The sequence below is a fragment of the Paramacrobiotus metropolitanus genome, unplaced genomic scaffold (genome assembly GCF_019649055.1).
Source record: "Paramacrobiotus metropolitanus isolate TYO unplaced genomic scaffold, Prichtersi_v1.0 Parri_scaffold0000025, whole genome shotgun sequence".
Classification (NCBI taxonomy): domain Eukaryota; kingdom Metazoa; phylum Tardigrada; class Eutardigrada; order Parachela; family Macrobiotidae; genus Paramacrobiotus; species Paramacrobiotus metropolitanus.
This window is the reverse complement of record NW_026570245.1, coordinates 565,594-680,475: the sequence shown is the minus strand read 5'-3', so window position 1 is coordinate 680,475 and position 114,882 is coordinate 565,594. Positions and strand designations below refer to the sequence as shown.

Here is a 114,882-nt window from a genome sequence, read left to right as displayed (position 1 = left end):
GAAAACCTAAGAAAACCTAAGAAACCTAAGAAACCTAAGAAAACAACGTTAACTGTGGTCAGCTTCCATAGACCACCATGTTAAGGGGATGGCTATGATGGCTTTAATTCTAAAATGCCGTTTTGCAAAACGAAGCCGCTATACAGATCGAAGACCGCTCTGTTAGATGGCAGAAAGACCGAAGTAACAGGATTGCGGGGTTATCAAATATGAATTTTTCAAGTTAACTAAGTAAACGGAGTAACGGTGGAAGCAGTGACTGGCTCGGCTCACCATTACGTACGCATATACGAGTCTGCGCATATTCAATGAAAGCAATGGGGAGAAAAGATGTGTGATCTACATCTTTTGTTTTACTGACAGCCATAAATCGAGCACTGGTCAGTGGAATGAAAGCAAACACCGAAAGACAATAGATTTTGGTCACACACAAGTGTGGTAGGAAGCGGACAATCGCCTGTCTGGATAGTCTCCTTGGTTTGATACGTGTGGTGGGCTGTAACAGTCAGCATGTCCATGACTGATGTAAACTTGCATGAACTTTCAAAGGCATCCGTTTAAAAAGCGGTCGATAAGCTTAATCATTTCACCAAAATACTTGGTGGAGGCGGACAAGTCGCCTTCATGTTCACTCATTGCTGTACCGCGCCTGTAACAATGCAGGGCTTTACGAGTCACCATACTTTCCATGTCCAGCCGACGGAAGCGGACATTCCAGTGCTACTCGGATGCGGCTACCTACATTCGAAGTTCACCTTCATTTTAACACAAATTCCTAATCCGGAACAACCCGAAGGGACGACGGTAGTGCAGTCTATCCCGATACCAGAGGCATCGGACACGTCACCAAGTTAAGCGAGGATAAGTCAGATTGATCACCCCTCGGACTCTTTGCGTAACATTTGCCGTGGCTGCCGGGACACTAACCGGACTCTGATCGAGGAACTTAAACTGCACAACGCCATCGAAGCGTATGAAGGACGGAAAAGCATCGGAACACTACAACCGGCGAAGACTATATTAAAGTCTATCCCGATACCAGAGGCATCCGCTGACGCGGATGCCCAGAACCTAGAACAAGTACCACAAAAGTACCGAACTTGGTTCTCGGGAATTTGGCACTTTCTCGACCAACGGACGTTGGAGTTAGTAACGACTCTGCAACAGAATGGAGCAACGACACCCGAACAGATTAGTACAGCACAACGGGAGTGCGAACCAGTAATCGCCTTGGAGCAGACCATTGACGAAGAAGCGTGGGAATGGGAAGATGAACGAGTTCCAATCCATCGACAGTACATGGAATATTGACTCCCCATACCGCGCCCCTTGGAAATGTGCTGCCAAGAACTTGGCAGTCAACTCTTCTCCTACCTGCAACGCACACAACAGTATGGAGCGACCGGAACAACAGCGTTCTGGCAAAGGTACGGCGAGGATACCACCATAACATGGCGGATCCCCGACCCGCTACCACCAATCATGGAACATTACCCGAAGGATGTGAAACTGCTGGGAGCTTACCAAAACCGGACGAAAACGTGTTATTGTAGGAAACCGATAAACCTTATCGGTGTATCATCTGTCAAGACAATATTGACGGGGTGGTACGGGCCATAAAGGCTCACCACGACCTAACTTGGTCGGACGGCAGACCGTCGTCACCGGAACCTCCGCAAAAGGACCGGAAGGTAGACCGCTCTCGGAAGACTCAACGGACAGGCATCCGATGGCTGAGCAACATAGGCTCACAGCCAACCGACCTTGAGAAACAGGACGGAGCGAGTCGACCAACCCAACCGACGGATATGGCCGACCATACCGAACCGACCACAAAGGTCGGATACAGTAACATGCCGCAGGTCGACCTTGACGAAGACGGATCGGCCATCGAATTTGAATACTGCGAGTCGGACGGCTCGGACGTACCAAGTATGAGCGATTCGGCGGACACGGACTCCGAGAACCGACCTTCGGAAGAAGACGACGAAGAATTCGACCCGTCAGTCCGACATTGCAGGACGGATAAACCCCGAAAAGACGACTCGGACGAATCGTCGTCGGAGGACGAAGAACCGACTTTCGACGTAAGGCTAACAACTGCATTACGATCGATCGTCCATACGGAACTCATAGTCGACACACAGCCGACTGAGCAACCCGAACCAGTTGACCCGGAAAAACAAGCCGAACAGGATCAGCTAGCTGCTCTATTTAAATGGGCAGGAGGACAACCGGAGGAAACCGACCTCCGACCTCCAACAATAGTCGTTCAGCAGTTGTCAACCGGACAACCGACCTCAGCCAACTTAACCGACCAACAGAAGTCGGAGCGACCGAACCCACGGAAGGCCCGGATTGCAAAAGTTAAGACGGCCAAAGAATTAAACCTGGACAACAAATGCCCAGAAGTATACCATCTGCAGCTAGACGGAGGAGATTTCAAGCCACTGAACCGACACGTGGTCTTCAACAGTCAACGAGTCTCACTCCCACCATACTCGACGTGCGCTATCAAGGTACGGACGGCAAACCAATGGACCCAAGGAGGCGGATACACTTAATGACACTTCGAAGAAAAATCCGACCCATCCGACCGATCGAAGGAGAGATCGACATCCGACCGATCGAAGGAGAGATCGACATCCGACCTCAGATAGACATGGCCTGGATAAACATCCAAAATACAACTCATCAACCAAAGATATTGAAGAAGGGCATAAAACTTGGCCACGTGCAATACAGCGATATCTACGAACCGGATATCGACAATGAACATGTCATTTGAGAACTCTCACTTGGAGTAGCGAAGACATGGTTGGCCGGATCGGAACCGAAGCCATCTCCCAAGTTCGACATCTTCGAGACAACAGGAGTTAGAGCTCAACGGAAAGTCAAACTCCTACCTCGAAGAAGGTAACAGAAGTTGAAGTCGTCCTAGATGTCCCGGTATCCCCCTTACAGAACCTTATGTACTTGGGCGGATCCGATCCCAAACAAAGTGGGATCGACATGATGCGCGGTGCAACAAAGCACGACGGAAAGACATTCCTGGTGGCGAATCACACCAATCATCCTGTCACCGTGCGCAAGGGTGCACAGATGGGGCGAGTCGAGCCGTTCAACATGATGACGGACGACCAGACGATAGCGGAAGCTCGAATTAACACTACTCAAGTGGAAGGAGAAGACGTGGAATCCCAGGAGGAGCGACGGAGAATCATCGACTCCATGAACTTCGGTAAGAAATTTACCGACGAGCAACTCGCCATACTGAAGACAGTTGCATGGGATTACCGCACCGTCTTTCCGACCTCGAAGAAACCTTATGGAGACGTTAAAGGGGTAAAACATACCATTGACGTCCAAGGAGTACAACTGATTAAGATGAACTTCACCAGCACAAGCTGGAAAGGACGGGAATTCATCCAGAAACACGTGCAGGAAATCCTTGATCAAGGAGTCATCGAACCGTCATCGGCTGCATGGAGTTTTCCCGACTTCCAGCACCCACACAGGGTCGCTCGGAAGCCGACCAGCTGATTTACAACATACGTGATGTCTTCGTCGGAGATCCCCAACGACCATTGAAGGATACCTCAGTGAAAATGGTGATGAGCATGCCGGATGGAACCCAACAGTTGGCTAGCCTTACACCGGCGACTGAGGAACAGTTGACGGCAGTCCCACAAAGGGCCATGCCAGTAGTCACACAGGCTCGGCCAACTGTTCCCCAGCAGATCCCTCAACCTGGAACTTCGGCACGCACAACGGCTTTACCGGCGACTCAACAGCAGCAACGCTGACCACCAAAAAAACTTGCCGGACACGACCTCCGACATAGGATCGGCCAAGATGCTAGCCACAAAATCGAGGAACAACGACCCGTTATCCGAAGCGTCGGCAAGGAACCGACCAGACCTCTACCCGGAAAACGAACCGGATCTGGAGAAACAGGAATCGGACTTGTGATCGACTTGACAAGTAAGTCGAAACGGAATGTCATCCCACCTCAACAGCAACCGGATGCCCAAATGGCGGAGCCGGCGGCTGAAGCGGACGCACAACCTGACGCTCAACCGGAGCAAATGGATGTAGAAGTGGCCGACCAGATGGCACAACTACCAGAAGTTGAAGTGCCAGCTCGAGAAGACCCTCGTTACGACCTTGCCAGACAACAGGCAATAGAAGTCGTCATGCCACACCCGACCGAACGGACGAATCACATCATGAACATCATGGAGTACGAGGAACGGCATCGCCCACAAGTCTGGCGGATGGTAGAAAACCTACCACAGTTCCTCACCCGATCCGGATACCAGACGTTGGGAACAATATCAATGGAAACCCGACTTCCACATAGGCGCTCACACCAACGAGGGCGTAGAGCACCCGTACACCAGAGCGAACGCCTTACCATCGATGACCGAGCCGGCCTTGTTGAACGTACCCTTGTACAGCCCGGACTGGACGCGTGCAAGTCAACTCGGAGCCCGCGAATACGCGCATGACGAGCTGGAAAGTATGGCCCAGTTCTTCATCACCGACGCCCACCCGGCCTTTGTCATCACCGCAGCACGAGCAGCATTGGATTTAGTCCAATATCTTCCAGAAAGGGAGATCGACCTGGCTCCTGACGGTACCGCGGCGTTCCTGCGATATATCTTCGCAGCAAGACTTGGCAATTACTTTTGTCATTATACCTTGTATGGATTTTACCAGAACTGTCTGATACCAGCGGCTTTGGAAACTATCGTAGCCCAACTCGGCACTCCGATGCGAAGCATCATCCAAGCCGTCTGGATGCGCGACCTGCTTTATACCCACGAACGGTACGCAAGAAAGTACGGATTCAGCGAGGATCACATAGATCCTTATGATGTTGGAACAAGGTTCATCAGATGGCACCAAGAACACAAAGTTCTGCCCAGCGGATTTACTTCGAACCCATATGAAGCATGGATGTCCGACAAGTTGGCACCAGGCGCACAACCGTTTGCGCTGAAACTTCGAAGACAGGCGGCTAAAGAGAAGAAAACCCGAGCCGTCCGTTCAGACCAGGAAACGGATGAGACCGACGATACGTCTCAACGGCGTGGCCCGGCGACATGTAAACCGTCGTCGTTACGCCCACATCACCGACCTCGCCCAGACGACGACCAAGAAGAAGACTATTTCGGCGGTGACGCGCTGGTACCCGTCGAACTCGGATAGGATCAGGCTTGCACATTATGCTGATCCCCGACTCGGAACATCGAAGCGGACACGGAGAACATCAGATTCGACCACAAAAGTCGAATATGGTCGAGAACCGACCTGACTGAGAAACAGTCTAGCTGAGAAACAGCACCGTCGAGAAACGACTCCGGAAGGGACATTTCTTTCTTTTGTCTCCCTTACAGAAACCGACTAACCATGTTAACAGCGGGGGTCAACGACGACTATGCCAGTCAAGCCGACCACAAAGGTTGGCCGGATTTTTTGGTCGGACCCGGAAACGAGTGGTCAGACCTGGGTACTTCGGTTCTTTCACGGTACCAATACGTCCTCCGAGGAATCCCCTGGACCGAACTGGGCAAACCGACCCCATGCATGGCATCAACAGATCGTAACCACATCTGCTAACATAACATATCGTGAACCACTTTCTGCTATCATTGGAGCCAACAGAAGCCCCAATCCGCGTTACATGGAACGAAGATTACTCCGGCCAACCGACTGCGGAGCATAGACTGAGAGGATTACGCTAACATGGCGTGGAATACGTCGCTGCGTGTTCATCCTCATGTTTGCCAAGCACCCGTGGCCAACTTAGGAACCGGGCAAGACGACCAGCAACCTTCACCATAGGGAACAGCGGATATCCCTCGGTCGAGCTGCCAACAGCGCAGGAATGACCAATTCGACCATATGAATTTAGGTCGACCACAAAGGTCGACCATGTTCCTTGCAGCAACTCGACAATTCCGCAGACCGCGAATGGAACCACGATTGGCTACACCAGCCGACCACAAAGGTCGGTTTTCAAAATTCTGCAACCACGCAGATCGTAGAACCACGATCGCTACTTCAACCGACCACAAAGGTCGGTTGTAAACTTGGTAGCCATTCGGAACTTAACCCAGCCGATCACAAAGATCGGAACTGATAACATCCGGAACGGATCGGACATGGAAGCATAAGGAGGACGCAGACCGCGCTAACAACCATGATGACAACCGTCTAAAGTCGTACCGGATTCTCCGTTGAACCCAGAGCTACAGACCCTGTACCCGGAGTCCAACCGACGTCTCCCCCGGAGGATATCGGACACATCAGCTGATTCACCGGTGACTACGACTACGGGCGCTTCGAACGTGCTGCCATTCCCTGAAGAGGAATAACGACGGTTTAGTTGGCTACTGGTGTATCAACGACTCCGCCGCCAACCTGCTTCCCCATGTCACCGATGGAACATCCTAGGCAGACCGCGTTAAGACACACGACCTGCACCTCTTGACGAACACCGATGGCGAAGATCGTCTGCCCGCAACAGCGACGGCCAGATGTTCTGAGTCATCGGCAAAGAATCTCTCCTGCGGACACGAGTCGTCTACCCTCAACAGAAGTGGCTAGGCGTCCCTGGCTCGCGACCAAAGAAGACGAAGAATCGGATCTGATACGACCTCAAGAACTTTGCAGGTGCATGACGAATTTAAACCAAAGAGGATGGTGAAAGGGGACCACAAAGGCTCTTTACCACCAACCGAAAGCATGATGCATGAGGGAGTACTAGTCATCCGGCCAACAGATGCCCGAACAACGAACTATAATTAGAGGACGCGCCGGGACTCGGACCCGTCCAGAGGCATTTTACTCGGATAAGCGGATTGACCGACCAACAGGAGTTCGGATCCGACCCAGAGTTCATGTCAGGAATAAGTCGACGTAACGAGTGCCGACTAGCCCCACATTGGGCGTAACGGTATAAAATCGTTTTGGTCGACCATGAAGAAGAACGTATAACCGACCTCGAAGTCGGACGTCGTCACGACCAAACGGAGGTCGGAAACGCGCGACAACAAGTCGGCAGAGCAATCGGAAGTCGGATATCGACCTCCCTGTAGACGATTTCAATTTTCGAACGGTGAAAAACATAGTTTTACCGACCTTCGGAAACCGATCCCCGACCTTGAAGAACAACGTATCGCCGACTACAGGTCGGCTGGATCGTGTGACCAAACGGAAGTCGGCAAAGGAATTAGAATTCAGACATCGACTTCCTAGCGAAAGATCCCAGCTTTTCGACGGATGGAAACACACTTTATCCGACCTTGGGAAGTCGGACATAGCCGACCTTGGGACATCAACATGGATAACTGACTACAAGTGGGACATGTTGACCGACCAACACAAAGTTGGTTAACTCGGTCAGCATGCCAGAAAATGACGGATAACTACTCTACGATGGAGGAATCCGACCTGAACGGACTTGTTTAGCCCCACATTGGCACGACATTGCAAGCCAACCTTGGTCGACTATCGGAAGATAGAATGACCGACCTCGAGTCGCACAACATTGTGACCGACTACGGGTCGGATAACAACAGAACGTACTGGATGGAAGTCGACCAACTACGGAAACCGACTATCCTATCAACGGAACTCATGAATTCCGACCGGACCTTCGAGCCAGTTCGCATCGGATAAGTTCATACCAGGCTCGTGGTAGCAGATTTAACGGTTTTTACCGACCATTTTTGAACGGAGCTGCTGTACTTGACGACCACAAAGGTCGCATAACTTAGACACAGCTTTTTCCGACCTGAACTTAGCCGGATTTCGGAATTCAGAACTTAGCCGGTCGACTTACCGGTAGTCCGACCTTGGTCAACCGACCTTGGTCCGATTCCCCCATTTAGAGAGGATGCTTCGGCATTTGCAACCGCAACAGTGCCTCTCTCTCCCCAACGGACGGATACGAGTCGGAAGTAAGTGTTAATCATGCTTATCCGACCTCGGTGATTTTAGCCGGTTACGACGGGTAACCCGGGAACCGACGCCCCGGACCCAACTTACCGGATGAGATTGGACAGGAGACCCCGTGGCAACTCAAGCACCCCGTGGACGTCATCCTAGTCGGAATAGGACCCCCGGACAGATTTTTGCATTTTTTTAGCATTTTCCTAACAAACGGAATTGTATTTTTCTAGTTCGATCTCTTTGACAGATCTGTTTTGTAACCCTTTTGCTCACTGTAATTGTGAATAAAACTTCATCTTTCTTTCGCGCTGTATAACTTTCATTACATTTTCTCTTTCACATTGTTCTCCGATGCCAACCGACGCAAGAAGCCAGCCAACAGATGCATCACCGGCCCAACGAAACGCACGAGCGACTTCCGGATTTCTCGGCCGTGAGCTGCTTGCCTCTCATGGGTCTCATGGGTCAATGCAGAGAAATAACTGTTTTCAAATACTTGATGTCTCTGGACTGCCAGGACAACCCTAGACAGGGCTCATGAGTCATGAGCATATGAATTTTCAAATTTTCTTCCCGGAAATGGACCGGCTTTCGACTTAGCTCTACAGAACGAATCCTTCGTACCACAACAGTAAATAACTAATTAACTACTCGTATCATTCAAAATTTCAGATTATTTGCCCAGTTGCAAAATAGAGCTGTGTAATTTACTGTTAAACACAAAAATTATCTGCCTGCCCATTTTTACCATCGCGATGCGCTCGCCCAGCCGCGCTGTTTCGAAATTCAATGTACATGTACCATTAGGCATTAGCCTTGCATTGGCTATCTAGAAATACTACTGACTGAATCAAACACTCCCGCTTGACAATCAAATAATAACCAGAAAATTTTCCGATTTTCAATTGGTTTTCTGTTGTTTGCATTCACAATGCAATTAACAGTAAATTACTTTTTAGAAAACATAAGTAGCCATTTTAAAATATTTTAATATTTCTTAATTTTCTTTCGTCCGCTCGTTTAGCAGAAGATGTAAAGTATGCAGGTTGCCTCGCTTGCTGCTCCGCGAGCTCCGCTCGCGCCGCAGCTCGGCGTCGCCTTCGGCTCCGCCTTCTATGAAAAACTAAGGAAATTATTTCAGGTTCGCAAAATCTCTCGTTCTCAACCATGATGCATTCCCTTTGGATTACGCGCCTAACGACCGCTAAGCAACTACCTACTATGCAGCCACTCAAATAAAAAACTTGTTAGCTGTATAGCTTTGCTGCAGTTAATTTAACTAAGCTCGCGTAGGATATGCAGCTGCCAGGTTTCTGTCGCTGGACCATAAACATATAATATCATCCTCCCTAAACATGCAGTACCATCGTAGCATTGTAGTTTACTGTTAAATACAAATTATCTGCCTGCTCATTTTTACCATCGCGATTCACGCGCTCAGCGGTCGCCTTTGGTATTGATATGCCGTTGAATGCAAAAATTTGCTGTACCTGCTGTATATCAACAGTATACTTCAACAGTACAACAGATTTTTGCCTTCAACAGTATATCAGTACCAATGGCAACCGCCCGTGGAAACGTTGCAATTTTAAACTGGTCAAACCACTGCGAACGGCAGCTCATTGAGAAACAGTTTTGAGCAGTTCCGTACAGTACTCGCAGACTTTGTTAGGTCTTCTTTCCTACATCTCACTGTTTCTGACGCCATTTGCTTATGAAAAATTTATGATTTCATTCAAGAATCAATACTACGGAATAATACGTGGTCTTGATTCAAGAACTTTCCTCCCATCCCAGCAAAGTTGACCAAAACGCGTTTTAGCTGTCGAGACAGTGGTGGGATGGTAAGTTTTGAAGTGGTGGATTTTCAGCTTTTCCTATTGGCTTTCTATGTTAAAGTTTTTTGAAGGTTTCCTTCACACCTTTGTTTTTCTCTAAAAACTGACTTGTGATGGCAAATCTACACACCAAGGGCTATCGATTGATACGTAGAGATGGAATTTTGATTTAGTGGATCGGGCTGACGACCTCGGCAGAGTGGGAATTTCGATAAGGGAATTTCGTTGCTACCACACTGCATCTGCTATGTTATTTTCTGTTCTGCCCATTGAAAACAAACTTTTCCAAAATTAGCCGTTACAGACACTTTCAGTCTTCAACCCTAATAAGAGCTGCGCTCCTGAGAGAGACTCCGTCAGGATAGTCAGGCTATAGACGCCTTCGTACTATCGGGAGTGTACGCGTGAGCCAGCACTCTATCGTCAGGCAGTACTATTGCGTAGAGCCATTTCCCACTGTTATACGGCATTGCGAGCCATAGCACGGCAGCGTATGTGCTTGTACGAGTTTACTCGTGCAATGCACTACGCACAACTCGTACGTCAGCCATTCTCACTTTCAGGCATAGTACTTGGCAGCATAGCCAGTACAGACTGCTCATTCAGTCTGCACAGCCAACCGTGTTGCGATGACTCCCAAACCGTCACATATCACCGATGCTTATCATCGCAAGTGCTATAAAAATGGCAAGCGGTCTGAATCAGACCCGTTCTTGTGTGATAACCGTTCGCTGTTTAGCTCTGCATCCCTGCCCAATTCGCCTTTTTGAACCGATAGGTCCTGATCACCTGGTCACCTCTCTACTTCCTATCAAAAGACACAGGAGAGGGCAGAGTTGGTCAGACTGGTCGAAATGCATATGGTCTAAGTTGCCACATGAATGGGACAGTCTACTTTCCTTTCTTTTACTGCCTTTTATGTATGTGATGGTGCTGATTATATGTGATTTCGTTTCGCAAGGATCTGGTAAAAAGAAGGCCAGAGATGCTTTTTCATATCACGCGGCAGCGGTTGCGATGTAACGGTCGTTCTGTGATATGTAACTTTTAAAGATCGCCGCAACACGGTTATAATGTGATTTCATGCCAGCCAGATCTCCCTGTGTCATAGCATTGTGTGATTGATGATATATATTTTTGGGGATTTGTATGGTGCTGCCCACCGTGCTGGGAAGAGTAAATACGGATATTTACGTCTTCCCGTTTTCTCCTGTATTTCCGGTATAGATAGAGGTAGTAGGCCTCACGTAGATCACGGCCTACATTGCATGGTAGCAGAGCGTGACGTTTTACGGAAGATCAGCGCGTGGAGTCCGTCCCTCCGGATTCTACACGTCATCGCAGACGTCCGTCATCCCTGGTGCGCGAAAGATCGCTAAAACTGGTCACCAGGTTCAGCGAGGAGCAGCTCAGGATCGTGAAGAAGTAAGAACCTAAAAGGCAAACCAACATCTTCTCTTTCCTTCTAATTTTGCCATCAGTACAACAGGGTTCACCTGTGTACTGTCTGGTAACTTTTTCCTCCAGCCAGATAAACCACATTTAATTCGTGTAAGCCAGTATACACAGCCACGTGTCAGTCCTCCCCTTATTTTTGCACGAACTTTCATCAGTAAAACCAGATAAACTCAGTACAATTCAGCGTACAATTCAGTGTATTTCTGCCTGTCAAGTACACTGATTACCAGCCAGCCAAATCGAGAGTCGTGTGCAAAAACACGATTCCTGCAGCCAGTAAATTTAGCACACTTTCTGTTGCAAAATAAGCCAGTTTCTACCAACCAAATCTCTGTGCGATTATTCGAAAGGTTACCATCTTTCGAATATTTGCACACGCACCGCATAACCAGCCAGACCATCAACCCGGATACGCCGATCAGTGGTGAAGATTTTCATCGCTGATAACGCAGCCAGCAAGCCAGCTTTTGTTCTCGGCTCGCTTGAGAACAATAGCCACTGACAGCCAGTGCACTCAGAGACGCAGCGTAGAGAGAAAATTTTCGAACTCGCGTTTGAAAACATCTTTTTACGCAATAGCCAGACAGCACCCAGGCAAGCAAAACCGTGCATTTTTTAAACGCTGTTGATTTTGATTAACTGTATTTGAATTTGCAGCCATTTCAGAATCACCGTTTAATTTTCGTCTTAATCAGCCAGATATCCGACAGTTCAATCCTGATTATTATAGTATTGTAGCTATAACGCCAGTAAAAATGAATTTCTTTTTCCGCAAATCAGTAACACCAGGAAAGACAGTTCGAACTCCAGATCCCATTGACAATGAAGGTGTGTCAAGTGAGCCAGAAATACCGGCACAAAAACGTGTGTCAAGGTCAAAGGCACAAAAACTGAAGGCAAGTAAGCATAACGTCCCATACCACACGCTCGAAAGTGTAAGCCAGCAACAAGTATTCGCTAGAAGCACCAAGGTAGCGCGTTCCCCGGGACGTGCCGCTGATCGTGTGAACCAGCAGCCACTTCTAACTTCCAGGCAGATGATGCTGACTCCATTCTGGGAGATCAGCATCATGACCATGAAATCAGCGATATGTCACAGTCAGACGAAGAACAGGACAAGCCAGAAGGAAACCCTCCAGCACAACCAAACAATCATCAGTCTCCCCCATCAACTGATCAGGCAGAATTTCACACCCCACCAGAGCCAGAACAAGACCCACACCCACAGCAGGAGGTTGACCGACTGCGTGAGTTATGGGCCAAAGCCAAAATTGAATCGTTCAAGGATAAAGGGCATTTAAACTCTGCAGCAGCCAAAATCGAAGAACTAGCCAGACTCGTAAAACGTCATGAAGAAGTCATCAACTTCCAGAAAATGCACATCGATAGTAAAGCCAGCACTACTCAGACCAATGCCGATATCGAAAAGGCACTCCAGGAGTCTTACCAGGAAAGGCAGCAAATACAGGAAAGGGCTGAGTATGCCCATCAGCAGGTGCGAGAGGAAGCACAAAAACGTATACAGGCAGAAACACAAAAGGCAGAAGTCCTCCAGGAAGAACTGAATCATTACCGAGATCGGTATAATCATTACAAAGGTTTATGTGGGGAACTTGAGGCATGCTTGATCGAGGAACCTCTCACTGCTCAGCCGGCCGCTCCCCCACCAACCACCCGTAAGCAGAAACAACAGTCACGTCGGGATGAGTCACCGGAAGTGGTCGAGCTCCCTCGGGATGCCACCACTACCCGGCGCCCTTCTCGACGCCGTAAGCCAGAACACCGTGATCATGTCCAGTTCGGAGATACAGAGCCGGAAGAAAATGCAGGCATATCCCAATCAGCTCCAAGTGTGGCAACCCCACAACTGGATGTAGGCAGCCTTATTGGAAAGGTATTAGAGGCACATACACTGGGTCTTGCTCAGTTGTTACCCAAAGTAGCCAGTTCAAATAGCCAAAACTCATTTGTCCCTAAATACAAAGGCAGTAAGGACAGTGTTGAGGGATTCCTCAACATGTTCGAACTCGCCAAAGAGGCAGGAAACTGGGATGACAAGGATACACTGAATCGGTTCGCTGGTGCTCTCCAGGATGAGGCAGCGACATGGTTCAGTGGCATCATGGCATCATCAACACCTTTAGCCACTTATACCGAAGCCAGGAAGAAATTGTTGGAACGCTTCGGCGATCCCGACAAGAAATTTCACGCCCTCCAGGAACTCATGACAAGGAAGTATGACCCAGCAACTGAAAGTAGTGAGAAGTACTTTCAGTCGATGGCGTCATTATCAGATCAAAGTGGCCAGAACGAACCCGAATATCTTGTCTCGTGCTTGTTAAGGGGACTGCAAACAGCCCCTGAACTGCACAAGAACCTTGCAGTTATGAAGCCAAAAACACCCATGGAGTTTCTCCAAAACAGCAGGTATCTCAAGTCGTTGCAACTTGACGATTTGGATACCCAAATTAAAGGCAGCACCGCAAAAGTGTCGTACGTCCAGGCAGTAAAACCGCAGGCACAGCGAGACAGCAATCGCGGTCGCAGCCCTGGTCGTCAGCCGACGTCCAGTGGTATTGGCAACCGCCCAGCCAGAAACAAATCTCCACAGCGCAATACCGAAGGCAGTGATGCACCACGAGAAGGCATCGACTACTGTAAGTGGTGCTGCATTGAAGGGCATAATTCAGAGGCATGCACACAAGCAGGAAAGGCACCGGAAGACAACCCTGTGTATCAGAAGTACCATTGGCCAGACGGAACACGCAGATCTTGCAAAGAATGGGAAGATGCCAAGGCACGTCGTGAACGACGACACTCTCAGAGCCCACCCAGAGAAAATGACAGGCCTAATAATCAGAACAGCAGAAGCCAAAACAACACAGGCAATGGTCAACGTGTAGGTGGTCTGGCCCGGCCAGTTCGCCGCCCTGGATCGCCGGCACGCCCATTACAGTCCAATCGTTTCAGTGAGCTATCAGAAGCCAGTGACGATTCAGATCAGGAAACACAGCTTGGAAATGTCAGTGACAGTGAGGCAGATGATGATTTAAAAGAGTAAGGACAGCAGCAACCGTCACTGCTGTCCCCCGTCCCAAGAAACCGCCGGATAAGCCAGTCACTACAAAACCTGGAAAGCGTAAGCCATCCACAAAACCAGTGATAAGTAGCCATGTTTGTCATTCGGTTACTGTGGAACCACAGCCAGTAAACGTAAACCAGCTCCTTTCTCACGTCAGATTGGAGATCATTCCAGAACTATCAGCAGTAAATCCAGAACAGCCAAAACCAAAAGCCAGCGTAAACCTTCGCGGTTCTACCGTGAACGATTTCCAGTGTGGCGTCGATACAAATCCAGTTGTACATCATTGTCGTATAGGCAGCAACGATGAGCCAGGAAAAGCACCGACGTTAACTGTTAAAGTTACGATCGGTTCAGCCATTGTACACGCACTGGTCGATACCGGGGCGGAAACGTCTCTGGTGTCTGATCAGCTGTGTCGCCAGCACAACCTCCATCAGAAACCATTATCAAAACCAATGCATATCAGAGGCACAGGAGGAATTTGTAATTTCTCCGTCACACATTACGCCAGTGTTCCCATACAGATCAACGGCAACGTAGTGCTTCACAGCATATACGTTAAGCCGCCCTGCAGAGACAGTGTGCACCTTCTTATAGGCCAGGATTTCCTAGAAAATGCCGTGATGGTGGCTGACTGTGGTAAAGTCACTCACCTTCGGCCAGAAAATAAACGCGCGCGCCCTAAGCCCATAAATCCGTCCAACCCAGCCGCATTTGCTGCGTTGGAAATAAATCAGTCCAATCCAGCTATATCTGCTGCATTGGAAATAAATCAGTCCAGTCCGGCCATATTTGCCGCACCGGAAATAAAGCCATCTAGGAATCCCCCAGTGACGTCTTACTCCATACCAGTGGCAACTGCGTTGCCACTGGATACAAATCAAAAAGGGGAAGGCTCACTACAAAATCCCGTGCACACTATCAGCAGCGATAAGCCAGAAGACTACAAGGCAGTTCCAAAGCCAAGATTCTCAAAACTAATAAGTCAGAAATCTCTAAGCCAGAAAATAAATCAGAACAAAGCCAGCACGACAAGCAAGTAGACCTTTGGTTGCGTTACCAAGTCTACATAAGGCAGATGAAAGAGTTGACACTCTATAAACAGGAAAACAGTAAGCTTTACGAAGGCATTTTGTCCAGTTTAAGCCAGCACAAACTTAAAGGCATAAAATCGTCACGTGGAAAACGGATCATCCACTATCGGCAGCACAAATTTCATGACGATATTGTATTTGAATACAATCTCATGGAGAAGGAACGCAGAACCATCAGCAAAGCATTCAGTGCTAACGATATGCAGAAGCCAGATTTCCTCAGAACTCCCATTACAGTTATTTATAAGTGGCCATATCAGAAATTTATCAGTTTTGATCCAGCCATTTTTGGTTCATTTAATTATGAGCCAATTAATCAGGCTAATGCCAGCAGACCACCAATGCGAGTCAAGAAGCATGTGTTATTTGATGAAAATCTTTTACACATTCGCTTCTTCGACAAGCACAAGCCAGTCCCACTAAAGCCAATTAAAAATCTCCAACCAGTGAAAGGAATATTACCGTTGAAAAAACTGTATCAGAGTAAGCCAGATAAACGCTAAGTTGAACAGCCAGTTACATACAGCCAGATACTTGAAACCTTTGTCCATCAGCCACAAGAGACAATAGTCTATAAGCCGGTTGTCGACAATCCTGCTTTTTACTATTGTCCCCTTGTGCCAGAAAAATACCCAGAACATTTTCCTGATTTATTCCCAGCTCAACAGCCAGTTGTTATTAAGCCAGATACTAGAGCAGAAATTGAATCAAAACGAACTAAGCCAAGTACTATAAATCTGAAGGAACTCTTGGAAAAATGTAAGAAACCATGTCTTACGCATACAGTCAGCTTTTGATAATTCCTCAGTAAAACAGCCAGATCCTACAACAACCGGTAGTTGCTCAACAACGACTGGTTGAAGTTGAATCACAACAAAAGCCAGTCCAAATCAGCATAATGGATGAGCCAATAATTGTCACCTGCGACCAGCCATGTTTACAGCCAGAAACTACATCGCACAGTACATCGCATGGTAGCTCGCGTGACGTAGCCAGCAAACCACTATCAGAACCACAAATCGCTGAAGTGCTTAATGGCACTGACCAGCCGCAGGCAGATATAACTCCAGAGGTTGAGCCAGCAATCGTATCTCCAGATATCTTGGACAACGATGTCTTAGAAAAGGCAGAAGCTAAATTCAGAATCAGAATGCGGAAAGTGTACGCCAGTGAGAATTTTATCATTGATCCAGGATATAACTGGGTATCAGCCAAAGCACACGATAAGGCACGTATCACCGACGATGAACTGTACATGTTCTCGCCAAATCCAGCCCTATATTCCGCAGCTAAGCTACTCCCCATCCAGGGATTAGTGAATCCAAAATCAAGCCAGTTCGATACGTATGTGGTCAACTTCTCTAACCAGAGGCGTCTGATCAAAAAAGGCACTTGGATAGGCATACTGGAAGAATATGAAGAAGTTGATTCAGTTGCCCATCTCTTCAGTACAAAAATCAGTGACCGAACGCCAGAAGAACAAGCAGAAATAAAGGAACAGATAAGTCAGCTAAACTTCAACCCAGATTTGAAGCCAGAGGAAAAACAGGCATTCATCGATTTGCTTATGGAGTTCGGGGATTTATTCCCAACTTCCATGCATCTCTATGGTGTAAAGCCAGAAACAGTATCACACGTCATCGAGACCGGTGACGCAAAGCCAGTTAAAAGTCAGCCACACCGAACGTCGTGGCGAGGCAGGCAGTTAATCGCAGAGCATATAAAGGATATGCTCGAGAAAGGCATTATCAGACCCAGCAAAAGCAGCTGGTCTTTTCCAGTTGTCCTAGCCAGCAAAAAGAATCCAGACGGCAGCATTGGTACCAGGTTTTGTGTCAACTATATCAAGTTGAACAACCTGACCAAGAAAAACAATTATCCCTTGCCAAACGCAGACGAACTTCTTGATGCAGTATCAGAGAACAAGTGCTACTTCACGTTCGACTGTTCGTCTGGGTTTTGGCAGATCCCCATGCATCCCGATTCAGTTGAAAAAACGGCATTCACAACCCAGGATGGATTGTACGAGTTCGTGCGAATGCCTTTCGGCGTTTGCAACGGGCCCGCTACCTTCCAGGCAGCCATGGACAAAACGTTAGCCAGAGTACGTCATCTGGGTATATTCGCGTACCTAGACGACATCATTGTGGCAGCAAAAACCTTCGCAGAAGCATTGATGAAAGTCAGAGCACTGTTCGAGTGTCTCCGGGAAACTGAATCCACTTTGAAGCCATCAAAATGTCACATTGCTAAGCCAGAACTCCATTTCCTTGGTCATATTGTTAGTAAAAAAGGCATAACCACAGATCCAGGCAAAATCACAGCTATCCACAACTATCCTCAGCCAACTAACGAGAGAGAGATGCGCTCCTTTCTCGGTTTAGCCAACTACTACCGGAAGTTTGTGAAGGGATACGCTTCCCTTACACAACACCTGTATAATCTTTTGTCGAAAGACAAGGATGTAGCTAGAGATTGGAAGTCAGAACATACCGCAGAATTTGAAGCCATTAAACAGGCACTCACAACCACTCCAGTGTTAGCCAGATTCGACCCAGCAAAACAGGCAGTCATCGAATGCGATGCATCCACAGTAGGCATTGGAGCCGTCCTGCAACACGATGGACATCCAGTCGCATATGCCAGTCGCTTACTGACAGATGCAAAGACCAGATACGCAATTACCGAACTTGAGTGTTTGGCAGTGGTTTATGCGATCTCAAAATTCCGGCATTTCATCGAATTCGGTGAATTCACAGTTCGCACAGACCACCAGGCATTAGCAAACCTTATTCGTTCAGCCAGTAACCGACAAGGCATGAATCCACGCCTAACTCGTTGGGCATTACAACTAGGCAGTTACCACATCAATATCGAATACAAGCCAGGGCGTTTCTGCCACAACGCAGATGCGCTCAGCCGACACCCAGTCGATTTAGCGATACCAGAAGAGGAGTGGGATGACCACTTCAGCACGCCAGTTGTACGAATGGTTACAGTCGGTCATGCCACCGATTACCAGGAAGCCACCAGTGTTGGGTTAGTACGTGTTACTGATCCACAGTACGCCACTGGTATGAGGCAGAAGAATAATGCCACTGGTATGGAAAGTACCATTGGTATAGACAGTGAAACAGACGTTGATATCAGCACTACGACCGTATCAGAGCCAGTCAGACTCACAATACTCAGCCAGTTAAAACTGCAAAGCCAGTAGCTGAAGAGGACGAAGAAGGAAACTTCAACTTCCTCCGCAGCGAACAACTCAATGATCCAGCTTTAGAGAAAATCATTCTATATCTGGAAGATAAGTCAGAAAGCCAGGATCTCCAAACCACTTATCGCCAGTTCGAATTACATCATGGTGTCTTGTACCGTCGCAGTGAGAAGGACGATCGTCTCAACCGGCGATTTGTCGTTCTCAGGCACTGGAGAGTTGACATCATGCGCGCAACGCATGATTCTCCAGCAGGCGGTCATTTAGGCATTCAGAAAACCAGCCATGTCATTTCAGCCAGATATTTTTGGGAAAATATGATCAGTGACAATCATCAGTACATTAAACAGTGTAAAAAATGCGTGTCCATTCATTTACTTCTTATTCTTACTTCTTAGATTCTTAGGTTTTCTTAGGTTTCAAAGGTTTTTCTTAGGTTTTCTTAGGTTTTTCTTAATGCTCGTTGCTTGAGAACCTTGGCTAGCCTTACAATAGACTACAGGTGAGCTGAAAATCGAACGCGATAACCAACCGTCCAAACCTATGATAGCCGAAATGAATGTTAGCCGAAATGAATGGCAGCCAAAATGAATGGTGGCCGAAATGATAGGGTGCCCAAAAATGCCAGTTTCGAAAAGTGCCACGCAAGGCACTGCCAGGGAAACTTCAGCAAGTCAAAACCGGAGAGCCATTTTTCCGTATTCAGGTGGATCTCAAAGGTCCCCTGAAAGTCAGCAAAAAAGGCAACAACACCATCGCAGTTGCGATTGATCAGCTTACCAAGTTCGTTACTGCCAAAGCCATTCCCGATCAAAAGGCAGAAACAGTCGCAGATTTTCTCTTGCATGATGTGATATTGCCGTATGGCGCACCTTTTATCATTAACACCGATAGAGGCAGTCATTTCCTAAGTAATCTTATTAACGCCATAACAAAACACCTGAAAATTAAACACCATTTTGGTACGGCATACCACCCACAAGGCAGAGGACTTGTTGAAAGACAGATGCAGTGGATAGGCGACGGTCTATCCATGCTTGCAGGCAGAGCAAATGAGAAGCGTTGGGATGAATTTCTCCCGTTTCTCGTTGCAGCGTACAATCGTACTGTTCAGAAAACCATCAGCCATTCACCCTTTTACATGCTGTACGCCAGAGAACAGTCACTACCAGGTGACACCATCACTCAGACCAACTTGCCAGATGATTAAGACAGCATCGACGACTACTTGGAGAAACCCAAGTACCGTTTGAATTTTGCCCATGATGTAGCCAGAGCATTTATCGACGAGGATTTCCAGAAAAAAGCAGAAATTTACAATCAGAACAAAGGAATGCCAGATTTTACAGTAGGCAGTTTAGTAAACCTCAGGCAGGAGCAGAAGAAAGGCGAATGTAAGGACCTTCGTTTTAAATACGACGGCCCTTTCGAAGTCATCAAATTCCCATCAGAAAACGAAGTAGCCATTATTCGCAGAGACTATCCGTATGATTCAGATGTCGTCGCTATCGATCGTCTGAAGTCGTACACGCCAGAAAATCCAGAGTTCAGTAAGCCAATTAAAACCAAAATTATCCTCAGTGACATCGATAACGCAAAACATCTAAAGGCATCCAAAACAAACCGCGATAAAAATAAACAGCCAATTTCACCCAATAAGCCGTCAACTGGACTGTTAAAAGTCAAGTTGAAGGTTCCAAAGAAGCCTGATGAAAACGCCAGTCCAACTGCTTCATCTGGAGATAACACTGCAGATCAGTTAGCCAGTGATTCCAGTACTGATTCAGGACTCACAGCCCAAACCAGTACCAGCTCCGAAGCCAAATCAACTTGTGGAGATTCTTCTCCACAGCCAGCACTGAAACCAAGAAAATCTTCGAATCAAAAACCGAAGAAAGCCAGTCCTGAAACAGATTCGTCAGAATCGTCTAGCGATTCTGATGGAACTTGGACAATTACCGCCAACAGCAAAGGCAAAGTCAAAATCAAACGGCATCGTCAGACGCCGAATGATCTTTTGACTCAACCACTTGATTCAGAAACCGATGCAGAAGACGCAGATCTCATTGAGAAGCTCACTCGTCCAAAGCGTCGTAAACCACGTTTTCCTCAAGCCAGTTAATCAGTTACCGACCTAATCAGAACTCCATAGACTGCATTGAACCGCGGAAAATAACACATTGCATGATAGCTATGCAGTCTAGCCAGTCCACTCATGTAAAAAGCCAGCTCTAATTAATTCCCGCATTTTAGGGAATTTTAAATTTGTGTTTGCTAGCCAGATCAACAGTCACTGTTTTGCGCAGCCCATGTATGCAGAAAAATAAACTATGATTACGTTTCACCGTAGTCATTAAAACGAGATATTGTTAATTCGGTATTTCAGCCAGTTCTACTAACCGTTTAGCCAGTCATCCAATTTGTTTTTAATTCGCTATTAATTTAGTGAATTATTTACAAATTCAGCCATTTTTCTTTCAGCGATCACAACTTGCCAGTCCCATTACATTTGTGCATCCTTCAGACCATCGCAATACATTGCATTTGTAATGTAATGTAATACATTGCATGGTAGCCAGTTCAACTTCTCATCACAACCAGTTCTACAGTTTGCGATTAAGAAGTGAATTTAGTACCGGCAACGAATTGAGGGATTCGCGGCAGGCACTTGTCACTTCTTCAGGCAGTAACTAAAATCAGCCAAACTATCACTGGAAACCTTGTGAGCAGATACGGCTCACAAGGATGGATTCTCCATGAGCAGATACGGCTCATGTGAGTGGATGGACCATGGAAAGGATGAATTGGATTCCTCTATGGGACACCGGTATTTTTGTTTTTTTTAATTGTCATAATTCCTGTTTTTGGTAATTTAATTTAATTTCTTTTTATCTCGATGGAATTTTCTTTTTATTAATTTTAAGGCAATAAGCCAAATTTTCCAGCCCTTATGGCCACGTGTGTACTTTCCCTGTTTTCATTGTAAAACACAGGAAGCCATTCTTATAATCATAAACTAACCATACAAAACTTCTTCTTGTGTAAGCCAATCGTACTTCAATCAGTTCTACCAGTTATTATCAGTCTTTACCGTTTCTCCATGGTAAATTTCGAGCCAAAACTACTCCTAACAAAGGCAAACCAGAAGGCAAGATACGCGCTCAATTCTCAAGCGGTGGTGAACGGTCGAAAAGTGGTTAAGCTGAGAATTAAGTTTGAACTCAGTACCACGAGTTTGCGAGTGACAGGAGTTGCGAGGAAACGTGAGTGACTCGAGAGTGTCAGACAGCCCTACAGCCAGTGTGTTGATTTCGTTATGGCATTTACTGCACTGAGCAGCGCTATGGCGGAATAGCATACGAAAAAATACTCTCAGACCTATGACAGACACTCTTGGGAAGCAATATCGGCATCTCGTACTCTTGTGTTTCTCGTTATATTCGTGCAATGCCGTGGGATTCGCGAACCTCGTGAGACCTCGGCACCCCACCCAGTGGCATAAGAGAGACTCCGTCAGGATAGTCAGGCTATAGACGCCTTCGTACTATCGGGAGTGTACGCGTGAGCCAGCACTCTATCGTCAGGCAGTACTATTGCGTAGAGCCATTTCCCACTGTTATACGGCATTGCGAGCCATAGCACGGCAGCGTATGTGCTTGTAAGAGTTTACTCGTGCAATGCACTACGCACAACTCGTACGTCAGCCATTCTCACTTTCAGGCATAGTACTTGGCAGCATAGCCAGTACAGACTGCTCATTCAGTCTGCACAGCCAGTCGGATATTATGTGATTTCATGCCAGCCAGATCTCCCTGTGTCATAGCATTGTGTGATTGATGATATATATTTTTGGTGATTTTTATGGTGCTGGGAAGAGTAAATACGGATATTTACGTCTTCCCGTTTTCTCCTGTATTTCCGGTATAGATAGAGGTAGTAGGCCTGACGTAGATCACGGCCTACATTGCACTCCGGTCAACCAATGCACTGTTCGTGCATTTTCCTAATTATATAGTGATGATTATTACGATCCTCACTCCGCCGTTTCTTTTCGTTTCTTTAGCCAACATCTCCTTCTAGACCATACGCCACTTCTCCCTATGCCATAGCTTGAAAAACATGTAAATTCATGTACTTTGGTTCAAAGGTTTTCGTTTTTCGTAAATTTTATTTCGAAATTTACGAAACTTTCTTTAAACGGATTTCGCCCATTGGCTGTGTCAGTAGGTATTAATGGCGAATAGGCGGAAACAGATATTACTATAGCGGAATACACTTAGCAACACCGTAACAGTGGATGGGCGAAAGCGATCATCATTGCGATAAGGAAACAACTAGCAACGGCCGCGGCGCGCTACGCGCCGCGGTATCCACTGAAGGCTGTGTTGCCGCGTTTATTATTGCGTGATTACGTTGCGCTGTTAACCATCGCGTTATTAAACTACACCGTTTACTTTCAGGTGGTTTCGTTACGGCGCTTCGTTGTTAATTTTCGCGTGCTTGCGTTATTCCGCTAATTCTCGCGGGCTTTTGGTACACCGTTTACTGTCTTGTGACTACGTTACGTCGCTTAGTCTCGATTGGTTTAGTTACGCCCATGAATCTCTTGGATTACGTTTCGGCGCTTGCTCACTTTCGGTTACTTCGCGCCGGTTACTCTCTTGTGGTTACGTTACGCCGTTCACTCTCTTACGGTTACGTTGCGCCGGTTATCGCTTTCTTGTGGTTACTTTGTGCCGCTGACTTTCCTGCGGTTACACTGCGCTGTTTACTCTCGCGTGCTGAAGTGACGGCGCCTAATTTTTTCTGGTTACGTTATCCCGTTCACGCTCCTGTGGTTACGTTATTCCGTTTACTCTCTTGTGGTTACATTGCGCCGCTTATTCTCTGGTGGTTACGTTACACCGCTCACTCGCTTACGGTTACTTTGCACCGCTCACTTTCCTACGGTTACTTTGCGCTTTTTACTCTCGCGTGCTGAAGTTACGGCGCCTAATATGTTCTGGTTACGTTATTCCGTTCGCTTTTTTGTAGTTACTTTGCATCGCTTACTTTCTTGTGGTTACGTTGAGCCACTTATTCTCTTGTGGGTACGATACGCCGCTCATCCTCTTACGGTTACTTTCCGTTGTTTACCCTAGGACGTTGACGTTACGGCGCCTAATTTCTTCTGGATATGTTATTCGGTTCACTCACTTGCGGTTACGTTGCGCCGCTTATTCTCTTGTGGTTACGTTACGTTGCTCACACTCTTACGGTTACTTTGCGCTGTTTGGACTAGCATGTTGACGTTACGGCGCCTAATTTCTTCTGGTTACGTTATTCCGTTCACGCTCCTGTGGTTACGTTATTCCGTTTACCCTCTTGTGTTTAGTGGAAGGAGTATGTGAAGTGACTGAGTCATCGAGCTAATCTAGTGTCTAATGCACTCGCCTTGTTTCAAATTTAACACCTTATAGACAGTGAAATTATCTGTGCAGCCGAAAGAAATGCTGCCGCGGTTGATAGAATCAGTAATTGAATTTTCTATGAATTCCGATTTTTTGTGCTTTGACGATGTACCGAAATTTTTCGACGAAATATGGATGAAAATACGAGTACATGCAGACGAAATACTAATTCATATTCATTCGAAATGACATAAAATACAGTAGCAGTGGACCACAAGAAACGCGGAGGCGAAGTCGAGGCTGTTTCTTGTAGTAATTACTAACGGGACCACGGTTAATTTGCATAATACCTTAACGCGACTGCGCGGAAATTTGCCGGAAACCGGTATCCTGATTGAAAAAACTTGATTGTCGTGCTGACAAACGGTACACAAACATCATACAATTTCGATATCAAAACTGTGTTTATCATGAAAATTCAGCTCTCAGTCGAAATCCGGCGAGGTAACCGGCGCATGTGGAAGCGATAATGTACACAACAGATAACACAACCACCGCAAAACAGGTTCCACCTAAGACCAGTCCAAAAGTGCCGACGATGGCGGCATCTGATGGCACTTCCGGTACACCGTTGGGAAAGAGGAGGTCCCAGGTGCTGTCGCGGCGTCGCCGTACGTACCATGCGGAGAGGTCCACCCAATAGGAATGTCGCGCGTTGCTCAATATCATTTTCTGGAGAAAATATCAGACGTTACAGTTCAGTAATAAGGAAAATTTTAAGTTAAGATCAAGTATTGCTCATTGTCAATCTGTGTCTAAAAATCTAAAGTACAACGGTAAATAAAGGTCTTATATACCAGAATTTTATCTCGCAGGAAACCACAGAGCGGAAACGTGGAGACATAGTCAATGACGGTGTCGAAATGGGGATACGCGGTGAAAAGCATTGTTCCACAGTTGGCCCGTAAAAACACAAGGCACCCCATGCGCACAACGGCAATACGGCGTCTCTGCCGGCAGCGCTCTTGGGTTTCCGGAGCAGGAGTTCCATCGTCTATGGAACCCGTTGGCGGTTTCGAATAGGTACAAAATACGGCGACCAACTTAAATTTATTTTTTAAACTCTCCAAGAATTTTTTACATTGCCAGAAAACGCGTTTGTCAACATGTACAGCGATGTTGCCATTACTCCCAAGCTTTAAATACGTAGTCTTCAGAATAGGACACTTTTTTTCGTACGGTTTCAAACGTTAGTACTCGATTAGAATTTTCACGTCGAAGTTTACAACTAATTCTTTGCAGCAATATAGTTATGGGTGCTTTTTAAAAATTTTTATACAGAACTATTGACTCGCTTCACTTACGGATCTCCCATGCCACGGAACACCAGAACGGCTTGCGATGGCGGATTAATAACACGGAAAAGGGACAGAGTGCTGCACGTGATTAACAGGAACAGCGAGACTAAATATGCCGGTAGAACGGGCGCAGTGGTGTTGCCGGTTGTCAGTTTGAACAAAACGATAGCCAGTGGTGGTAAGAGGAACACGGCCAGGAAGGAATAGCGATTGTTAAAATCACCGCCACATACCAGATAATAATTAGCCAGTTGCATTTGCTTAGCCCGCTCCAGTTAACTTTGTCCGGTGGGTCAGTTTCTTCATCCACCTCATGTTCCGGCAATAGGGGACGCATCCAGTATTTTATAGTTGACCGTTAGGCTGCAGATTAGGCCGTTGCGCAGAGTAGCCGCTGCCAAGGATAGGATAAGCGCCGCCCCTTGACCCACTAGGCCCTGCTGGTTGCAATCCGTCTTTGTGGCGTGTGCAGGGGAATACATGCAGCTGATGCATCAGCATCAGCATCGATTTTGCTATTGTCAGTGTATGACGAGCCGTTCGTGCAAAAAGGTTTTCATGTATGTTATGTGGCCTATGATGCCAGGGTCAAAAAGAGTGAGGAATTTTGAGAGGGAGGAATTTCTGCGTGGTCAAAAAGAGGGAGAAATTTCTGAAGGGAGGGAGGGAAGAATTTTGATATGGTCAAAAAGAGGGAGGAATTTTTTCGAAGTTCAAATGAAGTACTTAGGGACCTCGAACCCAGGTCTCCGAGGTCGCCACCGAGATTTTTTCATCCAGCAGGCGAGCGAAGCGAGCCCGCGTTCTAATTCAAGACATGTTGAGGGTTCGATGAAAGGGAAGTACCAGTGACCTTTAGGTCGCCACGTGACTTTTGAGTCGCCTCCGATTTTCATGGTGATTCCTATACAGTTTGGCATGCTGAGTCGAATTAAAGTACTCGGGGACCCCGAACTGGGTCCCTGAGGTTGCCACCACGATACGTACCACATATGCACATTTTGCTGTGCTGAGTCGAAGTGAAATGCTGGGGGTCTCGGACCCGCGTCCTCCAAGCCGCCCAAACGATATATATTTTATATGCAGAGAAACGCAGCCGTACTTTGCAATTGCTTTATTCTGCTAGTTGTTTCGACTAGCTGTTGTTGTTTGTTGTTGATGTGCTTTATCAAACCACTGCTGGAAGACGTAGAAACTGGGAATATTTCTAAACATTCAGAAATGTTTCTAAAAATTTCTGATTGTTTCTAATTATTTTCAATAAAATTTCTCATTATATTTCTACGTATTCCTAAATATATTTCTAGATATCCTAGATATTTTTCGACATATTCCTAACTACATTTCAACATATTTTTCGGCAGTTGAAAGTATATCTGTAAATATGTCTTACCCCATTTCTGAATATATTTCTGATTATTCTAAAATTAAGTTTTCTGATATTTCTGTACATATCTCTACAATTTGTAAATATTTCTCAATACTTCTAGATATTTATCAAAATTTTTTTTTAATGTTTCTCATAATTTCTATGAATTTTTTTATTATATTTCTACATTTTTCTTAATATATTTTTAAAGTTTTACATATATTTCTAGATATTTCCGAATATGCTTAGTGGTATTTTTCAGTAGGTTCATATATATGTAATTATATCTTGATGCATTCTGAATATATTTTAAATATTCTAATTACATTTTTAATTGTTCATTGCATTTATACGTACATTTTTAAATATTTCTACCTCTCAATAGCTCTGCCATTTTGTATTACAAAACGTAAACGTAAAAATCGTGATCATAGTTGTTAAATAAATTTCAAAAATAAAATACGGTAAATATAAAACTGATTAATAAAACAAGGTTTTTAAAAACTGGCATTTTACTTCAAAATACCTAAATTTTTAAGTATCCCAATACATAGCATGGCGAATTTTATTTAACTAGAACCTCTGCGTTTTCATCCCTGCTGAATATGCTTTATTCAAATTACTTTATGTAATGCGGCTGTAGAGCGCAATTCGAACACCACTTTTAGATCAAATTTCTCAATGGTTACCGCAAGCTTTGGATCATAAATTCATATTATATTAGATCTTTTCTATTTTATCATTGTTTCGATTCTAAAATTGCAGTGGAAAAATGAACTCTGGCGAAAACGGCAATAAATCTTTGAAACACTGATTTTTTAACGCAAATCAACAGCGCATTTCCTTAATCTACGAATGACACATTGTAACACAACAACGCTTGACACAGTGTTTCATAATGAGACGTTTTGATGTGCCGGTTTGTTATTAAACTCATTGAAATCTCATACAATATGTAGTATCTCCAAAATATAAGGTCTCATACGCCCATAGGCCAAGCGGGCGGCGGTTTTTAATTTAAAATTTATAAGGCACGAATGCATTAAGCATTAAAACGTGAGCGCTGAAGCTGCAGAATTAGCGTTGTAGATAAGGATTTTACCGTAGTTGTAGATCTAATTTGAGTAAATTCTCATTATGAACCACCTTGTTAAAATCGTACTTGTAAATGCGCTAAGTATGTGAATTGTTTTTAAACCAAACAACTTATCTAGCAATTTTTTTTGTCCTTTAACGAATTTCAGACATCAAAAAAATTATTTTAAGCTTGGAAAAAATACCAAAACTTTGGTTCCGCCGCTTTTGCGTGAAATCTCCATGACCGGTTATTGCGCACAAAAAATGAACCGTACGTCAGACTCTAATTTTCTACGGTTTCTTCAAAATAATTTCGAAGCACTATGGAAAAACGATTAACATCATGTTGTGTAACTTCGGTAAGCAGCATCATCAAAGTTTTGTTGTCGAAGATTTGCATTCATCGTACTTTCTTCCCGGTATCGCGTGTTTCCAATTTACTTTGACTATAGTGTTTTACTAATGAATAATCCAGATGCAGAATTATCCAAGAAATAATATATAATTATTTTAGTTTCTGTTTTAAAATTTAACTGCATAGTGCTTTTGAAACAACTGCTATTTAATTAACAACGAAAATTTAGGATTTTATTCGAAAGTGCAAATTTTAATTTGAATTGAACGAGAAAATAAAAATTTTTTAAATAGAATTTCAGATAAAGTGATTTTGATTTGGGCAATAATTGGAAGGTTAAGAGGAATAATTTAATTTCCGTTTCAAAATTCGTGAATTACTTTAAAATTTTGGGTTTTTAAAACAAAAAAAAATATTAAGCCAGAACAATTTTAAATTTTATTTTATTTTACTTCGACTGTGTTTTATCTCATTTTTATTCAGCAGAACTGGCAGTTAGGTTCTGTTACGAATCGCTTTTCATCATTGCATAACTCATCCTGTTCAGATGGATGATACGACATATATAAGAAAATTAATTCGTTTGAACTGATATAGCGGTGTTTTTGCGCAGAATTTTTGAAAACAAAATTAGCGCCTCAGATAATATTCGTGCTGAGTTTTGGCTATTGTACCCGACCAGTGCTAAAGTGGATTTGATGTAGCTAGTACCAAGCTAGTAGCTATTAGCTACTTAGATTTAGCTTTAGATAATGAGCCTTTTTATGTATTAGATGGTAGTATGTATTGTTAAATCGAGATGAGGCATTTTATTTACTTCGAGCTTAAGCTTTTTGAGATAAATAAATCTGCACATCCAAGGTTATTTTGGCATTTATATTGAACTATTCAGATGTCTTCGTTTTTAGCTATTTGATATAAGTACTGTATATGCACTGAATTTGATATTCTGGTGTTCGAAGATTTAGTTATCTATGTGGCTGTTAAGTTATTTGTTGGTTGGGTTTCTTAACGTCTTAAACAATCTTAAAGAAATAAAAAGTGAAGTTTCTAGAGAATAAAAAATCTTGCATGCTTAGGTATTTAGGTGTAAAGCATTTTTGTGCTTAAGAATTGAGGTTTTTATATAATAAAATGCAAAATATTTACGAGCGGAAGTTCAGTTTGTAGATATATTCAGATACTATAACCCAATCTGGACATCCGGTAACCAAAAAATTAATAGGTTTTTAAAACTTTAGAAATACTTGGAGATATTTAGAGAAATATTTAGAAATATTCAAAAATATTTATAAATTGTAGAGATACGTAAAGAAATATCAGCAGACATAATTTTAGAATAATCAAAAATTTATATTTAGAAATGTGTTAAAACATAATTGCAGATACGAGGGACGCGGTTCAGAGGTCCCGGAGCACTTCAATTCGACTCAGAAAAGCAAACAGTGCATATCTGCGGCATATCGTGGTGGCGACCTCAGGGACCCGGGTTCGATGGTCCCCGAGCACTTTAGTTCGACTCAGCCCTTCAAACTGTGTATATAATGAGAAAATCTTGGTGGCGACCTCGGAGACCTGGGTTCAAGGTCCCTAAGTACTTCATTTGAACTTCGAAAAAATTCCTCCCTCTTTTTGACCATATCAAAATTCCTCCCTCCCTCGCTTCAGAAATTCCTCCCTCTTTTTGACCACGCAGAAATCCCTCCCTCTCAAAATTCCTCCCTCTTTTTGACCCTGGCCCCTTATGATATGCTTGTTATGATTGCCATGTAACCATGTTACTCATGTTACGCTTGTTATGTATGTTATGTACGTTAATAACGCAATGCAACGCATAATACTGTTTTGTGTTTCATTCTTTATATTAAATTCTTTATATTATACTAAATGTTAAATTCTTTATATTATACTAGCGGTGGTTGTTAACCACTATTGCACGAGCGCGAGCGCTAATACCACGGGGAAATGGTATTGGGATTGTGGAATTGGAAAAGTGTTACGTACGCTCTTCGTGGCGTCAGACAAATTTATGCTCTTGACGATCAGTTAATTGCAGCACCTCGCGCTTCGCGCTCGGTGCAAATTACTACTAGCGGTGGTTGTTAACCACATTACTGCACGAGCGCGAGCGCTAATACCACTGGGAAATGGTACTGGGATTGTGGAATTGGAAAAGTGTTACGTACGCTCTTCGTGGCGTCAGGCAAAATTATGCTCTTGAGTCCTTGACGATCAGTTAATTGCAGCACCTCGCGCTTCCCGCTCGGTGCAAACAAGAGTCATCTTCGGCTTCGCCTCAGATGCTCTTGTGATCTACAGTCAGTTCCTTGAAAATTAATTCTTATTCATTTATTTTTGAAGCTGGTTTGTGTGTTTGTTTTTACATTGTATGATTAGGCGCTGTTCGTAGCTTCAGTTAGGTTGCTCTAATCAGAAAACAGCATTACGAGTATATAACTGATCGGTTCATTTTATGTGAAACAAAATAGTTAGTAGCACGACTAATAATCGGAGAGCGGTCAGCGGTGCTAAGTTTCTAATTATTACGCTTCGCTACTTTTTAATAACTGGCTTAACTGGTACGTGGAAACCAATTTTGATCGAGGAAACGTGGTACTGGTACTGGTACGTGGAAACCAACTATAATATTCTTAGTTCAGTAATCAGTAGGCTTGGTCGGTAGATAAATAAGTGTGAATTTTTCGATGTTTTGATAATTTTTTTATTTTTGATTCAGTCGGCAGCAAGGAAAGTGTAGTGATAACGAGCAACAGAGATCACGTTGTCCTAGTCACCGAACATTAGTAACAGCAATAGCGGGTCCTGCAATTTCCGTTTACGCAGCAGCCCTGATTAATGATACCTAAACACTGGTATGACCTGTGGGTTGGCTCTTTCTGCGTTTCGATTCGTTCGTACTTTCGTACACCCTTCCAGTTTTCGTCCACCGACGGAAGTAAGTGAAGCAGACGTTCTCATGCCATTTTTACAAATTTATTAAAATTGTCAGGGTCTCCTAGACAGTATACGAAGTTTTAGATATACTGTTGAATTTCTAACTATTTAACAACAGTCGCTCGGCATGAGTCATTACTTTTGATCCAATTAAATCAGAATAATTGTAATAAATCTTTTAGTGTCTAGCTATCACTTTACTAACACTTTGCTCCAGTGAATTTATTTCTAACCATGACACTAGTAAATGTCATGATTAGAAATAATTTGAAATCAAGCATAAAATAGTATCCTGTGTACAGTAACATTCATAACAAACGCAACATAAGTAGATAACATACATAACAAGCGTAACACAAGTAACATGACAATCATAACAAGCATAACATAAGTAACTGTTAGAAATTATATTACCAATATAATATACACTCATAATGTGTCACCTACTTGTGAACTATGACCATTGTCTTACTAACTGATCCATGAGTGTACGGTGCACCCAGGTCACCAATCCCCTTGTTTATCAGATGTTAAGGTGCAGTAACTTACTAATATCATGAATGTACCGTGTGGTATATAAGCAACCTGCTTGTATAACGTTGATGAACAGAACAAGAACAGAACAACACCAGTGTGTGCGATGCTTCCGGTTTCTGTTCCCGTGACTATAATAATATCATAATATAAATTCTAACAGATTATGAGACCTGCTTGTCTCTAAGCAGGAAGTTGTATCTGCCGTGTCTTATTAGTGAAGTGGTTTACTACTGTTACTGTTACGGACACCAAGATGGCAACCCTAAAGTCACTGAAAGTCACGGAGCTAAATGGCTCGAATTACGCCCGGTGGAGAGTCCAGCTGGAGGATGTCTTAACTGGAGGAGGCGTGTGGAGCATTGTGGATGGAAGCAACAAGATGCCAAGAGATGACCCAGCAGACGAAAAGAAACATGCCGCTTATAATAAATGGATATCCGGAGACGGAAAAGCAAGAAGCATTCTGCGCGCAACGCTTGACGATGTTACCTTTAATCAGGTACGCGATTGGGCAACGTCAGCAGAAATTCTGGATCGGATTAAAGAGTTAAGGGAGCCGAAAACTGGATGCGACTTAATGACCGCGATGACCGAGTTTTTCGGACTGAAGTGGAAGGATAACGACGATGTTAACACCTTCATGTCAACGCTGCACGTATTGGCATCGAAGATCGACGCATGCGGTAAAGCCGTGAAAACCAGCGATGAGTGGCTGATTTCGAAAACACTGACCAGCCTGCCAGTTGAATACGGACCCTTTGTGGCATCATGGAACATGATGGCCGGCCCCGATCCGAGGATGAGCGTCTTCCGTGAAAAGCTGATGTTAACCGAACAGTTGATCAAGAATCAAGAAGGAAATCGTGGATATCCTAAAGGACCTTTTGGATCAGCCTATTCCAGCTTTAATCAGAGAGAAAGAGAGAATCCGAACCGATCTAACCGATCCGACCGATCTAACCGATCCGACCGATCTGACCTTATGAACCGATCTAACCGATCTAACCGACCGACCGATCTAACCGATCAAACCGATCAAACCGACCAGTTCCAGTGTAACTACTGCGGAATGGAAGGACATACGACCAGACAGTGCCCAACCTGTCCTGCTTGTGCCAACTGTGGAATCGTTGGACATAAAGCCCAGTATTGCCGACGTGAACGCGTGAGAGAATCAATGTAAAGATATCAAGGATCCGAATCAAGAACCTTTGGAACCAGTGTCCATTTCAGTGGATATGGCGCGCTGGGTGAAGGGGGGTGTTAGAAATTATATTACCAATATAATATACACTCATAATGTGTCACCTACTTGTGAACTATGACCATTGTCTTACTAACTGATCCATGAGTGTACGGTGCACCCAGGTCACCAATCCCCTTGTTTATCAGATGTTAAGGTGCAGTAACTTACTAATATCATGAATGTACCGTGTGGTATATAAGCAACCTGCTTGTATAACGTTGATGAACAGAACAAGAACAGAACAACACCAGTGTGTGCGATGCTTCCGGTTTCTGTTCCCGTGACTATAATAATATCATAATATAAATTCTAACAGTAACATAACATACATAAAACCTTTTTGCACGAACGGCTCGTCATATCAGTGGTAATGGTGCAGTTTGTTATATAACATAGTATTTGTGTTGTGTTGAAATGTGTTGAATGTTCGTACTATGGTCCAAACATTGCAGCTGCGCAGCTCAGATCCGTCTCAGGGGATAACACTCGCCTGTCGTGCTAGAGTCTGAAAATGTTTTGTTTACGTTTGAAGTCAAGAATCCATTGTTTTCGAGCCGGATTTTTTTAAAATGTGGGTTACACATTTTCTAACTGGATACATGCTCCAAAACATTTACTGACTTTTTGTAATTAATTGCCTAACCTTCACCTTAAAAAGGTTTTTCTACTTCATGCTAGTGGATTACTAGTTCAACAGTCATCACAATATATCAACGTCGTAATACGTATGAGTGAACCAAACTGAACTTAAACGTTTATGAAATTTGTATACCTAGTTCTTTTACAAACTAATTAATTCTTTCTTATGTGCAAAACTACAGTACTAAAATCTAATTGGTCGGGCATTGTATTGTATTGTGCTTGTATAACAAATTAGTAGAAACCCCTTTCGTTAATTATTTTGATGCTCACTCTGCAGAACCCAGGCCATCTTCAGACAATTTTAATCGCGAGTTGCACTCGACAAATTATTGGCTCATGATTCGATCAAATTATAATGAATGCGAGAAAGATATGGCAGCAGCTTGTACACCGACTAGCTAGTAATCCATTATCTGTTACAGCATGCGATCGTATTATTTCAATTAATTAGCATTTCCAAACAATTACAGTGCTTATCTTATCAGTGCACGTGTCGGCGATGCCGAACTTTCTCGTTTATATATCAGCAGTCTTACTGCAACGTTGCTCCAGATCTTGCCAGTGTGACTTCTCAAGAGTTAGCAGTCAGACCGCTAGCAGCATCGGTACCATTTCCCGTTTAAGCGCTAAAGTGCATACCATGGCCCAAAACATCACAAAACATTTTCTGTTGATTTCCATCCCGGGATTCGGACACACCATCCCGATGGTGGGATTGGCCCGAAAACTGGCAGCGCGTAATCATCAAGTCACCTTTGTCATCTGCAAAGCTGCCGTGGAACATATTCGAAAGAAGAGCGAAATCACTCCGGAGGATGAGAAATCCATCCATCCATCCATCCGGAGGATGAGAAATCCAGCAAAGGGCGTCTATGCTCTATACTGGGTGGCGGACACCCAATACACACCCATGAGCAGGTAAAAAAGCAGGCAAACCGAAATATTGCAAATCTTCCGTTTAAAAAATTTTTTGAAAAGGAATTATGCATCAGAATAACTTGCACAAAGATTTGAAGACAACATGACGGAAATTAACTTGCAACTTTAGAATGTCAGCATCACCCGCGCTATTTTCCATCCAAATTACGATACAAAAATCTTTAACAATGATGTTGCACTGAATAAATTAACTGCACCCAATCCGAATTACCCTAATTGCATGGTTTCGGCCATCGCAGTCAGACAATCGAGATTTTTAAGCACAGTCATACAGTACTAATAGGACTCGACCAGATGCCTATGTGGGCTTGCTCTAAGGGATTCTGGATGAGGGACAAAGTAAAAAGACACATACTACCAATAACATAAAACTTACAGATGCTTTGCAGATTAATCAGCCTTTAAATTATAAATTCAAACCAGTAACGCCATGATTGGTTGTGGTAGTTTAGAGGCATCCTACTACCGCCCCTCTAAAACCGGGACCCGGCAGTACTATGTAGATTCCATATTTTACTTTTAAAGGATGGACAAGTTGTCTACTTGGGTGTCGGCCACCCGGGTTTGTTACGATTTGTTCTCCGAGATGAGAGCTGTCGCGGAAACCCGGGTGGCGGACACCCAATATATATATCCGTTGTGTGGATAGCAGATTGTCATTTTATAAGGTCAGTTCAGATGGGACTAGAGCATACGGCTCTGCAGCGCCATTTGTATCAGATCAGCATCCGTCTTCGGATCAAAAAGATCGAAATCCTTGATCATGGGAACGTCAGGCATGATGGCAGCCAGGGGGAACAAAACAGGAGCAACCACAATTCGTCCCAACTAGCAGCTGCGCTCTTCAGCACAACACTGCAACTCGACGAATGTGGGTTGTCACGGCTTTCCAGATGGCAGATTGTCGAAGCAAAAAAACAACTGGACAGAACTAATTGTAAAGCAGACTTGAGACTGGATTAGCCATCAGACAATGGACGGCAATGCGATCGGTGATACGTGATTCGGGACAGTCAGCAGGCTCTACGGTGTCTGCAGACTGCAGCATATAAAAATGGCCGTCATGGAGCACAACTGAGTATCTATTACGCCATTGAATTGCACATTGGCTTTGGTTTGTTGGTTAACCTTGCATAAACATCGACGATGAAATCAGATGCTGCTAGCCTCACGGCCCATTTGTACAAACGCTAGAGAAACATGTGTGAAAAGCGTTTGGCTCATTAGATGCGAAAATGTCGCTGATTACACAACATCTACCCGCCAACGTAATGCAGTGCAGCTTTTTGCAACAACATTGCGAGGCGCTGCCTCAGTGGATCACACTCACAGAGCCGAGCAGTGGCGTGCAGTGCCGAAGCTGAGTGCACACTGCACAGCAACGTTACGTGCGGTTTACTTATATAAGTTTTTGTAGTGCGGTGTGCACGGCACTGCGCCAATAACGTAAGTGCATTAAAATTGTGATTTCTTTGAATCTCTTTTAAAATTTACAGTTTTATACTGTTGTTAAATATGTAATAAAAAATAAACTACATTTAGGTCTACAGTCACCGTGTACTGCAACATGTCCAGCGCTCGAGTCGAAATTTACAACTGTGTATCTAATATGATAATATCTACAGAAGTACTTTATTTAGGGTTAACACTTAACAAAGTAGAAAGTACACAAACTTACGAAGTAAACAGCATGAACAAATGAATACCTTTTACGCACATCACATATAAAATTAATGATATCACGTCCTACTTGACAAGCATCGCAAAGGGGCTCGAATCTTTGAACGTCAAAACCATACGAGTACTGAAGTGCGCAAACAAGATCCTTGAACATTTTATTAATTCACAAAACAAAATCTATACTGTACAACCAGTAAAGATGGGAAGTATAGCAAACAATAAATCCGGAAGTATTAAAAAAACAAAATCACTAAACATGGTAGGTGTTTTTAGGCATTGCACAGAGGCGTCAGAGCACAACAGGGTTTTGTCCGAAAGGCAAATCCACAGAATTAAGATTCCATTCAAGGAAGCGAAAATAGTTTCATACTAATTCACAATATCCACCGCAACCGCCAGAAGGGGCGTCAGTTTCTGCTTTCTCACTGAGATTTATTCCCTTAGCAATGTTCTGTTCCCACAATCCAGGAGTCTGGAGAATCTGAAATAAAAACACCTCAGAAAACCAGCACGTAATGAATTTAAACGTAAAATGTCACTGCACGCTGTGACAAATGTAAGGCAAACAAAACAAACGAAAAAAGTAGAAATAAAAAAGCGAACTACCGATGTCTTTACAAATTAATCAGTATCGACAGAAGTGGCTGCATCACACATAGCACTGAATTTGCAGAAGTATGTACTGTAGTTATATTTCAAACTGAAGTGGCAGTAAATAAATTAACCCCTTGAAAGGTAAAAGCCGTTAATACATAAACTTTTTCAACCAGATAGATTATGATTCAACAACTTTCTTACTATAACAAGCCTTTTTATTACAGAAGACATTCGACTTACTTTCTCCACCAGCTCTTCGAAGGCGGTGACCACTCCATCTGCCGTACGAGCACTGCATTCTATAAAGAGCATCGAATGTTTGCGTGCAAATTTCAGCCCGTCTTCTCGGGTGATAACTCGCTCCGTCCTTTGGTCAATCTTGTTGGCAACCAACATTTTCACCTAATCCCATGAGACATCATTATTATTTCAGCACACATAAAAAAAGTGCAATACTGGATAAGCAGCATGCATTTAGCTGCATTTAATACGAGTACCGAAGAACAGCAAATCTCAGCGAATAATGTCCCGTTAATCTCGCTACGGAAAAATTTTAAACCCGAAAAGCAAAAACAGAAATTCCTGCAGCAATATACATTGCAGTGTCTGCCAGAGAAAGCTAGTCTTTCTATATGCAATTATGCATTACTTCTTAAGTGAACACACGGTTACACACCTACGCATCTGTGTATGTATACTTCTACAGAAAATAAAAGAAGCAAATGAAATTGCCTTTCATACCATCCCGGGCTTATTCGCGTATGAGTCCACCTCGCCTAGCCACATTTCCAGTTTCTGAAAGGAGCTTTTCGATGTGACATCGTACACTAAAACAAAAAAATTCTCAAACAATTACAAACAAAATACGGAAACATGCATTGTGGATCGTAACTCAACACAACTCTACATTTCACAATACGATTCCACAACGTGCAATAAATCGTAATGATTTCTGTGCAAGTTTCCCCATCGAAGAATCTGAACGAATACCCACCCAGGATAACTCCTTGGGCACCTCGATAATAACTTGGCGTCAAGGTCCGAAATCTTTCCTGCCCCGCTGTATCCTGCAAACAAAAACCGATCAGCAAGAGTTCCAAATATGACTCCACTAATTCCCGACAACCATTTACCCAGATGGCCAATTTGACCACGTTGCCGTTGGCATTTAGACTTTTGACTTTGAAATCCACACCAATCGTCGCAGCCAGTTCAGGATCAAAGGTGTCATCCGTAAATCGGAGCAATAAACTAGAATAAGTTGATTAGCATGCAAAAAAACAGGAGTACGGTAAGTAATTGAATTTGCCATAAAATTCGGGTATTTTTAAACCTCTGGTTACAGATGCTGATACAACGAAATATCACTGTTTACAAGATTGATAATTTTTAATAATCAGTTGAGTACAGTCTGCACAGAATGTAATGTCAAACTGTTAAATTCATTAAAAATTTAATATTGATTGAATTTGATTCTTTCCAATTACTGTACCTGGATTTCCCAACTCCAGATTCCCCAATTATGAGGAGTTTCAACGTCGTGATGGGTGTTGTATCCATAATTCTCGCGAGTATGTGGAAGATATTGGTCGCTCAAATACAGCGACAGAAATCAGCTGATTGGGAACTTTCACAGAAAAATGTCGGCTATCGATTAACGTTATGCAATCACTTCGCCTCGATGTTTCAGCGGGTAGTCATTATTTTACAATCAAGCAAAACAGTAAAGAAACACGGATGGAGAATCTATCGCGCAACAAATATCGCTTGAAAAAAAACAGTGAATCCGTGGGTAATAAATAAAACTAAGACCGTGAAACACCAAATTTCGCAGTTAAGATGGTATTTATCTTTTGTTTTGAATTTTGATTGTGACAGATTGTCGAATGTTTGGAATATGGTGAAAATCCAAAACTGGTTTTAATGCACTTCTTACTAGTACATTTGAGTCATCTATCAAGCCGTACAGGGAACCACTGTAACGAGCAAGGTTGGAAATTTATACTATGATAACGGCATTACATACGTTTAGTACTTGTTTACTAATAAAATAACGCGAAATTTGTAATAACGTACTAACTACGCATTATTAGTACCACTAAATTAAGTAAGTATAGTAATTGGTAGAAGTATTAGACATAGTCAATAAATTAATAATCAATAATTACGAGTACTACGATCCAGAACCTACATACTCGTAAGTAAGTCAGAGACGTTAAGTAATTAAGTAATTAACGATAATAAGTAAGTTATAAGTTTAACCCGAGATTGGACCGGGGCTTTGGTTGTCTTTTTAATGTTTAAATTTGAACTATCAAGTAGGGTGCCAGCGCTTGCAATTTTTGTTATTTGATCGAGTGGCTATTGGGATTGCCAATAAAGCAAATAAGTAAGTCGCAACAACGTCAACGTGGCTGATGGCGAGATAATTTATTTGCATTTCCTACGGTAAGTAAGTACTTAACTCTATAACTAAACGCGAGTTATTTGCGAGTTTTCGAGTTTTAGCGTAACTCTGTAACGTAATTCGCTACCCAAAAAACTTAACTCTAACTCGCCTACAATACAGATAGATTGTTTACTTACTTATAAAAGTTTTTCGCTCACGCCACGTTTATCGCACGTGGCTGCTGCGCTACGCAATTCGCTAATTAAATACATGTTTTTCAATCATTTCTATTACTGTTCAAATATAAAAATCCACCGGTTTACTAGTAGATAGTGCGAATAATTAATCGTAATATTGCAAAGGAAGGCGTTCGTATTGCAGATCGTTTGCGCCAGCCGGTTGCCGTTGCATACATACATGGGTTCGTTCTTACAATCTGTTAGCTGAAACTCTTTGCATCCTCCTTTTTAGCTGAAACTCTTTGCATCCTCCATTTTAGCATAGGTTTCAGGCGGGCCTGTATATACTCTGTACGTATATAAAAGCTTTTTCTTGTCGCACAGACTGCAAAGAGTGCCGCAGTCTTTATTACCTGCCAACCTGTAAGGAAATCAACTTATATCCCATGCATATGGCCATTTCTCATAAAGATCGGCACTACGTGCCAGGTGATTACGGGGTCATGGTACTGTCAGTGGAAAGTGGATGTCCAGGCAAGTAATCGTTACCCGCAATATCCGTTGCGGTTACAATTTCTTCCTAGGTACAGTTGGTCAATGGTTACCTGGAACCGCTGCAGTTAACCCTCACCCTCTTCGTCGCAAAGTCTGGTTACCATGCCATAGCATCATAACATCGTCCCCTGGATGATACTTACTTCGCCTCGCGGTGTCAGGTAACAGGTTGAAGAAAAATGGAAGCCACAGGTCCAGCTATGCTGGTTCCGGTAACGATCGCTCATGTGGGTTTTCCAAACATGCCACGCTTACCGCTTGTATAATGCCCTGATCGTGAGCTCGGCTCCCGCAAGGTGTTGAACGAGGGATATGAATCCAGAAGCCCTTTTGAAGGCCGGCAGTGGACACGTAGGAATGTTAATCCGCGTTCCCTATTCATCTTTCGTGTAACGTGATTCTTTTTGTTTTTTAGCTGCTTTTTGTCCCAGTTGATTGCAAATTGTTTTTTATTTAAAAATATATGTCGTTTTTCTTAATCAAAAGCGGTTGCTAATAATGAAAAGTTATTTATGAAAATAAAACTTGCAAATGTGGTGATTTTAATATTGCTTAGCGCGCGCCGCGCGGCCGGCTACAGTATACGCAGTTTGACCGCGGTACCAGAGGTGGTAAGCTGCCGCAATAATTTGTTAAAATCGATAAAAAAAACTTTTATTTGGAGTTTGTTTTCCGGTTAATCTGTAACCTATAACTTTCCATGCAAAGCAATTGGTAGAAAAAAGATAATAATTTTGCGGTTGACGGTGGTCCGTAGCTAAATTTCGAAATTTACTAATATCCATTTCACACAGTACTAATCTCTGTTGAAAATTATTGTTTTGGCGGATATGATCTATAATTTTATGTATAATGAATATGGGTCGCAAATTTACAATAGCAAAACGGCCACCCGCGAAATTTATAATAGCAAAATGGCCACCCGCGAAATTCGGGATCGCCAATGATTGCTGGGAATATGTTTCATGACATTCAACACAGCGTTATACGTACAGACTACAGAGTAACTTATTCTTCCAGAATTGAAAGATCGTATGAATTTGCGTACAGCGTTCACGCACGTACGATCCCTTCAACCACGCGAAAGGAGTCCACGGATGCGGAAACACGGGCGATCTGGCCAGTTAGCTGATTACGTCGGAGCCCGGCCGCGTAGTGTAGTATATCAGCCGCGGCTTACGCAAACCCTTCCGGCAGAAAATGGTTAAGAGCGTTGCACGGCACGTCGTCCGTTTCCCATTTGTCCCCTGTAGACGCGCACACTATACTGCACATGCGGTGCCCAGTTCCGATCCGTCTAACGATACACTCTTATAACGTTTGTCCCTGTTCCGCCATCTTCATTTACATTCATCTGCTACTTGAGATATCTACATATGTACAAGTATCAAGCAGTCCCCGAATATAAACTCTTCCTGACAGCTTAATTACACCCACCATACATCAGTTGGACATATAATACACCATCGGTGGACTTCCGCTGCTCGTTATATATAACATCTCGCTCGCTCGCTCACTCTCTCGTCTCTCCGATGTCCAAGGATGAAGAGCTAATCAGCCGGCTAAATGAGCAGATACAACATTGTGCCCTGCAGTCATCGCGGCATCGCATCGTCTACTAACCAGGACCTTTATCATGGAACATCAATCGACTTTGTAGCGTTAGTTGGAGCAGTGCGGAGAACGTTGCTGTTGTGTGTCCACAGCGAACAACGAGGATGAAGGTAGGAAGTTATTCGCCAATGAAGGAGCGTTCCTGCTGGAACAGCTGGTGCCGGTTCGATCCCCGTTTTGCTGCGCTGACGAGTGCCTTTATTATTCTGGTAAGACATACCTGCACAATCTGATTAACAACCTGACTGGAATATCATTTATTGATACGATAGCACTGCATGCGCAATGTGTTTATTTATTCACTGTACCAATACTGAGCGTAGAAAACTGTTTGTGAAAAACAATTTTTTTAGTGTTTTTCAAAATATTTTAAATTTTTTTAAACCTGCTACCACAGAAATAAGTAACGATGCGAATTTAATCACCACGCATTGTTAAGAACGAGAAAAATATCTCAAGCATTTCAGCCGGAACTCGTAGCTGTGTGCATATATAGTGATTGTTCGCACAAATTTATTTGCTTTTAATGAAATCACTGAAATGTAACAGCTTGTAAAAGAGAAGTCAACGAATGCGTACGCGCCTGTATTTACAATTCCGTTCAGTCGGCATTTACCCTGGCATAATTTGCAACAACGTACGCCTGTGAACTTGGGGAATTAGCAGAAAGTACCCTTGTGTCGGACAGTAGTCCCATGAGAGCGAATTGGAATAAACTGTCGACGACATCTGTATGGAAATGGGAATCACTGATGAAAAAATAATCTAGGCCGTTTTTGCCCATTGTTAATTCCATGCCATATAACTCCAACCATATATACGGCCGGATTACTCATAATTTGATTGCACTAATGTCTTATTAATATTATACGTTCTTGTACTCGAACCCTCAAGTGGAATAAGCAATGCTTCGCCTATTTACAGCCCGTCCCCATATCGATTCTAAATAACCCTTTCAAAGCTAAATCAATAATTTGTCACGAAATGCCATAATAATTCTATTATTGTGTCACAATATTCACCTCAGAGCAGTAATAGAAAAATATAAAAACGTCTTATTTTTCGAATGCCGCCCACATTATCAGAACTGCAAAGTTTCTTTCCTACTGACTTATAGCAAAAATTATGCAAAAACTGTGCTGTATAAATACCAAAGTTCGGTTTTACGTAAACAGATACATATCTACAAATGAATGACCTTTGTTTAATAAAGTGTAAACATTAAAAACTTCGCAAAATATTTCAAGGAAAAGACGAGAATTTTTAGTGTATGTATGTCTCCGGTTCCGAGAAATGTCATCAGGACTTGCTACTTTGCCGCATACGTATATCCCTGCTTTTGACACACTTGGCATACAAAGTTTTTATGATATGGAACATATCATATTCACTATCAAAGAGCTATGGGTTATGTTTCCCGTCACTTCCGGTCGCGGCTGGCCATTTGATCCGGCATAACGCTTAAGCAGCGACCAAAAGCGATCTACAACACTGATATCCGCGCGCTTCCTGCCGCTTCTCAGAACATATTTACATATGGAGTCCAAAAAGCCAACCTCGATCGTAAATATCATCAACATCCACTCTCCGAGAGCCGGCCGGCGCCGGGCGCGTGCTCCCGCCGTATCCTTTAAGGAGAAAATCAATAGAACAGCCACCTCCGCTGTATGTATACACTCCTGCATATCTCACTTTCCTAGATCAACATGAAACTTATATCAGGAGAGGTTGTTTGATCATAATTTGGAAGAAAATTCTCCTCCCTTTCTATATATGCTTTTATCCTGCACGCGCCCGTTCCATCCGGAAACCAGTGTTTTCAGCTGATTGACGACATATTGTATACGGCTATTTGGATACACTTTGTAGTTTGTCGGCAAAAATATATAGAGAGAACGCTCGCCGGTCGGGATGAGCTACTTAAATTACGTTTTTTCCCATTTGAGTATGGTTCATCGAAGTGGAACCGTGGCCTGGTTATAAAGTGGTCGCTTCCTTACGCGTTTTCCCGTATCCAAACGGTTTGGCCCGGGAAATTGATGGTCGAGGCTTTTCTCCGAGAATGAGGCTAACCGTTAACCGTTAACAACCGGAAACGTCGGTTTAAGAAAAAGGGAAACCATGTCATTAACATCCCGTGCTGTGGAATAAAAAAGAACGGCAGAGAGAGAAAGGGAGAACAGAGAGGGAGCGCGCCGGCCAAGAGAGCATGAGAGAGAGGCCCTACATTCGTGGATATATGTCCAGTACAGCGCATGTTCCCTTGGCCAAATGGCTCACTTAGTTTTCATCAAGCGATCTGTAATCAAGTTTACAATGAGAATATATTACGTATATATCACAAACAACAATTTTCGTATTGTTTGCCATACGTTGTTACCGGGCATTGACAGCGCTCTATCGAGTGTCGCTTCGTTAAAATTGGGTACAGACTTTACATTAATTTTTGGACTTGACCTTTTAACATTCAGTGGGAATTATGGATAATCCGGCATATTGTGATTTACATAACACTGTGGTTATCATATTACTACACAGAAAATTATATGCATCATTTAGCGCACAAATGTGTACAAATTGATAATTAAATGAACTTAATACGTAGTAGTCACGCTTTACAGTTAGAAGACCGAAGCAAAACGATTTGTACTTCTTCTCACAATCAGGATTGATTGTAAAACATGTAATTTGGCTGCCACAAACTATATTTGATTTTATACACCGTACATCTGTAGGTCGTTATATATATGTTTGTTTGGAAATACGGGACAGTTCATAATCGGACCAGAGTATAGCTTGGTTTTATGATAGTACAGAGTACAATAAATTTTAGCCAAATTAATTAATTTTTAAGAATGTATTACGTTACCTGTTCGCTCGATTTACGGCGTGCTCTAATGTAAAATATGTAAATATGTAAAATTTATGAGATTTAAGGATACTACACCCTCGTGCATAATTAAAGCAAGTCTTCAACATACTTAATGTTTTTACGCCGCTGTTATGAATTTATGATAAGATCGTAATGCATAGCGCTAGTACGGCGTTAGCGGAAGTAATGCATTAGCATCCCCAAACATATTGCGCGGCTCCTCCGATAAATGTTCCCTGATAGATGTTCGTCGTGCCAGTTTCCTTTTCCCTTCACTGCACAGTAAAACATTCTTCCGCGCCGGATTCCCTGGAGTTGACAATTAGTGGGATGAAACAGGGCAGTGGAAAGTAGCCCGATGCCCGGGCCATTTAAAACTCACCAACTGCCGCGATAATGATCAGAATTAATGTCGACATGTCGCACTGACGATATTAACCTTTATCGTCGTATAATTCATGGGCAACGATCGTTATATTAGCGATATATACGCTGTCACAATGGCCGGTCATAGAATTTTATATGGGCCACTAAAATCATGTTGTGATATATTGCAAATTTGAAATACACTGCACAGGACTTCATCATACGGTATGACTCTTGCAGGATATGTCCATATTGGCCATACTACTGTACGGATGGAAAGTTCTTGTGGACGTTTACTGGCAACCTGAAAAGGAGGCCGAGGGATACAACAGTGTACTCTCCCGGCGATATTATTACGGTAATTGTTTATTGTTCACTTGAAAACGGCTTGTGATTAATTTTAACATTTAAATAAACTGCAGCGCATATTACTGTAATATACAACCGTAGAAAAGATAAAACACGACAGACAACTAAATCAAACCCAAACCAGAGACAAAGATGCAAACATGACACATGTGCATGCATACCAACATGTGTATGCATACAGAATTAAATATACAGAATTATATACAGAATTGAATACTTTCAATAGTTTTTTGGAACAGTTACTTTTATATATTTCGGTTTGCGTTAGTACGTGCTAAGCGAAATTTATTCCGCCCGTAAGGATAGTTTACGATAGTTTTATGAATGCTGATGAGGTGCTTCCACTTTCCAGTCCAACAACCGGTTATTCAGTTTTTTCCTTTTTTCAAAATTCAGTCGTAAAATCTATCAAAAGTAACCGCTTATATGAATGGCAAGTGACCGTTTCATTAAGTAAGAGCGAACAATTTTTGTTGATATGCGCTTGCATTTTTAATCCTCTCATGAATCTTCATCGCCACGGCAGCTTATAATCCTGTCACGTTTATCCCTTGCTGGATTTATCAAAGGACAGTTTACATTTATCAAAATGATCATACACGCCCTGGACAACACTCTATACCGGCTCGTTTCGGCTAAAATTGATTGAAGACGCTGTCAGTTAGCGTCGATAGTCCAAGCAGAGGCTCACTTGTTACGATTATCTATTTTCTCCTGTATCTACTTGTTTCACTGGAGGAATTTTCCTTTTCGTTGCATGTCAAATGCTGCGATCATCCTCCTAGCCCATTCATCACATTATTCACTGACGTTATTTTGCCAAAAGAAACAGCAATCGAGTTTTTGTACTGTTCATGCGGAAAATTGTGCTCATTCTTAGAGTATGTTTGGCAGGCGAAACACTGCATCCAATTACAAAGAAAACGTGCCACAACTGAAGGGAATTCTAAAACAAAATAAGAACACAGATGCACTTCTGGTTACTGTTGCTTGAACTTTTTTAAATTTGTCCAAGACATACAGACATACAAGACATACAGACATTACTAAGCGAATAATTCAGAGAAAACATTTTTCTGTTTTTGATTTTCAGGATTGCAAACTTCTCAGTTTGTACTGCTGTCCACACATTTCGTGATATTATTTTTGACAACGATCCTCATTGTAGGTGTAATAAAGGTAAGGATGACCTTTGCGGTGGTCTCACCGTATTGTCAGTTTTATCAAAATTGTCATCAGTAATGCGAGTAGCATACGGTATACGTACATGTAGATCTGTCTGTGGTCCGGAAATGAAAGCCGGGAACTGGGAGCAGTATAAGTTAATCCAGTTGTGAGCGACTATTTTCCCTAATTTTTCAGCTGCACTGGTAAGACTTACAAATGTGATGCTGTTTGCAGGAAAAACTGCATTTCATATTTTCATGGTTGGTGGGATTTGTGGCGTTGATTTGTTTGGAAACGGTATGCATGATCTACTCCGTGGTCCTGATTGCCCATATGCACAATGTAAGCAGCATGCCACATTTAACTATCGGAAAGGCATGAATATTGTACTGCAACCATTGCTACATTTTCTTCCTTTCCCTATAAAACAACCAGAGACAACGCTAACTTCAATGGGATTCAATATTTATCTGTAAAAAGCTTTGCACATCATTTTTTGTAGCACTGCGATTTTAAGAACGATATTTTGTTTTCTGTTTATATAACTATTACGAACATAATATACGTAGTAAACATATTGTTTTAGTGCATTAAGGCACGATTCAAGTATTACGTAACGGCTCAGGGGGTGGGGGGTGGGTCCGGCTGGCGCTACCCGCCCATAAGTAATACATGGATAAAGGTCACAAAAGGGTGAGGGGGTGGTCGAAAAGTTGAAAATTTCCGTTACGTAATACTTGAATCGCGCCTTAAATGAAGCATCTCAGTATGAATAGGAATTTTTATCTCAGTAAAAAATGATGTGTAATCAAACTTGAATATGGAACAAGACTTTTATAGCAGCTGCAGTAGTAAAGATTAATATATGTAATATTTACATGCAGCGTTAAAATATCGTATGTAACATCAACAGCGTTAGCCGAATAACAAAATCCAAATGGATAGGGCTTCAAAAGCCTCTTAGTTACGTATACCAGGGATGCGAGCCGGGTCTGCCGGGCAAATCGTTCCTGTTTTCAACTCTCAAACTCGGCGTGGAACTATAATCAGTCTTATGCGTTTGTACAACTGCCCTTGTAATACACTTCCCAGCCGATAGAGCAGGATACTTACAAATCCACACTTAAAATACACCGACGCAACACAATCATTCCCGCGCAATACCGGGACGTCGAGATCGGCAGTGTTGTGTATATACACATGGTATTTATTATCGATCATCACTTATCGGGGCAACTTGAGATGAGATTGTTATGGCAGTTGTGGGCTAAAGATACACTACAGAGCATATGTACACACAGCTTGAGATCATTTCTCTGTGCCGCTTCACGTCATCGGCAATATATATATTTCTATACGGGACCTCTTTATAACTGTCATATAATATGTTCCCGAGGAAAAAAACCCACAGGAACGACGGTTATAGCTGCCCCTGACAGAGTGGATTATGGAGTGCTATCCACCGACGGTTATTATGCATTCAATTGATGTATGGGTTGTTGTTGCAGGGATTCGATGCCCTGGTCAAAGCGGAACTGGGATTTTTCTCCAGCCGTTTTCTCGTTAATGTAAGTATATATGAGTAATCTGACTATTATCTCTACTAATGTACGAGGTGAAAAAAAGTTGCCAACTACCAAACTGGAAAATTTTAAGTGTTAAACCCGTATTAAATACTTGTTGTTATCATATTCCCTCCAATTTTGGGTAATAAATTCTCCCTACCAGTTAGTTCCGTATATTAAGCGTAAAACATGACAAATTTCAGCTCCGGAAAATATTGACGCAAAAGGTCATTACTTCCGTGCAATCAGTGTGCATAAGCAGTCGATATGCATACACATATCCTTTATAAATCTTTCACTACATAGAAACATGAACGGTAAAAATCAAACTAAAGAATTTTGTGTGGAGTATAATAACAACCAAATTCAGTGCACAAAAGATTGTCCGAATACTGTAAAAGGCTCACAGGTGATGGTGAAATTAAAAATTGGCTATTTTTAGGGTTTAGCAATATACAGTATCGTGGGATTCTACAAAGAGTTAACCGCCGGTCGCACCTGGAAACCGCACATCAATGACCTTTTGTAAATTAACGAATGTCCATATACGAATAATATATCCGGATACCAGCCGACAATCGACAAAATGCAGTTGCCTTACAAAACAGACAGAGGCGTTGCCTTATGCTGTGTATAAGCAGATTTTAACTAAATTTGTTGTTGTGTATGTTATTTGTACAGTCCAATAGATCAACAATATATTAATTTCTAATTAATTCTGTTTGCCTGTGCGTGAAATGGTGCGTACCTTATTAGCTCCACACGCGAACGGGTAACGACATTCAACACATATCGGAGAAATGTTGTCTATCCGAGAAACTATGGGCTTGCAATTGCAGACAGACAGCAGACGTTATAATTTTGATATCAAGGCTTTAATTTCCGGTCTGGTTTATGATCTGAAAAGATTCACATAATATTCGCAGATGTGAGCAGAATAAACGGGAACCACACTGTTATTAATTCAAAATCAATATGCAGCCAGTCACGCGCAATAAACCACACAATAAAAAATTATTGGCGTAATTAATGGTGACGTTACTGTAGTAATTTGCATATCACGAGATACAATTGTTTATGGATGAATAGAGAGACAAAGTTAAGCTTTTGCAAGAGTACAGCTACAAAGTACTTTATTCAGCCTGCGTACTGTCGACACAGTCACTAAAATAGAAAAAAAGTTATAACTTTTGTTATAGCTTTTGTTATAAAATCGCAGTTATAGGTTGATAAAAAGAATAATGTTTTTCCTTTTCCGGTGATTTTTGCACGTGCATGAATAAAGAAGTTATGTACGCTGAATTTTTAGTCTTTAGCTTTAAGCAGCCTGCGACGTCGTCGGCAGCAGTCCGCGCCGGAAAACAGCCGTCACAGATAATTAAATTATTCTGGATACATTGTGCATTAAATTTCTTTGATTTGACAATACAAATAAAAAGCATCAAAACGCTCGCCGACATCGCGTGACCGGGTAACTGGTATCTCGCTGCACGACAAAAGATCTCTTTTAAAAAAACTCGTTACTGCTGAACTCTCATCGTCAGCGCGAAGAGATTTCTGCTAAAACTGTTTATCCGGAATAATCCACAAATTGTAATATCAGCCATATCACTAATATGTAATAGAAGTATGGACAACAGTTATACTGTAATATGGAAAACCTTTAATACAATAGCTAAAACATATATTATTCGTTTATTTTATGACTGTAAGTCTGTAACTCATGTAAGTTACTGTAAATGCAGCGAGCACTTGTAAACTGTAAATAATGTTAATACACACAACAATACTCGTAGAGATTCTGACTAGCAGATATACAATATAGCAGCCAACGTGCACCACAATGCCAAAGCGTAATACGGCGAAAGCAACCACTACAAAAAATTTAAAAAAATGAACTGGAATTGTAATTATGAACTGGCAATATGAACGACCAAAAAGATAAAAAAAACAGATTACGACGTCCTGCAGTCCGGAACATCCAGTTCCGGCCGCTCATCCCGTTTCCCCTCCGTTCCCCCGACAAACGCTTTAGTATTAACTTTCGCCATCAGTTCCTCCGGAAATTCCCCCAACTCCTGCAACCGCGCCATCATCTCCACAATGCGCGCATAACACGGCTCCTCGGCTTTTTCATACTCGGCAATCAAGGCGCCCACTTGCGCCAACTGCGCTTCACACCCTTCCAGCTCCTTCGGCGCCAGTGTCCCGCGTTTCTCCGCAATCCACGGCGCATACTCCTCATGACACTTTTGCAACGAACTGAGCATCACAGATTTCGACAGCATCGACTGCACCACATCGGGAATCCCCTCTGTCGCACCCGCACCGCTCTCCTCACCAATGGCTAATTTATCCAGATTCTCCATGATATCCGTCAGATCGTCATCCACCAGTTCGTCCGACTGCAGTCCCGTGTGGGTGCTGATGGTCTGCAGGGTTTCCTTGAAGAGCGACGCAAATTGGGTGAAATTGTACATGGCGGTCTGCTCGTCGGGATTGTGGACGCTGTTGGCGAACTCGGTGAGGGTGCGGAGTTGTTGAGCTAGCGCGGGATCTTCCTGGTCGATGGAGGTGAGGATCTCGTTGATCTCCTGGGAGGTTTCACGGAAAAACTTCTCATCGTCATCGGCTAGTGGGGGTGGATGCGCAGTAGGGGGGTGGGGAGATTTTGCAGATGGCGTGGGATGGGAGGCACCAGGAGCGGACGGATTGTTGAGAGATTTTTCACTGGGAAGGAGATCGGGTTTGTCGAAGTCAGCCAAGGTCTGCTGCAGCAGATCGTCCAGATCAAGAGGTGGTGCAGTCTGATCTGCACTTGCCATACTTTCAAACAATGGGAAAATTTATGGTGCGCTGATGGTGTTTTTGGGCAAAATTTAGCTTTCAAGGAAGAAACTACAGTAAGTCAGTAACATACTAACTACTCGGTAGTTATTAGCGAATAAAATTGTCATATTAAAATTTTTAATCCGTTATCGCTATCGATATTAATCCAAACGTGCGATATGGGTGAGAACAACCCTGGAGTAGTTAAACGGTCGTTGTAGATGCTGCCCGGTGGTGGCATGTCTGCTTTAACAATTTACTCATAAGCACTCATACAATTTACTCATAAGTGGCTGGCTGTGTATTCATCAGTGCCGTCCACTGTCCAGTGTCTTGAAAGCGTCTCCTTTCCAGTAATGCAAATTTCACAATTTTCAAAATCGTCAACCGATAATTATTTTACTGTACTAATTATTGCGGCTTCATGTAAACAAGCGACAGTTTACTCACACATTTCTTCCAACCAGCGTACAATACGCCATAATGGTCTGGATTTGTATTAATAAATCAACCCGGCCGTACGTAATAAAATTATGGCGGTACGCCGGTAACCAAACTAATCATTATCATACAAAAGTCAATGGTGTTCTTTTAAGAAATATTATCGTCACTTGTCAGCATAATATGTACACTTAATAACGGATATCTGGTGTATATATAGTGTGGCGTATCTACGGTGTAGAGCTAGTAAGATATCTATATTTGAATCTGAACATTTTTACACTAAATAGTCCGATTCCATGCAGTTGTTTTATGACTGCAGCAGCTGCAAGCCGGTAAAGTTTACAACCTGTTCTGCATAGTTGTTAGAATTATGTTGAATGTGAATTAATATACTATATTTGTTTTTTTCAGACTGCAGTCTGAAAAAAACTAAAATTCGGAATTCGGAATTCGGAATTCGGAAACTGAATTCGGAATTCGGAAACTGCAATTCGGAGCAGCTGCTCCGAATTGCAGTTTCCCATCGTCCTCCTATAATATAAAGAGAACAAAAAACTAAAATGCAGTTTGGCTTAGCCGCTTTTGTAGTAGCGATTCAAAACCTGTTCTAGTATTTGCGCGGTACAAAGTACGAGTACACCGTGCATCGCATTGCATCATGATGTGGATTTTGCATGTTGGGTATCTATATTATAGCTCTACATATCTTTGGATCCAGTTACGTGGAATTCTCTGATATCTGTAATTCGGTAAAAGTATCAGACAATCATGACTTCGCTAATTTAATCATTCCAAGAAACACGGAAAGATAACCGTCATGCGGCATGCCACAATCTGCACGCAATTAATTAATGGTAAGCGCTAAACCAGTGTCAAATACGTACGATATATTTGGAGATCTAGAGTGCATATTGCAGTTGCACTAGGGTAGGTATCTTATCATTACACAGGCGCTTTATCTCACAGTTTGTAACAGTTTCTCTGATTATTGGTGAGAACGTTTAAGTGTTCTTTCGACGGTATATTTATTCTTCCACGTTTTGCCGGTTTGATTCCTCCAGACGGTAAAAAATTTATTACGCTGAAGAATTCGTAAGAACGTCAGCGAATTACATTACCGAGCAAGCTTCCACTGTTTTCTTGTTCCTTACTAGTGTTACCAATTCACCATGGCACAAAAGGAGCAAAAACATTTTCTCCTCGTCTCTGTCCCGGGTTACGGACACACCATCCCCATGGTAGGATTGGCGAGGAAGCTGGCATCTCGCCAACACAAAGTCACCTTCGTCATCTGCAAAGCTGCCGTGGAGCACATTCGCAAGAAACAAGAGATTACACCGGAAGATGAGAAATCCATCCACGTTGTCGGACTGGAAGACGGCATCGCGGAGAATGAATCGGAGGATATCGTCTGCTACACATCCTTTTTAGGGTTTAAAGACCACGGCGTCCCGGCAATGCAGAAACTCATCAAAGGCCTCCCTGTCGCTGGACAGCCCCCCACGGATGCTGAAGAACGCTATGGTATCGAAGTGCCGGTTAATGCATTGATAGCGGATATTTTCATTGCAGCCAGTTTAGTCGGATGTGTGGAGCGCAAACTGCCCTACTATTTTCTAAACTGTTCGGCCATCGGACCGTTCCGCAGTATGCTGTACGTCACCGAGCGCACACCGGTAACCGAGAAGAACGACTTGGAAAGTTTCGAGACTATCCGCCCTGAGTCGGAAGGCCCGCAACCGGCCATTGGTCAAATGATGAAGGGGATGTGTTTAGCCATGAACCAATTCTTGTCTACCGGCAACGGAATCCTCATCAATTCTTTCCGGGAAATTGAACAGCGTTTTATCGACGAGATCAAGCAGGATTCCCGTATGAGCAACATGGACTATTACTGCGTTGGACCGTTTATGCCGGAAGAGAAGGACGATAAAAATCCCAGTCACGCCGAACTCGGGCAAAAGGTCACACGTTGGCTGGACCGTCAAGCTGATAATTCCGTGGTGTATGTGTCGTTTGGCTCTGTGGTCGTTCCCAACGAGAGCCGTATCGTGGAGATTGCTAAGGCTCTGCAGGCGCTGAAAAAACCATTCATCTTCTCGATCCGCCAGCATCAGCAATCCATTCTGCCGGGTGATGTACGCGTCGGCATCGATACACACTTGGATAATCCGGAAGCACCAGGACTGTTTCTGCACTGGGCGCCTCAGAAACTGATTCTGGCCCACCGAGCCACAGCGGTTTTTGTCAGCCATTGCGGATGGAATAGTACTATTGAGAGTTTGTTCAACGGCAAGCCGATTGTGGGTTGGCCGATTTTTGGGGATCAACTGGAGAATTCCTTGTGGATTGAAGAGATGGGTTTGGGAGAGTCATTGCTTCGCCGCGAGCACGCCGATAATGATGAAGAGAAAAAGAACATCACCAGCGATAAAATTGCCGCAGCTGTTCGACGCGTTGGATATGAGAGTGATGTGGCACGGAAGTCGGCGCTGAAATGGAAGGACAAGATTCGAGAGGCCGTCGCACCGGGTGGAAGTTCTAACCGTGAACTGCAAGACTTTATTGATGCCGTGGTGTAATAAGTCTGTGTCAACTCGGGCTAAATTATCGAAGCGATATGACATTGTGGGTTGTGGCTTATATTGGCTATTTTGCTGACAATTAATAAGTGCATTTGTAACGTTTCCTCCTTTAATTCTATGTTTTGCGTAGCTTCTCTGTTGCTTTATTCTCGATGTTATCGAGCTGTCACTACATACTGTAGTTGATACAAAAGTACGTTGCGTGAAATGCATTAGGTTCGATTAATTTAAAAAAAATTTTCAAACTACTTTAGTTTATATAGGAGTACTAATATTAATAGTCATCGCATGTCATTGCCGTATACGTTTGCTCAGTGGGCTTTAACGTTTATGCAATTTGTACGGTTCTACAAACTTTACGGTACCGATAGTAAAATGTCTATTATACATAATTCAAGAAGCAACACAGAATATACACAGAACAGCACACCTTAAACAGAGAACATATTATGAAGCTCTCCATGTCGGCTTCTTCGAGCTCCTTCACCGGAGTCCGCTCGGCAATACTGAGCATCGTGCGAAAAGGTCTAGTTAGATTTCTTTAATTAGTTCGTATGAAAGTATGTCTCAGAAGCTTTGCGATAGTTGTATATCCGACGGAGTTAAGTAGCTGAACAGTTTCAACAGTCAAGCCCAGATTGTCTTTGAAGTCATCCAAACCGCAAACCTCGTATACAGTCTGTGAGCGTGAGCTGGCCTGGCCCTAAATTGCTCAGCTATTAATAGCTATTGGACCTTTCCGCACGATGCCCTTCAAATTCCGTGACCTTTGGCCCTAAACTGCTCACCTATATTGGACCTTTCCGCACGATGCTCAATATTACCAAGCGGACACCGGTGAAGCAGTCCGAAGAAGTCGACATGCAGAGCTTTGATGTTGTACGACCGGAATCGGAAGGCCCGCAACCGGCGATCAGTCACATCATGAAAGGTCTCTGTTTGTCCATCAACCAATTTCTCGCCACTGCTAACGGAATGCTGGTTAATTCTTTCCGAGGGATTGAGCAGAAGTTTATTGATGAGGTTAAGCGGGATCCGCGAATGAAGAATTTGGATTTATACTGCGTTGGGCCGTTTGTACCGGAAGAGAAAGCCGACACAAACCCCAGCCACGCGGAACTGGGTCAGAAGGTCACACGCTGGTTGGATCGTCAAGCCGATAAATCGGTAGTGTATGTGTCGTTTGGTTCTGTGGTCGTCCCTAACGAAAATCGCATCATCGAGGTGGCCAAGGCGCTGCAAACGCTGAAAAAGCCGTTCATTTTCTCCATCCGGCAGAATTAACAATCTATTCTGCCGGGTGATGTGCGCGTCGGTATTGACACCCATCTCGATGACCCCGCAGCACCGGGATTATTTTTGCACTGGGCGCCACAAAAGCTGATTTTGGCACACCAGTATCCAGTATCCAGTATCCAGTATCTGGTTTGTCTAAGAAACCAGTATCCAGACAAAGGCCTTTAACAAAAACTATACTTTATTTAATTGTAATTTTATTATATTTCACCAGTATTGCAAAATTTCACAATTTTCGCAATCGATAACTATTTTATTACGGCTTCTGGCTTCATGTATTAAGCAATCAACAGTTTATTCGTACACCTTTTCGGACCTGGTTGCGTCAGAAATTATAATGTATGGCTCTAACTCGTGTCAAATGAATCCGTAATTTTGGCGGTAGCCAAATAACAATTACATATATAAACATTACTGTAATATCATTCTTTTTATTGTGTCCATCTGTACACTATAATGCAAGGTAATAATATTAACTGTCATGGTACGTTATATTTTAATCTGAGCGAAATGTTTCTACATTTCTACGCTAATTCCGACAACTCACGATCAGTCTGATAAGTGCCATGCTGTCTATGCCGTTTTGTGACCCGACAACTGAACTATTGCTACGAGCAGTAAAACCTGTTCTGTAGAATAGTTGACAGCAATGCGTTGAATGCATTTTTTTCAAACTGCTGGGTATTGCAAATTAATCCCATCGTCCTCGTATATATGTAAAGCAAACAAGAAACCAAAATGTTACCTGGTTTGGCCGCTTTTGTGAAACGAATTCAAATCTTGTTCCAGTATTCGCGCGGTACAAAGTATGAGTACACGCTCGCCGTGGCTCGCGTATTTGCAGTGGATTGTATTACATTTTGATGTGGATTTTGCGTGTTGGATACCTAGAGTACTCTATGTAGTTTTACATATCTTTGGACACACCATCAGTTACGAACTGGATGCCGTGTTTTATCATTACACAGGCGCCTTTATCGTGGGATTTGTAGCGACTTCTCTGGTTGATTGCTGATCACGTTTACGTTTTCTTTCGATGGTACATTTATTTATCCAGGCTTTGCCGGTTTGATTCCTGCTGACGATTATAAATTTATTAAACTTAAGAATTCTCAACGAAGCCAGAGCAATAACTTGTTTTTAGTAGTATCACCAATTTACAATGGCCCAAAAGGAGATAAAACATTTTCTCCTTGTCTCTGTCCCGGGTTACGGACACACCATCCCCATGGTAGGATTGGCGAGGAAGCTGGCATCTCGCCAACACAAAGTCACCTTCGTCATCTGCAAAGCTGCCGTGGAGCACATTCGCAAGAAACAAGAGATTACACCGGAAGATGAGAAATCCATCCACGTTGTCGGACTGGAAGACGGCATCGCGGAAAATGAATCAGAGGATATCGTCTGCTACATGTCTTTTGTAGGATTCAAAGACCACGGCGTCCGGGCAATGCAAAAACTGATTAAAGGTCTTCCTGTCGCTGGACAGCCGCCCGCAGATGGTGTAGAACGCTACGGTATTACCGTGCCAGTTAATGCGTTGGTAGCGGATATTTTTATTGCTGCCAGTGTAGTCGGGTGTCTGGAACGTAAACTGCCCTACTATTTTCTAAACTGCTCATCCATTGGACCGTTCCGCACTATTCTGTATATCACCGAGCGCACACCGGTAATCGAAAAGAACGACTTGGAAAGTTTTGATTTTATCCGTCCCGAGTCGGAAGGCCCACAACCAGCCATCGGTCAAATTATGAAGGGGATGTGTTTAGGCATTAACCCGTTCTTGTCCACCGGTAACGGGATGCTTACCAATTCGTTCCGGGAAATTGAACAGCATTTTATCGACGAAATCAAACAGGATTTGCGTATGAGCAACATGGACTATTACTGCGTTGGACCGTTTATGCCGGAAGAGAACCACGATAAAAATCCCAGCCACGCCGAACTCGGACAAAAGGTCACACGTTGGTTGGACCGTCAAGCTGACAACTCCGTGGTGTATGTGTCGTTTGGCTCTGTGGTCGTTCCCAACGAGAGCCGTATCGTGGAGATTGCTAAGGCTCTGCAGGCGCTGAAAAAACCATTCATCTTCTCGATCCGCCAGCATCAGCAATCCATTCTGCCGGGTGATGTACGCGTCGGCATCGATACACACTTGGATAATCCGGAAGCACCAGGACTGTTTTTGCATTGGGCCCCGCAAAAGCTAATTTTGGCCCATCGAGCGACAGCGGTTTTCGTCAGCCACTGCGGATGGAACGGCGTTATTGAGAGCATGTTCTACGGCAAGCCTATTGTCGGTTGGCCGATTTTCGGGGATCAACTGGAGAATGCATTGTGGATTGAAGAGATAGGTTTGGGAGAGTCATTGCTTCGCCGCGAGCACGCTGATAATGATGAAGAGAAAAAGAACATCACCAGCGATAAAATTGCCGCAGCTGTCCGGCGCGTTGGATATGAGAGTGATGTGGCACGGAAGTCGGCGCAGAAATGGAAGGACAAGATTCGAGAGGCCGTCGCACCGGGTGGAAGTTCTAACCGTGAACTGCAAGACTTTATTGATGCCGTGGTGTAATAAGTCTGTGTCAACTCTTGCTAAACTTATTTTCGGCGATGTTAGTTTTGTGTTGTGGCTTATAGTGGCTAGTTATGCCGACAAGTGCATTTACAATACTAATTCCTTCTTTCTATGTTTGCATCGCGTTGCTGTTACTTAATTCTCGATGTTAACGATCTGTCAGTACATAATTAATATAACCGTACGTTGCGCGAAGTTCATGAAGTACGATTAGTTAAAAAAAGTTGTGAAACTACTTTACAGAGGATTGCTAATTAACATTCATCGCCCATCATCAATGTCGTATACGTAAGACTGAACTTCAACTTTTATGAATTGTGTAACTATACTTTCTTCTACAAACTTTACGGTACCGCTGGCGAAATGTCCGCTACTGTAAACGATTCTGGAACAACAGAATACAGAACAGAAACACCTTATACAGAATACGTATTACACGTACGAGTATAATACTTTCCTGTGTACAAAACTATTAAAATAATTGCCCGGCTACAGTACTCGTATTGTGCTTGTACACATAGCAGATTAGTAGAAACCCTTTCCAATTAATTAATTTGATACCCACTCTGCAGAACCAGGGCCTACTTCAAACAATTCTAATCGAGAAATGCACTAGACAGATTATTGGCTCATGATTCGATCTACTGTAACTGCGAGTATAATGAATGCGAGAAAGATATGGCAGCGGTTTTAACGCCGACCAGTTAGTAATCCATATCTATTTCAGCATGCGATCATATTATTTCGATTAATTAGCATTTCCAAACAATTACAGTGCTTATCTTATCAGTGCACGTGTCGGCGATGCCGAACTCTGACTTTAATTCTCCTTTATATTTGTATATCAGCAGTAACGTTGCTCCAGATCTTGCCAGTGTGATTTCTCAAGAGTTAGCAGTCAGACCGCTAGCAGCACCGGTACTATTTTCCGAACTTCAAATAAGCGCTAGGTATCATTTTCTGAATTTCATATAAGCACTAGAGTGCATATATACCATGGCCCAAAACACCACAAAACATTTTCTGTTGATTTCCATCCCGGGATTCGGGCACACCATCCCGATGGTGGGATTGGCCCGAAAACTGACAGCGCGTAATCACAAAGTCACCTTTGTCATCTGCAAAGCTGCTGTGGAACATATTCGAAAAAAGAGTGAAATCACACCGGAAGATGAAAAATCAATCGATCTTATCGGACTTGAAGATGGCATCCCCGACTTTGAATCGGACGACACTCTCACAATGACGTCCATTATGAAGTTTAAGGATCACGGCTTGCCGGCGCTGCAAAAACTTGTCCAAGGAATACCAGTTGCAGGGCAACCCCCCGCGGATGCCAAAGACCAATATGGCATCACTGTGCCGGTTAACGCGTTGGTGGCCGATATTTTTGTGGCAGGAGCGATAGTCGGGTGTGTTGAGCGGAAGCTTCCATATTATTTTCTAAATTGCTCAGCAATTGGACCTTTCCGCACGATGCTCAATATTACCGAACGGACACCGGTGAAGGAGTCCGAAGAAGTCGACATGGAGAGCTTTGATGTGGTTCCACCGGAATCGGAAGGCCCGCAGCCGGCGATCAGTCACATCATGAAAGGTCTCTGTTTGTCCATCAACCAGTTTCTGGCTACTGCTAACGGAATGCTGGTTAATTCTTTCCGAGAGATTGAGCAAAAGTTTATTGATGAGGTTAAGCGGGATCCGCGAATGAAAAATTTGGACTTCTACTGCGTTGGGCCGTTTGTACCGGAAGAGAAAGCCGACACAAACCCCAGCCACGCGGAACTGGGTCAAAAGGTCACACGCTGGCTGGATCGTCAAGCCGATAAATCGGTAGTGTATGTGTCGTTTGGTTCTGTGGTCGTCCCTAACGAAAATCGCATCATCGAGGTGGCCAAGGCGCTGCAAGCGCTGAAAAAGCCGTTCATTTTCTCCATCCGGCAGAATCAACAATCCATTCTGCCGGGTGATGTGCGTGTCGGTATTGACACCCATCTCGATGATCCCGAAGCACCGGGATTATTTTTGCATTGGGCGCCACAAAAGCTGATTTTGGCCCACCGAGCCACAGCGGTGTTTGTCAGCCATTGCGGATGGAACAGCACTATTGAGAGTTTGTTCAGCGGAAAGCCGGTAGTTGGTTGGCCGATTTTTGGAGATCAATTAGAAAATGCCTTGTGGATTGAACAGCTGGGGTTAGGAGAATCGCTGATTCGCCCAGAGCACGCTGCTAATGATGAAGAGAAAAAGAACATTACCAGTGACAAGATTGCGGCAACTGTTCTTCGTGTCGGGTACGACAACGACGCGACGCACAAGGCGGCGCTGAAGTGGAAGGAAAAAATCAGAGCGGCTGTCGGACCGGGTGGCAGTTCTAACCGCGAGTTGCAGGACTTTGTGGATGCCATTGCGCAGTAATTTCTGAATCCATTCTTCTTTGTACTCGTAAAGGTCATGCATTTGTTGTTAGCTGCAGCGCTAGCCTGCCGGCACGTGTAATTCCTGTTCGCTCTGTACGCTTCTTAAACCCACAGTTCTTCTCTGAATTAATTTTTCAGTTGTACGGTGCACCATAAATGTACGATGTTTGCTTCAAAAAGAGAGACTTTGTTCGAATAAAAGAATTTCGAGATAAATTGTTTGACTGACTTGGTATAAAAACAGTAGTACCAGTCTAGTAGTCCACACGAGAGTTATTTAGTTCGTAATACTTTTACAGTACTGAGCGATGGTTAACAAAATTACGAATTATCTGAGTGAATTTAAAAAAGCCAGCGTCGACGGAGGAACTATACACTGGCTGACATGTGTATGATGCCGCTTACGGGCACTTATGTACAAACGCTAAGCCGATTACAAAAGCAAAACCTATGATTTTTGCAAACATCGCAAATTTACGGCACGACATGGGACACTGTCAGCAGACTAAGCACAGCGTCCCCGGCAGCAAACCGGTACTTGCTGTCTTACCCGCATAATGGTCGTATTCATTTTGGCGCTCAAAGTCTCTGTCTGTAGCGTAAAAACCAGTCACGATTTGTATAGGAGTACCTACACGACAATAGATTTATATTAAAAGTTAGAATATGTATAATGTACATACCTGGACAAGCAAACACAAAAAAGCAAATGGAGAAGTTACAGCATTACATCACACTTCGTGTGCACTGTACACTGTACAGTACCTGCAGATAAATTGTGTACACAGTAGAATTGAGCCAAGTCCAGACGATTGCAATTATGCTCGACGTACATACAAAGCTAACTTTGCACAAACTGGCTCGCTGTCAGATCGGCAAATTCAGCAAATTCTGTACAGCCGACCCTGAGCCGAGGAGATAATTATAGCCGCTGTTCGAGCACCAGCAAGTAGCCTAAATATCAGCAGTTTTTATTTCGGCGAAATAAAATACCGAGACAATTACCATACTTGTATTGTCTATCTTATCAGTAAGACAGTAACTGACTAGTGTACGCACGGCTGCGGATCGACTTTTGAGTCTTGCCGTGCTATTGTTAACACTGCTTTGCTGCCGTAGCCATAATTAAAATTAGTTCTCGCCCGTCTGCTTCTTTTGAGGCTAATTGCCGAAACAGCACTATTACTTCTCTATTTTCCACAACCATGGCTCAGACCGACAGAAAGCATTTTCTCCTGATTTCTGTCCCGGGATTCGGGCACACGATCCCCATGGTAGCTTTGGCCCGGCAACTTAATGCTCGTAATCACAAAGTTACTTTCGTCATATGCAAAGCCGCTGTGGCGCATATGCGGAAAAAAAGCGAGATCACACCGGAGGATGAAAAATCCATCCATCTCATCGGACTGGACGATGGCATTCCCGAATGTGAATCGGACGATAATCTGACAATGGTGTCTCTGATGAAGTTTAAAGATCATGGTTTGCCAGCGATGCAAAAACTCGTCAAAGGGATCCCAGTCGCAGGGCAACCCCCCACGGATGGCGGAGAAAGTTACGGTATAACCGTGCCGGTTAACGTGGTGGTTGTGGATATCTTCGCTGCTGCAGCCATGCTCGGATGTGTCGAACGAAAACTCCCATATTACTTTTTGAATTGTTCACCTATTGGGCCATTCCGGACCATGCTTAACATCACCGAGCGTACACCGGTGAGGGAGACTAAGGAGGTTGTTATGGAGAGCTTCGACGTTGTACGGCCGGAATCGGAAGGCCCACAACCGGCCATCAGTCATATTATGAAAGGTCTGTGTTTGTCAATCAATCAGTTTCTTTCTACGGGCAATGGAATGCTGATCAACTCTTTCCGAGAGATTGAGCAGCAGTTTATTGACGAGATCAAGCCGGATCCACGAATGAGAAAGTTGGACTTCTACTGCGTTGGGCCGTTAATGCCGGAAGAAAAAGTCGACACCAATTCCAGCCACACGGAGCTAGGGGAAAAGGTCACACGTTGGTTGGACCGTCAAGCGGACAAATCGGTGGTATACGTGTCGTTTGGCTCTGTGGTCGTCCTCAACGAAAACCGTATTCTGGAGTTAAGCAGGGCGCTGCAGGCACTGAAGAAGCCGTTCATTTTCTCCATCCGCGAAAACCATCAGTCTCTTCTACCGGCTGACCTACGCATTGGCATCGACACTCAGCTGGAGAATCCTGATGCTTCGGGGCTGTTTTTGCACTGGGCACCACAAAAACTGATCTTGGGACACCGAGCCACAGCGGTTTTCATTAGTCATTGCGGATGGAACAGTACTATTGAGAGCTTGTTCAGCGGGAAGCCGGTAGTTGGTTGGCCAATTTTTGGAGATCAATTAGAGAATGCGTTGTGGATTGAAGAACTGGGCTTAGGCGAATCATTGGTACGCCGCGAGCACGCTGATAACGATGTAGAGAAAAAGAACATCACCAGCGAAAAAATTGCCGCAGCCGTTCGGCGCGTAGGATACGACAATGATGTGACACATAAAATGGCGCTGAAGTGGAAGGAAAAAATCAGGGCTGCTGTGGCTCCGGGAGGCAGTTCTAACCGGGAATTACAGGAATTCATCGATGCGGTGGTATAACTAATTTGACAATACGATCCATACTTATGGTAAATGTGCTGTGTTGTAGCTCACTCTCTATTTTACATATTATTACGGCAGTTTATTTTTGTAATCTGCGAGGTATGCTATACCGTAGTTTGCATTTTGCAACTATCAAATGAGCCTCCAAAACGCATAATTACTGTCAAAATAAACGAATCCGTTGCGCAAGCTGTACGGTAGATATGCCGGGATTAGATCGATATTTCAAGACGTCGTGTTGCTCTCACAGGACCGTCGTCAGTTTACTTAATTAATTGCACGTATTTCGTTGTGCCACGCAGCAAAAAGTAAATCAATATAAAGTGATCAAAAAGCGATGACAACACAATTATTTATTAAAACTGCACGCTTTGTCCACGTACACGATCACACGCTATTTTATATACTGTAGATATGGCACAATCGATGATTAACGATTAACGGAATCATCTTAAATTTATGACTGCTGAGCGCTTTGTTCGCGGTGAAAATGATGAAACAAGTGGAATACGCCGGCATTTGCTGTCGTAATATTTTCTCACTGGAAGTCTGTCATGACCGGTTCCATTTGATCATAAATTTTCGGCTACCACGCTACGATGCGCATGTTTCACGGCTCGATATTGATCTGTGTTGTTTACTGAAAAGTAGCATCTGTAAATATCTGTTTAGGAAAAAAAGATAGAAACCGCATACGTAAAGAACATCATCGCAAAATTCTGTTTAATACTTACCAGCCTATTTCCAACGACGTGTCTTCCAGCACGGAGTGAATTAAATCGTCTCCAATTCAGACGTACCAAACCTTGTGTCAATGCAGACATGGAGATTGTCCCTTCTGTGCGATTAAAGTTGAACCCCGACAGCAATCTGCAAGATATTCCTCATCTTGACATCGGCGGACCGTTATGCGATTTAAGGGTTCGTGGTACTGAGCAGCAGGAAGGCATTGCTTGTCACCGTCATGTCGTTAGTTCTCAAATTGGTTATTTTCGTTTACTGTTCGCCTCGGGAATGAAAGAATCCCGGCAGGAAGATATTTGGTTGCGAAATATTCCCAACGACAACTTGCAAGCGTAAGTAACTTGCAACTTGTAAGCTAATACAGTCAGCGCGTGTGCAGTACTATTACATAGTTAACTAGTGTGATCAGTAATCGATTATCTCGTACTAAGCACAGAACAGATCACAGCACAGAATAGTGTAAGCACAGAATAGAACAAGTACAATACAGTAGGTGGATCTAGAAAGATGCGCTAATATTGCAGATTAATCAATTACGCCTATGGACTGGAAATCATCATCGACAACGATAACGTTCAGTCTCTGTTGGATGCTGCCATATTTTTAGATGTTCCTGCAGTGGCCGATGCATGTTGGGCATTTGTGGAGAGCCAGCTGAACGAAACAAATTGCTTAATGGTCTACTGTTTGGCGGAATGCGATACTCGAACACGTCCCCGGCTGGAAAAGAAGGCCAAAGCAATGGTTTTCAGACACTTTTCCGAAATTTCCCAGGGTCAGGATTTTCTGGAGTTGGACAAAGATAAGGTTTGTGTATAAGTACAGATACTTCATAATCATTATCATGTAGGCAAGCAATGAATTTTTAGCGTTTAAACATATAATTTTGTTGTAGTTGTCTCAGATTTTGCGATCGGACCTTCTGTCTGTGGAGCACGAGGATGAAGTATATCGGGCGGTTGTGAGATGGACTGACCATGACCCCGGCAGTCGAAAATTGGAAGTTCCCGATCTCTTAAAGCACATCCGTTATTTATTCCTTAGCCCTTCTATTCTTCCCGTTTTTTTGGGTTTATCTAATGCTGTAACACCCAAAAGGGATGAACACGATGCTGAGAAAGCAAATTCTCTTAGCGATTTGCCGAAATCTTTAGCGGAAAGCATTTTTGGCTCTACTTGCCGGCCACGCCGATCATACGGTCAGTCCTAAATAACCTTCTAACCTTAAAGAAGTTTGCTGTATAGTTTCGCAGATTTACGAGTACATAAAGTATCTGCGACGTGGTGTATTTTCCAGGATTTGACAATGTAACTGTTTGCGTCGGTGGCAAAAATCGTGGATACAGATTAGATTGTGTAGATTGTTTTAACCCGTTAACTTCATCTTGGTCGAAAATGAGCAGTCTACCGGACACAGTCAACGGCATCGGCATGGCAGTAATGGAAGACGACACCTTATTGGTTTGCGGCGGTTTCAATGTAGTGCAGGATGGAATTAGTTTAGTTACGAAACGAGCACTTCGCTATGATTTCTCTACTAATAACTGGAACGACATTCCGGAATTACAGACTGCGCGCGGTACACCATGCGCTGCAGCGATTGGCGGGCGTGTGTACGTGGTGGGCGGTTGCGGCAGCCATAATGCGCAATGGACAGACTATGTGCCAATGCAGACCGTTGAATGCTACGATCCAATGACGAATTGCTGGACATATGTCGCCCCGCTCCCGATACCATTGGACAATTTTGCTATGGTGGCATACGATGATCGTCTCTACACATTTGGCGGATACAATGCGGACGGTGTTCTGGATGCTGTGTTGTGCTATGATCCCTCACTGGACAAGTGGACCGAATTAGCCAAATTACCCACGGCGCGCCACTGGTGTTCGGCATCCGTTGGATCGAGCGGGCTGATCTATGTTATTGGTAAATTTTTAGTTTTGATGTAGCCAACCGATTGCCTACCTTTTGGCATTGTTTTGTTCTGGTAATTGGTGCAACAGGTGGAGTGAGTGGTGCGATGCCTGATATGGACACAGAAAGCTTAAGCTGCGTCGAGGCGTACGACCCTGTTGCGAATCAGTGGCACAAAAAAGGTAAGCATGTTGTAAGTTGGCAGCATTGGATTGCCTCTAAATTACGTACTCCTGTATTTTCTCGTCACATGGTTTGTGTTATTGGCATTACTCCGAGTCCGAGCTTAGCAAAGTACAAAGATGCGCCTTTTAGTCAGTGCTCTTACAACGGGAAGAACATAACTGTGCTTTATAGACGACATGCATATACCACGATACAACGCCGGGATAGCTTGTCTAAACGACAAGATCTACGTCCTAGGTGGCGTGAGCCAACAATATGGAAGTGCCATTGAAATGTACGATGAAGCCACCGGCACTTGGGCTATCTACGACAGCCAGTTACCGAGTGCCAGGGAGGCGTTCGGGTGTGCAGTGATCGGTATCCCTAAAGGTTAACCGTTATCAGCGATGGAGAAGAGCCGGAATGTTTTGCACGAGCAGCTCTGTGAATCAATCTTTTGTACGTATCGGTTTTTGTGACCTGACGAAGTGAGATGCCGGGGATACGTTCGGAAGTGCAACCGATCGGCATTGTGAAAGGTATTCACAAACAGCTCTACAGACCGATTGTGCGAAATGTACTTAAGCCGTAAATTCGCTTTTCTTGTAAACTAGCTTTAAAAACTAAAATTGACAAATATTTATGTACTAGTTCACCTAATTATACATGTATTATATTATATCCCTTTAGTTTTTAGTACTTACTAGTACGTACGAATACCCGTAATACGCTGTACTCTCGAACATGAATAAACTACTCTAAACGAAAGAAGTTAACAAAGCCTAATAAACTGTAAAAAGTCTATTATCAGTAACTCTGTAATTCCACGAGAGCCGCAACTCCATTTGGTACAAATTTACTTAAAAATCCATTACAACCTCCACAAAACACTGGCTAAACACGCTTACAAACACCTGGACCAAACAAGGTCACACGCGACAAAACCAGAAAAGCTATTTAAATCATAATTTAGAACCCGCTACTTTGAACTTTTGTGAATTTTTATCCTTGAAAGACACCATCAACCGGGTACAGAAACATTTTCCCACCGCCAGGGCACAGAAAAACCAATTGTGGAAACATTTCGTAAAATTTTTAGACCAAAAAAACGTACACCGACCGACCGAAGGCCAAACAAACGAAAAGTAAAACAAAATAAAATCGAATAAAATTCTAGATACTGTTAAAAACCTAACTCTTGAAAACCGTCGTGGGGAAAAAGCACCAGGCAGAATTTTGTGATTTGTATCGGGAATGCATGTGTTTGTGGGGAAAGATTAGACCGGCGTAGCTGGGAGGGGAGGCGTCTTTGGTACGCAGTGCTGCCAAAGTGGACCGTTGCTGTCCGCATCCCGTGCGTTTTCTGCATTAACCCACAAAGTGCAATATGTGGGTTTGCCTGTTAAATGTGTTGGATGTATTCGGGATTGAGGAAGGAAAAGCCCTGGAATTCAGTCTGATCCAGGTTCATCATGAAGAAGCGCTGCTCTTTCGTCATGGGCGTCAATTCCGGCGGATCATTTGTAAACTCTTTATCGAAATTGCTCACATCCAAACGATTTTTCTACGGTAGTAAAGAGATTTTCATTTTATCAACAACGAAAAATTAAACTTGCAAAAAACAATACGATATATCGATGAATATCTATTCATCCTAAAAAAATTCACCCTAAAAAAATTCCTAAAAAAATTTGGTGAATTCATCCTAAAAAAATTCACCAAATTTGGTAGCACATATCTGTGGCTTTTATGCATGAAATCGCAAAAGTTGTACAGAAATACCTATTCTAACACTACTGTGTTCTTTAAAAAATAGACAGCAATCGTAAAGTAACGGCTCAGATGTTCATATGTGAAGATCCGAGCAAGTCGTATAAAGATAAGGAACTCAATGCTAAACTGGATACAACAGAAAAAAAATATTAGGACTAATTATTGCCGAAATTTTTTGCGTGTTCTCATTCGCACTATACCACCAGATTTTGCTGCCAATAAATACACTTTAAAAAAGTTATACAAAGTTACACATTTTATCTAAAAGGGGTTAATAACGGCGAATATTATTAATCTCTTTATTTGGTTTCGTCATTATCAGCCCTTTAAGCAACTTAACTCAAATATTCCAATGCATTACAATACTATTCAGCTTTACAATAACGGAAATATTATTACGGAAAATTACGGGTAATCAATCCTCAGACAACGTGCCGGGAGCTGGCAACCTACATGTATCGTTCAATATGAGCTGGGGACAGAATCTATAGAAGCTTCATGCCCAAAATAAGGATTCATGTATGTGAAATCCTTAAAGCCAGATCCGACGTAAGCAGCCAAGATGGTGGTATCGCAGATTGTCAGATCCATAGGGGCTTTGCGGAAGATTGTGTCGAAGTTCTCAGCCATGCGCGGATTATTCTGCACAATTCGGGCCACACAAAAACGATAACATAAAGGAATTGGCGGATGCAACAGTTTTCGTGGATATGAACATTTTGGTGCAGATGCAAACACGGCGAACGCGTGTGAAATAAAGATGAAAATGGACGCGCAGGACGGAAAGAAAGACGGAACGGAGAACGGAAAAGAAGAGAAAAACATGGCGTTAACATAACAGAAGTATCGAACACATTCAAAATACAAAAATAATCGAGGACATACTAATTTTCTCATTCTTTTGAAATTACGGAGAAGTACATATCTCATTCCACACAAAACCGACAGCAAATTTTTCTCCAGATAATACAAATATTCGAATAAGCATGCTTTCGTGCGACAATTACAACTCTTAGAACATCAAAAGCGAAGCGTGCAACAACGATAGAACAGAAACTTAAACATTTTCAGGCGTTACTATAATTATTTACAAAATCGTAAAACGATAACGATTGAAAAATTTTACATAACTGCGTAGATTCCCTAATTTAGCAGCGGTCATTAAATAATAAACACTTAAACTGCGGTATCAACTTTAAACAGTAGTGTTCGTATAAAAAGACTGAAGTAGATTTTACTGACTAAAGAAAACGGAATTTTTGCGTTGTTCAACCGAATACAGTACACTTACAATACGGGGTTTGAAGGGCGGCTGGACTTCGCGGTTTTCAATTCTCTCCCAGTCCAATCGCCGGAAGAAAGCATGCTCACGTATATCTCGTTCACCGGTCTGCACATTACATCCCAATCGCTTATCGGGCTGCTTCATCAAAAGCTACGGAACAAAAAGAAATTATGGAAGAAAGGATTTTCCATTTTACTTCGGAAAATAAGAAAACAAAGAATTTTAAACCAAAATAAATCTCAAACGCTCTCGATAAAAATAAATAAAAAAATATAATAAACTCCTCAGTACTGTAGCTTAAAATGGACGTGTATTTTGATGTTCTTACTGCGAGTAACAAACATGTCCTTCGTACTTTTGGTAACAACTACTCTACCATACCCCTTTGCATAATGAAATCGCTTCCTTGGACATGCATTTCGGATAAGACACCGGGTGCTCTGTAATCGAGGCAAATAACTCCTCCTCGTCTTCGCCATCGAAAGGCGGCTACAAGAAATCAAGATATTATTGTAAACAATTCGGGCGAAGCACTCATGCCTTCCTGCAAGTCATGTAACCTTTCACCAGGAAAGGTAATATAATATTCTATTCCTAATTAATATTTTCATTTCGTTAGTCCGCCGCACTGAACACACCCAGGTGGGAAATAACAAAATAATTGTATTTTTATACCTGGCCCGCCAGCATTTCGTACAGCAACACGCCAAACGCCCACCAATCGACCGATTTTCCATATGGCTGGTACAGAATAATCTAACAAGGCCGAATTTTTCGTAAATTTCCCGACATTTACATTGGTCACGCATCACTAATAAATGCACAAATTTCTCTCCGCTGCAGTGCACAAATTTCTCTCCGCTTTCCTACCTCGGGAGCAATGTAATCAGGTGTGCCGCAGAAAGTCTTGGTTAATTTTTCATGTCCATGCATTCCCTCCTTGCACATACCGAAATCGGCAATCTTAATATGGCCCTCCGCATCCAGCATGACGTTGTCCAATTTCAGATCACTAAATAATTCCACCATGAAGATTATTCAATTATTCCGCGCCCGTATTCCCGCCGGAATGTCGGCAAATTATTTATCACCCCGATACATTACATACCGGTATATTATGCCTTTTTTGTGCAGATAGAATAATCCCACAGCAATTTCCGCGGCATAAAATCTGTCAGGGAAGAAAGAAGGAATACTGGATTTCGTTACTAGTAGGATGTACAGATATGTACATGTGCAGGGAAGCTTTACGCTTCAGGGCAGACGGAGCCAGCTCTATCAATATGCTAATTCAACGTGAATTATGGAGCCCGCCGGTCCGCGTCCACCGGATTTACATAACAATAACTTTTAAATGTCAATTTGATAACTATCGTCACTTCCGAAATTTTACAGAATATCCAAACTGACGCAAATTGGCAACTGCTCCGCAACTATTTTGCTTACTTTAAGAACGATGTCTGTGAGCATATAGTATGCAAAGGACCTTTTAAGAAATTATCTTAGCATAACTCACACGATAGATGCATTATCAGTGATTTATCACTAAAGAAAAACGAAAGCATCCTGCAGTTACTTAATTTTTTTGTTCTATATGTTGAACATGCATGGAAATCATTGGATAATAACACCAATAATAAATTACCATTTAAAATACCCTTTAGAAGAATTTGTTGAGGAGTGCATTTAACGAGTGATTCTGAATATTTCCAGAATCAAACATTGTAGGAAAACGTTTAAAAAAAACATCAACATACTAGAGCTCATAATTATACAAATACTATGTACTTACGCGGCTACCGGCTCCTTGAAACGACCAACTTGCTGAATTTGATACATAAGATCGCCACCGTTGACGTATTCCATCACAAAATACAGCCGGTCCTGTTGAAACAAACTCATTTATTTAAAGTCTAGCACTTTCAAATCAGGAAATAAATAGATAATCTACTCCAGTAAACGAGGAAATACTAGTTGTATTCCAATCGTAGTACAGTGTGCAGTGTGCACATACTTGATCACTTCTATACAGTGGCATGGAAGTTGCATCATTTCGAAGATATTTAACTCATTTGAACGTCAGCGATAATAAGAAAATTAAATTTTCAGACTTCTCCATTTCCATTTTTTCGTCAATGAATTACGTTTGCTTGTGCCCCCAAACCAATTTGAAAAACAACGATCACATGATAATAACAATAAGTATAAGCACTGTTCTACATAAAAACTGTAATCACTTAGCGGCTATGTACCCCACACCCACCATGGTCTGGAAACAGGAATGGAGTTGTACGAGGAAGGGCGGCTTCTTGGGTAAGGCCAGGACCCGTTTCTCCACCATGGTGCAATCCACATCATCGTCCTGTATGATGACGTCCTTCTTGAGGATCTTAATGGCGTACAGCTCGTCGGTGCCTTTGCGCTCGGCCAGCATAACCTTGCCGAAGCTGCCCTTGCCGAGGACCATGAGGAAATTGAAATCGCTGGCCCGGATGATATCCTTGTTGCCCACATTGTGCGGCACATCCTCCACACCATCTGGCACTGATCGGGTTCGCTCAATGGCTTTCACTTTCTGTCAATCACACCGGCACATGAAATCGACCCTTACATTTATAAGGCACAACAGAATATGTATTAACATTAATCTCCTCAATTTACAAGTTAGATATGAACCTGCAAAGTGCAAACTATCGTATACTGTATTAACAAGGAACGATTTTCCGCCGTAAAAACAAACAATTTGATAATGCACCAAACGCAAGATAACTTAACACAAGATTACGCAAGTGTACTTAACGCAAGATTTAATTGAATTTTATATTAGAAATGCTATTTCGTCGTTCATAATCTAAAGTTTTTCATAACACCACAAGCGCAAGCTTTCGTAGTTAAAATGTACTGGTCGAAATGCATAACGAGCAACCATACTGCACAGTTACAACACCGAGAGCACAGTAGTGCATGGGCTGATTAAATTGTGGAGTTCGTACCACCTGAGTTAGCAGAGCCTTTAATACCTACAGAAACTGCAGGACTAGTGTAAAGGAATAGAATTTTTCCTAATGGCATCTGGATATCTAAGAATGCACGAGTATAACAAATAACAGAGTTTGAAAAAATAAAATTTTTTCCTATTGTCATTTGGTAACCTAAGAATGTATTATGAATAAAGCCGTACCTGGAGCTTTTTCCTGAGCTCTTCAATGCCGAGACCGTCGTCTTCCGGTGGACAGGGGATGTTGTAATAGGAGCCTTCTTCCTGACTTAATAACTTGAACCATCCATCCACACCGACCTTCATTATTTCTGAAATGCCGAAAGATAAGGCGCCCATGAAATCATTACGCGACGTCCGATCCCAATCCCACACTTCCACCGACAAACGCCGATCTTTGTCTTCCGGATGCAGATGACTGTACAAAGGAAATACATTTTTTATCGATTAACCTGAAGTGTCATCCCTAATCCAGTGCACCAAAATTCTGCAATGATTTCTAGAAATTTAAGTAAGAATATAACAGAAAACAATTTAATCTTATTACATTTTGATATTATCTATTTCCCGATAAAAACGCTTATCACTTACACTTAGGATACAGTGAAACTGGCATTTGCAGCCGTTACTGCAAGTCAAATTCGCCTAAACATTCTTGGACCAAATCATGATGTATTATTTTACAAAGAAAAGACTGAAAATTTCTTATGCACAATTGTTAAGAGAATCCTAATGCGAAAATTATAAAGCTGTATCATTTTGCGAAGGAAATTTAAAAAACTCTAGCAACAAAAAATATATTCCCAGGGTTAATGGATGTTTAAAAAAATCCGAAAGCCTCCATTTATTAGGATGATTTAAGGCTTAATCATGCATACAATGTAAATTTTTCTTCCCAGTGCGGATTAAGATTGACTTTGACGGTTTTGGTTTTCTGCTTGGTTTTGCCATCCGGATCTGGTTGCAGTTTGAGTTTGACGTAGGGATCGGAGGCTGCAAGGGGAAAAAGAGACGACTGCATATCAAAGAGGAAGAGAGAGAGAGAGCAAGCGCGCAAAACAGAAACGCTATCCGTAATGAATGCCTAGTTAATCAAAAAATACACAATTCCGCTACAGGCACTTTGTGACCCCACTCAACGCAAGCAGTGGCCACAGCTGTTTACCTCCGTTGGGATCCATCGGGATAAGATTTCGCGCTTCATGCACTGCAAACAATCCAGTCTTAATGTCATGTAGACTTTTGTCAACAAATACGGCGTCGTCTGCCAAATGGTATGTTAAGAACTAGCAGGACATTTTTTCCGCATACACTCTTCTTAGTACATACAAAACTTTTTTCTCAATGCAGTACAGTTCCTTTTTTTTAAAATTACATTATTTCCCTTACTGTTCGACAAATAAATTAAAACCGTAAAATTTGCACTGAAATTTTTTGTATAGAATTCTGCAGTGTAAGGGTCATCCTGTGATCGTTAAGCTGTGCTTGCTGCATAGACACCGAAAACCGATATTAGTACTACAGAGTACAACGAAATTAACTGCTTTAAATTGCCTCCTCCGACTTGAAAAACATTCTAGGAAATTTTTTAAAACCACTAACTAAATCAACCACTTTTCCCAGCCCCAACAACAATCACCAAAAAAGGTCCCACCATGAAATTAACCCTTTCTCGTTGTTGTGCCTGGTTTTTTCTCTTCTCCGGAGTCCTGACAGAGTAAAACGGCAATGGTCCATTACGCACAAATCGATGCTTACAGAGTGTTGGGGCCAAAATGCAAATTTGGAATTTGTAATCCTAATGCCTAAATGCTCAGCCACCCTCCCATCATTGAGAATGGAGCACTTTACGGCGCAGCCGGAGCGTGATTAGGGAGTGCACCGTGCGCACGTATATGGCGTGGTGGTGGTGGATGCATTAAATTCCATTCGGGTTTAAATATAGGTTGGCCGGCGCGGCCATTAAGGTGGCTGTGAGAATGTATACGTCGCGATTTGCTGGTGGGGTTTATGTATTATTTTGTGGGAGAGAGTTAAAAGAGAAATGCACTCGGGTGGGAACGGCCGAAAGACGGAGAACGTAATTACAAACCAATGATCTGTAAAAAATGCATTAGGAGAAATGCAGTAGTTGGCAGGTTCTCTGCGGCCCGGAAACTCTATGTGCCTGACCAAATGAGCGGGTTGGTGCGGTTGTGGTGCAGTCAGCCGGATAATCGCCCATTCCGGCGGGTCTACATTGGTTTTTTTGTTGTTATGACGGAAGACTATATACAGAAAGTGCGATTAATTCCACTGATTAATATTAATGGAACAGCAATAAAATTTGTATTAAAAGAAATTTCTGCAAGAAAAATCAACGACAAGCTTTGGCTAACTACGGTAGCTCTTAAAACCTACCTATTCATGGAGTGCAGTGGTTCAGAGCCTTTGTGCTACCACATTGCTGTACTAAACACTGAACCGCCGTTTTGAGTAATAGTGATAACGTCACATTACATACTGAAACCAACATTCATCTTCTATGAGTTAAAAATCGATTTAATTTTAGAAAATGTTATTTTAAAACTCGAATAAAAAATTCCCAAGCTGTTTCAACGAACAATTCATTGTAAATACAAAAAGCGTGGCAAGTCAGCAACAGTATACGAGAAAACCTTTACAATTACATGATATTTAATGAGTGTAACAATTTCTGTAATAAAAAATACCCTTAAAACGATTCGTTTTTGGTATGTACCAACAGCTGTTATGTACCGACAGAACCGTCACAAAAACATATTACACAATGAGTGTGTTGATTTCCATTGAGAACAATTTGAGCGTGAACAATTCGGACAGTAGCGCCATATACACGGTGTTCCCTGAGCGGAATGCAGGATTTCCTGTGTTAGACTGGGCATTACATAGGCTTACCGACAACCGTCATAGTTCCGTTTTCCTCATAGGAAATTGTTAGTCGAATCCGGCCCCGCCGCTCCGTGTAATCACATCCGCACAACTCAGGCACGTGCTGGATACATTTCTTGTGAACATTCATATCGCACGCTACGGGATCATATGCAACAAACACACATAATCAGCATCAATTCCACATAATATCTCTTGATTGTATAACATGTAAATTATTATTTCCTAGTGTAGTATTAAATTATCTTGTTGTTCATTGTTACATACCCGATATTTAACCATGATAATCCAAAAACTTCAAAAAAAAGTGTTTGTAAGCATACGTCATTTTTGAGTACGGACCATACATAGTTCAAACGCCCACACAAGCCAGTGACCAAGGTTAATTCTTAACGATTTTGTTTCGCATTACGTATTTAAAAATTTTTTAAAACAATGTTCTGAATTACATTCCTTTTGGCTACCTTCTGGGATATCGCAGTTTCTTTCTAACCGACGATTTAAATTAGTCACATTCACTGCCCACAATCGTTAGACAGCTACAGGAAAAAGAGCGAGCGACTGTCTCTCACAGAAGAGAAATGTTAATCGTTGTCCTACTAAAGTGCATTTCATTTTTTTCACCGCACTACGAAATCTTCACCGCGCGTCGCATGCGACCCATCAAGTGTTGAAATTAACTAGATTCAGCTGTTACAAAATAGTCTGCATTTGAGCGAAAGGGTGTTGAGTTAATTAAAATTACAAGCACAAATGCCGGAAGCAGTTGCTACTCTGTGTTAGAGACGCAGACTATGGGATAGGATCGTCAATTGGAAATTCCAAGCCTAACAACATCGTGAGAATTCTTGTCTTTGCGATACCGCTTCACAAACTACTATTTTTATCCAGACATACATACACTGCCCGTCAGTCAGTCATTCAACGGGAAAATCGCAAGCCAAACCAGGTTCAATATCAAACGACAAGTTGGCCACATCACTCTCCGCCGCTCCAATTACGAATTGCGCGAAAACTGGGACAGGAAATAAAATACACTGCTCGGACTTTCATTTTGGTAAAAAATAAAAATCATGAAATGCCCATTTATAGGCCTTGTAAAAAATTACAGTAAAGTGAGTAAACTGCAATAATCACATAGAATTTTAAATAGTATTTAAACTTTTTTAAACTTGTAATATGTGTTCACTACTGGTTAAAGAAGGTAAGCCATAAAGAACAGAAAATTAATGCATAATAGAGAAATATTTTAAATTCTGAATTGCAATTTTTTGTTCGTATAGTTCTAGTTGGTCTAAAGAAAAGTCTTGCACTACCATGCGATTAAGTAATGTTCGTAAAGATTTGTGCTTTTTGCTAATTTTAGTGACACAAAAATTTTTTCTCGAAAAAATCGATGTTTTGGGCGATGGTTTTCCATACAAGAAAGAAAAAGGGCCAATTTATCACACATGAAAACTCTCCCGTCAAGAACATTGTCGACACATATGGCAGAAATAGTCCCACAAGTAGCGCTCCTGTAACTGGACACGCAAGCTTACGTTGAGCATGTGTCAAAGCGATAAATCACCCTTCTCGCCGCGAAGACACACAAGTATCGATGGAAAAACATTCTTCCGACACTCTCTCCACTTCCACAGACTTCGCCCGGAAAGAAGTCATGAACCGACATTTTCAACGAAACCCTTTTATCAGGCTTAATGTTCAACAAGGAACATTTGGTGCCGGTATAAAAGAAAAGCCGGTCGGGATGGTTGGGCTCTCAAGAAAGCACTGTGCGTGACCGACAATGCCTGTTGTTGACGATTGTCGTTACAGTTCATTGATACGGGCTGCCATCAAAGTGAACCTCGCATGAAGCAAGTTATGAAAAAATCCTACAGAAGAAGCAACTCCTCCAGCTACGAAATAACTTAAATATGGATTTATATAATACAGTCCTTTCAGATTGTCATTAACTACGATTATGTCTAACTGTTGCCATACTCGTATATGTAATTGTTAATTTTAAAAATACAAACACTTTAAGTGCAGCTTTTGTCTTGTCTAGGTTAAATTTAGTTGCTGGCTCGGTTATCTTAGAAATGCTATTGACACTGAAGAAATTATGGACACCGTTTTAACAGCCATCCAAATCAATAAAAGTGCAAACGCAGATGCACTACTTAAAAATTTAAATTATTTACCTTCACATTTCATCCCTTGATGAATGAGTCCATAAAGCAGCGATCCGCAATGATCACAGAATGTGGGACTGGAATACGAATGTATGCGGAATTTGTGCTTGGCTCGAGGATACTGCAAAGTCAAATAAAAACCAAAATTACCTCTTTGCATGCAAAAGGCTGCAAATCATCATCCATCTAACGTGGTCAATTTCCTAAATCACCATAATTTACAACAACGAAAACCACCTTTCTTACCACAGACGCACAAACAACAGACATACAAGTACCAAGAAAGCGTTTATCCAATTTTATCAAAGGTTTTCGTAGAATTTCAAGACCAATCAAATTGTTTAGCAAATTAGTCTAACTGCTTAACCCGTTACCCTTATAATCAGCATGATGACCGAAATGTCAACATAAGGCGCACACAAATCATTACCATTTCGCAGTTGAAAATTAAAATACATTACGAAGCTCAAATCTTTTCTTATTTTTATTAAAGTATCTTACAGCATTTTTCTAAATAGCGCAGATTTAGTCAATCACAACAAAACATGAATAACGCAAACAGCTACCACGGTTTGTCCTTCAACATTTTGTTTTCGCAAATATAAAGACTTTATTTGCCTTTTTTATTTTGTAATTTAGCAATCAAAATGAGCCATCAGGGTCATTTCTTTCGGCAATTGTATCCCCACAGTGCGCTCAACTAACGGCAATATCGATCGAACCCTCGGACTGTAATCCTCGTCGGCAAAAGTAAAAGAGGAACATTTGCACAGAGCGTCACGCGTAACAGCTGGCCACATTCCCAGTCCTATCAGTCTCTCCCCTTCGACAATGTTTGCTGCTACAGTAGCTATAATCTTTCTAATTTACCAAAACCAAACACAATCAGGCATAGCTGTGAGCAAACAGATACCACTGTTGGCCCCCGTGAATGAATGCTTTATTCGGCTGACTATGGGGATACATGTATCCATCCAGTCACCTGTCACCGGGAATACACGCGACAAACACACACATGCATATAGCTGCACAAAAGCGGTCCGCTCAAACAGCTGGAACCTGGTTTACCCTGTGCACACAATGGGGATGACTCGATAATCTGCCCGCCTATTGATTATCTGCGGCGACCGATCTGTTGTCCCAACTGGATACTGAAAGGTATACCCGGATGAGGGCTCTAGTGGCCGCTTGTTTCCTCTCGAAAAAAACCGGAAATCGCAACTTCAGTTCTCCACCACTAGCAAAACGTAGTTTAGGAAAAATACCCTTACTGTAAAAGGTAAAAGATAGATCTATCTTTTATTTGCAATATGGATGTATGATGTGCACCGATTTCAGAAAATCCCTTACTTCATAAACTTATTTCATAAACGTACACGAACAACTACTCAAGAGACGATAAAAAAGGGCATAGTTAAAGTACTGTTTCTTACGAAAAGTTTTCGTCATTTTAAATTCTGCTTATCGCCATTCCAGAATTTTCAAAAGCTTAAATTTAATGCTAGAATGTGATTTCTGAAAAACTGACATTTCACGGGAAATTCACAGCATCGCAAACGATTTCTACAGGGTTTCATTTACCCAACTTGACCCGATTTGCAAAACATTCCCGTAAAATATTCTCTCTCCATCCTAACTTGGACATGTCAGTGAAAAATGACGCTTGGCAGCGGCGAAACATGTCTGAGCTATCGATGGCATCCATGGGCTGTGGCATTGATAATTAAAGTGTTGAATATCGCATTCGGGGAGTGAAGGGGGACGGTGTCCCGGGAGAGATTATCGCGGCCCGGCCTCGTCCGCCACTTGGCCTGCGCACTTTATTCCGGCACAGGGATCGGGGCATAATTTAATTAAGTGGAGTACGAGATCCACGCACAATAACCCCCATTGATCGGGCTATCCCTGGGCTTTAATCTCCCATACAGGAAAGACTATTGTAATTATTTGTCTAACACTGGCTACTTAGACTCTCCCTTGTACCCGTTCCGCCCGCGCACCTCACATCAAGCCCACTGGCACGCAATGGGACCCGCGGTTCTTTTGCTAAAACCATCCTCGCCGGTTTCTGTAATTTTGAGTTTTTCCGGGAAGTCACCGGTAGTACTGTTGGTCGCTCTAAAGCTGATGCTGGCGACATATTGTGAATCTAGAAACGTAAGAAGCAAATCGAAGAAGTAGATCTGCCGGAAATTAACCTTCGTAATTGAACTCTCATTTCCAAAAACACTCATTTCCTGCGTAAACCAAAAACAAAACAAAGCCATGAACAACCTGAACAGGGCCGGGCCGACCTGAACAGGGTTAATCTATAAAATTTAAAACAAACTCAACTTCATAAAACTTGAGAATAACTCACAGACGGCCAGAGCAAACTGACAAACGTTAGTTTATGCTTCAGTTGTTTTACCTATCGAGTCATTATCATTACTATATGGAAGGCAAGAAACTGCGACTCACAAGTCAGATAGAACGTTTCATTTCAAAAAAAACGACAGGGCTCCAAAACAACTACAAAAAATTGTTTCGAAAAACGTGACCTCCTCCTCAACCGGAAGTCAATGCTCCTCAATTAGCGCCAGACAAACGCACTGCAAGGAAGAACCTTAGAAAAAAACATTAGCCAATGCGGCTGAAGAGGATTCAGCTGTCATGTTTGATTTAGATAATTAGTCTGAGCATTTCTCAACAAGGATGGTGTGTACACTGCATGCTCAGCAGAGCCCACTTGAATGCCATTTTGATAGCCTTCTTTCCGAGGTTTTCCAATATGAGAAAAATGAAAAAGAAGGATTAAATGTTCCCAGGCACATATGTCAACTTACATCGCTATCCGGTCCCTTGTCAGCGCCAGGGCACACAAATGTAACGAATTCATGGCAGCGTTTATGTACGACGAAACTGCACACTGCAACAAAATATCAGAAATAGATTGTACTGTACTTGACTTCCGCAAGTCACGATCGTTAGCATTTATAGTATTACCAGCACATAAAAATCCCAATTTCATATTCTTATATATACAAAATTACAAATCTACACAATATTTACATTCAGTAAAGGTATCCAAATAATATCCAAATACATTATTATCCAGTCAATATGGTGCGATATGCACGAAACATCGGCATTGTCATTCCACAACAATACTTAACGGAATACCGGCGTGTGGATAACGGTCGCTTAAAAAATCCGACATTTATTCGCAGATATCGTCAATCAACGGTCAGTTTAACATTTTTTCGATTTTTGTTTTTTGCATAAATATTAGAAACGTACATGTACTGTGTGCAATGTTACGGTTACTGCAACATTCGTACAAGTGATATTCGTATTATTATCAGAAAAATACATGTTTTCGTAATCAATTACATCAGCAGAATTAAATCGAAAATTTGCTTTCACGGTTTAACCATATGGGAACCGTAATATAAAAGCAAAACAAAACAATACACATAATAAATAAACAAATACATGAGACAAACAGCACAATCGTTTTAGTAAGGAAGAAACAGCTTTGTAAAAACCGGAAAACATGTTTTCAGGTTTAGTTCATACAATCCATAATATCGTATTTTCAAAGTTTTCGCTTAATTTTCTGGCGTCGCTCTGACCAAGCTATGCGTCAGCTGAAATGATCTAAATGCCAATTTTCAAAAAAGACCGCCATAAAAATCCACATTTATGACAGGACCATGCTATAAAAAATACATCACAAAGCTGACTCCATAGTCCTCAGCTAAGAATAGCAGGGCGCGGTGCTGATCGGAATTTATTTTCTTCCAAGTACCACTATACGCCGGTCGACTGACCATTAATCTTGCATATTTATAAAATAGTTAGATCTGCGATTAAACCACGTTTGTTTATTATTAGTGTTAATTTCAAAACTTGATTAGCAAAACGGAATGCTTCCGACGACGTCAGACGTTCGAAAAAAAATCTATAAATAATTGCTTTTTCTCTTGACTGTCGCAAATGTCCCGTCAAAACCAGATAGAAAAAACCCAACTATTCAGGCAAAGTTCAACTGATATTTCACGAGGTTAAGGAGAATTTCCATATTTTTCGCTCTGGATCTCTTTCGGGACAGAGCAACGAAAAAAATCAATAAAACCTATTTAGTCATCAGAGTGTTTGTTATAATGCGCCCATCATTCATCGCACACACCGCTTCGTTATACGCGCCCGGAAAGGGCAAAAACGTCTGACATGCCGAGCATGTATACATTTATTGCGTCATTAATTGTCTCCTCCACGAGTCAAATGGCTGCTTCATATCAGGCAATGATACCAATATATCTGGTGAACGTAAGCGTAAAAAAGCTGCCACCCAACACAAGAAAGCGCCGTGGAAATTTGATTAATGTCTACAATGGTCATTATGGCTACTGTGACGCGGGAATGTCTGTGTACGCTGATAATCAACAACAGCTTGGCCTCCGCTGCTCGACAGCAAATCGATGCTGCTGGCTCATCAAAAAGGACGAGCTGGACTTTCTATTTTGCAAATTCCCGCTTTCGGTCTCCTGGGAGATATGTGCGCTACGGCCCGTAATTTCTCTTGACATTTTAGCGCCAAATATTACATTATCATTTTTCCTGTCTCACTTAAAGGTGCGCATTAAGCGGCTCTAATGCTTTACACAAACAGATGCAGCCACAGCAGCAGAAAAATTAATTAACAATACATAAAGCCAAAACTAAATTTGATTAAATAAGTATATCTGTACATAACAAGCACAGCCGCAAATTGCATTAAGTTGGTACTGAACCATGTACAATTTTCTTCAAAACAAAAATTTAGCTTGAAAACAAGCAATAATCTTTCTTTCGTTTGAAAATGCGAAATGTACGAAGACCTAACCAGAAGGAACATCCTACGCTGGTCAAGGATTTATGAAATGCAAATCTCAAACTTAACAACAAGGAAAACTGCGCAAAAAATGCAGTTTTTTATTGCAAAAAACTGCTGATTCATCATCTTCGGGTGTCAACTGATTCGGATAAGCGGATATCCCAGATCTCGGCGCATTGTATGCAGGCCTTCATGCGCAAAGCGGCTTTCCTATCTACCAATTAGCCAACGGGACTGCAACGGGTTAAAAGCGATTATTCAGCCGGCCCAGATATTACGTTTCCAATCGGCAGTCATGCACGTACCACTTATTACATTCCTATTCATCGATTGAAATTCAGAAACGCAAAAATACAATAACGCATTAGACATGTATCTGTATGCGGGACACCTAAACAATTCCATAAAATTCTTCAGTGTAACGTAAAATATGAGCTTGAATCTATGGAGCAATGCGGATGATTCTCCATAGAATGCCTGAAGAAAAACAAGCACTCGTAGCTTACGTTCATACATTTTGTGCGCATGTGTGCGACGAATGACGTGTGCCACTCGAGGGCTTTTTTCTCACTTCATTTAACTCCCTGAACGTAACTCTATTACGCAAGAAAAGTAAACGATTCTTCCAGCCCGCCGAAATAATGCACTGGGATAAATACAGCTATAAAAATCTACATAAAAGCGTTCCTATATAACATACCAATAAAAATTCTGAATCACTTTTTTTAAAAATTGTGGCCGCTGACCACATGTGCAGCTCGTAATATAAGCACATAAAATTACTAAATTATTAAAAACTATCAAATTTTCAATATCATAAAAACAAAACGGGGGCATAAAGCAAATTCATTTCCTCGTTTAAAAATTAGCTAGCTACTAACGAATTTTTATGATCATTTGAAAAGAAATAAATTGCTTTCCGTAAATTTCCATAAAATTAATTACCAAGATGCCAATGTTGTTCATCTCAAAGACAAAGAGCAAAACGTAAATGCTGTCTAACTGTAAATGTTCTATGCGAAAGATTACATAATGCATAAAAACTGGCGATAGAATTTAATGCTAGCAACCGATTGGAGAAATAAAAGTGGTCATTTAATTGCATACTGCGCGCCATTATTACCTTGACACTGGAAGCCTTGTTTGCCGAAACCCCTGCAAAGAAAATGTTGTTAATACGATCAAACATGTCGGCAGCGAGTTTGTGTGCTTCCATGTGGAGCCCGATGAAGGAGGGGATAAAGCGCTGGAAAGCATTGTCAAAACAGGACAGCTCGCGCTGTTGCGTGATTTGTATTATTAACGAGCGTAGCCTCCAGCTCTTTCAATTAATTCAACAACGACAAACGCTTACAGCAAGCCGCTCGCTGTCGATTTCTCATGATACCGCAATGCCATCGTAAAAACACACATAAAAAGCGGACATTTTTCTGGTTTCCAGCTATTTTTTGCAACAAGAACTCAAACAGGTGCCAAATTAATGCGGATAAAAAGGTACGCATAGGGCACCGATAACAAAAAACAAGAAAACGTTTACCACCTTAACAACAGCAAAACAATGTCTATTTTTTTAAGATAATGTCCCATGTGCATTACCCGATTGTCAGTGCATAATTTTATTGTCAAAATAAATTTTGAATCTTTCATATTTTGAATTAATTTCCAATCAGCCCGTTACTTTTAAACAAAAAAATCCGCAAAAATTTTGAAAACAAAATTATCACTTAAATTGTGGGCTCTGCTCCTGTTTCAATTTCCGAGTGAAATACACCTAGCAATTAAAATCCTATCCGTCAACTCTGATCTCTTCCTCTACACCCGCTGTAATCCAAAACCTATAATTACAAACTGCGGAAAATCGTTTTATCGATCTGATCACCAAACACCTTGTCCTGACGTCAGGACGGTCATTAACTCACACGTAAACTGCATTTTATTATTATATATTTTCCTTTTCTCCGGAAAATGCTGAGTTGTGCAGAAAACGAACACCCTTTATCGTCATACATTAATACCACATGTACTCGTACTACAATACATAAACTCAACGAGGTTTATCTCTTTCGACGGCACCGGAATGTTTACTCAGGGCAATTTTACGAGCGTAGCCGCAAGCCACGTTGAAACTCCCAACCAAGAACTGCTGTAAATTTCCACAATTAAGTAGCGTCAAGCGCGCCATTATGTGCTGGTGGAGTTATGGTTAACTATTTATTACTAAATGTCCAATTTCACATAATTTTGGGGCTAGGCCTAGCCCCAAAATTACGTCTATCGGCCTAGGCCGATAGACGTTATTACCCCTTAAAATCTTAAAACAATCTCCAAAGCACAAACGAAATATAATAAAAAATTATTTCAATAACTAACAATATAACTGCAAAAATTAAATAGCAAGATCCGAAAAGCAAAAAATCGAAATATGCGACATAACCCAGCATAGGACTAGGGACTTTACTGTACTTATATGAGCCAATTGCAGTCCGCAGCTGGGTTGCAAATTGCAATCTACTGGCGTTTCGTTTTTGGAACTCGGGTATCATTTAAATTAATAATTCAAAATGCCAAATTATTTAAAAGCAGTTCAGAATTTTTCCCCTCCTTCAGTGCTCCGAATTGTCATAATCATTTTTCCAACTCACCAAATAAAATCCTTGCAATGACTGCAGAACGTGGGCTGCTTGAAGAATCTGGCAATGAACTTATGCCCGCGCACCACATGGACGTTCTTCTGTCGGAAGGCCCCGCGCCGTCCCAGCGCCTGGCCCGCATCGCCCCCTCCACCCTGATCGCCGTTGCGCTGCTCCTTGGTACTGGTGCTGCTGCTGTTGTTGTTGTTTGCATGGCGGTGATGATGATGATGATGGCGATCAGACGGCTGCTTCAGCGCTTCGTCTGACATGGCTGCCAATCAAAACCGCTCAGCAGCCAAAAACGGATGAATATCTCTCTCTCCACCGCAAACGATTATTACACACAAAGCCACACAATCCCCGATTAATGTCGGCGGCGTCCATACACCACTACTGCTTGCTCGATGAAGAGCAGCAGCGTCTCTCCACCGTTGCGCTGCTGTAGTACTGTGCGTCAAACGGCGAATTTCGCTGGCAGCTATTAGAACTTGGCGCGTTCAAAGCAAGGATCACGACGACAACGTGCAGGCAATGGAGAAAAAATGCAAACAATGTGTGTAAGCACGAAACGCTAAAATACAGTTTGGAATAGCCGGTTTTCGCAACTGCTATGTCGGAACTGAATGCAATACGCCGATCAAATGGCAAAGATTCCTGGATAAAGCGCTCAGCTGTGGGTGTGTATTCCTGTTGGGATAGATAAAGGCAGAAAGATTGCAATAGCGGATGTCTGTTCCAGTCAACTGTTTCAATGGGTGCACTACTTGATACGTCACTTACGTACGTACGCTACGTTGGGATGGACCCGTTTAAATATTACGTAACAGGAATAATCCATTTTCAAAACGGGTGGGGAAATATGCTAGCACATTTTACGTTACATGACTTACGGTTTACGAGTGCTATTGCGGCGTACGAGAGAGTACATCCGATTCACGATTGGGCAAACATGGGTGAATGGTTCTGCCGTATACAGTTTGCCGGTATTCGGCCTTCGCTACAGGATAAAGAATTCAATCTCTGCTGTCTACTACACATTGCCGCCGTTGTCGCTTTTATGAATTCACCAAAACTTGCTTGTTTGAGAAAGTGCTGAAAAATAAATTCGAGAAGCTCAAAAGCAATGCGGTCTGCTAAATTAACGGGGAGACCAGAAATCATGGATAACTGTTTCAGTATCTTATACTGCGACGAAATTAATCTGTGCAATATCTCACCTCCAAAATGTATTTGTAGCAATGTACCCGGGCGGGGTGGCCCAAAAAATTAAAGGCTGTCGGCCTTCGGCCGTATGTACGTACTTAACTTGCCGCTTCCGCCTGGAAAATCGCAACCTCCTATGACAGGTTAAACATACAGTACAGCTTCTAGGTCCTAACTGGACCATCAAAAACAAAGGAAAAAGACTTTTACGTGGGATGTGGAATATTGGCAATGGCCTCGAAAGTCAGACATGTTTAGAGTGTCCAGACTTTTATAATACTAGTAATAATTAATGTCGTGGTTAAAGGAAAACTTCCTGTACCAGACTTCCTGTACGAAACCGGGGACAGACCCGTACAGCCGTATATCTTGCTGCTGTTTATAGTTTATAGGGGCAGGTCATTCGTAAAAGGTGATTATTGTTTATAGGGGATTCTATAATTGTGGAACATAATATTATTAACGAGTAATAACATTCAATGATTCAATTTGTTTTATGGTTGCCCGAATACTGAACGTATTTAAATCGTTAAGTATATATATTATCTGAATTTAAGCTCGTACTTCTGACAAGTGAGTACCAGATACACTGTACTATATAGATAACTAACGATAAGTATATAGATATATTAATTTTTTGAACGGATATTTTGCAGTTTTCAGTTAAACATGTAAACACAACGCACTTCCAGATATAGGGCGACAGAATCAACTATTCTTATTTTTATACGGTCTCAGAAACTTTTTAGTGCGCGGATAACCAACCTGAACCCACTGACAAATAAAGCTGTTTAACGTGATTGATACACTTTACGATAAAATTACGTATACAATTAACTAATTTCGCTATCAATTTTGCCTCGTTTTATCTGCCCTCGAAGAAAATGTGATTCTCGGCTAAAGGCCCTGATAGTCGTAAAGAATAACTGAGAGCATTTCCGTTTGTACGCGTATCCGATAACCCGGATAAAGCCAAAAGAAAATGATAAGCTATCCTTATCAACCGCTGCATAATAACGCAACCTGTTATTGTTGTCACATTTATTGCAATTAATCAGCTATTCATTTCAGTCAGTGCTATCCTGCACCAGCACTCAATCTGAAGGTGTACACCGCAGAAAATCTGTAGGCAGCTGTACCGTTAATTATTTAATTTCATCAGTGTTGCCACCTAAACGGTATACGCACGGACCGGAAAATGTCGAAAGAGAAAAAAGATATGCAGGTGGATTCACATCCGGCAGGAGAGAAAGCGGCTTTAGCATTAGGTAAATACCGTAAATTGGCTATAATGGAAAATTAATGATGATGTTACTTTTACCTGATTACCTTTTACCTTTTGCCTGCAACTTTTATATTGGAGAGAAATATTCTATCAATATTGCAAATAATTAGAGTAACTATGAATCTAAAGTAACCGTAAGGTACATGCTGCTAGAATATTATTGGTTCAAAGTAATACAGTTAATGTATGTGGGTTTACAGTAAATGTATGTGTATGTATGTATGTTGCTTGATGCTTACTGTTTAATTTATTTACGATTTTTTAGTGCCTGTCATGAGGGCATACGTAGTGCACGTAGCACGTATTGATTTCACAGCAATTAAGCCGTGTTTAAATACGATAACAGCTGCTATACTCGTATAGTCTGCTCATAATGGTATTTTAATCTAAATTTAATTATCAAGTAAAATTTGTAATCCCCTACTTTTAGCTGTTTGTGATAACTCGTAAAATTAATATTATAATATTTTGTACGAAGTGTAGAACACCAAAATTAATAAAATATCATTATATTACAATTTATCGTTAGTAATATTATACAGTAGCGCTATGTAATGCAATATTCTAGCTGATATAAAGTCTGGAATTTCAAATGCTACAAACTGTACTTCTATACAAGCAAGTAGTTTGTAACATTATTCCAGACTTCACAATTAGTTTTGTTCCAACTGGAACAGAAAGAATTATTATTGTTACTTTTACAGTAACTAATTTGTGTTGTTTGCGTAATCAGCTGTACATGTAGTAAGCCGTACCATGTTACTGTAGATGAGTGCAATAAGTACAATCATACTAATTATTAAATTTTTATATTGGTTGTGTAGTATATTATTAGGAGTATATTTGCACCATAGCAATATCAGGAGCGATTCTGCTGCATGATCTGTGCATCCTATCCTACGAAAACATAAACAAAATGACCGAATTTATCGGATGACAAATGTAACGTCCACCCTACGCCCTCAGCCCGGCTGAGGCGAAGGGGACGCATAGGGGTCAATCTGCTGGACTTTTTCCTTGTTCCTTTTTCTCAATGTTGATACAATATGTCCTATTTCAACCACAACAACCTTCTTACATATAAGCCCAAAAAAAGCTAGTTGGCTATGTCTTCGGTTACGATTGAAGATCAGGCAGGGACCTCGGTACAGAATGCCGCCACCACTGATATCACGACTCACTATGATCATCTTGCAGACCAGCATATGAAGATCAGCCCATCGGGCAAGCTGGGTGATGTGGAGACAGCCGCGGTCGTTCCCGAAAAGCATCCTTATCCCTGGTATATCATCTTTATTCTGGGAAATGAATTTTGCGAACGGTTCTCCTACTATGGCATGAAAGGTGAGTGCGCTGCCTTTGGGTGACCTTTTCATACACAGCATCTATATATGCCATTTAATGGTGTTTGGCCATATTTTTGCGATTATCTCGAGACACTCGAGATGTTATCATTTTTTTTTAGATGTGTAATGAACAGTAAGTAAAAGGTTTTTACTTTGCAGCGGTGTTAACGATTTACTTCGTTGATATTATGTTATGGAGCGAAGACACATCAACGCTGATCTACCATTTATTCTCCGTTTTATGTTACTTTACTCCGGTGTTTGGTGCTATGTTGGCCGATGGATTTTTGGGAAAATTCAAGTAAATTCATTTTTTTAAGAAATCAATGATATCTGCTAAATTAATAGGGTCATGATTTTTACAGCACCATATTTTCGCTGTCCTTGGTCTACGTGGCTGGATTGGTACTCCTGACATTGGCATCGGTACCGCCAGTAAATCTCGACCTAATGTATTAATTTTCCGTTGTAAAATGCGCGTAGAAGAGGAAATGTTTAATACTGTGTTTTTTAGGGCTGGAACAGCCGCTGGGTTGATCTTGATTGGCCTCGGTACTGGTGGCATCAAACCGGTCGTACCGGCCTACGGTGGTGACCAGTTCAAACCAGGCCAAGTACGAAAAACTAGAGGAGCTTTCTAAACATATTTTAAACTTTCTGTAATATCAACTCTTGTAGTATCGTAATTTGGTATGTAGTTTTACGACTTTTACCTGTGCTCATTTTTGCATATGACCTTTATTACGTCCATTAATAAATCAGTTTATATAAATAAAAGAAATATTATTAAAGCACGTTTTTAGTTTGAGTTGTGATGATGGTTCCGGGGCCCCGAGTAAAACAACTTGTAAAAAAACGTTAGCTAAACGTTAGTTGAAGGCCAAAATTCGAACATGTCGGGGATCATAATCATTGTACTGTTGAAGCATCATTTCTTTTGCTTTGCTCTGTTAAAGGGTTTTCGCCATTCTAATTCACTGACAACCACAGATTTTCCACTGCGAATGAGAAGATTGCTGTGTATATGGCAATATGTTTTAGCAATTTTATTATTACATAATAGCCGCAAATAATTATTTTTACGTGATCTTGAAGCTTTTATACACTCTCTAAATGTTCTAGTTATTTATTTGTTCGAATGGTTTTTTTTTAAAACGTGTTGTTTTGCAGGAAAAACAACGTGAAATGTTCTTCTCGGTATTCTACTTCTGTATCAATGCCGGAAGTCTGATTTCTACGTTTTTGACTCCAATTTTACGCTGTACGACCAAACATAATATATACTTGACAATTATCAAGTATTTACCGTCAATGTTTCTTTACAGCGGATGTCAGCTGCTTTGACAAGGAAGGCTGCTATCCATTGGTAATCTTTTGGTTTTTGTTTGTAACAAATATATTCATGCATAATTGTACGGACACTGAAATTGTATTCATAGTTTGCTGTTTTAGTCGGGCAGGTGTTAAAATTTAGCATTTTTGTAGGCTTTTGGTCTCCCAGCGGCACTGATGGTTGTTGCACTGCGTAAGAAAACAAAAACAAAAATATTCAAAGTTTAACATCTACATCCTACATCTACAGTGGGAGAAAATAAACAATTTAATATAATAATTAATATTAAACCATTCTGTTCACAGTCGCTTTTGCTGCCGGACGCCCATTCTATCGTAATGTGCCATCAAAGGTCAACATCATCGCCAAAGTGTTCGCCGTCTGCTTTGTGAGTGCACTATGTAATTAAGGTGTATTTATGAATAATCCAAGATAACTGTGAGACGTTACAAATATTGTTGATTACTTTATGAACCCACATTTTCAGCACGCCGGAATGAAAAAGTTCCGTAGTCGAGGAGGTCGCGGCCCTTCCAAAAAGCACTGGTTGGACCATGCCGAAGACAAATACGAGGTAAGTAAAGCAGACCAGTTAGTTAATATGTAAGAAGCTTGATGGCGAGGTTTTGCCATATTTATCTGTACAGTCTGCACTTCAAAACACTTATGGTGATCGAAATAATTTACTCCTGTTTACAGTGAAATCTATTTACAAACATTTATTGGCTATTAAACGGTGAAACTGTAAAAAGTTAGCACTTGCTTGCACAACCAGAAAGCAGCATCATAACCAGACAAAACCTTCTTCTTCATGAGATTAATACCGTATTTGTAACACATGTGTCCGTTTTTAGCGCGATTTCATTAAGGATGTCAAGCAGCTGTTGCCGGTACTGAAAATGTTCTTGCCACTTCCCATGTTTTGGGCTTTATTTGACCAGCAAGTAAGTTTGAACGTAATTTAAAGTTATAAACATGTACTGCACCGTCGAAAATTATTATACGAGTACTACTTTTAGCAACGGAAAACACATTTTTTTCTCTTTAGGGCTCTCGATGGACGCTGCAAGCTACCAAGATGGACGGCCGTGTGACAGACAACTTCTACTGGAAACCGGATCAAGTGCAGATTTTCAACCCGGTTATGATTCTGATCCTCATCCCCATTTTCGAAGGCTGCGTTTTCCGCATCTTGGACAAGTACAATGTTCCTTTCAAAGCTCTGGCCCGTATGACCGGTGGCATGGTGTTAGCCGGTGTGGCATTCGTTATTGCCGGTGTCGTACAGATGGAACTAGACGTAAGCTAAATAGATCATTTTTTACTACGTACAGTACCTAATACACATAATTTACGTAAGAAACAATTCCATTTTCAGTTAATTATTTATCAAACCTTTGTATTAACTGTAAACAAAAAATTAAGATTAGTAAAATCGACATTGTCACAAATTGCACAGATTTTTCGAAATATGTCATACATCGTTTATAAAGCCATGCATATCTATTCCTGTGCTAACGTTATCCGTAATGCCGTGTATCGTGACCTTAAACAGCATGTAGCCAATTTCAAGATTATAATTTTGTCCACTGAAATTAAACGTATTATGATATTGCAGAAAACTTTACCAACGCTTGTCCCAGTCAACCGTGCTGAACTGCAAATGTACAATACTCTTGACTGCGGGCTCATCGTCAACGGTAACTTTACCGGTGGGAACATGACTGATATGGTCATACCTGCACGAGGAGTAAGTTTCAGCATGCAGCAAAAGATTTAAAGCGAAGTTATGCTGATTTTAATGATTTCATCATAATTTTCTTACAGGGATTCGCATTTGCCAGTACGAAAGAGGCAGTGGGGCCTGAAATAAAGCTACCACCCAATACGACCATGGCGCCATACGCATTCACTATCCAGGTGTCACCCAATACGACGTGCAACGGCATCACGTTCAACCATCCCGTCCCTTTCACGTTAAACTTGAACGAGACCAGAGTCCACTCCGTTCTCATTGGCCAACACGACAAGACCTTCTCATTCCAGCATGTGGGTTTTTCTATGTTATTTAATGTCCTGTTCAAGAAGTGTAACGCAATGGTTTGTATTTTTTGCAGTTGGTTATTGACGAAAAGGTTAAGCCAAAAGAAGGTCGAGTCTTCGCACAGTTTGTGCTACCTTTTGCTTTTAACACGCCGTCGGGCGGCGGCCATGTCATCCTCATCAATAACGATGTGGCCATCGGGAAAAAAGGTCACAGATACGAGTTGAATTTTAATCGCGGCAGTGGAATGTTTGGTCCGTACCAGACACCACTGGTCAATGTGTCCCAGGAACTGGATCAGGGCAAGTGAGTATTCGCCAGCAACTAATTATACAACTTGTTTGATTAAACTGTAGTGTTTTTGTTGACTGTTTACCGGTTGGATCGCAAATTTCGGCTAACTGCGCACACCTGCTTTTTCTAGTGTCACATTGTTACAAATGTTTTGTGTTGTGTGATGCAGATATGAAGTGTGGTACCCAGACCAGAGTGATCCCAAAGGTACCCGCAAGCTGAACTACATCATGGAACTGGCCAACGGAGCCGTCTATACCATCGTACTGCGCGATGATAAGACCCTGGCCGCGAACGAAGTGCCCTGGACCGTGCACACCATTGTCGCATCCAGCACTCTGTCCATCTTCTTGCAGCTACCGCAGTACTTTGTCATGACCGTTGGTGAAGTCTTGTTCTCCGTCAGTGGGCTGTCTTTTGCCTATTCTCAGGTAAGATACGCGACAATGTTCAGTAACGGTTACCGCTTTGAAATGGTTCGGTTCTACAAAGGTCACGGAACATACTTGTTTTAATTGGTCATTGCTTTGCAGTCTCCAGCAAGTATGAAGTCCGTGCTGCAAGCTGGTTGGTTGATGACCGTGGCGTTTGGTAACGTCATTGTGCTGATTATCAGTGGAGCCAAGCTCATCACTGATCAGGTAGATAACAAACTTTTCAGTTATATTTGAATATGTCTGTTCATCACCGTACTTTTTGTCAGGCGTCGGAGTTTTTCTTGTTTGCTGGCTTGATTGGTGCTTTCGCTATCCTCTTCGCCGTCATGTGCCGATACTACAAATATGTGGACACTGACAAGAAGGATGACGACATGATGCAGGTTAAAGAGAAGGAGGAAACCGATACTATGTAATTTTCTGGCGTTTACAAAGTTTTAACGTTTTATCTTTTATGCTTCTTTTGTACAGACACTTTTAGAATTCCTGATTAGATCGATGTGATAAGGTGCTCGATCGTTTCTACTAAAACAAAAGTCATGCAGCCTCAGATTCAAGCCGTTTTTTTTTGTATAATATTGACAAACAGACTAACTTGTGAGATTACTGTCTAAATGCATGTATTACAACATAAAGTTACATACATCGACAAGCAACATGCTGCCGGCGTGCTGACAATACCGACAAACAAACACACGGTTGTTTTCCTCACAAATGAATCTGGTGCTAACAAAGGTATCACTTGCCGGGAACGAGCTTTCAAAAGTCTAAAGCACGTTCTGGAGTCGGACACGACAACAAAGGTAAAGGATTTGCCGTAGGGTCTACTATACAAAGGACAGGAGTATTAAAAGGACAGGAGTATTAAAAGGACAGGAGTATTAAAAGGATCAAATAAGGGCGAACAATGCATATTTTTTACGCACTCATTATTCAAACCAAACCGGATAAATAAGAGTGTCGAAATGGTTTAGTACTGTTATTTTTACATCTGAAGCAGATAACAACCGCCCGGCATTTTCCTGCCACAGTTAAGCACCGTATTTTCAAGTTTATTAGGATGCTGGGGCAAAACGCACACCCCTTACACCATTATGTTCGAATTGCTAGAAATTTAGCAATATTTGTAGCCTGTGCCAAGATTTGCCTAGCGGGAGAAGTAAAGCCAGTAAGATCTGAATAGAAATCTGTGGTCATTATATTATTTTGATCCTCGTTTGTTGTGTAATAACCAGCTAAACCTATGTTTTCAGTTATCAAAGCAGAACAAATCGGCGGTTAAACCTCTTGCGACAATAGCTTCTTTAAATTTCGTAAGTCTCACAATCAGCAGAACTGCGCGAATAGATGAATTCAATTGCCTTTTTGCCAGGTGGACAAAACGGGAAATGGTAAAGGTGCTCAAGCCGATGACACTTGTTCACGTTGGCAGTTGTGCCCCAAAAATAATACAAATATCCACTATGTCCATGGTACCGCGTTCGTAGCTGATCAGAAAGAGTACCTGGCCATCTACTGCCAAGGATTTGGAATTCGCTTTCGTGGAGAAGACCATGACTCTATTGTTCGCGACCGTTCATTCCATGCCGCAGCTCCCATTACGGCGATACGCGATGGAAAAGTGGCTTTTGTTGAAAACATTATTTTTGCCTATGAAGGGTATAACAGCGTTATTCTGAAGATCGAAGTTTGGGATGGAGACAAGAAAATGGTCACGTACGATCCGCTAAAACGTCCACCCAGGAAGGTACCCGGTACGGACATAATTATCGGCGTCAACCAAGTTCTTAAGACATCTACAGTATGGGTATTAGTGTATCGGTTAAGCTGAGCCGTGAAACCTCTATCACACTGAAATCTGTCGGCGTGCGCTATAGATATCAATAATTTAGAAAGGAAACATTATTGTTACTCCTGTTAATCTGAATTTGAAACTGATCCACATTAAAATCCACTGGAGTTTGATCCACATTAAAATCTAAATGGGTATTTATAGATCCAGAGGTATTTTTGCTTTAAAGCTGCAATCGACTTCAGCTGAGCGATAACATTATTGTCATTTTTTGCCGTACTTCTCAAGTTTTTTCTACTTTTACACATGCTTTGAGAGCTACAATACACATGCTCTCACTATCAACGTTTTAGCAAATTGCCCATTTTCATGCTAAATGGGAGAACATTTTACTTATTTAACGCATATTGCTCTTGTGTGCGATGCTTATGTTTGTACGGCACGTAAAAGATAATATTAAAAAAATACGTAACGCATTAGTTAAAGTGATACAAACTAAAAAGACGTTCACGATGCGAGAAATAATGCACGACCGGTACCACAAACAAGCACGAGCGCAGTATTCTCTGTGCAGCATGCTTCCATGCTCGTATTCCAGATGGTCGAGAATTAAGTACATTAATTATGTTTGCCGCGTTGCCACCGGATTATTTTCGTTTTCACAAAGCGTAACAATTGCAAAAATCTGGTATTAACAAGGATAATCAGAATCTAGCTTTGCACGTTTCGATATCACATGTCACGCAAAATTGACACAAAGGTAAGGATTTGCCGCAGGGTTCATGGCACGTAGAATAATAACACGTATTAGCAAAATCGTGCTACCGGTAAGTGCGGTAACATTCCTGAATATATCTGTAATACAATACAGTAATATACTATATAAAATTTCATCAGCGGTACCTGTCTACCTGACCGGACATATAAAAGGCATCGACTGGCTAGCGCAGAAGTTTTAGATCTACGCAAAAACGAATTTACATCTACCACGGTTTCAAAGTACCTTCCCCGTGGTCGTAATAATGCTGGGATTAAACGCTTACGGTTTTCATATTCATTTTACAACCTCAAGAAATTTTTTGATGATTGTGGCCTTTGCGCATCTTTGTTTAACTGGAGACGAAGAACCAGTAAGCAATCCTGTACTGTATGGATTGTTTGCACACCTACGTTCGCATTGCATCTGTCTTAAAACCAGTGTGAACGCTTCCAGATGTTGAAGCCTAATCCTTTGTCAATTAAACCTCTTGCTACAATAGCAACGTTGCATTTAGTAAGTATGAGAAAGCAACACGCAAACTTTTTGGACTAACGATTGTCTGACCAGGTGGAGAAGGTGGCAAACAGTAGCGGTAACAGTTCTGAAGTGGACAACACTTGCTCACCTGTGCCAGTGTGTCCGCAAAAGAAAGAAAACGTTCATTACGTTCATGGCACTGCGTTTGTGGCCGATCAGATTGATTACCTGGCCATCTACTGCCAAGGATGGGGAATTCGTTTTCGTGGAAACGACTCTGATCCTCTGGTTCGCGACCGCTCATTCCATGCCGCGGTTCCCATTCCGGCGGTGCGCAATGGAGAAGCAGCATTCATTGAAAGCGTTATCTTAGCCTATGAAGGGTATAACAGTGTTATCCTTAAGATCGAAGTTTGGGATGGAGATAAGACTATGGTCACGTATGATCCGCTAAAACGCCCACCCAGAAAGACTCCCGGTACTGACATAATAATCGATGTCAACCAAGTCCTCACGACATCTATGGGTGTCAGTGTAGGGGTTAGGTTGAGCCGTGAGACCTCCATCACATTGAAATCTGCCGGTGTGCACTATCGATACCAGTAACAATGAGAGGAAAACTAAAAGTGCATCCTTCTATGCTGGACCACAATCACATGTTGTATGTACTCGTATAACTAACAGCTGCCAACTGATTGTGGAATCAAGACTGCACTGGCGTTTTAGAGGTTCAGCGTGCGGACATCTTCGAAATCACATCGCTAATTGGTGGCAACCGTTTTTATCAACCACATCAATCTTTCTATTGGAAGGTCAAATACAATCTCGAAGAATAAGCTTTGAATTGAACGCAAAACGTTCTGAAACCGGAACTTTTTTGCTGTTGTGCGTGCAAGTGTTAATTTTACTGTAGTTTAAAGGTACTGTCGGCTACTTGGAATAAATAATTGGATGGGCTTTTTTGCTAACGCGCCGCACAAAATGATCAGGAAAAATGATCGTAACTAATTACGATTTTGGCACGGAGCGAAAAATGAAATTAATTAGTTGATTAAACTAAAAAAGATGTTTCCAGCAATAGGATCGGAGTACTACTGTAAACTGTAAATTATATGCAGTACTTTTACCATACCAAAAATTGCTTCAAACCACCGTCACAATTTGTGTCGAGCTTCAAGCGAAGGGCTTTTTTCTCATAAAAACTTTGATCTGGTACTGACAAAGATAATTAGAAACGAGCGTTGCAGGCGTAGGTCTCACATGTCGCGGAAACGGCAACAATGGTTAAGGATCAGCCGTAGGGTTCGTTGCACGTACAACAATAATATTATATTAGCAGAATCATACCAACAGCATTCCTAGGAATATTTTAATACACATTCATTAGTGAAACCGGACCGGATGAATAAAAGGCAGCGGCTGGTATGTGAAGATGTTTTGAATCTTTCTTTGTGCAAACACAACACAAGCGCGATCGAGTAAGTACAGTTTCCTCCACGGTTTAGCACTTTCCGCGTGTTCGTGACAATGATAGAATTCCACTCATACGGCTTTCATAATCTATCTAAAATCACTAGAAATTTGTTGATGATTCTGGCCTGCGTGCAAATTTGTCTAACTGAAGACGGAGAACCAGTAAGCAATACCGTAGTAACCGTACTGTCTGAAGTGTTTGCATACAAGTATCTGCTTCTTTAACCAATTTGAATGCTTTCAGAGATCGAAGCCCAACGACATTTCAATTAAACCTCTTGCTACAATAGCAACGCTACATTTAGTAAGCACAAATTAAACATTTGCCGCTAGCGCTATACGTTTTTGGATTAACAATGATTTGATCAGGTGGAGAAAGCTGCAAACGGAAGCGGTAACAGTACTGAAGTACTCGACAACACTTGTTCACCTGTGCTCCGGTGCCCAGAAAATATTACAAATGTCCACTACGTCCATGGCACTGCATTTGTGGCTGATCAGACTGATTATCTGGCCATCTACTGCCAAGGATCTGGAATCCGATTTCGTAGCACTGACTTCTTTGCTCGTGACCGCTCGTTCCATGCCGCAGTTCCCATAACAGCAGTGCGCGATGGAAAAGCTGCCTTTATTGAACATGTCATAATTGCGTATGAAGGATATCGCGGCGTTATTCTTAAAATCGAAGTCTGGGATGGAGACACGATAATGGTCACGTATGATCCGCTAAAACGCCCACCCAGAACAGCTCCCGGAACTGACATAACAATCGGCGTCAACCAAGTTCTTACGACATCTATGGGTATCAGTGTGTGGGTTAGGTTGAGCCTAGATACATCCGTTACGCTGAAATCTGCCGGTGTTCGTTATCGGTATCAATAACGGTCATTTTAGTAACTCTGACCTTTTTCTTATACATTAAGTACGTAATTGATTAGCGACTGTTTACTAATGTAGCGGCAATAGCCCGGCAAAAAATTCTGATGAGAGTAATCCTGCAAAAATTATACTCAACATCACTTTCAGAAGTTCCACAATTTCCTTCACAACCAGCAAAGCTAGCCTAATGCATTGAATCCGAAACAGTACCATACCCAAGGGCTTTCTTGTACAACTTACAGCATAAGCCCTTGAGTACTCGGTTGGCTGAAATAACAAAACACGAATGTGCCAGATGAACGTTATTAGGATGCATTGCTATAGCGCAAAACAAAAATCAATGTTTCATTTTTGTTTTATAAGTTATTTGGGGTGTTTACATAAAACCACACTGTATCGTGTAATGAAATACTAACTTCTTCGAATGCAACGAACTAGTTATACGACTCCGTCAGTCAAACGCACAGCGAATTAAGGATGTGCTCCGCGTAATACGACGCGGTAGCAAGCTCTGCAGTTAAACGTCATGAGTGCACCCCAAAATAAGCAGAAAATAATGTTTATTATTCCGCCGGTGGAGTATCCGGTCGTTCCGGCACATCAGGTGGCGGAGGATTTTTAGTAGCCACAATAATAACGACATCCTGTGCATCGGTCAGTTTCTGATCCGGCTGTACGTTGGTGGCATGATCACTAGCCTTCGAAATTTCAAAGCTTCGGTACCCGGCGTACTTCAGTGCTTTTACATAGTCCTCTTCCGTTAGCGTGCACAGCTTAAACTTCTCATCGTCCACAATGTAATAGGAAGCACCGAGATAATCCACCAAAATGAATGTACCATCGGTGCGAACATATTCACTCATGCGCTCAATACAGTTCTCGAAGTCCTCGTAATCAGCGGCAGCCGCCGTGAAGGAGAAGGTAGCAGACATGACATCCACGGGTGACAATTTCTCCGGTGTCATCGGATCACTACACATAAGGTCACAGGGCAGAATGCCAATGACGGAGTTGCGTAATCGCTCTTCATACTCTTCCCACTGGCTCTCTTTCTCATCCAATCGCGCAGCATACTGAGCGTAATCACAAGAAGGTCAATACATACTGTTTTGTCATACTGGTTACTTTAACAAGAGACGGTGAATTGATTAAGAGGGAAAGTGTAGTTCCTGTTTCGTATCAGATCGTTCCTATAATGTTACGTATAAGACTTAGTGATGTCTAGCTTTTATTTGCAATTGTACGAACCTTGAAAAATCCGTCCCATCTGTAAGCCGATGCATCACCCGCGCACCACATTGTCAGCTGCCAAATTAACAAATTCCTATGTCATATTCCATTTCGCCATGAATGGATAACTTGCTAGTCATGAGACTATTCCAGGTTGATTCAAAGTAATCAATCTCACTTAAAATTTTGAGTAAAGTGCGAAAAGCTGGCTGCAAATTATAAAAAAAATCTTTCGTATATTCATCCCTTAAATTTATGCCGGTCAGGCGTTAATATGTATTTATATTTTATGCTACAAGACTAAACTGAGGCTACGCATGAGAACCTGCTCAACTTCTCAAGATGCATTTAAATATACCTCCATCCGACACCCTGGCGTAAAATCCGAGCAATAAATATAATGAAACTTCATTGAGCCAGGTATAAGGAATGCAATCGATGGGCCGGTGCCCACGTCCAACAAACGCCCTTTTCCTTTATCACACCCTTCAAAAATGCTGTTGAGCTTTCGAAAAATGTATCCATTCAAACTGTTCTCCAGCGATTTCCCATGTTCATCGGTTTTGTAATACGATTCCAGATATTTTCGAGCGTTAAACTCTCTGCCGTAATCATAACGGGATTTCAGGTCAGACATTGCTGCGGAGTTGACTTCTTACAATAAACTGAAGTTAACGAAAACTCTTGTACTTTGCTTTGAGATTTGTGAATGACTCTATTTGATACAATTTACAGCTGAGTTCGACTGAATAATTTACCGATTGCTCTGCTTGGATAATACGCATGTTGTTCGAACATTTTTCGAGCATGCGATTGCGCGATGCTATTAATAACCACTCTCGGTTAAGGAAGCTCCAAAAGTAGCAACGCCGCTCATTAGTTTGTGTTAGTGCGATGCATGAGTCAGAAAGCTGTGTTTAATCTCTTCCGGATGGACACTGCCAGTCTCTAAACTTAAATACGCGCCACCGTACGGACGATAAATAAACCGATCTCTCGACATGATCGTATAGTCGGACATTGCAGTTACGCTGTTATTTGGTACGTTCGTTTTATAAACAGTAAACCGAAAACTGCACTGTTAGCCTGTTGAGAATCCTGGATCGACCGCAGCGAAACGGCAAAGTGGAATGCCCGATCTGCATATACACATTTACTATACATTCACGCATAAATAATCCGACCTCCAGTTTATAAGTGCTTACGCAAGCAAAAGCGCCAGACAGCCAAATAAATACAAAGGCGAATCAATATTTGATCCGCTATTAAATCATATGCAAAGCGATCCAGGTCAACATGTCAAATGTCATTTTCCAGTTCATTTTTCCTACAGACAAACTAAGGGAAAGGTCACCCAAGTTCAGATTTGGTTGAATGCATATCGAGGATTTATGTGTCTGTACGGCAATCCGATAACTTTCAGCTGTCTTTTCGCTTTTTCCTTTTTGGTTTTTCCAACTGCATTTCGTGCAAAACGTTGAATTTTTGAAACATTTAAGCGTATCTGATAATTTATTACTATAGAGCAGAATTGGCATATTGTACCGTCAAACAGCATACTGTAAAAAGAGCAAAATGAGCGTATCTTATCTTTGTCTAACGACGCAAGTACTTACTGCAAATCCAACACATTTCGCATTGCTTGTTACGAAAATAACAAATCTTTAACTGAATTAATATTTGGTGCAAACAAGAAACGGGAAAGCTTAGGATGCACTTACAAAAATTTTTGTGTGACAGCTTAAGTGAAAAAGGTAAAACAGTAAACCAGCGACGGACTGTCAGTTAAATATATGTTCAACTGGAATGTTGCACGGCACTGTGCAGCTGACCGCAGATGCCGCAGAGATGCTTGTATTTGCACGGTGTCTTCCTGCAAGGTTTGCCACGATTAAACTCGTAACAAGAACCGTCCACAAACTTTTTCGGATCCGCGACCTCGACGCTGCTGGACTGAATCGTAATCACTACGTTAGGTCTCGGTTGGGCGGGTCGTTGTTTAGCATTTGGTTTGGCCTTTACAGGTACCGGTGGCGGATGGCAGTTGCTAGCTCCGTGGTCCATTCTGCCACACGTGCTGCATTTATGGGCGAATTTACAGTTCTGATTGCGGCAGCCGGTAGCGCTGTTATAATACTTGCAGGTTCCATCCTTTTTTCCCGGACCGGAAACTTTGCTGGACGTCGCAGCGACGTTCGAGACGGAGTCTTCGGGTCCCGGCTCACTGGAATCCGTTAAATCCGGGCAGTCTTGAACAGCGTGACCCGGTTGCGAACAGGACCGACAAATGTGTGCAAATTTACAATTTTTATTACGGCAACCGTTTTGCCGATTGAAATATTTGCAATAACGTTGACCTTTCGAAGTCGATGCAGACTGAACTTCATCGGTATCGGAGTCCGACGTATCGTCGTCGGCACGACAGTCTTGCACTCCATGGTTCGACTGAAAACACTTTCCGCAGATATGGGCAAACTTGCACGGATTGTTACGACAACCTTTCGGGCCGTTAAAATATTTGCATGGCGCATTAGATGATGCGGGTTCTCTGTTAACATTACTTCCGGCATTGGAGTTACTATCCGATGCACCGGACACCGTCGAAGCGTTGGAGCGGACGGGGTCACGGCACTGCTGTGCTGTATGGTTAACCCGGGAACAGTATCCGCAGATGTGCGCGTATCTACAGTTGTTCGTTTTGCATCCATTGGGGCTATTGAATTTCCGGCATGCTCCCGGGAGAAACTGCGGTTTGCTGTTCTCTGCCGGTGGTGGTTGGAATGGTTCTTTTTCCATGTAAGGCGGAGGAAAATCCGACAGTTCGCGGTGTGGCTCTGCTGCCACATTGTTATTTCGGCATTCCACAGCGCTGTGATGACCGTCGCATAAAAGACACTGATGCCGGAACAGGCACGGATGATTGTCACATGGCAGATTTTTATTGAATCGCTGGCACACGTACGTTTCGGTTTGGCTGGTTTTGGGTTCGTTCTGGAAAACCGCTTGCTGTGTTTGTCCCAACTGTGGGGAAGAAAGTGGCAGGCCTATTTCGGAACCCGATGAACGAATCGTTTCCCGTGAATTACCATTCATACGATCGATCATTTCCGTTATGGACTGGATCATTTTGTAGGCATCCTGACGAGCGTTGGTAGAGGACAGCGCCCGTGCTTTGCTATCCATAGCCGTGAATATTGTGTACGTTTCATTGCCGAAATCCGAGGGTCCACAGATATTTTTCAGCCGATAACAGTAGTGTTCGATGCGCAACTCTTGTTGTCGTAGTGACTGATGGAGGAGTTGCAAATCTTCTGCCATGTTAGACATGTTGGTGGTTTTTGCTCCTGCATTATGCAATGACTGAAGAATGCTGGCTATGGTCTGGTGCTCGAGCTTTAGCGTCTTTCGTGTACAGAAGTGGGTAGAATGGTCACAGTCGCACACACGACAGCGTGGACCGCTCATACAATGGCATCTTCTCTGACTGGCTGCTGTCGTATCACCAGCCGGACAGTCACCGTGGCATACACTCTCTGTGTGTATTATACATAATCTATTGTAAGTGTTGGTGTCAACCAAAGTGACGAACTCCACTTCTGTTCCGTGCTTGAACCTGTTGTAAACGTCCGGTGTCTTAGTGGCGATTTGTGGCGCATTTTCCACCCTGTCTTGGACGTTCTGCAGTTTATTCATCTCCAACAGGACCTGCTGAATGCCGCTTTTAATATTGTCACGATAGTTTGGAAGCATTTTGGGGTCGATTTGCGACTGCATGTCCAGATCCGAAATGGTGTACACTAAATTTTTTATCTCTTCCATTGATGCGTACCACGTTTCGGTCATTTCTAACAAAAACACGTGATTAGTTTTGCCGCATGCGTGATGTGTTGTCGACTTACGCGTTTTACGGCAACGTAAAATTGATTGTTTTTTACCATTTGCGAAGACGGAGTTAGATCTCCATTCCGACGGATTGTAGTTGAAAGCGGAGTTGTCCATGGTGAAGACGTTCTCCGGATTAATCTCCCACGGTTGATCCAGTGTTTTAAAATCAAAATTCGACGTATTCTTTTTGCAGTTAGTCAGCACGACAATCAGGTTACTCAGGATTGCCGCTGGCACAATCACACGCATTCTTGACAGCATGCTGCGTAAGGACAGTGTGGCTCTGGCTGCGCGTCCATCAATTGTCACGACAATTGCCGATAATGCACCCGGTTGTTCTGCTGCTTTTAATAGACCGGCAAAATTCTTATCCCATTCTGCGCTACCCGCGGTTCCCAATCCCGGCGCATCGGTGAAGTGGAACTGTCGGCCTTGATAACCGAAGCTGTATGTTGTGCTGCCAAAAAAAGCTATTTATATTGCACAAAATTTTCAAGTAACAAATCAGCAAGTACCAAGTACCAAGTAACAAATCACATAGAACAGTAGCAATTTAAACAAAATTATTACCATTTGATGCTCTTGTTCTGGTCTTGAATTATCGCTATTTTACTGTTGTTGGTTGTTCCACTGGATGCACGGTGGAATTGAGTAGGAATCGCTACAAGTGGTTCAGTCAAACTTCCCCCGAGAAAAAAGTTGGTAAAACAATTTATTAAAGTGGATTTTCCCGCTCCCGCGTCTCCCAATAATAGTACGGCGTGGGAATGATTTTTCGCCGCCGAGGGTACTGATCCGCTTTTCACTTCCGCATGCGCTTGTGACTTGCGAAATAACCAACTCATACTGCAACGAGCGATAGTAAAAATGCAACTAAGAACTTAATAATCTGAGAGGAAACAAATTATTCGATAAATACAGTATCAATAAAGACGAATTTAATTTGTTATGAACATATGACGTATGCACATATGCATAAAAGTGACTAAAACTATAATCTAGGAATTACTTTGAAACTGCGGTGTACGCATTCAAAGTTTACTAGCAATTTTCTTCGTCCGGACGAATAGCAGGGAAAAAAAATAACTTAGCGTGCGACATCAACCCTTGCAGCCGGATAATACCTTTCCGGATGTCCTCGGGCTCTCATCGTCGAGCCGCTAAAAGTTGCATGAAGAAAAACCGGTCACGCTAGAATACCATTATATACCTGGCGTTGCCTGCTGCTTACAAGTGCGTAATGGGGGTCGTCAGTAATTTTGATCCCCGAGTGCGCATGCATGTCCGGTACTAACCTAATGCAATTCTGCAGTACGCGATGCTACTAATATATTCCCCAGCTGGCGTTTAGGGGGAACTGGGAATTGTTTACAAAAATTGGCAGTTTAAAAAAAATGTTAGCTCAGGCAGTGAATATTGACGCTAGGCACTTTATGCACGCATAATGCGCTATGCATAGACTTTTACCTGCATGATGCATCCATATATACCATAAATTTTATTGCTAGTTCCACCATTGTTTGATAGTATTTGCTTATAGCGAGTAGATTTGAGTATGATACGCTACGGTTCAGTGTATGATAATTTTTATACCGGTGCTGTAAATTACTATACTTTTGGGTGCACCCCTACTCGTAACTACGGTATAATATTTATTTAATCGGTAAAACAATCAGATCTGATGTAGCTTTTTCGGCATGGAAAAGTCCAGGTAAAAGCGTCACCGATCTGTACAGAGATGTAAGTGCGGTTTTCAACTGCCGAAAGCTACCCGATACAACAGTGTTCACAGTCAGCTAATTCTGATTCCCGACCGGTAAAAACTGGTTTATTTGATTGTATGAAAATCGTAAAGCAGGACACGCAGCAGAAAACTGTTGGATGTATTCGGTGAACAGCACTCGTACTACAGACTGTAACAGTTGCTAGAAACTCATCTTTATGCGCGTGCCATAGAGTCCGTTTCAGTGACGTTTCGCAGTAATGCAGACGCTTGAAATTTAACGTCTCGGCAATTCTGCTTACAGTACTGTGACACTGATAACTGCACCTGTCAGGATACGCGCGATGTACATCGAAATCTTGTGAGACCGGAAGTGCATGTCATGTGTAATTACCAGTTTTCGGATGTGAACGCTACGGGGCATCCGCATATAAGATCACAAATAATTAGCCAACGAAAACACTTATCACGCTTTTACATATATAAGTGCGGAAAGTATTGTAGCTTTATGTTGCAAACGTATTATTTTTAAGAATATAGATTTTTACTAACTACGCTGGACGCTGGACAAGTACTCTGTAGCGCAGTTCACCATAAACACTGTATAGTGGGTACACCGCGTTACCACTCTACGTATACGATGTTTTAAGAACATTTTCCAAATTTAGCCTGCACTCATCTTATTTTTAGTGTCATTATATGCTACTGATAGTTTAGTATTGATATCCTCCCATATAAAGCTACACATTTACAAAAAAAATGGCATATGTCTTTAACATGTTCAGAAACAAAGAGCGCAGCAGCCGGAAACCAGCACGACGTAATGTTGTTCTGCTTCTTGGCGAAACCGGTTCGGGAAAGTCCACTTTGATTAACTATTTGACAAACTTCTTCCATGGCGGAACACTCTTAGAACCGCGAATAGCTATTCCAAATGGCTATTATCACGCAACCGAAGGAGGGACTAACAGCGAAAACTCTATCGATGACCAGACTAAGAGCAAAACTTCGAAATGGTAAGTAAAGACTGCAGCATGTAAGTAACGATAATTAACTACCACGGGCGGTGGGTACAATTAAATTCGGCGGTGGGTACCCCCACAATTAATTGGACAAAATTTTTTGTTGATGCTGCATATATTTAGTATACATAATTATGTCACATTAACTAGAATGTATATCTATATTTATAAATAATACGCAATTCACATTACAGCTACGCCATTCAGATGATGTCTTTTGAATCATATGCAATACGGTATTCATAATAAATTTTATCGATGTAAAAGCTGCGCTGCACGGAGCTGCAAAAAATTCCCATTTACTGCTATACTTTTGACCTTTACGACGTCAATTTGATTACCATTGCAGCTCCACTTATCACTTCGATCTGGAAGGTCAGTCGTTCGACTTTATTGATTCGCCTGGTTTAAGCGACACGAAAGGAGTCAGCCATGATGACAAGAACATAGAGTGCATTTTAGAATCGGCAGAAAAAATTGGAACACTATCGGCTGCTGTTATAATTATTAACGGAACCGTAGTAAGGGCCACGCTAAACTTGCTTAATACCTTAACAAGACTGCGCGGAAATCTGCCTGACATCCTGATTGATAACTTGATTGTTGTGCTGACAAACTGTACCCAAACATCATACAATTTCGATATCAAAACTCTGTATCCTTGGAAAATTAAACCGGAAAATGTGTTTATCATGGATAACTCAGCTCTCAGCCGGAATCCGGCACAATGGCGAGGTAACCGGCGCATGGAAGAAGGTAAGCAAAAGACGTTTTACAGATCTTATCCGAGATTTTTTAGTGTGGCGGTTACGCTGATGTTTCAGAAATGCAGAAGGCTTGGAAAATCTCCATGGAAGAAATCCAGAAGATGGTCTATCGTATAACCGACTTAGACGAAAAATCAACCGGTGTTTTTAAGGAACTCCGAAAGAACCGAGAGCAAATTAAGCAGGAAATGCACGAGATTTTACTGGAAATTAACAAGCTACAGCAAACTCAAGATGAGTTGGAGAATGCACAAAAACAACACCAGGCCGCCATTCATGATACCGAGCGATACAGCAATTTTAAGCAAACACAGGAAGTGGAGTATACTGAACTTGTGGATGCCGAGTACTACAGCACAATTTGTGTGGTTCATAGTAAAGACCGCGTCTGCCATGATCACTGTAGTTTACCGGAAACAGAACAACCCGGAACGGGCGTCCACATCAATTGTTACTGCATGGATGGACCCCGGTGTCGGGTGTGTGAATGCGGACACGATCAGCATTATCATGCCCGGAAAAAGTTGGGCAAGCGCAAAGAGACTGTGGAGAAAATTCTCGACGATGTCAAGCGAGAACACGACGACGCCACCGCCCGCGTCCACAACTCACACAATCGAGTAACTAAGCTAGCCGATGATCTTCGGCTTCTGGAGAACACTTTGCACGAAAAGCAGGAGATGATTGAAAAGTGTTGTGTTGAACTACAGCGTATCTGTAGCGCGTTTAACTTTGCGGATGAGATGCACGGAGTGGTGGAGGCTTTAAAGACGAATGCTCGGACACTGACATCTCTCAAGGCACGGCAGGAAGCTGATAACATGATCCGGACAGTTGATGAACTCGTCAAAAGGCTGCAGTCGATGAGGACCGATAACAGCCGGCATGAATCAGCTAACGATTATTATCGAGATTTCGATGCAGGTAAGCAAGGGAACGATTTATTGTGTAAAGACGTCCTTCTTTAAACAGTTGTAAGCAGGCGCACGTACAGCACAAACCATACGTAGTACAGATATTATAAGTAGCACATTTTACTAACGAAAAGAATTAAGTGGTACGAGTAGCTAACAGTCCTTCCTATCTGTCTCTTTGTCTTTCGCAGGATTAGCAAAATCACGCCATGGTGCGCATGGAAACTATCCAGAACGTTTGGAAAGGTCGGTGGATGAATATAGCACGCGAAACCGGGCTGGGACAACATTCGACGACCCAGATTTCGATTCGGGTACTTACTTATGAGTTAAGATTAATTGTGTACGGGAAATCAGCCCCTTGCAAACTGCGAAGTGTGCACCGGTCGTGCTTGCCAGCGCATGGTCATGCCCACGCTGCATGTGTGCTGTTTTCTCGTACACAAACTCTGTGATGCCACTTGATCGAGCCGCTACAGTAAATATTGTAACAATATTTATCGTAAAACGTTACAGAATACTCTGTTTGTTAGATTAAGTACAGTCTAGAGCTAGCTAGCATTGTATTGTTGCAGTGATATTGTAAATTAAATAAGCTCGCAACCAAGATACTTTACCAAAAAAAAGGAGTTTATCAATAACCCACTTACAAAGACATAACGTTACAGGATTTCCGCGGTCACGAACGAGTGATGCCTTGCGACCGCGAAGTCTAAACCGTTCTGAACGACATAACGACGACGAGGACATCAACGTGCGGAGCGCTAGTGCAGCACGAAGAGTACAAATGAATTTGTCGCCTCAACACGTAGAATCCACAAGTGGTACCGATACGCGTCAGTCTCTTCGAATTCCTAATGCATGTCGGCATTATAATCGAGCCACGGGATGTCAGATGCAGGACTGCAAGTTTCCACACGTCTGCGGCAACTGTGGGAATCGTGATCACACTGCACTGCAGTGCAGTCCAGTGCCATCAAGAGCTGCAGTTACTAAAACTCCAGCGCAGACGAGTACTGCCCTAATTCGCAACGCATGCCGGCATTTCAACAGTCGTAATGGATGCAACCGGAAGGAATGTGGTTTCTCACATATCTGCGGCTATTGTGGAGGAAAAAGTCATATTGCCATGGATTGTCGGGATCAGCCTTCACTGAAAACTCCTGACTTGGCGCAGCCGAAGCCAATAAAATCCGACACGGCTGAACGAAGGGCGAGTGATGTGCCGTGTAAATACTACAACCAGCAAGATGGATGCCGATACAAAGTATGCGCATTTTCCCACAAGTGCAGCGAATGTGGAAAGCTAAATCATGGAGCGGCAAGCTGCAACGAAAGAAAGCCCGGGTCTACAAATGCCGACCCGAAAAAGTTGTTCAGTCCATTCGTACAAGGTGTTTGCTTCGAGTACAACTACGGAAAGCCTTGCAAAACGATTCCATGTACATATAGGCATTTATGTGGCGTCTGCGGTCATCTGCATGCAGCCGTTCAGTGCCGCCAAAATCTCATCAAATGATGGCTAAAATAATTATATTCATGATGAACTCTGAAGGTCATTCGCATCAGATTCATTTTTAAAGGCAATCGTGTTCATAATTGACTGAAAATATTGCTTTTTTAGGCACAGATGCACCGTCGTTTATTAATGACAACTTTATTCAGACTGCATGGATCCTGATTACTATATATACGGTTAGTTTTGCATTCTCTTTATCTTTATATGCATTCTCTTTATTCTTAAAAATGAAAAGTATCGTTAAACGGTTTCTTTGTCGGCCTGTTGTTGGCTTTTGGGAAATAATGATTAATTTTTCATCCTGCATCAGAGCTGGTGATGAAGTAAAAATAAATTCGGTAAGGTCACGCGGTGAACTGCCATGCTGCATTAACATGTGCTTGATGGTGTGCTCACTGAGCTGCCAACATATTACCCGGTTCTATTTGAGAAAAAAGCACCCATGTATTCTTCATCCAGAAGATGTCCTTTGGATGGGTGTTTTTTGAGTTTCAAAAAGCCATAATATAGTTCCGTAGACCAGGTATTTTAGACGTGAAAATGTACATAAAAAGGGGCTCCATAAGTATACTGAAACATGCCGTTCTAAAGACGGCGTGTTGTGCTCAGACGATGTCTAAAGCACGTCAAAAAATTGCTTGCCGTAGAACCGGGTTAGAAACAGATAATTAAATTTTACAATGTAGAGCCGTAACTCGTGATTGTACTTTGTAGCACCATTGTAAAACAAAGATATACGAGTACAACTTTTATACCAACCGTCCATGTCGACCAAACCGTCCATGTCGACACTTTGAATACTTCGAGTACATTTGATGCCGGTTTTTTCGCCGCTGTACTGAAGCGCTTGTTTGCGGTAAGTGTTTAATTCTGATAAGGTACATAAAACCCAAGGTTTACAACGTCGAAGGACAATTTTTCACAGTTAGGTCAATAAATTCTCTAATCGTAAGTTGAGGTTGTTTACTTCGAAGCATTTGAGCTCCGTGTTGATGGTCAGCTATACAGTGCTTCTACTGGTGCTCAGTTCCTTCCTCAATTTCTTCTTTAGTCATTTCCGTGTCGGTGTGTTTCGGCTCGTTCTTTGCTGCCGGAATGTCAACATACTGGTAGAATCTGGTCATTACGGCAAACAATATAGCGAAGGCTCCGATCAAGCCAGCAAAGACAAAAAATTCAGTAGCCTAAAATCAAATACATAACACTGCATGCAAGTTCTCAAGCAACTTTGCAATCCATGGCATTGGCGAATAGCATACGCACTTGATTTTCAATCAGTTGTGTTCCACTGATAATGATGACAATGACGTTACCAAACGCCGTTGTCATGAGCCAACCGGCCTGTAGAACGGCTTTCATACTTGTCGGTGCCTGTTAAGTAAAATTAAAGCCTCAATGAAAAAAGGCTAGCATAAGTCGAAAATGTTCTTATCAACGTTTTTAACAAAATAATGTCGCAATTAATTCCTGTCAGACCTGGGAATAAGCAAACGCCACACCGCTGACGGAAAACAACACTTCAGCCAAGGTGATGACAAAGTACTGTGGGAGCTGAAGGAAGATGTTAATGGGAGTGGCTTCGACAAGACCTTGCGCTATCCATGGAGCACTGGTTGTATAATTGTTTTGCAAAATGACAGTGTAAATGCCTCCGTTATACACCGCTAGACGATCCGTTCCCAACCGACGACGACCGTCTGGAGATGATTCGTCCGATAAAAACAATTCGTACCTAAAATGCGCCAATATAGGATCTGCCAATGTATACTGTGACAACAGCAGTTGAACTTCCCCGTGACTATACTGCAACCTTTAATTATTTCCCTTATAGATAATGAAGCCTTTTATATAACAGAAGATGCCTGCTAGCAGTATATTCGAATAATGTGGATATAAGATCATTATTACTTTCCCTGATCCACGTTTTCAGCGACATCCACAAAAACAGAATTTTCATCAAATACCGCGCTTTCACGTTTGATGGGTATGTTGTATAAGTAGCCGGATTTCCCCACTGTCGCGTCGGGATTGTACATGGTCAGAAAACCGCCACCGGATTTTGTGTTGAGCCGGAATGGTATGATAAAGCGTAGAAAACTGGCACCTTTTGGGGGTTTTTCTATCTTTTCATCAATCTATGAAACATTTGGTAGTCGTTTTAGAGTACTGTATAATACGAAGAGTCAGACATCTTTCTCTGTTGGCTGGTATACGGCCAGTGCAGCGCACCATGGTGCATAAGCTATGATTCATAGAGATAAGAACGTGCATAAGCTATGATTCATAGAGATATGAACGGGTATGTTAAAAAACGGAGCTCTGCAGCGCGGTATCTCGAATACGTGCGGTATAGTTGTTTTGACCATTCAGAGCATAGACAAGCTCCGGATCGTGATGACACACGTTACCAGTCGTTTCTACTGCGCATAATGCACAAAAAACCTACATAGGCGTTGGAAGATACCCGAATGTCTGAATCTGAGCAATATATTACCGATATACGTAAATATAACGCTAACTGTACCATTTTAAGGTCATATTTTCCTGACGAACTGGACACGAAAACCGATCGCGCCGTAGCATTGTCCAGGGGATGGTAATATGATTTTCGGACACCCTGATTGAACAGTTATCAAACTGTGGATGCAATGGAATATCGAACGTCATGCTGACTTTGTCCAAGCTGATGTCTTTGATCGTATACATCTGAAGGATGCAACAAGGTCACTCCGTGCGCTTACTGATTATCTGATGCATCTGGTTGGCCACCTGGTTTGATTGTAAAGTAATATCAGGCTCCGTAGCATTAAGATTTCTCAGATCGTAGAAGTATGGGCACGGCATCGTATTGAACAGATAAAGGTTGGCTTGACCCGGGGCTGGCGCGATTGGAACGGTTTTCTGCAGACAGAATTCATCAGACTCAATTGCAAATTCGGCACCTCGTGCTGCGCAGTGAAGTTCTTTGCACAACAATTAACATACGTCCAGTTCGATCTGGAGAAACCCAGCAATGACGAAAGCACCGCCCGCTAATAACATCCCGGTGACCATGCGCGCCAGAAGCCTGTAAAGCAAGCAATAAGGTCATCGTAAACTTCTCTGGCGCATTCAAAACCATTGCTTCGTCAAAAATTAGCCGGCAGTGCCATTAACTGCTTACAGTAGAGTTACGACAAAGCGAAATTAAAGTATGCCGCCAGAATCTTTACCTGAATTTGAAACCACATCTCTCGATGAGTGGAAAGATGATCGTTTCAAAAATTGGCACCAAGATTAAAATCAGAACCGGATTGAAGATTTGCACTTGATCTGGTTTCCAGTAGAAACTATCGGTGATGCGACCATCCATTTTATTGGCTTGTAGTGTCCATCGCGATCCCTAAATTGGAAACACAAAACCATGTGACTGATCTGTGCGTGCTGTAATGGTGGCTGTGTATGACTATGAACTAGAGAGGGTTTACGGTAAACAACTAACCTTTTGATCGAATAATGTCCAGAAAATAGGCAGTGGTAAAAACATCTTGAGTACAGGCATAACCTTCTTCACATCACTAATAAAAGCCGCCTGTAACGCGAATAAAATTGCCTTGAAACATGTTTGCCCAAAACATTTATCACATATATATCAGACAATTTTATGTACATCATATTTATCGGATGCGTAATCCAACCAGTGCTTGACTCCGCGTGGCTTATTTTTGCGGAATTTATTAGCAAGGGCATGCTGCAAAACAAATCAGATATAACGATGGCCTGTTTAGGTTATGTGTGAAAACTGACCCGATATTTAAATACTGTATTTGTCTGTATTTCTCGTGCGTACGCTTACCCAAATGCAAGCCAGAACTTTTCCTACGATGTTTCCCGTCGGTGGGATGTTGCGATAGAACGGCCGCCCCACGACAAATAGCACTAAGTTGAGTAAAGGTCACAAGTTACTGGCGTGAAACGAATTGCTTCTGAACGACTGCTTCGTACCTACAGCCACCGCCAGCAATCCTGCAGGAAGTCCGAATGCCTAAACAATTAACGAATGCACAATCATTCTGCGATACAACCACTGACATGGCGAAATAATACAATAATGGCTTGCATATGTACAGAATACAGTTATTGAAATGCACTAATACGATCTTTGTCATCCCATTGTAGGGGCAATTCTTGGCGACAGATATCCAAACTGGATCGTCTACATGCCGCACTCACACACAGGAGCAATTTGTTTATGGGGCAGAATGACCCTGATAATATGTTATCTACCGGATAGCACAAGTGGCCCCGATAAATGTTTTGACAAATTGACGATGCAACATACCGCGGGATAGCATCCTTCTTGGTCAAAACACGAGACATCACCTGCAATGTACGCAAATGTGCAAACGGTTTCTTCATAGTCTATTACGAAAAATATTACAAAAATATAATAAAATAATTATGGTTCATGAAAAGAAAGATGTTTCAGCATAATTTGGTAGCCTACTTCTAAGAATGGGTGTGACGAAGGTGGATACGAGACTTCCGGCATTGATACAGAAGTAGAACACAGAAAAGAATTGTTCCCGGTAGCGCTCCTGTAAAACGGTCAAATTTGAGCAAATTCCGAAAACTGCAGGTCTGCAAAGATACTCAAGTCACAAGCAACTTTAAAAACAGCTGCCTGCTTACCTGTCCGGTGACAAACTGATCGCCTCCATAGGTCACGACACACGGCTTGATTCCACCAGTACCGACAGCCACCAGAAGGAGTCCGCTGACAAATCCCGCGCTAAAATTATAAAAGTTTAGTTAAAAGCACCCCGAAGACAAAAAGCATGAATCATCTGAGGCTAGTTTTGGGTGTCGCTAAACTTACATCGGATGTAATCCAATCGGTGGTATTGACGCTAGAGTCATTAAAACCAATCCACCAACGTACACAAGAGACAGCAGAAAGATTGTCCTGCAGTAAATTATGTCCATCTATATTAAATTATCTGCGTTGCAAAATAGTACTTATGCAAACAGGAGCACTGACGCAAATTTTCCAATGTATCCATCGGCCAACATGGCACCGAATACTGGGGTAAAGTATGATAAAACCAAAAACACATGGTACACTAGTGTAGAGGTACTTTCTGACCACATGAAGGCTTGCAGGAAGTACAGCGTCAACACGGCTGCAAATTTGAACACGATGTAAATTAGTATTACTGTATGGGCATTTTATTTAACTGCCATGCTTTTTAAAAGTTGACACAATTTAATTTTTGATGTACCTTTCATGCCATAAAAGGCAAACCTTTCGCACAATTCATTTCCCAGAATGAAGATGATATACCATGGATATTTGGGTGTCTTCTGGATGGAAATCTGTAACCAGCAACTGTCCCATCGAAGTGTACGGACAAGTTACAGCACGCAAAATTCTGACTCGAATGAGCAAATAATAAAATATAAAAGGAGATGATTGATCGATGAGTTATATTCTGACAACCATAAACTAATTGTAAATAAGGTACCCTAGAGCAGGAAACATACGCTGTCTACGGAGATTGTGCCACTTGAGTCCGTCTTGTTCATGGCGGTAACTGGACCAGATTTTTGGGATATTCTGTTCAGCTCTTTCATTATGAACTCTGTGCAAAACAACAACAGACATTTAGAGAAAAAAGCTTAATTCAAATAATTTCAAGCAAACAGTAAGTACATATCCGCTTATTTTACTGTGATAAATATAATATAGAGTACCTAATGATACTTCAAAAATTTGCAAGTTGTGCTACTTTCAAGTAGAAAATGTAATTTCCAGCCTTCCTGCAATGTGTGGCTATTAAAACATTGAGTAGGCTTGTTTTTTATTGCTATTTTGTACAACTGCAAGAAGTCTCATCCTGCATATGTAAAGTACTTATTCGAATATGATAATCTATCTTACCGGATTTTGGATTATCACCGGCATCCTTTTCATTACTCGACGACATTTTTGTGCCAGGCAGGATCCACACTGGGCCGGTTGCCCCCACGCTATTCCTGTAAATGCAGAAAACTAGGGAATTCCCTCACGAATTGTCACCGTAAAATCCCCCAAAATAAAATGCTGCTTGTCAGCAAAATGCGTATTATTGAGGCCGCGTAACGTTCTCGATAAGGCTAACTAGCACGGCGCAGACAACGAGCGCTTGGTGACAGCAGTACTATATTTCGTAAAACGATAAGAGGACAACAGGCCATATCGGCATCCTGCTATTGTTATGATGATAATGCGCATAATATGTGGGTTTAAGTGATTATCTGGTTTTCAATTAAAATTACTCGTACGTGTAAGGAGATACACCCCTAGCGCAATTTTTAACGAACGATAACCGGTGCTTGTAAGTTACAGCAGCTGCATGGTTATAC

General features: G+C 42.3%; 17 protein-coding genes and 1 long non-coding RNA gene across 27 annotated transcripts; 12 read left to right on the top strand and 6 right to left on the bottom strand.

Moving 5' to 3' along the window:
• Window positions 1-10,419: 10,419 nt before the first annotated feature.
• Window positions 10,420-37,497, top strand: LOC129587562 (uncharacterized). 2 transcript variants are annotated; one of them, XR_008690379.1, is made up of 5 exons: window positions 10,420-11,225; window positions 24,920-25,127; window positions 25,386-25,580; window positions 34,136-34,501; window positions 37,024-37,497. It is a non-coding gene; the product is annotated as an uncharacterized LOC129587562 (long non-coding RNA). The 2 variants fall into 2 exon arrangements; XR_008690380.1 differs by lacking the exon at window positions 37,024-37,497 and adding an exon at window positions 35,191-35,991.
• On the bottom strand, window positions 36,341-38,703 carry LOC129587560 (ras-related protein Rab-18-like). Of its 2 annotated transcripts, XM_055481359.1 has the most exons (6): window positions 38,292-38,697; window positions 37,933-38,050; window positions 37,794-37,866; window positions 37,541-37,626; window positions 37,040-37,201; window positions 36,341-36,683 (listed from the first exon to the last, which is right to left on the bottom strand). In XM_055481359.1, the coding sequence occupies exons 1-6, from the start codon at window positions 38,357-38,359 to the stop codon at window positions 36,567-36,569; spliced, it is 624 nt and encodes a 207-aa protein (XP_055337334.1). In that variant the 5' UTR covers window positions 38,360-38,697; the 3' UTR covers window positions 36,341-36,566. The 2 variants fall into 2 exon arrangements, with proteins under 2 accessions (XP_055337334.1, XP_055337332.1); XM_055481357.1 differs by having other exon boundaries at window positions 37,794-38,050; window positions 38,292-38,703.
• A 149-nt stretch (window positions 38,704-38,852) lies between these two features.
• Window positions 38,853-48,814, top strand: LOC129587561 (uncharacterized). Of its 3 annotated transcripts, none has more exons than XM_055481360.1 (8): window positions 39,144-39,247; window positions 39,570-40,311; window positions 40,943-41,745; window positions 45,015-45,132; window positions 46,237-46,322; window positions 46,545-46,652; window positions 47,819-47,878; window positions 48,318-48,814. In XM_055481360.1, the coding sequence occupies exons 3-8, from the start codon at window positions 41,641-41,643 to the stop codon at window positions 48,402-48,404; spliced, it is 564 nt and encodes a 187-aa protein (XP_055337335.1). In that variant the 5' UTR covers window positions 39,144-39,247; window positions 39,570-40,311; window positions 40,943-41,640; the 3' UTR covers window positions 48,405-48,814. The 3 variants fall into 3 exon arrangements, with proteins under 3 accessions (XP_055337337.1, XP_055337335.1, XP_055337336.1); XM_055481361.1 differs by having other exon boundaries at window positions 39,160-39,247; window positions 39,570-39,609; window positions 39,752-41,745; XM_055481362.1 differs by lacking the exons at window positions 39,144-39,247; window positions 39,570-40,311 and adding an exon at window positions 38,853-38,906.
• Window positions 48,815-49,570: 756 nt separating this feature from the next.
• LOC129587568 (uncharacterized) lies at window positions 49,571-50,851 on the bottom strand. Its single transcript, XM_055481370.1, has one exon. The coding sequence runs from the start codon at window positions 50,698-50,700 to the stop codon at window positions 49,831-49,833; it is 870 nt and encodes a 289-aa protein (XP_055337345.1). The 5' UTR covers window positions 50,701-50,851; the 3' UTR covers window positions 49,571-49,830.
• A 1,133-nt stretch (window positions 50,852-51,984) lies between these two features.
• On the top strand, window positions 51,985-53,943 carry LOC129587484 (uncharacterized). 3 transcript variants are annotated; one of them, XM_055481254.1, is made up of 2 exons: window positions 51,985-52,002; window positions 52,303-53,943. In XM_055481254.1, exons 1-2 carry the CDS (start codon window positions 52,000-52,002, stop codon window positions 53,728-53,730), a joined length of 1,431 nt encoding a protein of 476 aa, XP_055337229.1. In that variant the 5' UTR covers window positions 51,985-51,999; the 3' UTR covers window positions 53,731-53,943. The 3 variants fall into 3 exon arrangements, with proteins under 3 accessions (XP_055337229.1, XP_055337231.1, XP_055337232.1); XM_055481256.1 differs by lacking the exon at window positions 51,985-52,002 and adding an exon at window positions 52,079-52,212; XM_055481257.1 differs by lacking the exon at window positions 51,985-52,002 and adding an exon at window positions 52,171-52,240.
• Window positions 53,944-55,777: 1,834 nt separating this feature from the next.
• LOC129587524 (uncharacterized) lies at window positions 55,778-57,796 on the top strand. The gene is made up of 2 exons (XM_055481320.1): window positions 55,778-56,068; window positions 56,174-57,796. The coding sequence occupies exon 2, from the start codon at window positions 56,192-56,194 to the stop codon at window positions 57,602-57,604; it is 1,413 nt and encodes a 470-aa protein (XP_055337295.1). The 5' UTR covers window positions 55,778-56,068; window positions 56,174-56,191; the 3' UTR covers window positions 57,605-57,796.
• Window positions 57,797-58,486: 690 nt separating this feature from the next.
• Window positions 58,487-60,243, top strand: LOC129587551 (uncharacterized). The gene has a single exon (XM_055481347.1). It carries the CDS (start codon window positions 58,604-58,606, stop codon window positions 60,023-60,025), a length of 1,422 nt encoding a protein of 473 aa, XP_055337322.1. The 5' UTR covers window positions 58,487-58,603; the 3' UTR covers window positions 60,026-60,243.
• A 989-nt stretch (window positions 60,244-61,232) lies between these two features.
• LOC129587409 (uncharacterized) lies at window positions 61,233-62,651 on the top strand. Its single transcript, XM_055481147.1, has one exon. It carries the CDS (start codon window positions 61,233-61,235, stop codon window positions 62,649-62,651), a length of 1,419 nt encoding a protein of 472 aa, XP_055337122.1.
• A 491-nt stretch (window positions 62,652-63,142) lies between these two features.
• On the top strand, window positions 63,143-66,243 carry LOC129587550 (kelch-like protein 20). The gene is made up of 6 exons (XM_055481346.1): window positions 63,143-63,730; window positions 63,923-64,205; window positions 64,294-64,597; window positions 64,696-65,328; window positions 65,406-65,498; window positions 65,674-66,243. Exons 1-6 carry the CDS (start codon window positions 63,477-63,479, stop codon window positions 65,874-65,876), a joined length of 1,770 nt encoding a protein of 589 aa, XP_055337321.1. The 5' UTR covers window positions 63,143-63,476; the 3' UTR covers window positions 65,877-66,243.
• An 84-nt stretch (window positions 66,244-66,327) lies between these two features.
• On the bottom strand, window positions 66,328-84,833 carry LOC129587549 (calcium-dependent protein kinase C-like). 2 transcript variants are annotated; one of them, XM_055481345.1, is made up of 16 exons: window positions 84,125-84,833; window positions 82,606-82,637; window positions 79,450-79,532; window positions 76,634-76,745; window positions 74,454-74,585; window positions 72,703-72,744; window positions 72,416-72,530; window positions 71,721-71,955; window positions 70,803-71,114; window positions 70,332-70,423; window positions 69,648-69,710; window positions 69,410-69,551; window positions 69,215-69,295; window positions 68,921-69,028; window positions 68,546-68,689; window positions 66,328-67,045 (listed from the first exon to the last, which is right to left on the bottom strand). In XM_055481345.1, exons 1-16 carry the CDS (start codon window positions 84,382-84,384, stop codon window positions 66,884-66,886), a joined length of 2,115 nt encoding a protein of 704 aa, XP_055337320.1. In that variant the 5' UTR covers window positions 84,385-84,833; the 3' UTR covers window positions 66,328-66,883. The 2 variants fall into 2 exon arrangements, with proteins under 2 accessions (XP_055337320.1, XP_055337319.1); XM_055481344.1 differs by lacking the exon at window positions 66,328-67,045 and adding an exon at window positions 67,708-67,896 and having other exon boundaries at window positions 84,125-84,832.
• A 1,543-nt stretch (window positions 84,834-86,376) lies between these two features.
• On the top strand, window positions 86,377-92,609 carry LOC129587427 (solute carrier family 15 member 1-like). Its single transcript, XM_055481166.1, has 18 exons — window positions 86,377-86,586; window positions 87,801-87,947; window positions 88,109-88,250; window positions 88,315-88,401; window positions 88,464-88,563; window positions 89,120-89,210; window positions 89,275-89,315; window positions 89,435-89,474; window positions 89,588-89,670; window positions 89,770-89,856; window positions 90,137-90,226; window positions 90,331-90,582; window positions 90,901-91,032; window positions 91,110-91,331; window positions 91,400-91,632; window positions 91,790-92,051; window positions 92,154-92,261; window positions 92,324-92,609. The coding sequence occupies exons 1-18, from the start codon at window positions 86,517-86,519 to the stop codon at window positions 92,471-92,473; spliced, it is 2,337 nt and encodes a 778-aa protein (XP_055337141.1). The 5' UTR covers window positions 86,377-86,516; the 3' UTR covers window positions 92,474-92,609.
• Window positions 92,610-92,995: 386 nt separating this feature from the next.
• Window positions 92,996-94,117, top strand: LOC129587432 (uncharacterized). The gene is made up of 3 exons (XM_055481171.1): window positions 92,996-93,225; window positions 93,311-93,370; window positions 93,430-94,117. The coding sequence occupies exons 1-3, from the start codon at window positions 93,118-93,120 to the stop codon at window positions 93,886-93,888; spliced, it is 627 nt and encodes a 208-aa protein (XP_055337146.1). The 5' UTR covers window positions 92,996-93,117; the 3' UTR covers window positions 93,889-94,117.
• Window positions 94,118-94,750: 633 nt separating this feature from the next.
• LOC129587430 (uncharacterized) lies at window positions 94,751-96,009 on the top strand. The gene is made up of 3 exons (XM_055481168.1): window positions 94,751-94,979; window positions 95,063-95,122; window positions 95,177-96,009. Exons 1-3 carry the CDS (start codon window positions 94,872-94,874, stop codon window positions 95,690-95,692), a joined length of 684 nt encoding a protein of 227 aa, XP_055337143.1. The 5' UTR covers window positions 94,751-94,871; the 3' UTR covers window positions 95,693-96,009.
• A 530-nt stretch (window positions 96,010-96,539) lies between these two features.
• LOC129587431 (uncharacterized) lies at window positions 96,540-97,553 on the top strand. The gene is made up of 3 exons (XM_055481169.1): window positions 96,540-96,721; window positions 96,804-96,863; window positions 96,929-97,553. The coding sequence occupies exons 1-3, from the start codon at window positions 96,614-96,616 to the stop codon at window positions 97,439-97,441; spliced, it is 681 nt and encodes a 226-aa protein (XP_055337144.1). The 5' UTR covers window positions 96,540-96,613; the 3' UTR covers window positions 97,442-97,553.
• Window positions 97,554-97,566: 13 nt separating this feature from the next.
• LOC129587429 (nicotinamide N-methyltransferase-like) lies at window positions 97,567-99,427 on the bottom strand. Its single transcript, XM_055481167.1, has 3 exons — window positions 99,027-99,427; window positions 98,687-98,743; window positions 97,567-98,511 (listed from the first exon to the last, which is right to left on the bottom strand). Exons 1-3 carry the CDS (start codon window positions 99,303-99,305, stop codon window positions 98,002-98,004), a joined length of 846 nt encoding a protein of 281 aa, XP_055337142.1. The 5' UTR covers window positions 99,306-99,427; the 3' UTR covers window positions 97,567-98,001.
• A 745-nt stretch (window positions 99,428-100,172) lies between these two features.
• Window positions 100,173-103,718, bottom strand: LOC129587462 (uncharacterized). Of its 2 annotated transcripts, none has more exons than XM_055481219.1 (4): window positions 103,678-103,718; window positions 103,124-103,399; window positions 102,604-103,010; window positions 100,173-102,513 (listed from the first exon to the last, which is right to left on the bottom strand). In XM_055481219.1, the coding sequence occupies exons 1-4, from the start codon at window positions 103,701-103,703 to the stop codon at window positions 100,466-100,468; spliced, it is 2,757 nt and encodes a 918-aa protein (XP_055337194.1). In that variant the 5' UTR covers window positions 103,704-103,718; the 3' UTR covers window positions 100,173-100,465. The 2 variants fall into 2 exon arrangements, with proteins under 2 accessions (XP_055337194.1, XP_055337195.1); XM_055481220.1 differs by lacking the exon at window positions 103,678-103,718 and adding an exon at window positions 103,563-103,624.
• A 1,053-nt stretch (window positions 103,719-104,771) lies between these two features.
• Window positions 104,772-109,017, top strand: LOC129587435 (uncharacterized). Of its 2 annotated transcripts, XM_055481176.1 has the most exons (6): window positions 104,772-105,292; window positions 105,648-106,054; window positions 106,123-106,989; window positions 107,171-107,293; window positions 107,648-108,534; window positions 108,604-109,017. In XM_055481176.1, exons 1-5 carry the CDS (start codon window positions 105,036-105,038, stop codon window positions 108,496-108,498), a joined length of 2,505 nt encoding a protein of 834 aa, XP_055337151.1. In that variant the 5' UTR covers window positions 104,772-105,035; the 3' UTR covers window positions 108,499-108,534; window positions 108,604-109,017. The 2 variants fall into 2 exon arrangements, with proteins under 2 accessions (XP_055337151.1, XP_055337150.1); XM_055481175.1 differs by having other exon boundaries at window positions 107,648-109,017.
• A 1,476-nt stretch (window positions 109,018-110,493) lies between these two features.
• On the bottom strand, window positions 110,494-114,643 carry LOC129587436 (solute carrier family 15 member 2-like). The gene is made up of 17 exons (XM_055481177.1): window positions 114,419-114,643; window positions 114,022-114,119; window positions 113,760-113,853; window positions 113,519-113,660; window positions 113,357-113,443; window positions 113,170-113,269; window positions 112,985-113,075; window positions 112,820-112,860; window positions 112,483-112,522; window positions 112,334-112,416; window positions 112,148-112,228; window positions 111,980-112,069; window positions 111,711-111,880; window positions 111,484-111,565; window positions 111,268-111,399; window positions 111,023-111,204; window positions 110,494-110,633 (listed from the first exon to the last, which is right to left on the bottom strand). Coding segments are annotated over exons 1-17 (1,560 nt in total). The 5' UTR covers window positions 114,465-114,643; the 3' UTR covers window positions 110,494-110,632.
• Window positions 114,644-114,882: the final 239 nt, after the last annotated feature.

Excerpts from the sequence above, each read along its gene's own strand:
- LOC129587429 (XM_055481167.1), bottom strand. The coding sequence starts at position 99,305 with ATGTCTGACCTGAAATCCCGTTATGATTACGGCAGAGAGTTTAACGCT. Across the intron at positions 98,744-99,026 it reads CGCCAGGGTGTCGGATGGAG|CTGACAATGTGGTGCGCGGG; the intron begins GTATATTTAAAT and ends TTAATTTGGCAG. Across the intron at positions 98,512-98,686 it reads GATGGGACGGATTTTTCAAG|TATGCTGCGCGATTGGATGA; the intron begins GTTCGTACAATT and ends GATTACGCTCAG.
- LOC129587462 (XM_055481219.1), bottom strand. The coding sequence starts at position 103,703 with ATGAGAGCCCGAGGACATCCGGAAAG. Across the intron at positions 103,011-103,123 it reads CAGAACAAGAGCATCAAATG|CACAACATACAGCTTCGGTT; the intron begins GTAATAATTTTG and ends TTTTTTTGGCAG. Across the intron at positions 102,514-102,603 it reads TAACTCCGTCTTCGCAAATG|AAATGACCGAAACGTGGTAC; the intron begins GTAAAAAACAAT and ends TGTTTTTGTTAG.
- LOC129587561 (XM_055481362.1), top strand. The coding sequence starts at position 41,641 with ATGAAGGTAGGAAGTTATTCGCCAATGAAGGAGCGTTCCTGCTGGAAC. Across the intron at positions 46,653-47,818 it reads TGATTGCCCATATGCACAAT|GGATTCGATGCCCTGGTCAA; the intron begins GTAAGCAGCATG and ends TTGTTGTTGCAG. Across the intron at positions 47,879-48,317 it reads CCAGCCGTTTTCTCGTTAAT|GGTTTAGCAATATACAGTAT; the intron begins GTAAGTATATAT and ends GGCTATTTTTAG.
- LOC129587551 (XM_055481347.1), top strand. The coding sequence starts at position 58,604 with ATGGCCCAAAACACCACAAAACATTTTCTGTTGATTTCCATCCCGGGA.
- LOC129587550 (XM_055481346.1), top strand. The coding sequence starts at position 63,477 with ATGGAGATTGTCCCTTCTGTGCGATTAAAGTTGAACCCCGACAGCAAT. Across the intron at positions 63,731-63,922 it reads CCCAACGACAACTTGCAAGC|ATTAATCAATTACGCCTATG; the intron begins GTAAGTAACTTG and ends CTAATATTGCAG. Across the intron at positions 65,329-65,405 it reads CGGGCTGATCTATGTTATTG|GTGGAGTGAGTGGTGCGATG; the intron begins GTAAATTTTTAG and ends TTGGTGCAACAG.
- LOC129587560 (XM_055481357.1), bottom strand. The coding sequence starts at position 38,359 with ATGGATACAACACCCATCACGACGTTGAAACTCCTCATAATTGGGGAA. Across the intron at positions 38,051-38,291 it reads TCTGGAGTTGGGAAATCCAG|TTTATTGCTCCGATTTACGG; the intron begins GTACAGTAATTG and ends AACTTATTCTAG. Across the intron at positions 37,202-37,540 it reads ACGCGAATAAGCCCGGGATG|GTGAAAATGTTGGTTGCCAA; the intron begins GTATGAAAGGCA and ends TCATGGGATTAG.
- LOC129587409 (XM_055481147.1), top strand. The coding sequence starts at position 61,233 with ATGGCTCAGACCGACAGAAAGCATTTTCTCCTGATTTCTGTCCCGGGA.
- LOC129587430 (XM_055481168.1), top strand. The coding sequence starts at position 94,872 with ATGCTGGGATTAAACGCTTACGGTTTTCATATTCATTTTACAACCTCA. Across the intron at positions 94,980-95,062 it reads TAACTGGAGACGAAGAACCA|ATGTTGAAGCCTAATCCTTT; the intron begins GTAAGCAATCCT and ends GAACGCTTCCAG. Across the intron at positions 95,123-95,176 it reads CAATAGCAACGTTGCATTTA|GTGGAGAAGGTGGCAAACAG; the intron begins GTAAGTATGAGA and ends TTGTCTGACCAG.
- LOC129587524 (XM_055481320.1), top strand. The coding sequence starts at position 56,192 with ATGGCCCAAAAGGAGATAAAACATTTTCTCCTTGTCTCTGTCCCGGGT.
- LOC129587568 (XM_055481370.1), bottom strand. The coding sequence starts at position 50,700 with ATGGCAAGTGCAGATCAGACTGCACCACCTCTTGATCTGGACGATCTG.
- LOC129587549 (XM_055481344.1), bottom strand. The coding sequence starts at position 84,384 with ATGTCAGACGAAGCGCTGAAGCAGCCGTCTGATCGCCATCATCATCAT. Across the intron at positions 69,711-70,331 it reads TTCAAGGAGCCGGTAGCCGC|ATTTTATGCCGCGGAAATTG; the intron begins GTAAGTACATAG and ends CTTCCCTGACAG. Across the intron at positions 69,552-69,647 it reads AAAAAAGGCATAATATACCG|TGATCTGAAATTGGACAACG; the intron begins GTATGTAATGTA and ends GGAATTATTTAG.
- LOC129587432 (XM_055481171.1), top strand. The coding sequence starts at position 93,118 with ATGCTGGGGCAAAACGCACACCCCTTACACCATTATGTTCGAATTGCT. Across the intron at positions 93,226-93,310 it reads TAGCGGGAGAAGTAAAGCCA|TTATCAAAGCAGAACAAATC; the intron begins GTAAGATCTGAA and ends CTATGTTTTCAG. Across the intron at positions 93,371-93,429 it reads CAATAGCTTCTTTAAATTTC|GTGGACAAAACGGGAAATGG; the intron begins GTAAGTCTCACA and ends CCTTTTTGCCAG.
- LOC129587435 (XM_055481176.1), top strand. The coding sequence starts at position 105,036 with ATGGCATATGTCTTTAACATGTTCAGAAACAAAGAGCGCAGCAGCCGG. Across the intron at positions 105,293-105,647 it reads AAGAGCAAAACTTCGAAATG|CTCCACTTATCACTTCGATC; the intron begins GTAAGTAAAGAC and ends TTACCATTGCAG. Across the intron at positions 106,055-106,122 it reads TAACCGGCGCATGGAAGAAG|AAATGCAGAAGGCTTGGAAA; the intron begins GTAAGCAAAAGA and ends CTGATGTTTCAG.
- LOC129587427 (XM_055481166.1), top strand. The coding sequence starts at position 86,517 with ATGTCGAAAGAGAAAAAAGATATGCAGGTGGATTCACATCCGGCAGGA. Across the intron at positions 86,587-87,800 it reads GAAAGCGGCTTTAGCATTAG|ACCAGCATATGAAGATCAGC; the intron begins GTAAATACCGTA and ends ATCATCTTGCAG. Across the intron at positions 91,332-91,399 it reads AGACCTTCTCATTCCAGCAT|TTGGTTATTGACGAAAAGGT; the intron begins GTGGGTTTTTCT and ends TATTTTTTGCAG.
- LOC129587431 (XM_055481169.1), top strand. The coding sequence starts at position 96,614 with ATGATAGAATTCCACTCATACGGCTTTCATAATCTATCTAAAATCACT. Across the intron at positions 96,722-96,803 it reads TAACTGAAGACGGAGAACCA|AGATCGAAGCCCAACGACAT; the intron begins GTAAGCAATACC and ends GAATGCTTTCAG. Across the intron at positions 96,864-96,928 it reads CAATAGCAACGCTACATTTA|GTGGAGAAAGCTGCAAACGG; the intron begins GTAAGCACAAAT and ends TGATTTGATCAG.
- LOC129587436 (XM_055481177.1), bottom strand. The coding sequence starts at position 114,464 with ATGTCGTCGAGTAATGAAAAGGATGCCGGTGATAATCCAAAATCCG. Across the intron at positions 112,417-112,482 it reads ATTGCTGGCGGTGGCTGTAG|TGCTATTTGTCGTGGGGCGG; the intron begins GTACGAAGCAGT and ends TACTCAACTTAG. Across the intron at positions 111,205-111,267 it reads TTACTTTACAATCAAACCAG|ATGTATACGATCAAAGACAT; the intron begins GTGGCCAACCAG and ends TGCATCCTTCAG.